The 125,146-nt window shown below is 47.7% G+C and overlaps 5 protein-coding genes across 13 annotated transcripts in view; 2 read left to right on the forward strand and 3 right to left on the reverse strand.

The window, feature by feature from the left end:
• BCKDHA (branched chain keto acid dehydrogenase E1 subunit alpha) overlaps positions 1-6,256 on the forward strand; it is a 13,063-nt gene extending 6,807 nt beyond the window's left edge. Inside the window, exons 6-9 of one of the 2 annotated variants that reach the window (XR_014514743.1) lie at positions 1,378-1,584; positions 2,506-2,647; positions 2,774-4,421; positions 4,961-6,256. Coding sequence is in view for 1 of the 2 variants with exons in the window: in XM_083455626.1 (XP_083311752.1) it covers positions 1,378-1,584; positions 2,506-2,647; positions 2,774-2,945; positions 5,103-5,273 (692 nt within the window). In the remaining variant the exon portion in view is untranslated. The remainder of the gene's footprint in view (positions 1-1,377; positions 1,585-2,505; positions 2,648-2,773; positions 4,422-4,960) is intronic. The other variant, XM_083455626.1, reaches the window with a different exon arrangement.
• A 5,256-nt stretch (positions 6,257-11,512) lies between these two features.
• On the reverse strand, positions 11,513-29,462 carry B3GNT8 (UDP-GlcNAc:betaGal beta-1,3-N-acetylglucosaminyltransferase 8). 4 transcript variants are annotated; one of them, XM_083455557.1, is made up of 2 exons: positions 29,322-29,458; positions 11,513-13,502 (listed from the first exon to the last, which is right to left on the reverse strand). In XM_083455557.1, exon 2 carries the CDS (start codon positions 13,493-13,495, stop codon positions 12,275-12,277), a length of 1,221 nt encoding a protein of 406 aa, XP_083311683.1. In that variant the 5' UTR covers positions 13,496-13,502; positions 29,322-29,458; the 3' UTR covers positions 11,513-12,274. The 4 variants fall into 4 exon arrangements, 3 of the variants coding, with proteins under 3 accessions (XP_083311683.1, XP_083311681.1, XP_083311682.1); XM_083455555.1 differs by lacking the exon at positions 29,322-29,458 and adding an exon at positions 28,946-29,169; XM_083455556.1 differs by lacking the exon at positions 29,322-29,458 and adding an exon at positions 19,012-19,034.
• A 19,125-nt stretch (positions 29,463-48,587) lies between these two features.
• DMAC2 (distal membrane arm assembly component 2) lies at positions 48,588-70,153 on the reverse strand. The gene is made up of 6 exons (XM_083456000.1): positions 70,024-70,153; positions 67,365-67,555; positions 63,872-63,952; positions 61,378-61,505; positions 57,977-58,139; positions 48,588-49,123 (listed from the first exon to the last, which is right to left on the reverse strand). Exons 1-6 carry the CDS (start codon positions 70,060-70,062, stop codon positions 48,904-48,906), a joined length of 822 nt encoding a protein of 273 aa, XP_083312126.1. The 5' UTR covers positions 70,063-70,153; the 3' UTR covers positions 48,588-48,903.
• Positions 70,154-72,418: 2,265 nt separating this feature from the next.
• On the forward strand, positions 72,419-76,623 carry LOC310683462 (uncharacterized protein). Of its 2 annotated transcripts, none has more exons than XM_083453381.1 (3): positions 72,419-73,211; positions 74,036-74,255; positions 76,282-76,623. In XM_083453381.1, exons 2-3 carry the CDS (start codon positions 74,070-74,072, stop codon positions 76,483-76,485), a joined length of 390 nt encoding a protein of 129 aa, XP_083309507.1. In that variant the 5' UTR covers positions 72,419-73,211; positions 74,036-74,069; the 3' UTR covers positions 76,486-76,623. The 2 variants fall into 2 exon arrangements, with proteins under 2 accessions (XP_083309507.1, XP_083309506.1); XM_083453380.1 differs by having other exon boundaries at positions 72,421-73,216.
• A 4,894-nt stretch (positions 76,624-81,517) lies between these two features.
• PRSS16 (serine protease 16) lies at positions 81,518-110,495 on the reverse strand. Of its 4 annotated transcripts, none has more exons than XM_083455501.1 (13): positions 110,307-110,495; positions 102,404-102,594; positions 100,540-100,639; positions 98,750-98,879; positions 98,267-98,390; positions 96,214-96,291; positions 94,425-94,472; positions 93,020-93,292; positions 89,802-89,943; positions 88,332-88,511; positions 85,486-85,631; positions 83,403-84,072; positions 81,518-81,973 (listed from the first exon to the last, which is right to left on the reverse strand). In XM_083455501.1, exons 1-12 carry the CDS (start codon positions 110,380-110,382, stop codon positions 84,010-84,012), a joined length of 1,551 nt encoding a protein of 516 aa, XP_083311627.1. In that variant the 5' UTR covers positions 110,383-110,495; the 3' UTR covers positions 81,518-81,973; positions 83,403-84,009. The 4 variants fall into 4 exon arrangements, with proteins under 4 accessions (XP_083311627.1, XP_083311626.1, XP_083311625.1 ...); XM_083455500.1 differs by having other exon boundaries at positions 81,518-82,035; positions 83,351-84,072; XM_083455499.1 differs by having other exon boundaries at positions 81,518-82,191; positions 83,252-84,072.
• Between the last annotated feature and the right edge of the window lie 14,651 nt (positions 110,496-125,146).

Here is a 125,146-nt window from a genome sequence, read left to right on the forward strand (position 1 = left end):
TTATTCCCGCCCTCCCAAGCCAAGGCCGGGCTCAGGGCAGCTAACAAGCAATAATAAAAACAAGTTGAATGAATGCAACTTAAAAACAAGATTAAAATACAACAATTAAAATGTTGAAACATTAAAATATTAAAATGCAGCCTCGTCACAGGAGGAGAAAGGAAAAATGAAAAAGAAAGAGGGGGAAGGAATCAAATTGGCTCCAAGCCAAAGGCCAGGCGGAACAACTCTGTCTTACAGGCCCTGCGAAAAGAAATCAGATCCTGCAGGGCCCTGGTCTCATGAGGCAGAGCGTTCCACCAGGCCGGAGCCAGAGTTGAAAAGGCCCTGGCTCTGGTTGAGGCTAATCTAACTTCCTTAGGGCCCGGGACCTCTAGGGTGTTGCTATTTATGGACCTTGAGGCTCTCCGTGGGGCATACCGGGAGAGGCGGTCCCATAGGTACGAGGGTCCTAGGCCGTGAAGGGCTTTAAAGGTCAAAACCAGCACCTTAAATCTGACCCTGTACTCCACCGGGAGCCAGTGCAGCTGGAAAAGCACTGGGTGAATATGCTCCCATGGCAGGGACCCCGTGAGGAGCCTCGCTGCAGCATTCTGCACCCGCTGGAGTTTCTGGGTCAGCTTCAAGGGCAGCCCCGCGTAGAGCGAATTACAGTAGTCAAGCCTGGAGGTGACCGTCGCATGGATCTCTGTGGCCAGATCACTGAGGAACAGTTGAGGGAACTGGGTATGTTCAGGCTGAATCGGTGGTTTAGCTTGATCTATGGTAGCTTCAAGTGCACATAGCATCTGATCCTCTTTCCCTCTGGCAGAGTCAGGAGGTGTGAGACACCCCAGGCTGGCAAATCCCCCTTTGGGGTCGTTGCCAAAGGGGTCTGGGAGCTGAGCGGGTCACGACACTGCTTAATATGGACAGATCCTTCACTTATTAATGAACAAGCCATGTTCAAATATATAAAAGGATGTCACATAGAGGAGGGAGAAAGGTTGTTTTCTCCTGCTCCAGAGAAGCGGACACGGAGCAATGGATCCAAACTATAAGAAAGAAGATTCCACCTAAACATTAGGAAGAACTTCCTGATAGTAAGAGCTGTTTGACAGTGGAATTTGCTGCCAGGGAGTGTGGTGGAGTCTCCTTCTTTGGAGGTCTTTAAGCAGAGGCTTGACAACCATATGTCAGGAGTGCTCTGATGGTGTTTCCTGCTTGGCAGGGGGTTGGACTCGATGGCCCTTGTTGTCTCTTCCAACTCTATGATTCTAAGGGTTCATTACAACAATGCAATCCTTTGTCTGAAGACACAGTCACAGTGAATGCCCTGTGTACCCATCTCTTTCCTTTCCCATCTCTCATTCCCTCTCTCCCCTCCCCATTTGGCAGCTGTTGGCTCCGCCTACGCCATCAAGAGGGAGAACACCAATCGGATTGTCATCTGCTACTTTGGGGAGGGCGCGGCCAGTGAGGGCGATGCCCACGCAGGCTTCAACTTTGCCGCCACCCTTGAGTGCCCCATCATTTTCTTCTGCCGCAACAACGGCTATGCCATCTCCACCCCGACGTCTGAGCAGTACCGGGGTGACGGAATAGGTGAGGGGGGTCAGGCCGGGGTGTGGGTGGGGTGGAGAATGCTCTGAGGCTACATGACCTTGCCCTCCTGCCCCAGATTCTGGGTAAAGTAGGAATAACATAGAAAGTCCACTTTGGAAGCCTCTGCTGTCACCAGCCACTGCCGCATAACTAGCACAGAAATATATGTGCCTTTTTTTCATCTTTATATTGGCATTGTTTCATCAACTGTCCTGGAAGCACCTGCAGCACCGTGAAGTGTGTCTTCCCAGAGTAGAGTGTATCAAGTTGGGAGTAAAAGTTAATTTTTGCAAATTTCCTCAGCTAGGGGTCTTAAAATCATGTTTTCGAGGTGCGAGGAATTCAAATCTGCTATTATTTTAGCTCTGTAAGTCTGCATTTGATGAAGAAACATGTAAACTGCTTTCGGGAAACCAATGAATTTTAATATTAACTTCTGAGAATGTCAGGTAATGCTAAAGAATAATAGTGTATAACTGTTCTTGGCTATCATTTTTAATTATTTCTATGCAGTTTTGCACACATTTTACCTATACTAAGTAAAACTAAATTATATTTATTCAACCAAAATACAGTGGTGCCTCGGGTTAAGTACTTAATTCGTTCCGGAGGTCCGTTCTTAACCTGAAACTGTTCTTAACCTGAAGCACCACTTTAGCTAATGGGGCCTCCTGCTGCCACCGCGCCACTAGAGCACAATTTCTGTTCTCATCCTGAAGCAGATTTCTTAACCCGAGGTAATATTTCTGGGTTAGCAGAGTCTGTAACCTGAAGTGTATGTAACCCGAGGTACCACTGTATCTTTCGAATTCCCAAATCAATGTCATGACTTCTTCGCACCTCTCATTTTTGGAATTTGAAAGTTGAACAGTCCAACACTCCCTATTCCCAGAGCGCTTATCCTTTGCTTTCTTCCCACAGCTGCACGTGGTCCTGGCTACGGCATCCAGTCTATCCGGGTGGATGGCAACGACGTCTTTGCCGTGTACAATGCCACCAGGGAGGCCCGTCGCCGGGCTGTTGCCGAGAACCAGCCCTTCCTGATTGAAGCCATGACCTACAGGTAGGTGTGGAGCGAGTGGGGGGAGTCAATGGAGCACAAGTCCCCTAGCCTGAGAAGGAAGTGACCTGATGTGGGGGGCGGGACCAAAGAACCCCCTGAATCATGAGCTGCCCGTTTCCCTCTCAGGATTGGACACCACAGCACAAGTGACGACAGCTCCGCCTACCGCTCGGTGGACGAAGTCAACTATTGGGACAAGCAAGACCACCCTATCTCTCGTCTCCGTCACTACATGGTGGGCAGAGGCTGGTGGGATGAGGACCAGGAGAAGACATGGCGGAAGAAATCCCGCAAAAGGGTGAGTGGCTTGGATGTATGGTGTCCACGTTACCCTCCTGAGAGCCAGTGTGGTGTAGTGGTTAAGAGCGGTGGACTCGTAATCTGGTGAACCGGGTTCGCTTCCCTGCTCCTTCACATGCAGCTGCTGGGTGACCTTGGGCCAGTCACACTTCTCTGAAGTCTCTCAGCCCCACTCACCTCACAGAGTGTTTGTTGTGGGGGAGGAAGGGAAAGGAGAATGTTAGCCGCTTTGAGACTCCATAGGGTAGTGATAAAGCGGGATATCAAATCCAAACTCTTCTCCGTCTTGGCTGTGTTTCTGTGGGTGCCTGCTTGCGATAAATAGGCAAATGTACAGAACAATGCAAAATATGAGCAAAGGCCAACAATATTGAAGTCTCCTAGGGAAGAACATAGGGAGCAGCTTTAATGGTGAGCCAGAACATTGCTCCCCCTAGCTTAGTGTCAGTGCTCTACCCTTGAGCTACCTCTTCGTTATTTACGGGGGTGCTCCTTCCATCTGCCCGTGCCCTAGGTACAGGAGTACATACCCCGCTTGAAAAGCAGGAACATGCATGGTGACTTCCACAGGGTGTCAGGGACTGGCTAGGTCAGGAGCCAGGAGATTGGTGGTGGGGTGCAGAAGACAAGTCAGAGGAAGAAGCAGGGGCAGATGGGTTGGAGGCTGAGCAAGCACTAGGTTTAAGTGAGAGTGAGGCAGCTGAGGAGGAGGCTGAGGCTGCGACAGATTGCCAACCCCCTGCCAGTTCCACTGTCTCCTCCTCCCATCCTCTTCTGTCCCCAAGAACAAGAAGGGTGTTACCTGTAGCAGAGCAAAAGGCACAGAGAGCCCCTCCTCGAAAGAGTTTGAGACTGTTGCGAAGGCAGCCAGCTGCAGAGGAGCCTTGGAAGGAAGTGGGAGGCTCAGATCCCCTGTTCCGGCCCAGGATACCTGAAGGAGCGTCTCCACCCCCATTGTTCAGCCCAGACACTGAGGTCCAGCTCCGAGGGCCTTCTGGCAGTTCCCACACTGGGAGAAATGAGGTTACAGGGAACCAGGCAGAGGGCCTTCTTGGTAGTGGCACCCGCCCTGTGGAACACCCTCCCATCAGATGTCAAGGAAATAAATAACTATCTGACTTTTAGAAAACATCTGAAGGCAGCTTGTTTAGGGAAGCTTTTAATGTTTGATGTTTTATCATGTTTTTAATATTCTGTTGGGAGCTGCCCAGAGTGGCTGGGGAAGCCCAGTCAGATGGGTATAAATAAATTACTATTACTACTACTACTACTACTTCATCATCAGGTTAGTCCTGCCTGTGAATTTCGCCATTGTGTTTTGTCTCTCTGAATAAAGAATCGACTTTACTGCTCCTCTCTGAGTTTCTGTGCTGAACTGCAGCCAAACCAGCCCTGACACCGGGAAATCCCAGTGCTCCTCCGATCAGCTTTCTAAAATAGAACCACTTCTTTGTGACGAATAGAAGCATCCTGGGTGAGGTTGGGCTGCATCAATAGGAGTATAGCATCTAGATCAAGGGAAGTAATAGTGCCACTGTATTCTGCTCTGGTCAGACCTCACCTGGAGTACTGTGTCCAGTTCTGGGCACCACAGTTCAAGAAGGACACTGACAAACTGGAACGTGACCAGAGGAGGGCAACCAAAATGGTCAAAGGCCTGGAAACGATGCCTTATGAGGAACGGCTAAGGGAGCTGGGCATGTTTAGCCTGGAGAAGAGGAGGTTAAGGGGTGATATGATAGCCATGTTCAAATATATAAAAGGATGTCACATAGAGGAGGGAGAAAGGGTGTTTTCTGCTGCTCCAGAGAAGCGGACATGGAGCAATGGATCCAAACTACAAGAAAGAAGATTCCACCTAAACATTAGGAAGAACTTCCTGACAGTAAGAGCAGTTCGACAGTGGAATTTGCTGCCAAGGAGTGTGGTGGAGTCTCCTTCTTTGGAGGTCTTTAAGCAGAGGCTTGACAACCATATGTCAGGAGTGCTCTGATGGTGTTTCCTGCTTGGCAGGGGGTTGGACTCGATGGCCCTTGGGGTCTCTTCCAACTCTATGATTCTATGATTCTATTCTATGATTCCACACAGGATTGTAAAGCAAATTGCAGGTCCGGAACGGGGACTCCCATCTCTGCTTTCCTTTTGTATTCCTCAGGTGATGGAGGCCTTTGAGGAAGCGGAGCGCAAGTTGAAGCCCAGCCCTCAGTTCCTCTTCTCCGACGTCTACTGCGAGATGCCCTGGCACATCCAGAAGCAGCAGGAATCCCTGGAACGCCACCTCAAGCAGTACGGCGAGCACTACCCGCTGGGCCAGTACGAGAAGTGACCTGCCTTCCCCTCGCCTCTCTGCCCTCCGGCAACTGGGATGTGCAGGAGATTGGCTCAAGCCAGCGTGCAGAGAGAGAGAGAGAGAGAGGTTTCGTGTTCTGGGCAACCCCTTCCTTGTCACAGTGGCGATCGTGTGAAAAGGAAGGATCAGTTGCTAAAAGACTCCACACCGGGGGATCCCTTTTGGATACTTTGGGGTTGAGGGGCTGGCACCTGTAAGCTGTGTCATTGGGTCCCACCCAGGGGCTTCAAACTAGCTTGTGGCAGCAGCCCAGACTGTTACTTTGCCCCCGTTTTTAGAATCTGCTAGTTGCACAAAGCCTGTTCAAAGCACACGAAACATCCACGGCTCTCCTGCTGTGGATGTGAATTGCCTTAGATCTGCTGCTTCCCCAAATCTTCTCCTGCTCCCGGTACCCTTTCCCTCCACGATTCTGTCATTCAAAAAGAAATTGGGCATAAGCTAGCAGGCAGCACCTTGGTTTCCCCTGTGGGGGGCAAGCATTTTTGCCAAACGGATCCCTAATGCCATCGTAAATGTCTCCGGAACTGAATACCACTTTGGTGGAATCTGCCGCTAGAATCTGCGCTGTCTAGAGTGGGAGGCCGCAGCTGGTGTCCTGTCTGAGAAGTAAATCCAGGCCTTCTTCGGATAGTGTCTTTTGGGTGATAAATGGCATTTTTAAGGGATGTGAACCTCAAGCTGCCATCTTGAGTTTTTTGAGGGTTTTTAGCAGCCGGGGAGAGCAATGCTGAAAGAAGTTACGGCTGTCTTGCCTGGCCTTTTTTTCCTGAACCCTTTCCCCGATCTAAACTGGCACCTGGAGGGGGGAGCTCTGTTGCTCTGTTACACTTGAATCGGAAGTTCTTACCACTGAAAAGCAATGGTTCTATTTGGGCTGCTGGGAGTAACAAGTGTCTAGGCAAATGTATGTATGAACAAAGGGTCACATTGTGGAATTAATAAAACTTTCGTGGGCATTTGCCTCTATGCAGTCTGCTTTTCAACCAGTGAAAACCCAGCCGGGGTGCCACATTCTTGACTGGGATAGTTATCAAAATGGGTGGAACCCGTTTGGCAGTCACTTGGGAAGGAAAGAATGGCACTTTGCACGTGCTCAGAGACACACTGCCTTCGCTTCACAGGAGTTAGGTCTTGCGCCCTAAATTGAAGCAGGCTGTGGATTCATGTTAGATGAATTCATGTTAGAATGATTAAAACTGTGGTAAAGCAAAGTTAGCTGCTTCATCTCATCTCACCCTGACTGCAATGAATATTCTGCAGTTGCACTACAGTGCCATAGGGTCGCATCCAATGCCAGCCTTCCTCTGAGTAGACCTACTGAAGTTAATGGCCGTGACTAATGCAGATTTATTCATTTCAGAGGCTCTTGTCTGAGTAGAACTTGGTTGGAAACAGGTACTAGGTACAGAATCCATCATCTTCAACACCTTACAGCACGTTCCTTAAAATTTTGTATCGGAGTATTTTCCTAGTTTACCTGTTATTTGATCACTGCTTTGTTTTAGCACCTGTCAGCCACCATGTGGAAGGACACTATAAAGATTTCTTGGCTATCTGCGTTCCTGTCTACAACCCCATTCTGTCCCTTTGATATCACCCGTCGCCCTTCCATTTTTTGCCTCGACTGCTTGCCCCAGCCAAAAGGCAGACTTTTTGGTTTATAAAACACAACACTGAAAACAGCTTGCCTCTCTGCTGCACCATCGTTTAGGAACCACTGCCTTGCCGCAAAATACAGTGGTGCCCCGCAAGACAAATGCCTCGCAAGACGGAAAACCCACTAGACGAAAGGGTTTTCCGTTTTGGAGGTGTTTCGCAGGACGAATTTGCTATGGGCTTGCTTCGCAAGACGAAAATGTCTTGCGATTCCTGGGGGTTTTTTCCCCGCTCCCTACCCCCTTTTTCTAAGGCACTAAGCTGCTAATAGCCTTTTAGCAGCTAATCCGCTAATCCCTTAAGCCTTTAATAGCCGCTAATAGCCGCTAACAGCGCTAATCCGCTAATGGGCTTGCTTCGCAAGACGAAAAAACCGCTAGACGAAGAGACTCACGGAATGGATTCTTTTCGTCTTGCGAGGCACCACTGTAATAGTTTGGCACTAGATTACTAGCATGGCATTTTAAAAGCACTTGTGGATACTTTCCAATGAGCAGCAATAAGTATAACTTCCAACCACGGCAGACACGAATCACATCATCAATACACAGCACCTGAGGCATATTTTATTACGATATCTGTACATCATTGCAGTGTGGGAGAAATAGTCTTCCCTGCTCTTTAAATAGAGCTCATGGAAACATCCAAACCTTCCTCAAATTTCTGTGTAAGATGCAGCCAAGAAGGCAGCAACTAATAGCCTGTGATTTCATAGAACACCTCTATTTAATTATTTTTTGCCATTGATGAAGGTGGACACTTTTCCTTAAGGTGTATTTAAACACTAGGAGGCCAGTAGCACAGACACGTTTCCTGGGCTCCTTTGTTCTTTGGGTGCCTTGGACCTGGGAGATCAAGCCACAGACCTTGGGGGGAAATGCTTGCGGTGGGTAAACACGTCAGATAATACAGAACTCTTCAGCAGGATCCGCCCAGCCTGTACCCAGATCCGGCACTAGGGTGATGAAGGTGAGGAGTGAGAGTCCAACCCAGACTCAGTACCACTCTTACCTGATCTTTATAAGCAGCCTGACAGGTGTGAACCAGGCAGAGGTTTCTGTACCACCTAAGTCATGGGTAGGCAAACTAAGACCCAGGGGCTGGATCCGGCCCAATCGCCTTCTCAATCCGGCCCGCAGATGGTCCGGGAATCAGCATGTTTTTACATGAGTAGAATGTGTCCTTTTTATTTAAAATGCATCTCTGGGTTATTTGTGGGGCATAGGAATTCGTTCATTTTTATTTTATTTTTAAATATAGTCCGGCCCCCCAAAAAGTCTGAGGGACAGTGGACCGGCCCCCTGCTGAAAAAGTTTGCTGACCCCTGACTTAAGTCTTTCTGCAGCACATGTCGTAAAAGCTGCAGCTGCTTTTCAATGTGTCCAAGTACGGTACTTTTCTGCTAAGGTAAAAGGTGAAGGTACCCCTGCCCGTACGGGCCAGTCGTGTCCGACTCTAGGGTTGCGCGCTCATCTCGCTCAAGAGGCCGGGAGCCGGCGTCGTCCGAAGACACTTCCGGGTCACGTGGCCAGCGTGACGTAGCTGCAGCTGGCGAGCCAGCACCAACGCAGCACAGAAACGCCGTTTACCTTCCCGCTGTAAAGCGGTACCTATTTATCTACTTGCACTTAGGGGTGCTTTCGAACTGCTAGGTGGGCAGGAGCTGGGACCGAAGGATGGGAGCTCACCCCGCCGCGGGGATTCGAACCACCGACCTTACGATCAGCAAGTCCTAGGCACTGAGGTTTTACCCACAGCGCCACCCCCGTCCCTCCAAAGTCCAGGACAAAAAGGTGGCAGCCTTAGGATCCCGAGTGGTTATGCATGTCTGCAGCCCTCCTTGCTTCAGCAGGAAGAAAATGGGATTCAAGTTGTATGTTGGATTTTTAATATTTTTAATTAGCTGAGCCAGCTCTGGTACAAGAGCTGTATAGAATCCCACTGTGTGATCAAAGAGTTGGATTGAAAGCAAATTTGACAAGCACCTGAACTGTACTGATAAGTACCCAAAGGCCATCTAGTTCAACCCACTTGCCATTGCAGGAAATCTATCAGTGCGACATCCCTGGTAAGGCTGCAGACCTTCACACCAGAAAAATGTTTTTAGCAGGGGTTGATCCTCCAAATGTTTTTTAACCTGAGTGATCTGAGAGAGTCAAGAGTTGTTTCCCCTTCCAAATCTGAAAATTACCATTCCCTAACATTGAGCTGTTGTGGTAGAATTGTCCCCTCCTTATTTTTACATCCCTCCTCTATGCATGTGTAGGTTTGTTCCTTTCTAAAGGCAAAGGCAGCTTGGATATTTGTTCCCCACGCACTAAAATGGCCTTAACAGATTGGAGGACTGGGTCAAAAATAACGAAAATAATTTCAATACGGACAAATGTAAAGTTCTGCACTTATAGAATCATAGAATCATAGAGTTGGAATAGACCACGAGGGCCATCGAGTCCAACCCCCTGCCAAGCAGGAAACACCATCAGAGCACTCCTGACATATGGTTGTCAAGCCTCTGCTGAAAGACCTCCAAAGGAGACTCCACCACACTCCTTGGCAGCAAATTCCACTGTCGAACAGCTCTTACTGTCAGGAAGTTCTTCCTAATGTTTAGGTGGAATCTTCTTTCTTGTAGTTTGGATCCATTGCTCCGTGTCCGCTTCTCTGGGAGCGGCAAAAAACAACCTTTCTCCCTCCTCTCTGTGACATCCTTTTATATACAGTGGTGCCCCGCAAGACGAATGCCTCGCAAGATGGAAAACCCGCAAGACGAAAGGGTTTTCCGTCTGCAGAGGCGCTTCGCAGGACGAATTTCCCTATGGGCTTGCTTCGCAAGACGAAAAAAAACGCAAGACGAAAAGACTCCCGGAACGGATTCTTTTCGTCTTGCGAGGCACCACTGTATTTGAACATGGCTATCATATCACCCCTTAACCTCCTCTTCTCCAGGCTAAACATGCCCAGCTCCCTTAGCCGTTCCTCATAAGGCATCGTTTCCAGGCCTTTGACCATTTTGGTTGCCCTCCTCTGGACACGTTCCAGTTTGTCAGTGTCCTTCTTGAACTGTGGTGCCCAGAACTGGACACAGTACTCCAGGTGAGGTCTGACTTCAGGCAGGAAGAACCAGATGAACAAATATAAGATGGTGGGGGACACCTGGTTTACTAACAGTACATGTGAAAAAGGATACTGGGGTGTTAGTGGACCACAAGTTTAACGTGAGTCAACAATGTGACGCAGCAGCAAATAAATAAATAAAAATACTAATGCTATTCTAGGCTGCATCAACGGAAGTCTAGTGTTTTGATCAAGGGAACTCATAGTACCACTGTATTCTGCCTTGGTCAGACCACCCCTGGGATACTGTGTCCAGTTCTGGGTGCCACAATTTAAGAAGGATGTGGACAAGCTGGACCGTGTGCAGAGGAGGGTGACCAAAATGATCAAGGGTCTGGAAACCAAGCCTTATGAGGAACGGTTGAGGGCGCTGAGTATGTTTAGCCTGGATAGGAGGAGACTGAGAGGAGATATGAAAACCACCTTCAAATATCTCGAGGGCTGCCACACAGAAGGTGGAGCAAGCTTCTTTTCTCCTGCTCTGGAGGATAGGACCTGAACCCATGGCTTCACACAGCTGTCCATGGAGGCGCAGGTCAATTCTGTGTCCACGGCAGCTGTCTGCCAGGTCCATCTGGTATGCAGGCTGAGACCCTACCTGCCCGCGGACTGTCTCGCCAGAGTGGTGCATGCTCTGGTTATCTCTCGCTTGGACTACTGCAATGCGCTCTACGTGGGGCTACCTTTGAAGGTGACCCGGAAACTACAACTAATCCAGAATGCGGCAGCTAGACTGGTGACTGGGAGTGGCCGCCGGGACCACATAACACCGGTCCTGAGAGACCTGCATTGGCTCCCAGTACGTTTCCGAGCACAATTCAAAGTGTTGGTGCTGAACTTTAAGGCCCTAAACAGCCTTGGCCCAGTATACCTGAAGGAGCGTCTCACCCCCATCGTTCTGCCCGGACACTGAAGTCCAGCTCCAAGGGCCTTCTGGCGGTTCCCTCACTGCAAGAAGTGAGGTTACAGGGAACCAGGCAGAGGGCCTTCTCGGTAGTGGCGCCCGCCCTGTGGAAAGCCCTCCCATCAGAAGTCAAGGAGATAAACAACTACCTGACATTTAGAAGACATCTGAAGGCAGCCCTGTTCAGGGAAGTTTTTAATGTGTGACATTTTAATGTATTTTTTATCTTTTTTGGAAGCCACCCAGAGTGGCTGGGGAAGCCCAGCCAGATGGGCGGGGTGCAAATAATAAATTATTATTATTATTAAAGTTACAAGAAAGGAGATTCCGACTAAACACCAGGAAGAACTCTCCTTTGGTCATACCCCGTCTCCAAGCCATACCCCACTTTGGCCCTTTTTCACACCCCAAACGGCTGTTCCAACATTGCAACCGTCTCCCTTGGAAGACGGTGAAGCCTCCTTCCTTGGAGACTTTTAAGCAGAAGTTGGATGGCCACCTTTCATGGATGCCTTCGCTGAGATTCCTGCATTGCAAGGGGGTTGGACTAGATGACCCTCAGGGTCCCTTCCAACTCTCCCATGATTCCACAAATGTCTCCTTGAACTCCTCTCACACCTTTTGCTTGTCCAGCAGGAGGATAGGTGGCGTCTGTTGGTGTAGAAACCTGCCTCCTATACAAAGGCCAAATTTACACCCATCGCTCCACTCAATTGTGCCTCTGGCCACGCCTACCACCAGCATGCGGCCCCTCAGAAGATGGCACGGAAGAAAATGTGGCCCTTTGGCAGTAAAGGGCCCCACTCCCACCCCCGGTCGAAGAGATTGAAGGTGGGCCTTGACGCGGCCAGATGTGTCCTCTGCCACTGAGATACCACCCTTTCCGAACGACTCCTCAGAAAACCGCCCCTCTGGCCTTCTGTTTTCTACAGGGCTGCCCGCTACGCCACCGGCCAACCTCTCCCCTCTCCATGCTGCCACCCCAGAGCAGACCTAAAACAGAAACCTAAGGAGAGGCCTAGGGAAGAGGGTCTGGTGCCCCTCTGACCCAGTATTTGGTTTCTGGCCCCTGCCTCTAGGAAGCGCCCAAGCAGAATACGAAGGCAGGGGCGTGGCGCCGCCACTCAGAACTGCCCTTTCTCCGCACACAGACTTTTCAAGGAGGTCGTTCCCCTCCCTTAACTGTCCAACGTGTCCTCGTGTCCAACAAAGACACAGAAGGCTGCGCCACACCTGCCTCCGTCCGCCTTCAGCGCTCGGCAGGAAGCGTCTCGAACCCATTGTTCCTGACTCCCATCGTTCAGCAGCTGAGGTTCGGGTCTGTGATCTGCTTCCACAGTTGGAAGGTCTGTTGGGGGCTGCGGCGGTGGACCAGCAGCAGCCTGCTGTGAACGCAAGGATCGCTGCGGTCCTTTTCCGCGATGTCAAAGGTCAGGAAGCCCGGGTGCGCCTCGGGGAGGATGCCCAGGGCTTGGAAGCAAAGGCCCGTGTAAACGTCGTCGATGGGGTAGAACGCGATGTGTCGGGAGATGAGGTGGAGCCAGCGGGCTAGCGGCCCCGAGAAGATATACCCCCCACCCCCCGCGTAGGACGGGTAAGGCCCCACGTAATACGACTCGGGGACGTAGTATTTGCTCCGGCGGACGCGGAACGGCGAAGCGTTGGCCATCACTTGGCCCGTGTAGAGCATCTTGTTGGCGTCTAGAGACCCCAGGTACTCCAAGACCTTGGGCGTGTTGATGAAGACGTCGTCGTCCCCCTTGAGGACGTAGCGCACGTCCCGGCAGTACTCCGCGGTCCAACTGAGGAAGAGGAAGTCCTTCAGGGTCAAGTTGAAGAAGGTGTCCTCAAAGTCCCACATCAAGATGTCGCCGTAGCTCCGGCTCTCGTACTCCACCAGGTTCTGGAGCCGAGGCCCCAAGCGGCCCTGGGCCGTGCCCAGCAAGAAGACCGTGCGGACGGGCAAGCCTCCGGGCTCCCCCTCGCGGCCCCACGTGTCCCGCACGGCCTGGCGGGCGGCAAAATTCCCCGGCAGAGATTTGATGGCCAAGAGCAGGAAAGTGCGGTTCTTGGTGCCGGAACACTTGCCCGCTTGGTTGATCAAGAGAGAGAAATTCCGGCATTCGTCGTAGAGGAGGAAGTTCCTGTAAAGTTCTGGGTAGGAGTTGAAGTCGCTGATTTTGGCCACCCGGCTTGCTGCCTCGGGGCCAGCGGAACAGTCGTTCCATGAAGTGTTCACCAGGCCGTCGTCCAAGTCCTTGAAGATCTGGTGCTGCTTCTCGTTCCAGTAGGCGTTCGTCCGGGGAATGCTCTGGCGTAGCTGATGCAAGGAGGCGTTGAAGCGCTGCAGGGTGAAGGCCGGCAAGTCCTCCTTGGAGGGCTGGGCTGTGGTTGGGACGCCGTGCCCGCCGTGAGGGGTCGGCACCCTCTCAGCCTCCTCCACAGTCCACTCAATGTAGGCTTTGAGGGCCACCAGACTCAGCAAAGCAGTAGCCACGGTGATGCAGCGCGAAGGTTTCATCTCCTTCCTGGAAAGCGAGAGCAGAGGGGAAAGTGAGACTCGGAAGGGCTGAGGTTCGGGGTGGAAAATAAAAATCATTATTAATAATAATTAATGATGGCAAACATTATCCAATTCATGCTACTCGCGCCATCTGTTTTTCTCTTTCCAAAATCCACTCCTTTGGATTTAACACTCATAATATAATAATATTAATAATATAAAATAATTAATAATATAAAATTATTTATTATTTATACCCCGCCCAACTGCCTGGGCTTCCCCAGCCACTCTGGGCAGCTTCCAACACCATATTAAAATACAGTAGTCTGTTAAACATTAAAAGCTTCCCTAAACAGGGCTGCCTTCAGATGTCTTCTAAATGTCAGGTAGTTGTTTATGTCTTTGACATCTGGTGGGAGGGCGTTCCACAGGGCGGGTGCCACTACCAAAAAGGCCCTCTGCCTCGTTCCCTGTAACTTTGCTTCTCACAGTGAGGGAACCGCCAGAAGGCCCTCGGCACTGAACCTCAGTGTCCGGGCTGAACGATGGGGGTGGAAACACTCCTTCAGGTATACTGGACCAAGGCCGTTTAGGGCTTTCAAGGTCAGCACCAACATTTTGAATTGTGCTCGGAAACGTACTGGGAGCCAGTATAGGTCTTTCAAGATTATGTGGCTATGTGGTCTCGGCGGCTGCTCCCAGTCACCAGTCTAGCTGCCACATTCTGGATTAGTTGTAGTTTCTGGGTCACCTTCAAAGGTAGCCCCACGTAGAGCGCATTGCAGTAGTCCAAGCGGGAGATAACCAGAGCATGCACCACTCTGGCGAGACAGTCCACAGGCAGGTAGGGTCTCAGCCTGCATACCAGATGGAGCTGATAAACAGCTGCCCTGGACACAGAATTGACCTGTGTCTCCATGGACAGCTGCGAGTCCAGAATGACTCCCAGGCTGCGCACCTGGTCCTTCAGGGGCACAGTTACCCCATTCAGGACCAGGGAGACCTCCACACCTGCCCGCCTCCTGTCCCCCCAAAACAGTACTTCTGTCTTGCCAGGATTCAACCTCAATCTATTAGCTGCAATCCATCCTTCAACCACCTCCAGACACTCACACAGTATATATATTCTGTTTTACAATTTAGAATACTCATTTAAACATCCTTAAAATATCAATGACTTCTCTTCTTCTCTTTCCATGGTTCATTTTGCATATCTTAAATCCCTGCATAGTTTACAAAAGCTAAACCATTCAGTATTCCTTAATTACATCCATCAAAACTCATCTATACTGTTGAATTTATCTTAATGCTGCCAGCATTTTTAAGTGTACACAATTCCCCACTATATATTCAATAAACGTTTTCCAATCTTCTCTAAATGTATGTTCTTCTTGTTCTCTTATTCTATATGTTAAGTCTGCAAGCTGCACGTATTCTGTCAGTTTAAGTTGCCATTCTTCTTTAGCTGGGACTTCGCTCATTTTCCATTTTGGGGCTAACAAAACACGGGCCGCAGTAGTGGCACGGGATTTAGCACGCTTAATAGCTCGGTCGTTTTCTGCCAGGACAGCACAGAACGGTCTCTGTAATCCTCTGGTGCCAGCTTGCGATAGCGAGAATAAAATCGTACCACTGGCATAAATGTTTAGAGGCCGGCCCAGAATCTTAGGCATATTAAAGTTCTGATTATGCAAAACTATATCGCTGATATAAAAGTTAAAATGGAGCTACAATACGGGTTTGTAGCCAACTAAGGTCTCCTCAGAGTAAACCCACTGGAATTAATAGGGTAAGTGACTTAAGGTCCATGAATAACCATAGCTTAGATGTCCCAGGCCCTAAGGAAGTCAGACTATCCTCCACCAGGACCAGGGCCTTTTCAGTGATGGCCCCTGACCTGGTAGAATGCTCTGTCCCATGAGACTAGAGCCCTACAGGATTTAACCTCCTTTTGCCGGGCATGTAAGACAGAGCTATTCCACCTGGCCTTTAATTTGAATTCAGCCTGATCTTTTATTTCCCTTCTCTTCCCTCCCCCCCCCTTTTTATGAAGATTACCCACTCTGGGACCCCACAGCTAATTCTCCCCTGGCCTCCTTGCTGGCCCAATTAGGACTAATTCAGCCAGCTAGCCCTAGTGACTGACTAATGTTTATTGGATGGATTTCCCCCAAATTGATTTTTGAACTTTGAATTTTATTGTCATTCATGCTTTTGTACTGTATTTTATGTTGCTTCTATGTTGTATTACAATTAAGTGTTTTAAATTTGTTTTTAGCCGCCCTGAGCCTGATTTTCTGAACAGGGAAGGGCAGGGTATAAATAAAAAAATATTATTATTATGCCCATTCATTCCAGCGGGTCTACTCTGAGTAGGATTCGCACTGGCTACAAACCACAGCCTTCTTGGGCTTCTTTAGATGTAGGAATCTTTTCTGCAGGGGTCAGCAAACTTTTCCAGCAGGGGGCCTGTCCACTGTCCCTCAGACCTTGTGGGGGGCCGGACTATATTTTTTGGGGGGAAATGAATGAATTCCCAAGCCCCACAAATAACCCAGAGAGGTGTTTTAAATAAAAGCACACATTCCACTCATGTAAAAACACCAGGCAGTACCCACAAATAACCCAGAGATGCATTTTAAATAAAAGCACACATTCCACTCATGTAAAAACATGCTGATTCCTGGACCGTCTGGGGGCCGGATTGAGAAGGCAATTGGGCCAGATCCGGCCCCCGGGCCTTAGTTTGCCTACCCATGTGCAAGAGCCTGTTCGAACCTTCGGACGCAATTGTGTGTTGAAGCAAACTACTTAAAAATTAAAGTCTCGAATCAATATTGGCGTTTAATAATTTATCCCAGGGATGACTTCTATTTATGGAAGCAAAAGCAGCAATTAAGTCAATAAAAGCTGTAAAAAGCTGCGCAGGTTCTGCTGTGGCTTCCCATTATCAAATGGTTGAGCGAGAAGCAATTACCAAAGGAAATTCCCTTCCTTGAAACCTGCCTGGTCTACTACTACCGGTATATGATAATGACCCTTTTAGCAGACATTTTGGCCAATATATCAGTCAAGCTGATGAGTCTGTGGTTCTTAGCAGGACTTTTGTGGGGAGCAAAAACTATGGGGAACTGAGTTCCCTTACCTTTTAAAAATTAAATAATTACTATTTTTGTCTGGGGGCGGGGGCTGGAACGGATATAAACCCAATCCTTGAGCCAAAAATCCACCTGTATCAATAAATCAATAAAGTTGTGGCCATTTGCAAACCAGATCATTGACTGCTTGAGTTTATTCAAGTTTATTGACTGCCCCGGGGTGGGGGTGGTACCGCGGCTGGCCTCACAATCAACAAACAAACAAACTTTGTGGTGATTTTCTCCACCATTATCCCCCCCCCCCCGCGAAAAAAAAGGACTGTTAGGATTCAGCCAATTGTCTTCCATATATATATATATATATATATATATATATATATGGAATATAATGCTAAATTTCCTCCCACTTAGTATTACAGCAGTCTTGAAAATTTCAGGTGGCAGAAAATCCTGTCTTGGAGCATTATTTATAATTAAAATTATTATTTATAATCGGGGGGGCCCAGACACATTTAATAGTCCATAGATTGTTTAATCAGCCCAAAGTGTGGTTGAAGAGGAAAGATTTTCCCTGGCGCCTAAAGATATGGAATGAAGGAGCCAGGCCAGCCACCTTGGCAACAGCATCCCACAAACGGGGGGCCACCGCAGAAAAGGCCCCGTTCTTGTGTTTGCCCCCCTCTGGACCTCCCGTGGAGGAGGCACACAAGGAAGGCCCTTGGGTGATGTGCGCAGGGTTCATACGGGGAGAGGCGGGGAGTGAAATTAAAACTTCTCCACTGATCTGAGCGCTGTGGCCTCATCCACGGCTGGCGTGCGGCCCCGGAGGGGTTGGCAAATGATGCAAACGGCCTTCGGGTCGCAAAAGTTTAGCCAGCCCTGCTCTGCGTTAATAACGTACGGTCAATTTAAAAAAAAAACAACGAACCACAGCACACAGCTGTCAAAAGGACTGAGAACCCTTTTCCCTGATCTGCTAGTTCTCAGCTTGCAAGGAGTTAAAAAAAATGGAGAAGCATTTGAAAGCAGTAGCATGAAGCGGTACAATCCCTTCCTACACCTCTTTCTTCTGGGCATAGGTAAACCTAGCCATAAACGCTGCATGATGTGAGAGATAGGTCCCTTCTAAAGGATTTTACCCATTTCTTTTCTGGCTCATTCTGTGCAATGGCCCAGGCACTGCTGTTTTCATCACAGTAGTGCAGTATCTTTGCAAGGTCTCTGCTTCTTAGAACCATAGAATTATAGATTTGCAGAGTCGGAAGGGATCCCCAGCGGTCATCTAGACCAACCCCCTGCAACGCATCATTTTCCAGGATGGCCTCTTTTCTTTTTCTTTTTGGCCTGTGACCCTTAATGTGATGGTGGGGATGCAAAATTGTAAGGAAATTTTGGAACGAGGTATATGAGGATCTGAAAAAAATTATTCAAGATTTCTTTTGCCAAAAAGCCAGAGGCTTTTTTTGTTAGGCATAATATCAAATGACATTCCCAGAGATAAGAAAAATGTATTCCTTTACGCAACAGCAGTGGCCAGAATACTGATCGCAAAGAACTGGAAGGGGGAGAAAATACCATCATTACTAGAATGCCAAAGTAAACTCTGTGAGTTTGTGGAAATGGCAAAGATGACGGCAACTACCGTATTTTTCGCTCTATAAGACGCACCAGACCACAAGACGCACCTAGTTTTTGGAGGAGGAAAACAAGAAAAAAAATATTCTGAATCTCAGAAGCCAGAACAGCAAGAGGGATCGCTGCGCAGTGAAAGCAGCAATCCCTCTTGCTCTTCTGGCTTCTGGGATAGCTGCGCAGCCTGCATTCGCTCCATAAGACGCACACACATTTCCCCTTGCTTTTTTGGAGGGAAAAAGTGAGTCTTACAGAGCAAAAAATACAGTATTAGAGGCCATTCAAATCAGAGAATAATTAAAGAGTGGGAGGGAGTGAAGGAATAAATGAAAAAATATGGTTTCGGAACTGGAATATTAATAGATAGCGTGTAAAACGTGCAGGGGTAAGCAAGGAAATAATAAAAGAATCAGCTGAACAATGATTAAATTATAACAACAGAACAAGACGGAAGAAGAAGAAGAAGGGGGGGGGGAGAGATGACACATGGGTGAAGGGGAAGGGGGGGTATAGTGGAATTTGAAATATTGTTTATAATATAAAAGCTTTAATATAAAATTTCTAACTGTGTTATATTTGTATACAGCAAAGAGAAGTTTAGAGTAGTTAGGTATATTTTAATTTAGTTAATTATGTAAGAGGTTTATGTTAGAAAATGAATGTGGATGTTGAATTTGATGTTTGTAATTTTAGAAATAATTATTATTTTTTTTAAAAAAAGAGTGAGGATGTGCTTGCATCCAGCACACCAGAACGTGACAATATATTACAGGTCAACAAACGGACAGTCCCTTATGTACTTACCTTTTCATTGCTGCAGGTTTTATAGACCTGGTGTTCGTTGGCACAGTTTTCCTGCACTTAGAGGTTTCCTGTTTGTGACTTTAGCAGGCTTGCTGTGCTCACAAGCCCTGGCGCCAAGAGGCAGTTGTCCCTAGTGTGCCAAGGCCTGTTCCCCTGCGGCCCTTTTTCACGTGGTGCACGCACGGAGCCCCTCTCCGGTGGAGTTCCAGCGCATAGATGTGCCTCATGTGACAAGCACACGCTCACACAATGCTGCTGGATTTCCCCCTCCCGACGAGGCTTTCTACCGTCCGATCCTGGCCACAGGCCAAGGGGATAAATTTAAATTCTGCCTGGGTGGCAAAACTAAACAGTCGCGCAGGCCGGGAGACAAAACAGTGCGCTTGGCATCTCTGAAAAGGGCATCTGCCACTCCCCCTTGGCAATGGCTGGAGGCGGAGGAGAGAGAAAAATCTCCTCCCTGTAGTTAAAAACTTTTCCACCCCAGTTGCTGGGATGGGTTCAAAGGGTAAGGGAAGCCACAGGCTAGAAGCTAATGCCATTCTTCCTTCTCTGCCCCGTGTGCAAGGAGCTGGAGGAAGAGAGAGGGAAGATAAGGACCTAAGAAGTGGCCGGCTGGATCAGGCCAGAGGCCCACCTGAGCCAGCATCCTATTCCCAAAATGGCAGATCCCATGCGTATGACAGGGACCCAAGTGGCGCTGTGGGTTAAACCACAGAGCTGAAATATACTCAGAGTCACAAAGTGATTTCATGCTCTTTATTCAGCTCATAGTGGTGAGGAGGAATGAATGAAAGTCCCCTCAAAGTATCTGCTTTATATACATTATTTACACAATGGGCTGCACATGATTGGCTAATTCCGGAATTCTACTGTAAGCCAATCAGGTTGTGGATTCACTTCTATCTGGAGCATGATTGGGTGGTTCCTGCCAACCAATCATACTGCTGCATTGTTCTAGGACCAATCAGACTGCTGCATTCTGAATCCTATTGTTCTAGGACCAATCAGACTGCTGCCTTTTGGATCCTATTGTTCTAGGACCAATCAGACTGCTGCAGTTTGGATCCTATTCAACTCAGTACATAACAAGAGCCTAGGGCTTGCTGATCAGAAGGTCGGCGGTTCGAATCCCCGCGACAGGGTGAGCTCCCGTTGCTCTGTCCCTGCTCCTGCCAACCTAGCAGTTTGAAAGCACGTCAAAGTGCAAGTAGATAAATAGGTACCGCTCCGGCGGGAAGGTAAACGGCGTTTCCGTGCGCTGCTCTGGTTCGCCAGAAGCGGCTTAGTCATGCTGGCCACATGACCCGGAAGCTGCACACCAGCTCCCTCGGCCAATAAAGCGAGATGAGCGCCGCAACCCCAGAGTCGGACACGACTGGACCTAACGGTCAGGGGTCCCTTTACCTTTACCAATGCATATGACAAAACCAGGACCTGGGGAAAACAGCAGTCCTCCTTCTAGAGGCAGGGGTCAGCAAACTTTTTCATCAGGGGGCCGGTCCACTGTCCCTCAGACCTTGTGGGGGGCCAGACTATATTTGGGGGGGGGGGGGGGAATGAACGAATTCCTATGCCCCAAAAATAACACAGAGATGCATTTTAAATAAAAGCACACATTCTACTCATGTAAAAACACGCTGATTCCCGGACCGTCCGTGGGCCGGATTTAGAAGGCGATTGGGCCGGATTCGGCCCCCTGGCCTTAGGTTGCCTACCCATGCTCTAGCCATTCTCAGCAACTGACCTTCAAAGACATTCCCTCCAACATTTCTCTGATGGAAATAGGGATGTCCTGATCCATAACAATGTTATTATTTAAACCTTGCCCATATGACTGTGCTGCCCCAGCCACTCTGAGTGGCTTCCAACACATATAAACATAATAAAACATTAAACATTTTTAAAAAAAACTTCCCTATATGGGGCTGCCTTCAGGTGTCTTCTAAAGGTTGCATAGTGACTTATCTCCTTGGTTCGGGGGTCACATAACACCATCATTTCTCCGCTGAAAATAGGAAAAGTGGGACATTACAGGATCAAATCAGAAACCGGGACGGCTTCTGTAAATCCAGGACTGTCCCTGGGAAATAGGGACCCTTGGAGCGTCTGCAAAGACATAGTAAAGGTACAGGGACCCCTGACCATTAGGTCCAGTTGTGGCCGACTCTGGGGTTGTGGCGCTCATCTCGCTTTATTGGCCCAGGGAGCCGGCGTACAGCTTCCGGGTCTTGTGGCCAGCATGACTAAGCCGCTTCTGGCGAACCAGAGCAGCGCACGGAAACGCCGTTTACCTTCCCACCGGAGTGGTACCTATTGATCTACTTGCACTGTTGTGCTTTCGAACTGCTAGGTGGGCAGGAGCAGGGACCGAGCAACGGGAGCCTAGGCTCTGTGGTTTAACCCACAGCGCCACCCGCATCCCTGGAAAATAGGGACCCTTGGAGCGTCTGCAAAGACATAGTACTTCTTGACAGAATGACATTCCTTCACGGCAGGGGGTTGGAATAGATGACCCTCAGATCCCTTCCAATTTTACAATTCTATGATTCCATCTAGTCAGGATAAAACCCCAACCCAGATCTTCAACATGGGCGATCTGTGGGTAAACATGGGCCACATCAGCAATCTACCCAACATTTGACATATTCCCCATTCTAGTTGGAACACAATATGTTTCATTAGTTTGTTTCAGGGTTTATTGCCAGCTTATCTTCAGGTTAATGAGGACTAGCTGCCTGGCTCCCTCCCCAGCCCCTGAATGTAGGAACCAATAAGCATTTTCCAAGCTTTTATTTCATTTGCCTTCACGACAGATCGGTCATATAGTCTCCGTTTTACAGCAAAGGGACAGAGGCCAATTTGTCACGTGCCACAAAATGAGTTGAAATAAAGCCAGGCCTATATTTAATATATTTGATTGAATTTCATTGTCTGGTTCAGACAATTTTCCAGGGAGTCTTCTCTTCTCATGAGGTGGCCAAAGTATTGGAGTCTCAGCTTCAGGATCTGTCCTTCCAGTGAGCACTCAGGGCTGATTTCCTTCAGAATGGAGAGGTTTGATCTTCTTGCAGTCCATGGGACTCTCAAGAGTCTCCTCCAGCGCCATCATTCAAAAGCATCAATTCTTCGGCGATCAGCCTTCTTTATGGTCCAGCTCTCACCTCCATACATCACTACTGGGAAAACCATGGCTTTAACCATACGGACCTTTGTTGGCAAGGTGATGTCTCTGCTTTTTAAGATACTGTCAAGGTTTGCCATCGCCTTTCTTCCAAGGAGCAGGCGTCTCTTAATTTCGTGACTGCTGTCACCATCTGCAGTGATCATGGAGCCCAAGAAAGTAAAATCTCTCACTGCCTCCATTTCTTCCCCTTCTATTTGCCAGGAGGTGATGGGCCCAGTGGCCATGATCTTCGTTTTTTTGATGTTGAGCTTCAGGCCATATTTTGCGCTCTCCTCTTTCACCCTCATTAAAAGGTTCTTTAGTTCCTCCTCACTTTCTGCCATCAAGGTTGTGTCATCTGCATATCTGAGGTTGTTGATATTTCTTCCGGCGATCTTAATTCCGGCTTGGGATTCATCCAGCCCAGCCTTTCGCATGAATTCTGCATATAAGTTAAATAAGCAGGGAGACAATATGCAGCCTTGTCGTACTCCTTTCCCAATTTTGAACCAATCAGTTGTTCCATATCCAGTTCTAACTGTAGCTTCTTGTCCCGCATAGAGACAAGGCAACTTATTTGCCTTCCCCCTATTCACATCAAGTAGAATTTGCTTTTGAGAAAACATGGGCAGGAAACATTCAGCCACAACACAGACATTTGCTCATTTTAAGAAAACCACAATAATGAATTAGGCTGCAAACCGATGTCCTATGTGGAAGTGAACTCCACCAGACTCAATTTGGCTTAATTCTGAGCAGACACAAAGACACAGACATCCTCTGAGGAAGTGGCTTGTGACTCCGTATGCTCTAAATAAAGAGGAACACAAAATGCCTAGGTAAGAAACTCTTCTCAGCATAAGAATCAAATGTGTGCATCCTATGTTAATTCAGAAAAAAAGGCGCAGGGTGTTTAGGAAATACTGAATCAAGCTCTGCGTCAGCCCATGTGATTTGGCCTCATCCTGCGTTGCTAAGTGCCCATTTAGTGCCCTAATGTGAAGAAGGAGCTGACATTTCCCTTTCTTCTTCTGGCAGGGCTTGCAGAAAATCCATCTCCAACCAAATCAACAGGAAGCTGAATCCCACAAGAGGATTTTTCTCAATTAACCCCTACCTATCCACCCCCGGCTGGTTACAGCCATACAGCAACCAGAAGGCCCTGCAGTCATAGAATTGGAAGGATCATCTCGTCCCTGCAATATAGGAACACACAGCAGTCCCGAACCTGCAACCTTGGCGTTATATCTGCACCACACTCTCAGCCACAGGTCGGCAACCTAAGGCCCATGGGCTGGAGGCGGCCCATGAGGGTCGCTTAACTGGCCCATTAGCTGCCCCCTAACTGAGCTGCCCGCTCGGTGAGTCCTTGCGCACTGCGCTAAATCGGTGCAGCACGGCGTGGGGACTCTCTTCCGCAGCTCTGGAAATCGCTTCTGCGCATGCCCAGACGCTAAAAAGGGACACAGGTGGTGCTGTGGGTTAAACCACAGAGCCCAGGACTTGCCGATCAGAGGGTCGGCAGTTTGAATCCCCGCGACGGGGTGAGCTCCCGTTGCTCGGTCCCTGCTCCTGCCAACCTAGCAGTTCGAAAGCACGTCAAAGTGCAAGTAGATAAATAGGTACCGTTCCAGCGGGAAGGTAAACGGCGTTTCTGTGCACTGCTCTGCTTCGCCAGAAGCGGCTTAGTCATGCTCGCCACAGGACCCGGAAGCTGTACGCCGGCTCCCTCGGCCAGTAAAGCAAGATGAGCGCCGCAACCCCAGAGTCGGTCACGACTGGACCTAATGGTCAGGGGTCCCTTTACCTTTATGCCCAGACACTGGAAATCGCTTCTGCGCAGGTGTGATTTTTCAGCGTCTGGGCATGCACAGAAGCAATTTCCGGCGCCACGAATATGCGCAGATGTGATTTCCGGCGTCGCGCTGCACCGGTCCAGCCCACGGAGGATCTCCGCGGGAGTGATCCGGTCCATGCCCGGTAAGCCTTGCTGACCCCTGTTCTAAGCAACTGAGCCATCCAGGCTGATCGATACCTAGAAGGATCTCCCAGAGGCGGCCAATGTCTTTCTACCAGCTCAGACTGAGCCATAAGTGGCAGTACAGCGGGCATCTGGTTTTGCACGCCTGGGGTGCTTAGCACCTGCCAAACTGTTAAAAATACGAAAGGCTGAGTTTGCAGCTCTCCATCTTGCAACAACTGTGATCCCCACCCACCCCCACCCCCGCCTCATGAATATTCACAAACTAGCTTTGCAATACCTGGGCAAAGCACAACTGGCAACAAGGAAGAAGGCAGTTCTTTTTGGGAGTCCCTTCTGGCCGGAAGAGCACCAAGACATCATCATCATCATCAATTATTTGTACCCTGCCCATCTGGCTGGGCTTCCCCAGCCACTCTAGGCAGCTTCCAACAAAGTTTAATAATATATTAAAATGTCACACATTAAAAATTCCCCTGAACAGGGCTGCCTTCAGATGTCTTCTAAATGTCAGGTAGTTGTTTATCTCCTTGACATCTGGTGGGAGGGCGTTCCACAGGGCGGGCGCCACTACCGAAAAGGCCCTCTGCCTGGTTCCCTGTAACTTGGCTTCTCACAATGAGGGAACCGCCAGAAGGCCCTCGGCGCTTGACCTCAGTGTCCGGGCTGAACGAGGGGGATGGAGATGCTCCTTCAGGTATACTGGGCCGAGGCCTTTTAGGGCTTTAAAGGTCAACACCAAAACTTTGAATTGTGCTCAGAAACGTACTGGGAGCCAATGTAGGTCTTTCAAGACCGGTGTTATATGGTCTCAGCAGCCGCTCTCAGTCACCAGTCTAGCTACCGCATCCTGGATTAGTTGTGCTTTCTGGGTCACTTTCAAAGGTAGCCCCACATAAAGTGCATTGCAGTAGTCCAAGCGGGAGATAACCAAAGCAAAATAATGGGCATGGGAGGGTTTCGTGCCGTCAGTCACAGAGAAACTCCTACTGGAAAAAGCTCCTGTCCTAACATTGCATCCTTGCAGTCATTAATATGTGAATCTCCTTTATTATTTACATTCACGAGACTGCAATGCTGCACACATGTTGTCCCCCTGAGCTGAGCAGAATTTACCTCTGAGTAGACATGCATAAGATGGAGTCCACCTTTCACCCTCCCAGACCTCTATGCAACTCATAAGCAACACAATTCAATGCTGTGATAATATGCCAAATCAGGTGAAACAACAGCAGCACAAACTTTAGATCAATAAGGGAGCTGTTTCCAAAGGAAGGACTGTGAGGGGATAGAGTCTTTGTGCTAGCCCATCAGGCAATGGCTTTTTCCACCTGCCTCCTACTGCCCTAGGAGCCTTCAGGAAGGAATTGCTGCCACAGGAATTATGTATATGAGTCTTTTAATGAGCTGAATTGAGTGGAAGATTATGAGTCATGAGGTGGGTAGGTGAATCCAACAGTGCTAAGTTTGTTTTTTGGTTGCTGGTGTTGTTTTAGAGATTTTGAAGACTGTAATACTTTGTGAATCCCGTAATATGCCTTTTGTAATTGGGCTGTTCTGCTTATTTTCTGAATTGTTCTGCTAACAGTGCATTATAGACTGTAATTGTTTTACTGGCGATTTGTTAATTATTCTATACGATTTGTGTCAGGCTCACAATGTTCCATTACGTTATTGGTATTTACTGTGAATGAAAACCAGCAAAGAAATAAAACCAATCAAATCAAATCAATAAATGGATTATATTTCACTCTTGCCTTTTGTCGTTATAATCTCCAAGGCACCTTGCAGCACATCATTTCAAACTGGGCTGCATACTGCCCTCCATCTGAAAATCACAAGGCGGCTCGCTACCTAAAAACACAAAATACATGATGAACCAAAACCAAAACAAACCAACAGTCCCCCTAACCCACAGACACATTTAAAAGGCCATAGAACACTAATCGGCCCAAGGCCTGGTTGAAGAGAAAGGTTTTTGCCTGGCACCTAAAGATGTGTACTGAAGGCGCCAGGCGAGCCTCCCTGGGGAGAGCATTCCACAAGTAGGGGGCCACCACAGAAAAGGCCCTGTTTTCGTGTTGCCACCCTCCAGACCTCTCATGGAGGGGGTTCACACAGAGAAAGGCCTCATATGATGGTATCAAGGTCTGGGTTGCTTCATAGGGAGAAAGGCAGTCTGCTCTCTACCTCAGCCAGCAAAACGGCCTTGGGCCGGCCCTGCCTCAAGGGGACACCAACCGCGAAAGAAAAGATCCAAACATTTTGTATGCCTGGCGTACCTACAAACCAGAAGCCACAATGGGCTGGCCGCTATTCTTCCCCATAGCTGGGCTGGCCCGGTAGCCTGGAATAGCAAAGGGCCCTGCACTGAACCCTGCTTGGGGGCAGGCATGACTGCACATTAGTATCATTATTTATTGTATTTATGAGGTGCTTTTTTCTGGAAAGGCGAACTCAAAGCAACTTACAGAAACGTTCAGAGCAAGTACAAAAACCAGAGTAAGAACGAGCCAATACTGTTGCGCCAGGATTCATGTTATAGGCTGTTGTTGTTGTTATAAGTCGAGACTGTTTTGCCCCAGTCAGCAATCCAGCTGCTGAATTCTGCACCAGCTGCTGATTCTGAACCATCTTCAAAGGCTGCCCCATGTATAATGCTCTACTGTAATCTAACCCAGAGGTTGTCGTCGGAGAATAGACAACAGAAGTTAGGCTAATGCAACTTGCAGGGGCAAATCAGAAGATGCCAGAGGCTCTGGACCTCTGGTCAACAACAGATTTAATAAGGAGGCATCGCTTCTGTCCTGGCAGGCTGGAATGAAATGGAAAGACACAGTTTCTGAAAGCGGTTCTTCTGCTTAGGGAGCGGGGTACTTCAGCGGCCAGGTTCAAGCATGATGCGCATAATGCTAAACACAATGTCTGGACCTGTCTGTCCCAGCAAGGGTAGGACAGGGTACGGAATGCATTGATTGCTACGCACCTTTTGCAAGTACCCTACATATCACTGTTCCAGGAAGAGTTTTCCATAAAATTCCCAGCAATGCTTTTCCGCACATGGCAGGTTTATCTGGCACAGGGCATGATAAGACACATGCCCAGCCGTGTGTGGGAATTCCAAACCTCCGCATGATGCCAGTGAGAGGCACGCAAAGCGTCTCTCTCTCTCTCTCTCTCTCTCTCTTTAGAATAATGTTTACTGAGACTTTCCAACCTAAAATACAATAAAACCAAACCAATCCAAAGAAGATCATTTGGAAAGAAGCGAGAATAAGCACAAGAAGAAACTGAAGAGGTAGAAAAAGAATAAGGAAAAGCAAAGTCCTCTAGTATCGTAATTATATCGTAATCCTTTTTTCCACACACAGAAGGGAGATAGGGAACTTCGAAAAGCAAAGCATAAATATGGATAGAGTTAACAGAAAGAAAGCAAGAATAAGTTCATAAGAAAAGCAAGAGAAGAGAAATAAGAGGCACGCAAGGCTTCTGAGAGGATTTACAGGCCTCAAAACAAACACGTGTTGCTTGCCTGCCGTTTATTTTGAAATGGGGCAGGTGATGGACCCCCCCCAACACCACCTTAGGCCATGGGGCTCATAGCCCTCCCCCCTTGGTAATGTTGGGGGGGATGATGTGAGGGGTTTGGGGTTCGTGCAGCTCACACCGGCAAATGCGTGACATGGAGCTTCAGGGGTACCTAACGTCCCCAGTGCAGCATCGCATCTTTGAGAGAAGATGCTGAACCAACAAAAGGTAACCCATAACTGTCCCGATCTTCTCCCACAAGCCACCTCTCCCAGGACGCAAACGTTGTGGGCAACGCACACAAGCTGCGGAGGAAAACTTCACAGCTTTACACCATTTCCCTCCTGCTAAGGAAAACTCCTCCATGTTTTAACTCATGCGCACCCACAAAATAAAATTTAAAAACACTCAGAGGTTCGCAGGACAAGTCAGGTCACCTAAATCTTCCACATTTGTGGGGAGTCTTTAGGCATGCAATTGCAGATTCACAGAAATAGCAGTGTTGGAAGGCACCCGCACGGTCATCTAGTCCAACCCCCGGCAAAGATGTATCTTTCTCTATTTTTGTCCCTTTTTTTGCTTTCCTCTTGTTTTCCCATCCATCACAACTGCAATTTAATTTCACACTTTAAAAAAAAAAAAAAGCCAACCCACTTTCCATCTCTAATCCTGCTTTTTCAACTCAAGAATTCAATATCGCAAATTGCATGAGGAAGACAAACGCCAGAGCCATGGGCTGAATTACTGCACTTGCAGACTTTTCAGCTAATGCATTTTATCCTAAAGGTCTCCTATCGCCCCATTTTTATTTCCACCTGTCGTAAAAAACACCAGGAAGTAGAAGCAACACACAGAGCAAACTCTCCCCCCTCCAGCCCCCCTCCCCCAAACAAAGCACATTGGTAGCAACAACAACCCCCCCCCAAAAAAATAACAACTCTCAAAAGCTCTGTCTTTCCTTCACCTGTGTCCTCTCATATAAAAGTTGTTTCGATACGATATGATACAATACGATCATCTTTATTGTCATTGTCCCATACAGAACAATGAAATTGAAAAAATCTACATCAGACATTCAAAAGCAACAAGCCTGCTATCCCAGCTATCCCAGCCTGGTTAGCCCCCTAAAAACTCTGACACCCCATTTTTAAATACAATATACTCCCATAGAGACTCCTTACACTGCATTTGAAACCAAAATCGCATTTGGATAGAAACTGTTTCTCAGGCGGCTAGTCCTAGTCTTTATAACCCTGTACCTTCTTCCAGAAGGCAGAAGCTGAAAGAGATCATTTCCGGGGTGCGCACTATCCTGCGCTATCTCTGCTGCTTTCTTATGGCAGCTGGAAGCATAGATTTGATCCGAGGTGGGAAGAGTGCACCCACTTTCAGCCATGCTACAGTCCTGCCACCCAGGCTCATGCCGTGTGATGGCGAGCATGTTTTGCTCAGAAGAAAAAATGAGCATTTCTCTGCTGGATGGCACTTGCTTCTAGCAAGTAGACACAGGACTGCTCTGCAAAAATGCTTGGCATGCTTGCTTGGGAGCCAGTCCCGCTGTGTTCAGCTTGCTCCCAGGTAAACGCACATGCAGGATTTCACAGAAGAGGCACCATTGCCCAGAACAGGTCTCACCTGAAGGCCTTGTGAGAATGAGGAGGCTCCTATTGTCCTTCTCTCCTCTTCTCTGCTTGAAGTTAGACTGTCTTCATCTCTCTCTTCCTTGCTCTCTCCCTCCTCTGCTGTTGCCCCAGGCGATATGGGTGTCTCTCTCATCGCACACTAGAGACACACATCCTGACACTGGAAGCAGAAGCGAAACCTCCCACTTTTTTTTTAATTTCTGCAAAACCAAAACCATTCACAGGCACAAGCCGCCTCTCTTGGGGAGACGAAAGAAAGGTGAAGCAGAGAGCAAAAAAACAAGGCAGGCAGGTGCTTCTTTCCAGAGCAGAAAACCACTGGAAGGAAGGCAAAAGGGTGGAGCATTTACATTTTCTGGTTGTTGTTTTTTTTAAGTGTCTTAATATTTCATCTCCGATCAAATATTCATGCTGCCGGCAGGGCTGTGGGAGGGAATCATTTGCTTAAGGACTCGCTTGGCAGCTCAGAAAAGCAAATTTGGAGGGAAATTTGGAGGCAGCTGGACCCAGCGCTTTTTCCCAGGGGGTACGAAGGGGTACGCATACCCCTAAATATTTTATGAATCTTAAAGTTGGTCTCATTGAAGGGCAGTATTTCAATACGAGTAGGGAAAATGAGAGCACAGTGGTACCTCGGGTTAAGTACTTAGCGGAGTCTAGAACCTGAAGCGTATGTTACCTGAAGCGCATGTAACCCGAGGTACCGCTAACCCAGAAATAGTGCTTCAGGTTAAGAACTTTGCTTCAGGATGAGAACAGAAATTGTGCTCCGGCGGCGCGGCAGCAGCAGGAGGCCCCATTAGCTAAAGTGGTGCTTCAGGTTAAGAACAGTTTCAGGTTAAGAACGGACCTCCGGAATGAATTAAGTTCTTAACCGAGGTACCACTGTACCCCAAAACATTTAGCCTGGCTTCAGCTGGGTAGGGCGGGATATAAATAAAAAATTATTATTATTATTATTATTATTATTATTATTATTATTAGGGAAAGCACTGGGTGGGCCCACCTGAGGAATGAAGTCAGGAGATAAGACCAGGCATCTAAGGGACTTACAGAAAACACACCTCGGGATGTGGCCTGGGGCATCCACAACCAGTTTCGGAAAACACACAGGACAGGTGTTCCCTCCTGTCTCGGCCACCTAGCACACCTTGAAACAGTTGCATAACTGGCTGAGAGTTCAACTGGTGTAGCACCACATCGCCTCTCTGCAGTAGCAATTCTCAGGATTTCAGGCTTGGAGGTGCAGAAGAAGCGTGGGGAGATTTGTGAGTGCCTGAGGGGCTTTTTCATAGGGGCTTTCCGGAGGTGTGGGCCCTCAGGGTCAAGGAGATCAAGTTCTGTAGGAATGCTTTTACATGTGGCCTCTGAAGACGGTTTGGAAACTCCAGCCGGCGCAGAATTTGGCGGCCAGGTTGCTCAACAAGTCAAGACGGTTTCGGGCATATGACACTGATCTCGGCCCAACTGCTCTGGCTGCCAGTTTCCCAATTCAAAGTGCTGGTTTTGACCTTGTTGTTGTTGTTTAGTCATTTAGTCGCGTCCGACTCTTCGTGACCCCCTGGACCAGAGCACGCCAGGCACTCCTGTCTTCCACTGCCTCCCGCAGTTTGGTCAAACTCACGTTCGTAGCTTCGAGAACACTGTCCCACCATCTCGTCCTCTGTCGTCCCCTTCTCCTTGTGCCCTCCATCTTTCCCAACATCAGGGTCTTTTCCAGGGAGTCTTCTCTTCTCATGAGGTGGCCAAAGTATTGGAGCCTCAGCTTCAGGATCTGTCCTTCCAGTGAGCACTCAGGGCTGATTTCCTTCAGAATGGATAGGTTTGATCTTCTTGCAGTCCATGGGACTCTCAAGAGTCTCCTCCAGCACCATAATTCAAAAGCATCCATTCTTCGGCGATCAGCCTTCTTTATGGTCCAGCTCTCACTCCCATACATCACAACTGGGAAAACCATAGCTTTAACTATACGGACCTTTGTTGGCAAGGTGATGTCTCTGCTTTTTGTCATTGCTTTTCTCCCAAGAAGCAGGTGTCATTTGATTTCGTGACTGCTGTCACCATCTGCGGTGATTATGGAGCCCAAGAAAGTAAAATCTCTCACTGCCTCCATTTAGGTTTTGACATATAGAGCCTTAAACAGCGCAGGACCGCAATGCCTCAAGGACTTCCTCTCGCCATATAAAATGTCCCGGACCCAGCAATCATCACCTGAGGCCTTTCTTCATGTGCCACCCCCATAAGAGGTCCTGAGGGTGTCAACACAACACTGGGCCTTTTCTGTGGTGGCTCCCCGTTTGTGGGATGCTCTCCCCAAGGGAGTCCCGCCTGGCGTCTTCATTACATGTCTTTAGGCTCCAGGCGAAAGCATTTCTCTTCAGTCAGGCCTTGGGTTGATTGACACCCAATGCCCTTTTAAATGTGTTGTGGAAGGGTTTGTTATTGGTTTGTTTCTGTTCTGGTTTTTATTATATATTTTGTGGTTTTTATATTGTTGTGAAGTGCCCTGAGATCTATGGGTATAGGGTGCTATACAAATGTAATAAATAATTATAATAAAATGTTATACCATGGAAGGAAGCTCCCCCCAGAGACACAAAGTAGGCATATAAACCATTTTGAGATTTTGGTGTGTTTTTTTTTTGGGGGGGGGGGGTTAAATAATAAAAAAACCCAATCAAGCAGGGTATAATTTTTTGGAAACAAATAACATATTTATTCGAAAGCAGTTGTAAAGCGCAACTTTTTTAAAAGGAAAAAAGCCACCTCTAAGCCGTGTGCAAAAACACGACGTTAAAAAGTGTTTTGTAAAACTGCTTTATAAAAAAACGAAATTTGATGATAGTTTTTGGAAATAAAGGGTGGGGCGAAGCCTGGGCAGCGAGATAAATATTTGCGAGGCCGTCTGAAGCAAGGAGTGGGCGGTGTGTCATGTATGGCAGAAGGGATGGGGTTGGAGATATGGAGAAAAAAACCATTCTGAGGCCACCACCAAGTGTTAAGGAGAAGGGGGATTACTCTGACAAGCTGCAGTTATCTGAGGCCCTCAGCCTCATTGGAAAAGCACTTTGGAAGTCATTGGCTTGGACCTCTGGCAAGTGTACACTCTCTCTCCCTGCTAATAGTCTCTGGTGGGATGGAAGAGTTCGAAGGGTAGGTGTCAGAGTAGAAAGAGGGATAAAAAAAATAGAAGAGAGAGAGAGATAACTTCTAAGAGCAAAGTTCCCAAGGGTCTTTTCTCGTAGAATCACGTAGAGTTGGAAGGGACCATGCAAGTCATCCAGTCCAACTCCTTGCAATGCAGGTGTGTGAGACTCGAACCCACAACCTTCAGATTAAGAGCCTCCTGCTCTACCAAATGAGCTATCCAAAAGAAACAGGTCTCCCAGCACCACTATAGAGCGCCCTCCCATGCCAGATTCTATGCACGCCATACATTTAAAGCACATTCTCCCGCCGCCGCCCAAGAATACTGGGAATCTGTAGTTTCCCCATCACAGATCTAAATTCCCAGCATCCTTAACAAACTACCGTTCCCAGAATGATTATTGGGGGGAGGGCTGTGTGTGCTTTAAATGTATGCTGTGCACACAGCTTATGTTTAGCCGACAATTCGAAAATATGGAATTTCTCGAACACCTGACCGAAAGCAAGATCGTGAAACACGGAGGGTGTTGATGGCGAAACAGAGATTTGCATAAACAGTTACTCAGCCCCATAATTATTGTCTCGTTTGGGGTGTTCAGCTGGTTGCAATCTGAGTTTTCTCCCTGCTGATCAAGATAAGCCGGTGATGGCAGAGTCCACAAAATTGCTAGAGAGTGGCATTGGGGAAAAAGCAAAGGCCACAACTACGCTCTCTTTGATCTTTAAATTGCACATTTCAGTTTGGCAATTTAATCCGCTTGGTCATGTTTATACATAGGTGTCCTTTGTACGCAGATTCCGGTGGCTGAGCTAGGTGCTTAGCTGTAAAGGTCTTTGGTTTATGACCCCCTTGTGACGGAGTCGGTCCAGAATGTGCAAAACCAGTTAAGATTCTTCCTCCACAAATCTCCCCGAGAAATTTATAATATTTTTGGAAGGACCTGCTAATCCAACAAGTCTGTTTACGTTGCCTTCAGCTCAGCTGCTGATTTTATGGAGGTTTGACCTTCGATTCATAACCAGGGACTCTTCTTTTATATCACCTCCGTTCCCAATTGTTTTGTTCACATGGCAATTGTAATTACCCGTGACACTTTAAAATAAAATTTTAAAAAAGCTTTCGAGAAAAGATGCAAGCCCGCTTCGTTTTGCACACACTCCTCCTGTCGTCCACAGATACCCCAAATTTCTGACATGTGAGAAAGGAGAACCAACTTTTGCAAAGCTTTAGAAGTAGCTGTTTAGAACTCTGCTCAGTGTCTAACAAACCAGAGCTTTTTTCTCCCAGTGGGAACTCACCGGGACTCAGTTCTGACACCTCTCAGGTAGGCGCCATTGCCATTATAAGAGAACAAGGGAGGATTTTGTGGTAAGTTCCAGCACCTCTTTTTCTATAAAAATAGCACTGAGCACAACACTAGGCATTTTACAAATACAGTGGTACCTCGGGTTAAGTACTTAATTCGTTCTGGAGGTCCGTTCTTAACCTGAAACTGTTCTTAACTTGAAGCACCACTTTAGCTAATGGGGCCTCCCGCTGCTGCAACACGATTTCTGTTCTCATCCTGAAGCAAAGTTCTTAACCCGAGGTACTATTTCTGGGTTAGTGGAGTCTGTAAACTAAAGCGTATGTAACCTGAAGTGTATGTAACCTGAAGCGTATGTAACCTGAGGTGCCACTGTACAGCCTGCAATAAAATGTTGCAGTACATCCCCACCCTGATATTTCTCCAGGTCAAGGTTCCACTAAGCCTAGAACAGACGCCTGTTATTCCATTAGTTACAATGGCCACCTAATCAAACTTTAAGATCATTGAACTTGTCTCGTCCAGCATTGCTTGGTTCATGAGGCAGGAAGACTGCGATGGAAAACCAGACGTGCATCTTTAAACAAAACGGCAGGTTCCTTCTTATTGGGGGCTACCTGATAAAACGTCTCTTAAAATTCCTACAATGTTCTAGAGAGTTTTCCCTGCATATGCAGCAACCACTAGGGATGCTGCAGAATTCTGACGGAAGTGTTAGCAGAAATTCCCAATGTTCGCTTATTCATTTCATCACCAGATCGTAAATCGAGCCGGCAAATGCAATTGTTTCTTCCACAAACAATATGCAATTGATGATGTCCCCTCACGTCATTTGCATTGTATTTCCTTTGTGTTTAAATAAATGGTGTGGAGCAATAGGACGTTTACATGCAAACAATTCCAACACAGCATATGGGAAAATGAAGAACACAGTTTCGTTTCATGAACCGAACTGCAGCGGAATAGACCAGCACTCAGCCACCTGAGCTTGCTATTAGAGGGAGTGACAAATAATTGACAGCAATACCTTATTGAAACAAACCAAACAGCCATGCTCTAGTAACAAATCCGTTCAAGGGTTTGGGTGGATCCTGAGGCTCAGCCGCTGTGTAAATTTATCACCCTTTAGAACAGGGGACGCGGGTGGCGCTGTGGGTTAAAGCCTCAGTGCCTAGGGCTTGCCGATCGAAAGGTCGGCGGTTCGAATCCCCGCGGCGGGGTGCGCTCCCACTGTTCGGTCCCAGGGCCTGCCAACCTAGCAGTTCGAAAGCACCCCTGGGTGCAAGTAGATAAATAGGGACCGCTTACTTGCGGGAAGGTAAATGGCGTTTCCGTGTGCGGCTCTGGCTCGCCAGAGCAGCGATGTCACGCTGGCCACGTGACCCGGAAGTGTCTCCGGACAGCGCTGGCCCCCGGCCTCTTTGAGTGAGATGGGCGCACAAGCCTAGAGTCTGTCAAGACTGGCCCGTACGGGCAGGGGTACCTTTACCTTTACCTTAGGCAACCTAAGGCCCGGGGGCCGGATGCGGCCCAATTGCCTTCTCAATCCAGCTGACGGATGGTCCGGGAATCAGCGTGTTTTTACATGAGTAGAATGTGTCCTACAGTGGTACCTCAGGTTAAGTATTTAATTTGTTTTGGAGGTCCGTTCTTAACCTGAAACTGTTCTTAACCTGAAGCACCACTTTAGCTAATGGGGCCTCCTGCTGCCGCAGCACCGCCACAGCACGATTTCTGTTCTCATCCTGAAGCATAGTTCTTAACCTGAAGCACTATTTCTGGGTTAGCGGAGTCTGTAACCTGAAGCGTATGTAACCTGAAGCGTATGTAACCCGAGGTACCACTGTATTTGAAATGCATCTCTGGGTTATTTGTGGGGCATAGGAATTCATTCATTATTATTTTTTCATAATATAGTCCAGCCCACCACATGGTCTGAGGGACGGTGGACCAGCCCATGGCCGAAAAAGTTTGCTGACCCCTGCTTTAGAAGGACACTGCGTGGAAATTTCCAGAGAGGGGGATGGTGGAAGAAGAGTGTGCTAATGGTTAGAGCTGGAGGTTACCGTGAAGGATGTGGCAAAGACCCCAGGCAAAGAGGACTGTTTGTGCAAAACAAGTTAAGCCTGTTGACATGTGAATTGCAAGAGTTTGAAGGTTATTTCTGGCTGTTGTCCCTTTTCCTCCCAAACAGCTGAAGAACAAGATTTGTAAAATCAAGTGGGTGCCCAAAGTTATCTAAACAAGTGTGGCAGGAACCCTTATTACCTAGGTCCAGTACCAGTGTTTTTAAAGAGCCTTTTCAAAAACCCTATAAGGCAAAGACAGATGAGGAAAATTCTGAGTTTTCCTTTGCCAGGCCCCTCTCACCCGCCCCGCCTTTTTAAAAATACCTTCAAAATTGGCACCTTTATTTTAGGAATTCAGCAGTTTCCTGTGTGTGCAAAAAACACGGCAACTTTTTCTTCTCAGTTGCAAACAGGAGGCAAGCTTAGCTGGCATTATTATTATTATTGGTCACGCTGCATTTCTGGAGCAGTTTCAGCCAAATAGAAAACAAGAGGTGTTGTGCGTGCGTGTGTGACCTTTATCTGTTTGGAGTTGGCAACAGGTTAATTATGTGTTAGCTGAAACACCGCTTCCGTTTGCTCACCTGGGTTGCTTAATTGAGCTGACCTCTGTGCTTTACAGAAGAGCCTGGGGTGGGTATCTAGAGGGTTTAGGGAGAGAGAGATTTGTCATAGAATCAGAGAATTGCAGAGTTGGAAGCGAAGCCAAGGGTCATCTAGTCCGACCCCCTGCCATGATTCTATGATTAAACCACCGTTTATCTTATCTGTGGTTTACTGTGCAGAAGGTAAAAATGCCAGCTGCTTTTACACTACACTACATTTTTGGGACACGGGTGGCGCTGTGGGTTAAACCACAGAGCCTAGGACTTGCCGATCAGAAGGTCGGCGGTTCGAATCCCCGCGATGGGGTGAGCTCCCGTCGCTCGGTCCCTCCTCCTGCCAACCTACCAGTTCGAAAGCACGTCAAAGTGCAAGTAGATAAATAGGTACCACTCTGGCGGGAAGGTAAACGGTGTTTCCGTGCGCTGCTCTGGTTCGCCAGAAGCTGCTTAGTCATGCTGGCCACAGGACCCGGAAGCTGTACGCCGGCTCCCTCGGCCAATAAAGCGAGATGAGCGCCGCAACCCCAGAGTCATCCACGACTGGACCTGACGGTCAGGGGTCCCTTTACCTTTACACTACATTTTGGAATATCTGTCTTAATGCTTAATAAAATCTTGGATAGTAGAGTCAGGTTGCCCAGCATGTCCATCATGATTCCTGAAATTAATAGCCAATGTGAACCATGGGAAGTGATGGAGGTAGGAAATATTTGTTATTTGTATCATAGCTTTGTGGTAGCCTTCATGCCATGTATACCCTGCTAAAAGGACCCCAAATATCAGAGCTAGAGGAAAAACATCTGCCTGAGACTCCAAAGACCCCTGCCAGTCACAGCAGATAAGCCCTTGACTTGATGGACCAGCGTTATGACACAGCGTAAGAGAGCATCATATATTCATTAATCTCCTGTGCTATTAAAACTGCTTAAAATATCCAAAGAAGCTGCTGCCAATGACAGCCTTTTCTTGTACTCTAAAACATCTCCAGGTTGCGGAATGCTGGCATAGACTTGTGGAGGCTGTGGGTGGGAGAACTCTGGCACCGACCTGCCTGATCGGCTCTGAGGCTGGGTTTCTTCCACTTGGGCAAGCGTCAGAGGAGGTGAGCCAAGGCTTCCGCTGGGATGCGGTGAGAGATGGCAGCAGCCTCACCTCCAGGTTTCTCAAGCAGTATCAGCAGTCATTGCCCGATATTGCAAAATACAATACAATTCCACTCGTTCGCGGAATCCTTACGCAAGCACGGAAGGGCCTCCTGGCAACAGGCAACTGCCATCCTCTTTTCCCATGTCTTCAGTCACAGGGCTGGTCCCCCATGGCTCACCCAAGGGACAGATTCCTATCAGGAAGACGTCTCAGGTCTTGTCTATGCAGGTAGCCAGACCAAAGGGCGGAGGACTGCAACACGGCGGTGACTCCATTCCCAAAAACCCCCGCAGAAATGCCCAGCCAAAATAAGAGAGGACACTGATCTGCATATGTTTCGCATACGCCAATTTATCTGATAGATGCATATTTCGAAATGATGGCTACAGCTTAAAATACAAGTGCGATGCCATAGTGGCTTTGAGCTTCAATCTACAACCCGAGGGCCTCAGCGTAGATGGAGAACGTGAAGGCATACACACATCCAGCTCTTTCTTCCTTAACTTGAAATGTCTTTCAGCTGAACCAGATAGCCCTTCAAACAGAGGACACCTTCAAATAGAGGACTGTACTCTACAAGGTGGGACGCGGGTGGCGCTGTGGGTTAAACCACAGAGCCTAGGACTTGCCGATCAGGAGGTCGGCGGTTCGAATCCCCGCGATGGCCGTTGCTCGGTCCCTGCTCCTGCCAACCTAGCAGTTCGAAAGCCCCTCAAAGTGCAAGTAGATAAATAGGTACCGCTCCAGTGGGAAGGTAAACAGCATTTCCATGCCTTGGTTTGCCAGAAGTAGCTTAGTCATGCTGGCCACATGACCCGGAAGCTGTACGCCGGCTCCCTCGGCCAGTAAAGCGAGATGAGCGCTGCAACCCCAGAGTTGGCCACGACTGGACCTAATGGTCGGGGGTCCCTTTACCTTTACTCTACAAAGTAGGACCCATGGTGATCCTATTAAGAGTGCTGCAGATGGGAGATCAACTTTTAAAAATACACTCGTACCTCCGCTTACATATCCCTCTGGATACGTAAACTTCAGGATGCGAATGCAGCAAACCCGGAAGTATTTTTCCGGGTTTCACAGTGCGCGCATGCGCAGAAGCGGTCCTCCAGTTGCAAATTCCTTGGGATGCGACTGGACCTCCGGAAGGGATCCCATTTGCAACCGGAGGTACCACTGTAATGAGAGGAAATGAAGGGGAAACACTCCCTGAAAGCAAAAAATATCTAGCATGTCAGTTCTAGACCAAACCATCCATTCTACCCACAAGGGTAGACATCAGCTCATCAAATTTTACAGGTCGTTGGGCACTTGTTGACTCTGCTATCTCCTTCCCACCTAATTCTGCTGTTTTATAACTTTAAAACAACAAGCCAGCCACTCTCTCTCCTGCTGATGTTCAGGGGATGAGTGCCATTGCTTACATAGCAGGCAGATGAGGAAAAAGCACTTGGTGAACCCAAAAATTATGGGAGGAATTCAATGCTGTGCTGGTTTGAAATCACTTGGCAGTGTGCCAGTTGTGCTAGTTGTGCAAGAGAAGCCATGGGAAGTCGCATTGGCTCTTGGCACTCTTCTGCGGTAGGTCTGATCCTGCCAGCTCTGTGCAACCTCTTGCCCCAGCAAGCTTCCACTGGTCCAGCTGTTGCAACACATTTCATATCACGCCTCTGTTACCCTCAACCTTATGCCAGCGCAGCAGCCCTCGCACCGGTGCTCAAAGAATGCCCTTTTACCAAATCACATCTCTTAAACTCTGCAGAGCACCCCTAAAGCTGCAATATGGAGTACAGGGTCAGATTTAAGGTGCTGGTTTTCACCTTTAAAGCCCTTCACAGCCTAGGACCCTCTTACAGTGGTACCTCTGGTCAAGAACTTAATTCGTTCCGGAGGTCTGTTCTTAACCTGAAACTGTTCTTAACCCGAGGTACCACTTTAGCTAATGGGGCCTCCTGCTGCTGCCGTCGTGCGATTTCTGTTCTCATCCTGAAGCGAAGTTCTTAACCTGAGGTACTATTTCTGGGTTAGCGGAGTCTGTAACCTGAAGCGTCTGTAACCTGAAGCATCTGTAACCCGAGGTAACACAGTACTTACGGGACTGCCTCTCCCGGTATGCCCCATGGAGGACCTTAAGGTCCATAAATAGCAACACCCTAGAGGTGCCCTAAGGAAGTCAGATTAGCCTCAACCAGAGGCAGGGCCTTTTCAGCACTGGCCCCGACCTGGTGGAACGCTCTGCCTCATGAGACCAGGGCCCTGCAGGATCTGATTTCTTTCCGCAGGGCCTGCAAGACAGAGTTGTTCCACCTGGCCTTTGGCTTGGAATCAACTTGATCCCCTTCCCCTCTATCCTTTTTCCTTTCTCATTCTGCGATGGAACTCCTCTTTGGGGACTTCCCTGGCTTTTTTCTGGCCCACGTAGGACCAGTCTGCATAGTCGTCCTTGGTAAAGACTTGACGTTTTCATCCCCAAAATGTTTTTGATTTGAGACCCTACTTAAATGAGGCTGCATTTTAATGTTGTACTAAATCTTGTTTTTATGTTGTATTTTAATCAATTGTTTTTACCTGCTGTTAGCTGCCCTGAGCCTGGTCTTGGCTGGGGAGGGCAGTGTATAAATAAAATTTATTATTATTATTAAGATCATGACACATTTTGGTCCTGTGGGCATGACAGCAAGTTGGAGGCTGTCCCATGGAAGATGGAGCAAGCTGGTTTTCTCCTGTTCTAGGACTCAAGCAAATGGATCCAAGATGCAAGAAAGGAAATTCCAGCTAAACATCAGGAAGAACTTTCTGACAGTATGAGCTGTTCAACGGTGGAACAGACTCCCTTGGGAAAGTTGGGGACTCTCCTTCCTTGGAGGTTTTTAAGCAGAGGTTGGATGGCCATCTGTCATGGGTGCTTTAGTTGAGATTCCTGCATTGCTGGGGGTTGGACTAGATGACCCTCCGAGACCCTGCCAGCTCTATGATTCTATGATCAAATGCAAAAGAAAGAAGAAGAAAAGTTGTTGTTGTTGCTGTTGTTTGGTCGTTCAGTCATGTCCGACTCTTCGTGACCCCGTGGACCAGAGCACGCCAGGCACTCCTGTCTTCCACTGCCTCCCACAGTTTGGTCAAACTCATGTTCGTAGCTTCGAGAACACTGTCCAACCATCTCATCCTCTGTCGTCCCCTTCTCCTTGTGCCCTCCATCTTTCCCAACATCAGGGTCTTTTCCAGGGAGTCTTCTCTTCTCATGAGGTGGCCAAAGTCTTGGAGCCTCAGCTTCAGGATCTGTCCTTCCAGTGGGCACTAAGGGCTGATTTCCTTCAGAATGGAGAGGTTTGATCTTCTTGCAGTCCATGGGACTCTCAAGTGTCTCCTCCACTGAGAGCCAGTGTGGTGTAGTGGTTAAGAGCGGTAGTCACGTAATCTGGGTAACCGGGTTCGCGTCTCCGCTCCTCCACATGCAGCTGCTGGGTGACCTTGGGCCAGTCACAGTCTCTCAGCCCCACTCACCTCACAGAGTGTTTGTTGTGGGGGAGGAAGGGAAAGGAGAATGTTAGCCGCTTTGAGACTCCTTAAAGGGAGTGAAAGGCGGGATATCAAATCCAAACTCTTCTTCTTCTTCTTCTCCAGCACCAGAATTCAAAAGCATTAATTCTTTGGTGATCAGCCTTCTTTATGGTCCAGCTCTCACTTCCATACATCACTACTGGGAAAACCATGGCTTTAACTATATGGACCTGCCAAGCACTGGGCGTAAGGTTGCCATCTTTGGTCAGACAAAATACGGTACAGATCAGGCAAAAGAAGGGACAGGCCGGGGGGTGGGGATTGGGGGCCACACACACACTCACATGACACCAAATCCTCCCCTCACTTTGCAGAGGAGGGGTTCCCCACATATGACCTCCAGGGGGCGAGGGAGGGAGAGGACGCCACTCCTTCCCCCTTCTCTGTATTGTTGTTTGGGGCTGGCCAATCTCAAAAACAGGAAATATGGTGTCCTGTTTGAAGTCCAAATGGGACAGGGGACACTTTTGTCCAAAAAACAGGGCGATCCCATTTTTCTAGGGACGGGTGGCAACCCAAATGGGTGGGGCCCTTCTGCTGAGTGAGGACTCTGAAATCCTGCCTTGATAGTAAAAAGGTAAAGGACCCCTGGATGGTTAAGTCCAGTCAAATGTGACTATGGAGTTGCGGCACTCATCTCGCTTTCAGGCCAAGGCAGCCGGCGTTTGTCCACAGACAGCTTTCTAGGTCATGTGGCCAGCAGGACTAAACCGCTTCTGGTGCAACAGGACACTGTGACGGAAATCAGAGCGCACGGAAACGCCGTTTACCTTCCCTTCGCAGTGGTACCTATTTATCTACTTGCACTGGTGTGCTTTCGAACTGCTAGGTTGGCAGGAGCTGGGACAGAGCAACGGGAGCTCACCCCGTCGCCGGGATTCGAACCGCCGACCTTCTGATCGGCGAGCCCAAGAGGCTCAGTGGTTTAGACCACAGCTCAACACCCATCCCATGAGGCCAAAGGCAGCGGCAGGAATGTCTGATCATGGAGGGGGCAGGGGGAAAACACCCCGCAGAAACACATATATGCAAAAAAGCAGCTTTAGGAAGAATGCTATCTTGGGCTCGAAGGGAGCCTTGTCTAACCAAACAGCTCTATCTCTTCCATGGGAAGACAAACGGGGCTGAGGGAGAAGGAGTTGAGGCTGTCAAGGGAGACGCTTTGCTCTGGGCCTGAGTCACATTTTCGTGCGACAGCAACCACAAAGAACGCGAGGAGGCGATAAGGCGAGTTTGCAACTGAACGGGGGGGGGGGGGGGAGAGCACCAGCGGTTAAAAATAAAACATGTGACAATCCTGCGCCCGCTCGTTCCATAAGAGGTAACGGGAAAGGGAGCAGACCTCAAGTTGGGCAGAGCGAGACGGAGGTTTTCTCCTCGTTTATGGCGGCCATGTTGACACGCGGAGGGTTCTTGCCTCCAGCTAAGGTCTCGTCCATGCTGTCGTTTCATGAAGACAGAGAACTTCCTGTGACTTGCCTTTGCTTTATTGTCAGGATTTTCTCATACCAAGGTTACTCTGAAAAGGGAGAGGCCTAGGTAGGAGGAAACCCAGACTGAAGGAGGGGAGAGTGCGGACAGCAGAATGAACAGAGGTACTGAAAACTTACTCTCCACAAGGCTAGACACCCACCCACACACCCCACGTCTACGCAGGCTCAGGCTTTAGGCTTCAGGCTCGCCAAAGCCCAAGTTCAGGGTCTAGCTCAGTCGGCAGAGCATGAGACTCTTTATCTTAGGGTTGTGGGTTCGAGTCCCGTGTTGGGCAAAAGATTTCTGCATTGCAGGGGGTTGCACTAGATGACCCTCAGGGTCCCTTGCAAGCATGGGAGCCAACTCCCAGGGGCCGTAGGTGTTATGTACTGAAGTTCTCACCCTGGGCCAGCAGGGGGATACTGTAGCTAGTTATGCAAATAAGGGATCGAAAGTGACGTTCAGTGATTGGATAGTTTTAGAAAGTTGATACAGTTACGTTGTACTGGAGCTCTATATAAGCAGGCTGACTGCACCCTTCAGTTCAGTTCTGTCCTGGCCTGTGAATAAACAACAGCTGTTTGAAGAATTGCTGTGTCATCTGATATGCTCACCCACAACTTAACAGTAGGGGCTTTAGCCCCCACAATTTGAGATTTGAGGGGGCTGTGCCCCCACAAAGTTGATGGGCATTCCCATTCAAATGGTGTATGTGCACTGCCTCATGCGATCAATTATGTGGGACGAGGGCAACGATATTTTGTTATTCAAATTGGCACCCCTGCTTCCAAGTCTACAATTCTATGATTCTGTAACCGGGCACAGGGCAAGCTGGGTTTTCGTCAGGGTCCTCAGGAGGTCTCCGAGGCCAAACCCAAGACCCGGAGATGAGGCAAGCAAGAAACCACATTACACACTCTGTTCTGCTACTACTGACGTCACTCACAGTCACATTTCTCAGCTCTCTCTGGGCCTTTTACAATGGATCCATTGGGTCATTAATGGCCCATGGCAAACAGGAAACACAGACTATAGAGAGCAAGAGAGGCCCGGGCTGAAATTTAATTTAAATGCTCTAATGGCTTTTCATGGGAGGGAGGGAGAGAGAGGTTGGCCACTATGGATTAATCATCACAAGTTAGAAACAAAAGCTCATCAAGAAGGAAGCCGATGGGAATACGCTTTTTTCTGACAAATACTGGAAAGCCAAGGGCGCTGGACACACACGATGCACAGTACTGTATTTCTGGTACAGCACAGGGATGAAGAGAAGGCAACAGAAGATACACACACACACTGACATGCTTCACAGAGGAAATTAACTCCAGTGGCTGAGAGCCTGCGCAGGAAACGATGGCGGCAGATCTCGCTTCTGGAAATCGCTGGTGGGCTTAGATCAGAAAAAAGACTTAACTTGTGTGTCGGGAACTGTAGGAGAAACAGGCAATACAAGGCGAGCTTTGCTGTGTTAGGATAAGGAGGAGGCAAACCTTTGTTGAAATAACTCAAGAACTGGGACCCTTTTCACCCCAGGCGCCATATTCCCTTCCAGGGGCGGGGCCATGTCAGGGGTGGGCGGGGCCACAGACAAAAGCAGGCGGGACAAAAACAGGGGTGCACTGGGGTAACGTTTTGTAATATGGCACCCTGTGTGAGGCCAAAAATTGGTGCCCTGAAATGGATCTTCTAAATTTTGTGCCCCCTGCTCAGTGCCGGGCGGGGGGGGGGGGAGACACTTCCTGCACCACCCTAAACGGTTGACTTTTGACCTTTGTGCAGGAAGGGTGTCTCCCCCTCCTGCCACAGCAAGCTCTCCTCCTGCTGGTCTCCCAGGACCAGAAGCGGGCTGAAATGAGAGGATCAAAATCAGGCACACTGGCATAGTCTCAGATTGCTTGGGAAGGACCTGGGAAGGACAAAACAGTTGACTTTTGACCTTTGTGCAGGAAGACAGGCTGGTGAAGAAGACAGTGTTCTCCTCCTGCTGGTTTCCCAGGACCAGAAGCGGGCTGAAATGAGAGGATCAAAATCAGGCACACCGGCATAGTCTCAGATTGCTTGGGAATGACCTGGGGAGGAGACTTAGGCAGCTGAGGGAAGGCCTTCAGTCTCCACAAGTGCCACAGGACCTGCCGAGAAGAGTTGCTGTGCTCAGTAGGCCTAGCACTTCTGAGCAGACTTTGTTTCTCCTAATAGAGAGTTCACTTATCCCGTGAGATTTATTACTGACCCACTCCTGACACAAAAACACTCTGCTGCTTGTGGGGCGTATTTCGCTCCCAAAGCCCAAGGTTCCCTGTTCTTGCTTTAGAATTGCCAATACATGGGTGGCGCTGTGGTCTAAACCGCAGAGCCTAGGGCTTGCTGATCAGAAGGTCGGTGGTTCGAATCCCCGCAACGGGGTGAGCTCCCGTTGTTCGGTCCCTGCTCCTGCCAACCTACCAGTTTGAAAGCACGTCAAAGTGCAAGTAGATAAATAGGTACCGCTCTGGCAGGAAGGTAAACGGCGTTTCCGTGTGCTGCTCTGGTTCGCCAGAAGTGGCTTAGTCATGCTGGCCACATGACCCGGAAGCTGTCTGCGGACAAACGCCGGCTCCCTTGGCCTATAAAGTGAGATGAGCGCCACAACCCCAGAGTCATCCACAACTGGACCTAACGGTCAGGGGCACCTTTACCTTTTTCCTGGCAGCTGCACTGGACGTTGGCAGGAAAGTCCAATGCCATCCGCTAGATCTCTGGCCTTCAATTGGCAGGTCGTGGCCTGATCCCAGGTGGATCACAGCAGGAAGAAGAAGAAGAAGAGTTTGGATTTGATATCCCGCCTTTCACTCCCTTTAAGGAGTCTCAAAGCAGCTAACATTCTCCTTTCCTTTCCTCCCCCACAACAAACACTCTGTGAGGTGAGTGGGGCTGAGAGACTTCAAAGAAGTGTGACTGGCCCAAGGTCACCCAGCAGCTGCATGTGGAGGAGCGGGGAAGCGAACCCAGTTCACCAGATTACGAGTCCACCGCTCTTAACCACTACACCACACTGGCTGGTCCTGCTCATCTGGCTACTGTGCAGGTAGAAGGCAAAAGGTTCAGAAAAGGGGTTCCCTAATGCATATTCAGGTTAAAAGCCTCCCCGCCACTTCAAGTGCACTTTGGCATCCAGCAGGCAAGTCAATACTTCTTGTATCCAAGAACCCTTTCAACACTGGAGTGCGTACGGCCTGCTTTAAATGATTTATAGAAACCTCCACTCCGCACTAAATCGTCAGGCATTTAGCCAACAGGCAGAAAGCATCTTCCTTGTCTTCAGCTGCTGCAACAAGGCCTCTTCTGTGAGTGTGCTAATCCCGCAGGGCTGCCGCCACCGCAAGGCTTGTTCTTACTTGCAAAAATATCGCTGTGTTTTCGTCAACAGCCTGCCAACCGCACAGCTCAGGTGCTCAGCATCTGGGGCTCTAAGGCCAAGCGCCATCAACAAAGAGGCAAACTGGCAGACGTGCCGTAAGGGGGCAAATGGTGCCTCTGGCAACGGGTGCAAGCGACGGATTTGAGCGCAGTCAGAAAACAAACAAACCTGTGAGGATGAGCAGGACCAGCAAGCGAGGACGTGTACATATTGCTGCACAGGAGGACAAAACAGGAAACAAAGTCCCTTTCTTCTTCTTCTTCACCACGCAAACTGTATTCCTGACACAGATTCAACAAGGCCGCCTTCCAAAGTCAGTGTGGACACCAGAGGGATGCTTATGATGCCACTTTCATTGTTACCGGACATCTCCGGTTCATTTTGGACACAGCCATGTTGCAGGACCCCCTTGCAATGTCAGAAAGGCTTAGTGGAGCCTCCCTCTTCAAAGGCAGTCTACCTCTAAATGCCAGGTGCTGAAAGATGATGGGGAAAGCCGTTTGCCTTTATGCCCTATATTTTGGGGTGGGTTAGCCTGTTAGAAACAGCATGGGATACTAAGTCAGCCTCTCGCATCCCGGGGCCCATCAGACATTTCGGGTCACAATAACACCATCTGTCCAAACAAGCAAAACAGCTGTTGTTCAAGACATCTAGAACAGCACCAGTTGGAGAAGGATAAAAAGGTAAAGGGACCCGTGACAATTAAGTCCAGTCGCGGACGACTCTGGGGTTGCGGTGCTCATCTTGCTTTACTGGCCGAGGGAGCTGGCGTACAGCTTCCGGGTCATGTGGCCAGCAGGACTAAGCCGCTTCTGGCGAACCAGAGCAGCGCACGGAAACGCCGTTTACCTTCCCACCGGGGCGGTACCTATATATCTACTTGCACTTTGACATGCTTTCGAACTGCTAGGTTGGCAGGAGCAGGGACCGAGCAACGGGAGCTCACCCGCTCGTGGTGATTTGAACCGCCGACCTTCTGATCGGCAAGCCCTAGGCTCTGTGGTTTAACCCACAGCGCCACCCGCGTCCTGGAGAAGGATGCAATAGATCAATTAAATGAACTATTTTTTGCTAGGGGCCTGAAAGTTCAGGTAAATGGTAAAGGGACCCCTGACCATTAGGTCCAGTCGTGGCCGACTCTGGGATTGTGGCACTCATCTCACTTTACTGGCCTAGGGAGCCAGCATACAGCTTCCGGGTCATGTGGCCAGCATGACTGAGCCGCTTCTGGCAAACAGAGAAGCGGACAGAAACGCCATTTACCTTCCCGCTGGAGTGGTACCTATTTATCTACTTGCACTGCATGCTTTCGAACTGCTAGGTTGGCAGGAACAGGGACTGAGCAATGGGAGCTCACCTCGTTGCAGGGATTCGAACCACCGACCTTCTGATCGGCAAGCCCTAGGCTCTGTGGTTTAACCCACAGCACCACCTGCGTCCGGAGGTTCAGGACACCCATGCTATTTTATACCAAAAGCTGCTTTCGTTCTAAGTGCAGATGGGGCTCGTCAGCCTGGGAATGTGGCCCATCAAGGAGAAGGGAAACTCTGATCCTAACCCTCTGCTGCCTTGCAGAATATCTTTGGGAGAAGAAAAGGCTCCGGAGTAAACCCTACACAAATCTGAAGTTGTCCCTAAGGCGGTTGGATAGTGCCTTGTATGCCTCCTTCCATCAACTCCTGCAGCCAAGCTGGTGCCCAACATCTTGCTCAGCTTTCCGTTGGACCGCATCAGAGAGCCGATAGGGGGGTCTTGTCAACTGAGCAGCCCCGGACCTCCATCCACATTGCCCAGGCTTGCGCCCCAGGGAGCTCACTTCAGTGCTCCTAACACAGCCATTTGACTTCACCCCTGGAGGTGCACTCCATTGTCTCTTGAGACAGACATATGCCTGCAACAACAACTCTAGTTCTGGTGTGCTCACCAAATTACAGTGGTGCCTCGCAAGACGAAAAGAATCCGTTCCAGGAGTCTTTTCGTCTTGCGGTTTTTTTGTCTTGCGAAGCAAGCCCATTGACGGAGTAGCGCTATTAGCGCTATTGGCTAAAAAAGGGCTAAAAACGGCTTTTTTAGGGGGGGGGGATTAGCGGTTTTGCTGCTAAAATGCTTTTAGCAGCCTAGCGATTCAGAATAAGGGGTTTTGGAGGTTTTTTTCCCGTCATTTTTCGTCTTGCGAAGCAAGCCCATAGGGAAATTCGTCCTGCGAAGCGCCTCTGCAGACGGAAAACCCTTTCGTCTTGCGGGTTTTCCGTCTTGCGAGGCATTCGTCTTGTGGGGCACCACTGTACACTGGTACCTCGGGTTAAGTACTTAATTCATTCCAGAGGTCCGTTCTTAACCTGAAACTGTTCTTAACCTGAAGCACCACTTTAGCTAATGGAGCCTCCTGCTGCTGCTGCACCGCCAGACCACGATTTCTGTTCTCATCCTGAAGCAAAGTTCTTAACCCAAGGTACTATTTCAGGGTTAGCGGAGTCTGTAACCTGAAGCGTATGTAACCCGAGGTACCACTGTATTTAAATAAAGGAATGATAAAAGCTCAGAGGTACACACTGCCAGAATATGGAGGGTCTGTTTATTATGTGAAGGAACATAAGGAAGGTGAAATAACCGCAGTGTAGGCATTCTTCAGAACAGGGGTGGGGAAACTGTGTTGTTGGACTCCAAGTCCCATCATGCCTCAACACCATCCAAGCTGGCCGGGGCTGATGGGAGTTGGAGTCCAGCAACACCTGGAGGGCTACAGATTCCCCATCCCCGCTTCTGAGCAACCACGTCTTTTGCTGTCTTTGTGTCGCCTTTGGGGGAACGCTCCGATTTGCATGGTTGGTGGGGGGGGGGAGAGTATCTGAGCTGCGGCCCTCCCCATTCAAATGGAGACTTCTCTATTTTTCTGGCTTCCAGCACCTCCCTGGTGCTCCTCCTCTATTTCGCCTCCGTGTTTGTCAGAGTCCAAGGGCAGGTTCAACCCCTCGGGACGGTTCATCCCCACAATGTGACACTGAGGCAGCATCTCCTCCAGCAGGATCCGAACCAATTCTTTGTGGCGGACGGAGGGCAGGTCAGAGACATCCAAGAACCTGAGATTCCTGAAAGGACAAGAGAGGGAGGGTTCATAAAGCCATTTGCACAGCCTCCTGCCCATGTGCAATGCTCGTGGCAATGATCACTTTGCACATTTTTACCAATAGAGAGCAAAAAAAAGCAAGGATGGCTTTCAAGCCCTATACAGCCCAGGACCCTCGTACCTATGGGACCGCCTCTCCTGGTATGTCCCACAGAGGAACTTACGGTCTTCAAACAAAAACATCCTGAAGGTCCCAGGCCACAGAGAAGTTAGGCTGGCCTCAACTAGAGCCAGGGCTTTTTCGGCTGTGGCTCCAATCTAGTGGGACTTGACATCTTTCCACAGGGACTGCAAGACAGAGCTGTTCCACCAGGCCTTTGGTCAGGGCACAGCCTGACTCCCTCCTTTGACAATCTTCACAGAACTTTAGCCTAATGGTTGCCATCAATTTGAGTTGAATTAATTTTATAATTAATTCAGTGTGGTGTAGTGGCTAAGAGCGGTAGTCTCGTAATCTGGGGAACCGGGTTCGTGTCTCCACTCCTCCACCTGCAGCTGCTGGGTGACCTTGGGCCAGTCACACTTCTCTGAAGTCTCTCAGCCCCACTCACCTCACAGAGTGTTTGTTGTGGGGGAGGAAGGGAAAGGAGAATGTTAGCCGCTTTGAGACTCCTTAAAGGGAGTGAAAGGCGGGATATCAAATCCAAACTCTTCTTCTTCTCCGCCAGTGTTTCCTTTTTTAAAAAAGGAATATTTATTTGATTTCAGAAAAAATAAACTAATAATAATAATATTAATAATAATAAATGTTTATTTGTATCCCGCCCTCCCTGGCAGAGACTGGGCTCAGGGCGGCTAACATGAAATTAAATGATTTTAGAATGTTGTACTATTTTATTGTTGTTAGCTGCCCTGAGCCCGGCTTCAGCTGGGGAGGGCGGGATATAAATAAAATTTATTATTATTATTATTATTATTATTATTATTATTATTATTATTATTTCAGCAGAGTTGTAGTGATGTATGGAAGTGAGAGCTGGAGCATAAAGAAGGCTGGTCCCCAAAGAATTGATGCTTTTGAATTATGGTGCTGGAGAAGACTCTTGAGCAGGCATCCCCAACCTTCAGCCCTCCAGATGTTTTGGACTACAATTCCCATCATCCCTGACCACTGGTCCTGTTAGCTAGGGATCATGGGAGTTGTAGGCCAAAACATCTGGAGGGCCAAAGGTTGGGGATGCCTGCTCTTGAGAGTCCCATGGACTGCAAGAAGATCAAACCTATCCATTCTGAAGGAAATCAGCCCTGAGTGCTCAATGGAAGGACAGATCCTGAAGCTGAGGCTCCAAGACTTTGGCCACCTCATGAGAAGAGAAGACTCCCTGGAAAAGACCCTGATGTTGGGAAAGATGGAGAGCACAAGGAGAAGGGGACGACAGAGGACGAGATGGTTGGACAGTGTTCTTGAAGCTACCAGCATGAGTTTGACCAAACTGCGGGAGGCAGTGGAAGACAGGAGTGCCTGGCGTGCTCTGGTCCATGGGGTCACGAAGAGTCAGACATGACTAAATGACTCAGCAACAACAACAAGACTTGACGGTAGATTAAACACCCAAAGCCGTAATGGATTAATCAGGGGGGATTTTAATGAGGGTTCTGGTGTGTGGCCAATTAATCAGTTGCAGAAATCAGTTAACCACAATTTGGTTGAGTAAAACAGTGCCCCAATTAGCTAAGCCAAATACTAATTTAGCCTTTATGAAAACTAATCTTAGCCCTTATGCAAGACGGCAAACGTAATCTTAGAACAAGGCCTCCTCTAAGCCGTGACACACACACACATCATGTCTCAATGCAAGGACGTTGTTTCTTTTAAAATACAGGTGCAGAAGCGTGTTCATGGTTATAACCCATGATTGAATGCTATGTTTCCTGGTTCACCGTAGGCTAGGTAGAGGGATAATATCGGGGATAAACCCTTTTATGATATTACATCCTTGAATATCCTTCAGTGTGATTTCAACAAAGTTATGTGATTTATTTATTTTTGCTATTGTGTTTTTACTTGGGTGGGTTGGAAGCCATTTCAGGACTTTCTGCAGTGAGGAGAGAAATTTAAATTTCGTAAACAGAAGCCTAAACTAGGGACTCGCACCCAGGGACTGAATACAGAATCCCTTGAGATGCTTCCTGGGTCATGACAGGTCTTCTACCAGTGCTGCTCCATCGCTCTTCCTCAGGTGATGTTCATTAGCTGAAATAAGTCCTATGAGTGCCTCTCACGTGGCTGGATGGACGGGGCGTTGCAGAAATGTCTATTTTGTACATGGCTGGAATGTAGCCCTGTAGTGCAAAGGTGAAAGCCCCATCTGTTGCCCTGCCGACTTTTTGCCTCTGCCCCCACCCATAAGGGGGGGACATAGGTGGCGCTGTGGGTTAAACCACAGAGCTTAGGACTTGCCAATCAGGTCGGCGGTTCGATTCCCCACGATGGGGTGGGCTCCCATTGCTCGGTCCCTGCTCCTGCCAACCTAGCAGTTCGAAAGCACATCAAAGTGCAAGTAGATAAATAGGTACCGCTCTGGCGGGAAGGTAAACGGCGTTTCCGTGCGCTGCGCTAGTTTGCCAGAAGCGGCTTAGTCCTGCTGGCCACATGACCCGGAAGCTGTACCTCGGCCAGTAAAGCGAGATGAGCGCCGCAACCCCAGAGTCGTCCGCGACTGGACCTAATGGTCAGGGGTTTCTTTACCTTTACCACCCATAAGGACATGTGTCCACTGGGCTGAAGAAGAACTGCCCACTCCCATTTTAAAAAAATACTACAGGCAAATTTAACCAATTAACCCAAGGTTCCTTTAGCTAGTCCTGCTTTTAATCTGCGGGGCCAGTGGCGTAGCGTGGGTTGTCAGCACCCGGGGCAAGGCAAGTAATTTGCACCCCCCCCCCCCCCGCTGCACTGTCCCTCCCCCAGATAGTCCCTCGCTCTCTCTCCGCACCGCACCACACCGCACGCCTGGCACCCCCCCCCCACAGTGGGCGGTGACCCGGCGGCTCGGATCGGATTCGCACAGCCAGCACTACAGTGAGAGAGAGTGAGTGAGCCAGGTAGGGGCAGAGAGCTGCGAGTGCGAGCACCCCCCCCCCATATGTTGCGCCCGGTGCGGCTGGCCCCCCCTGCACCCCCCACGCTACGCCACTGTGCGGGGCTTCAGGTTAACTTACATGATCCACCACCCCAAGCATTTTTTTTTAAGCCTGCTTTGTGTTTACTCTGATAATATTTTTTAAAAATACGCTTTTTGTATTTTCTACTGTATTACTTGTTTGGTCCTGGTAAATCGCTTTGGGACTTATGAGCAACGCACAAATTCAACAAACCAGATCGGCTAGCTTTCTGGAGTATTACTAAAACAGAGAATTATGAAGGTTGTGAAGATACAGTGCCTCTGAATGTGGAGGTTCCATTTAGCAGTGATGGCTAACAGCCCTCAGCAGCTTGGCTGCTCTATAAATGTTGCTTAATCCTTTTAAAAATAAGTAAACAAACAAACACCCAAGCTGGTGGAATTTTGTTGTTGTTGTTTAGTCGTTTAGTCGTGTCCGACTCTTGGTGACCCCCTGGACCAGAGCAGGCCAGGCCCTCCTGTCTTCCATTGCTTCCTGCAGTTTGGTCAAACTCATGCTGGTAGCTTCGAGAACACTGTCCAACCATCTCGCCCTCTGTCGTCCCCTTCTCCTTGTGCCCTCCATCTTTCCCAACATCAGGGTCTTTTCCAGGGAGTCTTCTCTTCTCATGAGGTGGCCAAAGTCTTGGAGCCTCAGCTTCAGGATCTGTCCTTCCAGTGAGCACTCAGGGCTGATTTCCTTCAGAATAGATAGGTTTGATCTTCTTGCAGTCCATGGGACTCTCAAGAGTCTCCTCCAGCACCAGAATTCAAAAGCATCAATTCTTTGGCGATCAGCCTTTTTTATGGTCCAGCTCTCACTTCCATACATCACTCACTTCCATACATCACTACTGGTGGAATTTTAGTGGCAGGGAATTCCATAAGCTAATGACAGGCTGTGGGGAGCAACATTTCCTTTTCTCAGTCCTGAAGTTCCTGCCATTCAGCATCATGGGGCAGTCCTGAATAGTCGGCCCGAAACAACCAAAAGGGGAAATCACCTTTGGGAAACTGGCGACACTGTGGGTGGCAGAGAGGCTAAAGGAACAGCTCATCTGCAACGGCCACACCCTGTCCTGACTCAGGGTTGCAATTCAAGGAAGATGCTCCATGACCTGAATCTCTTCCAGATTGTCCTGATTTCCTAGTTGTCTCTGCCTGACTCACGGCAGCTTTAATAATAATAATAATAATAATAATAATAATAATAATAATTTTTTATTTATATCCCGCCCTCCCCAGCCGAAGCCAGGCTCAGAATGGCTAATAACAATAAATGTAATATAGCATTCTAAAATCAATTCATTCTAAAATCAATTCAAAATCAAATTAATGGCAACCATTGACTAGTGTTCTGTGAGGATTACCAAAGGATGGGGTCAGACTGTGCCTTGGCCAAAGGCCTGGTGGAACAGCTCTGTCTTGCAGGCCCTGCGGAAAGATGTCAAGTCCCGCAGGGCCCTAGTCTCTTGTGACAGAGCGTTCCACCAGATCGGGGCCACGGCCGAAAAAGCCCTGGCTCTGGTAGAGGCCAGCCTAACCTCCCTGTGGCCCTTGATCTCTGATATATTTTTGTTTGAAGACCGTAAGGTCCTCCATGGGACATACCAGGAGAGGTGGTCCCGTAGGTACGAGGGTCCTAGGCCATATAGGGCTTTAAATGTTAAAACCTTGAAAGTGCTTCCCTCGCCTTTTGGTCCACATGGTCTAGATCAGGGACAGGCAAACCTTCCAAACGCTTCCAGACTACAACTCCCATCATCCTTTGCAACTGTTGGGAACCGTAGTCCAACAAGTCCTGGCAGGCCACAGGTTCTCCATCCATAAGAAGAGCCTGCGGGATCAGGCCAGGGGGCACATCTAATCCAGCCTCCTTTTCTCACAGGGACCATCCAGGGCCTCCGGTGGGAAACCACCAAGCGGTACTCGAACACAGGACCCCTCGTTCCCTCCTGTGGTTTCCGGTAATTGGTATTCAGCAAACATTGCTGCCTCCATCCTTCAGATCAAGGGCAAAAGGTGAGTTGAGCAGCTAAAGGCAGGAGCATATTTAGACAACTAGGATCCGAATCCTTCCTTGCAAGCTTTCAGTGCCAAACGTGCTTCCACAAACTCAGAGTAATGAATTAAGACTGGTACACATGAAAAACAAGTGTGTGTGTGTGTGCGTGCGCGTGTGTGCGTGTGTGTCTTTCATGTGTACCAGTTTTAATCCATTACTCTGTGGAAGCAGGATTTAAGAACATTGAACAAATATATTACAACAATGGAAGGATGTATATTTAATTGAAATTTTGAATGGTATTATTCCATAGTATTAAGTACACATAGAATGTAAACATTATTATTATTATTATTATTATTATTATTATTATTATTATTTTATTTATATCCCGCCCTTCCCGGTTCAGGAAACCAGGCTCAGGGCGGCTAACAACAAATTTAAAACACTTAATTGATGCTACAAAAAAAACCAACAGCATAAAATACGGTATAAAGCATAAATAACAATAAAATCAAAAATCAATTTGGGGGGAAATCCATCCAATAAACATTAGATGATAACCAGGGCTAGCTAGCTAAATTAGTCCTATTTGGGCCAGCAAGGAGGCCAGGGGAGAATTAGCTTTGGGATCCCAGAGCGGGTAATCTTCACAAAAAGGGGAGGGGGAAGGAAGGAAGGGTAACAAAAGATCAGGCCAGGTTCAAACTGAAAGCCAGGCGGAATAGTTCTGTCTTACAGGCCCTGTGGAAGGAAGTTAAATCCTGCAGGGTCTTGGTCTCATGGGACAGAGCATTCCACCAGGTCGGAGCCATCACTGAGAAGGCCCTGGCCCTGGTGGAGGATAATCTAACTTCCTTAGGGCTCGGGACCTCTAAACTATGATTATTCATGGACCTTAAGGTCCTCCAACAAATGTGTAAATATAAAGAAAATATAGAGAAACCAGAAGGAGGAGGGAGGGAAGTACAAACTTGTTTAGAGTTAAAGTATTAAGGTTAAAAATAATAAGGTATGTATTATGTATTACGATGGTGAAATTTGTAAAATCTGTAAAACCAATAAAGATCATTTAAAAAAAAAAAAAGAGGTCAGGATGCTGAACTCGATGGGTCCCTGGCCTGATCCTGCAGACTCTTCTTACGGATGGAGAACACAAAGGGAGAAGCAAACTACAATTTCAGCTGCTTGCGCCACATCAGACCAGAGGAGGGAACTTCTGACCAACAGGCCAAGTTCGTCCCACCAGCCTGTTTTCCTCAAATCGTGCCCACTTCTCCCTCAGCTGTCATCATATGTAGGCCCTCCACTTCTCCCCTTACCGTCCTACTGGATTTTCATAACTTGTGGCATGTTTCTCTCGAAACCCAGATTTGTTAGTGGCGTAGCATTTCTGCTTTGTGAGGGAAACAAACCATAAGTCTGGACTGGGCATTATGACAAAGCAGACAATGGCTTGTTTCCCAGCAGTAACAGGAGTGTGTGCATGTGTGTGTGTGTGAGAGAGAGAGAGAGAGAGAGAGAGAGGGTGTGTTTGTGTGAAGTGCTTGCAAGCCAATTTTGCGAGCACTGCACTAGCACATCAAGCCATCGTTTATTTTAACTAAGGATTCTTGAGATTATTGTGAGCCAGGCCATTGCCTGCCGGAGCACTTAGTCAACAACCTGCTCTTTCTCGCTCCGGGCAAGGCAAATGAGGGGATGGCAAGGCTTTCAAGTTTCACAGCTGTCTCTCTGGCAGGTTAGCACAGAGCTGCCATTGCCAACCAGGTGCCCCCCACTCTGAACTACAGCTCCCATCAGCCCCAGCCGTAGACTGGCACAGAGGAAGTCTGCAAATCCACTGGGGCTGATTTTGCCAGTACAAATTTTGCCAGTACAAGCCCTGATTTTGCCAGTACAAATTTTGCCAGTACAAGCCCCTCTGTCACGGGCCAGGGGTCAGCTTCTCCTGTTGAACTGCAGCCTGAATGTAGGGGTGCAAATATCCAGAGTGCGGGGGTCAGGTGGGATTGCTATGAGGAATTATGAAAAATGAAGGAAGCCATTGTGTCCGCGATGAAAACATTGCGTTGACTGGGTTTGATTCATTGACAATGGTTTCTGATCGAATCCCACAAGAATCTCCACCTCGGCCATTTGCTTTCTCTACACCTGACAGACACGTATAAGTATTCTAAAACACAGGCCAGTTGTTCATCAGGCATCCTGGGTCATAAATATATAAAAGGATGTCATATAGAGGAGGGAGAAAGGTTGTTTTCTGCTGCTCCAGAGAAGCGGACACGGAGCAATGGATCCAAACTACAAGAAAGAAGATTCCACCTAAACATTAGGAAGAACTTCCTGACAGTAAGAGCTGTTTGACAGTGGAGTTTGCTGCCAAGGAGTGTGGTGGAGTCTCCTTCTTTGGAGATCTTTAAGCAGAGGCTTGACAACCATATGTCAGGAGTGCTCTGGTGGTGTTTCCTGCTTGGCAGGGGGTTGGACTCGATGGCCCTTGTGGTCTCTTCCAACTCCAGGATTCTATGATTCTATAAAGATAGAAGGTAGCTTTGATACAGTTTAATCTTTAGATAGATCTTAAGGGCCAGGAAGAGAGTTCACAAGAAGATAGTAAATACTGCCTCTCCTGTTTATGACCTCCGGGGTTTTGCTGAATGCATTCCTCCTTTTATTCTTATTTTATTTACTCTGAACTACATATGCATGCTTGAGTAAGAAATAGTTTCTTTGTAGTTAAAAGAATTTCTTCTGATCTTGTCCTATGTGGGGGTTTTGAAATGCTCAGAGGAAATCAGATTGGTTCTTACGAACACTGTGTAAGAAGTTCTTTTGTGAATAAAACGACCTGGGCTGAGGGGTGGAGAGGAATTATTATACACACTCCTCCCAGAGTCTTGCTGGTCAGGCCTCGTGTGTATTTTATTAATAAGAGTCCAATCCTTCCTTGCTCTGGGAATGCTACACCTGAAGGAGGAGAATGCATTGTGACTGCAGCTGATCAGCCTTCGAGGACACGGAAGAGAAGGCGCTGATGAGAACCAGCTGGTTTCAGCCTTCTTAAACACAGCTCTCTCTCTTAAACACAAGAAGAACTACCAACACTGGAAGAATGGAGAATGAAAATGATGGACTTTGCAGAACTGGATAGAATGACAGGAAGAATTAGGAATCGACGAGATCAGAGATTTATTGAAGAATGGGAAAAATTTTCAGAATATATGCATAATTTAAGTGAAAAACAAATAACGCTTGTAACGTTTAGCGAAGCTTTGTAAAAAAGAAAGTTAAAATTATGGATTGAAAGCAGATTTAATTTAAGAAGTAGATAAGAACTAAGAAATGTGTGGGAAATTGAGAAGGGAAGGAGTACCAGCCAAGTTGAGGGAAGTCAAAAAAGAGAGAATGGTTTTATAAATTGTTTGAATTGTATTAATTTGTCTTATTTGTAAACTGAATAAAAATTATATTAAAAAAAATAAAATAAACACAGCTCTCAGCAGCAGTCAGGTGCTGGAAGCAACGCCTGTGGTTCCTGGCCCTACCTTTCATTTGACCCTTGGGCTCTGTGATCGTCTGCATTCCCTGACCTCTGGACTGGACCTCTGACTTTGTATCTGGATTCTGCTCTCAGGCAAGAGACTCCTAGCCCCTGCTTGCTAGGCACCGCGACTCGGACCCCCTTGGACTGACTGGTACTCACTCGAGCTGGTGGAGGCAGGCCAGGCCCCTCTCCGTGACCTGCGGGCACCCAGCCAGCGAAAGCTCCTGCAGGGTGTCTGCAAAGTTGTGAAGGCGACTCAGACTCCAGTCGTCGATGTAGGGGCACCTGCTGAGGTCCAGCTGCTTCAGGTTTCTTTGGTTGACTGCGGGAGGGCGGGCGGGAAGGAAAAGCAGGTTTGTAAACTGGCTGCGGCCAATCTGCATCTAGCCCAACCCCCATACTGGCAATGCCTGCCAGTATGTAATGTGGTCCAGACAGGTGCATGCTCAGTGCTAAAAAGAGATACAAATCAGAACTCTGCAACCCTATTATGATGATGTATTTATACCCTGCCTTTTTCTCTGACAGGGACTTAAAAGTAAAAACATAGCAGCTCTGTAGCATCTAACAAATTTATTGTGAAGGGGCGGTGAGGGGGAGGGAAGAAGTATTGTCCAGAGCCCAAATCTATCAGATGCATGATAGATATTTGATAATACATAGCCATTTCCTTTCCTACACCACCCCTCCACCCATATAATAATTTATAATAATTTATTACTTATACCCCGCCCATCTGGTTGGGCTTCCCCAGCCACTCTGGGTGGCTTCCAACACAATATTAAAATACAGTAATAGATCAAACATTAAAAGCTTCCCTAAACAGGGCTGCCTTCAGATGCCTTCTAAAAGTCTGATAGTTGTTGTTCTCTTTGACATCTGATGGGAGGGCGTTCCACAGGGCGGGTGCCACTACCAAGAAGGCCATCTGCCTGGTTCCCTGTAACTTGGCTTCTCGCAGTGAGGGAACCGCCAGAAGGCCCTCAGCACTGGACCTCAGTGTCCATATGATTGTTGTATCACCAGAAAAAAATCACTGGCTACTGCAGGTCAGTTCTATGTCCAGGGCAGCTGTCTACCAGCTCCATCTAGTATGCCGACTTGAGACCCTGCCTGCCTGCGCACTGTCTTGCCAGAGCGGTACATGCTCTGGTTATCTCCCACTTGGACTACTGCGATGTGCTCTACGTGGGGCTGCCTTTGAAGGTGACTTGGAAACCACAACTAATCCAAGATGTGGCTGCCAGACTGGTGACTGGGAGTGGCCACCAGGACCATATAACACCAGTCCTACTGGATCTTCACTGGCTCCCAGGATGTTTCCAAGCACAATTGAAAGTGTTGGTGCTGACTTTTAAAGCCCTAAACGACCTCAGCCCTGTATACCTGAAGGAGCGTCTCCACCCCCATCATTCAGCCCTCACAGTGAGATCCAGCTCTAAGTGGTGGTTCCCTCACTACAAGATGTGAAGCTGCATCTGTAGTGGCACCCGCCTTGTAGAACGCCCTCCCATCAGATGTCAAGGAGATAAAGAACTACAAAACTTTAGGAAGACATCTGAAGGCAGCCTTGTTCAGGGAATGTTTTCTAAAATTTGATGTTTTATTATGTTTCTATGAAACCATTGACCCCCTGCAGGTGAGGCTTGCTGATCTCCCGGTAAAGCAAAAACTCGACCTTCTCCTGTTAGGCAAAGACCACAAGACAACCCAGATTGTCGCCAGATTCTGCGCACAGATCTGTAGTCACAGATCATCCCCTGAATCTGGTTTGTTAAGAAAATTCCCAAACCCGGATCCACGGGCGACTTTGGGTCATTTCTCTAAGGCAGTCTATTTTAAAGTTTTTTTGTGTTTATATGCCTATCGCACTTTTAAACTTAAAATCCATTGTTGTATATTGTTTTAAATGTTTCGTTTTGCTATTGGGATTGTAGTTTGTGTTTTCTCAAGCTAGTCTCTGACCGTAATAAATTTCATGTTTCGTGTATGTTTTTATGTGTTGGAAGCCGCCCAGAGTAGCTGGGGAAACTCAGCCAGTAGGGTGGGGTATCAATAATAAAATTATTACTGGTATTATTGAATTTTCCTGTTAGAAAGCAACTATCATACAAAGCTATGTTGTGACTGCACTTAGAATACCGTGTGTGTACTGTACAACCTCGCCTGAAAAACTCGCCCTGCTTGTGCCCTGCTAGGGGGTTGGGCTGGTGCAAACGGGACGAAGAATGCCAACGTACAACTCTAATTGTATCACTTCAAAAAGGAGATTGCAGAGTTGGAAAAGGTTCAGAAAAGCACAACCAGAAGCGATCAAGCAGGATGGAACAATTTCTCTAAGAGGAAAGTTTGCAGCGCCAGGGACTTCTCAGTTTGGAGAAACGGCGAGGCGACATAACAGAAGTTTATAAAACTACACGTGGCCTGGAGAAAGTGTGAGGGGAAATGTTTTGCTCTGTCTCTCTGCTGCACTAGAACTAGAACTTGTGGCTGCATTTTTGAAGATCCAGGACAGCTAAAAAGGAAGGGCTTCTTCCTGCATCGCTTTTCCAGAGCTCACTGAGAAGAGGGACCGATTGTTAAACCACTCTGTAAAGTGTAGGGATCTCCTTACAACTCTCAGCACCCTGAACAAACTACAGTTCCCAGAATTCTTTGGGGGGAACCATGGCTGCTTAAAGTGGTGTAAGAGTACAGTGGTACCTCGGGTTACATACGTTGCAGGTTACAGACTCCGCTAACCCAGAAATAGTGCTTCAGGTTAAGAACTTTGCTTCAGGATGAGAACAGAAACCGTGCTCCGGCGGCACGGCAGCAGCAGGAGGCCCCATTAGCTAAAGTGGTGCTTCAGGTTAAGAACAGTTTCAGGTTATATATGGACCTCCGGAACGAATTAAGTACCACATTTTTTGCTCTATAAGACGTGCCAGACCACAAGACGCACCTAATTTTTGGAGGAGGAAAACAAGAAAAAAATATATTCTGAATCTCAGAAGCCAGAACAGCAAGAGGGATGGCTGTGCGGTGAAAGCAGCAATCCCTCTTGCTGTTCTGGCTTCTGTGATAGCTGCGCAGCCTGCATTTGCTCCATAAGACGCACACACATTTCCCCTTACTTTTTAGGAGGGAAAAAGTGAGTCTTATAGAGCAAAAAATATGGTACTTAATACATTTAATGTATTGTGCAAATGGGGCCCAGGAGAAAGTGGTAAGATCAGTAAGGGGAAGGGGTGTCCTAGGAGAGAGGGACAGAGGAGGCCCAGATTCCTTATCTTCTGTGATGACCCCTTTAGCTACTTTTTTAAAAAGAAGGCTACGAAGGTGTGGGGGATTTAACTAAAATTGGGGGATTCAGGTGGGGGGAGGAGGCTTGCAGATTTAATCTACAGCCCCCTGTCTTCTCCCCCTATAATTTAACAGCTGCTTGAAACTGCTGTGGGGGTAGGAGGACGGATACATTTGAACCCAGAGCCTCCAGCTGCCTATTCCTGCAGCGAGGACAACACAGGTCCGTCCACCTGGAAGCCCTCTGGACACTCAAAAGCACAACGTCTTATTACCCAGGTTATCCAGGCCTTCGTAGTTGATGATGGAGCCGCTGAGGTTGGCTCCTTCCAAGCAGGCGTCTTTATCTTGTAGGAAAACCAAGCCGCCCTTCTGGTCCTCCCATTCCGTTTTGCCCCGGAGCCTGAAACAAAAATCATGTTGCTTTGTTACAACCCGTTCTTGTAGGTGGTTCTTTCACGGGGCAGCTTCAGCAAAAGGCAGGAAGCAGAGGGCGCGTGTGTGTGCGTGAGGGGTGTAAAACTGGCAGGATTTTTCAGATAATCCTATGGGACCGCCTCTCCTGGTATGTCCCACGGAGGATCTTACGGTCTTCAAACAAAAACATCTTGGGAGATCCCGGGCCACAGGGAGGTTAGGCTGGCCTCAACCAGAGCCAGGGCTTTTTCGGCTGTGGCCCCGATCTGGTGGAACGCTCTGTCTGCCTTGCGGGACTTGACATCTTTCCGCAGGGCCTGCAAGACAGAGCTGTTCCACCAGGCCTTTGGCTAAGGCACAGTCTGACCCCCTCCTTCGGTAATCCTCATAGAACTCTAGCCCAATGGTTGCCATTAATTTGACTCTGAATTGATTTTAGAATTGAATTGATTTTATAATGTATTTCAATTAATTGATTGTGATTTTATGTAAATTGTGTTATTTTTACTGTTGTTAGCCACTCTGAGGCCCGGCTTTAGCTGGGGAGGGCAGGATATAAATAACTTCTTCTTCTTCTTCTCATCATCATCATCATCATTTCAGAATCTGGCTTTTTCTCTCTACAGAATTTGGGTGCTGGCGTTTTTTGTAAGACCATTCTTAGGTTCGGACACTTAACAGGTTCTAACTTTGAGAGAAGCTCAGAGAAGGCTGGCAAGGGAAAAGGGCCTTTTCTGGTCCCCATTATGGCATGTTCTACCTAGTGATTTCCACTTGGCTCCTTGGCAGGTAAAGGTAAAGGGACCCCTGACCGTTAGGTCCAGTTGCAGACAACTCTGGGGTTGCGGTGCTCATCTTGCTTTACGGACCAAGGGAGCCGGCGTACAGCTTCCGGGTCATGTGGCCAGCATGACTAAGCCGCTTCTGGCGAACCAGCGCAGCGCACAGAAACGCCGTTTACCTTCCCGCCGGAGTGGTACCTATTTATCTACTTGTACTTTGATGTGCTTTCGAACTGCTAGGCTGGCAGGAGCAGGGACCGAGCAACGGGAGCTCACTCCGTCGCGGGGATTCGAACCGCTGACCTTCTGATCAGCAAGCCCTAGGCTCTGTGGTTTAGACCACAGCGCCACCTGCTCTATCCAGGCATGCTCTACCTAGTTATTTCCACCTGGCTTCTTGGCAGGTAGCACCAGGTAAAAACTTAACCTTTTCTCAGAGGTCTTTGACTGCCTTAGGTAATACGGTTTGCTGTTAGCTGTGCTGCCAAGTTTTTCTGCTACTGATATGGTGGCTTCCTTTGTGCATTTTTTTTTAATCGCATGTGTTTTTATGCTAATACGCTTCTACTGCAACATATTTTTACCAGTTAATATCCAACTGAAGCCAGAACTCTTTCTTTTAGGGCTAACTGAAATACAGTTAGAAAAGGATTATGGACAATTACTCCAATATATGATTACTGCGACGAGACTACAGCACGCAAAAAGATGGAAAGACCCACTATAGAATAATGACTGATAAAATTATTGGACTTGGCTGAGATGGCTAAGCTAACATGTTTAATTAGAGAAAAATCACTACTAACATTTGTTAAGGATTGAAAATTTCTTAGGGACTTTCTGCCTGAAAGAGAAAATGAACTTGTAATATATGGATTTTAAGACTGAAAAAAATATACTGGTTTATAGAAGAGAGAATGGTTGGATCTTAAAAAATAAAAGTCATATGTAACTGCAGAGAGTCAGAACTCCTTTTTTCTACTCTATCTTTCATTAGTTTTTTTCCTTTTCCTTTTCTCTTGCATTCTCTTCTTTATATTTCTCCTTTTCTTGTACTTCCTTCTTTCTGACTTTGCTCTTTATCTCTGTTTTATCTCAGCATATTATATAAAAAGATACTTTACAATGGGTATGTATTTCTGTATATCTCTGAATAACTACCAATGAATAAAATTGATTGATAAATTTATTGAACAACAAAAAAAGGGCAACGTATTTTTACCTATGCTTTGAAATACATTGCATGTATTTTTGTATAACAAGAAGCTCAGCAAACAATGGCTATGTTTGTTTAAAAGCCTTTTCTCTCTCCTTTCCTGAGGGGTTTTTCTAGAGGTGGTTTTAAATGCACGAGTGCCTGGGATCAACAAAATGGCTCCCACAGAAAACTGGCAGAACAAGCCGCCCTCCCAGTTTTATTCTAGCTGCCTTGGGCTATAAAACTGGAAGGAACATCAAAGAAAACACCAAGAGGGAATCTATAGAGGCCCTCAGGGGATCAAGAGTCTCTGAGAAGATCCTCAGGTAACTCCCACAATGCAGTGCTTTGGCCAGGGCACGTTTGACATACCTAATGCTTCCCTTCAAAGCCAGGACAAAGACGGCAGCTGCGATATTTTCCCCGAAATGGTTCTTCGCCTGGATGTTGTACCTGAGGGTCAAGTTGGGACATGTTAGTCATTCAAATCCCTTGTAACCGGCTCTTTGTCGTTCACCCGATCCCACATTAAAGGAGGGCATTAAAACAAAACAAACAAACAAACGTGGTCTAAAGCTACTCTGAGACGGTAGGAAGCTCACTTTATGACGCTCATTTTACAATCGCTCTTTCCTTTCCAACTTTACCTCCATCTTCCTCCGCACTGAGCTCTCCAAGGGCAGCACGGAGACGTAAGCAAGGTTGGAAATTCTGATATACAGTGGTACCTCAGGTTACATACGCTTCAGGTTACACACTCCGCTAACCCAGAAATAGTGCTTCAGGTTAAGAACTTTGCTTCAGGATGAGAACAGAAATCGTGCTCCGGCGGCGCAGCAGCAGCAGGAGGCCCCATTAGCTAAAGTGGTGCTTCAGGTTAAGAACAGTTTCAGGTTAAGTACGGACCTCCGGAACGAATTAAGTACTTAACCTGAGGTACCACTGTACAGTCATACCTCTTGTTACGTTTGCTTCAGGTTGCGTGTTTTCAGGTTGCGTCCTGCGGCAACCTGGAAGTACCAGAAAGGGTTACTTCCGGGTTTCGCCGCTCGCGCATGCGCAGACGTGCAAAATGATGTCACACGCATGCACAGAAGCGGTGAATCGCGACCTGTGCATGCGCAGACGCGGGTTGCGTTCTGCTCATGTTGCGAACGGGGCTCCGGAACGGATTCCATTCGCTACCAGAGGTACCACTGTATAAGCTAGGGGCCAAATGGCTCCTTAAACCGCAGTTACAGTTACCAAAACGGAACGCCTGGTTCCCATCCTGGGGCCAGAGGGCTCAAGAGTCGTATTTTTTCAATACAGTATGACCTTTTGGTTCCTGAAATCCATTCTGATTGTGCAGCTGAAGTATCACAGATAGAATTCTACAGGATGCGTTGCTAGTGTGTGAAAACAGTACAGATCCAAGGATCCCCAGGCAGGCTGTCGGACTACAACTCCCATCATCCCTCCCCTTTGGCCATGTCGGCTGGGGCTGGTGGGAGCTGGGAGCCCAGCAGAGGGTCACCTCTGGTCTAGAAACTGTTGGAGGAAATGGACATGGAGGAAGGGGTTAATTTCCTTCATGGGCAAAACCACCCCATGTGGGAGGTAAGGCAACATGTGCAAGGTGAGCGAAGCCTGTTACTATATAGCGGGTGCAGAATGCCGCAGCGAGACTCCTTACGGGGTCTTCGCTGCGAGATCACATTCATCCGGTGCTATACCAGCTGCACTGGCTCCCGGTGGAGTACAGGATCAGGTTTAAGGTGCTGGTTTTAACCTTCAAAGCCCTATATGGCCTAGGACCCTCGTACCTACGGGACCGCCTCTCCTGGTATGTCCCATGGAGGACCTTACGGTCTTCAAACAAAAACATCCTGAAGGTCCCAGGCCACAGAGAGGTTAGGCTGGCCTCAACTAGAGCCAGGGCTTTTTCGGCTGCGGCTCCAATCTGGTGGAACGCTCTGTCACAAGAGACAAGGGCCCTGCAGGACTTGACATCTTTCCGCAGGGCCTGCAAGACAGAGCTGTTCCACCAGGCCTTTGGTCAAGGTGCAGCCTGACTCCCTCCTTTGGCAATCTTTACAAAACTTTAGTTTATGGTTGCCATCAATTTTGATTTTAATTAACTTTTATAATGTTTTTATAATGTTGCACTATTTTAGTGTTGTTAGCCGCCCTGAGCCTGGCTTCGGCTGGGGAGGGCGGGATATAAATAAAATTTATTATTATTATTATTATTATTATTATTATTATTATTGGCGGCACTGAGCCATTGCCATAAGTGATTAAGGCATATCAGCTCATTAGTCAGTCAGCGAGTCTGTCTGTGAGATGGAGTCTGTTACGCCTTAATTGCTGGAGCAACAGAAATACTTTGTGCTTGTATATATCTGTAATTTGCGCAGAGGTTGTGTTCCAAGGCAACGTGTGTGTTGGTGTGATGTGCTTCACCCTGCCCCCTTCCGGGGCCGAAAATGGTGCACACATCTGTGGTCACACACGTGCCTTAATAATAATAATAATAATAATAATAATAATAATAATAATAATAATAATAATATTTTATTTATACCCTGCCCTTCCCAGCCAAGGCTGGGCTCAGGGCGGCTAGGTAAAGGTAAAGGTACCCCTGCCCGTACGGGCCAGTCTTGACAGACTCTAGGGTTGCGCGCTCATCTCACTCTAAAGGCCGGGAGCCAGCGCTGTCCGCAGACACTTCCGGGTCACGTGGCCAGCGTGACAAAGCTGCTCTGGCGAGCCAGAGCCGCATACGGAAACGCTGTTTACCTTCCCGCTATAAAGCGGTACCTATTTATCTACTTGCACTTAAGGGTGCTTTAAAACTGCTAGGTGGGCAGGAGCTGGGACCGAACAACGGGAGCGCACCCCGCCGCGGGGATTCGAACCGCCGACCATGCGATCAGCAAGTCCTAGGCACTGAGGCTTTACCCACAGCGCCACCCGCGTCCCGATAATAATAATAAACAAATTTTATTTATACCCCGCCCTTCCCAGCCAAGGCTAACAACCAATAATAAAAATAAGTTGATTGAAATACAACTTAAAAACAAGGTTAAATACAACATTAAAACATTGAAATACAGCCTCATCACAGGAGGAGAAAGGGGGGGGGAGAGGGGGAGGGAATCAAATTGACTCCAAGCAAAAGGCCAGGTGGAACAGCTCTTTTTTTTTTTTTTTAATAATATTTTATTAAGATTTTCACATAGAAAAAAGAAAAAGAAAAATACAAAAGTAAAAAGAAAACAAGTAAAAACAATTCCATTTTCATAATATTACTTACATTCGCTTGTTTCCCAGACTTCCCCACACCGCCCCTCTCTGTATTCCAATTCGAATATTTAATCAGCAAATCCCTTCCCTCTGTCTTATCCTTGTCAAAAGGCCAGGTGGAACAGCTCTATCTTGCAGGCCCTGCGGAAAGAAATCAGATCCTGCAGGGCCCTGGTCTCATGAGACAGAGCATTCCACCAGGCTGGAGCCAGTGTTGAAAAGGCCCTGGCTCTGGTTGAGGCTAATCTAACTTCCTTAAGGCCCGGGACCTCTAGGGTGTTGCTATTTATGGACCTTAAGGCCCTCCGTGGGGCATACTGGGAGAGGCCTTACGCCTTGACTGTGCGTAAGTGAGGAGTTGCCTGTATCTGTATCTGCAAAGCCTACAAACTGTACATATACATCAGCATCCGGAACTGTATTACTGAAGCCTTATTTTCTGCAGCAGTAAACTGTCTTGGACCTTAAGCTGCCTCTGTGTGGTGACTGGAACTGGGGACAACTTCTGCCACGTGGGTCTCTCACCTTAGATTCCCAACAGAAACATTCCTGAAAAACACGAGGCAGGGGCATATACCTGTTTTTCCTTTGTGCGTTCCATAGCCTTAGCCTCTTGCCAAAGTCTACAATGGTTTCAATGTCATAGAAGCGGTCGCAGAGGTACTGGAGAAACTTGCTTTTCACGGGACCTGGAGTGGGCAAAGTTGACTTGCTCCTGTACCGGAGGCTAGTGTAGCATAATGAGACAAAGCCTCGGCTGTGCTGGAACTGGAGAAAGAACAAAACAGGGGTAGGGGTGGGAGAGAGAGAGAGAGAGTTATTTGGAAAGGAAGACACATTTTGTCTAAATATTGCAGTTTCCTTGTGTCATTCCTTCTTGCATCTCCAACGGAAGGTTGGAAATGTAACGTGACCATTTCCCACATTAACACAATAAATCCTTTTTAGGCCACCGTTCTTCCACTTTTCCAGGTCCAGCCGCCTGTTAACTCATTCTGCAATATAACTCTCCCACATAATTTTTGGCACTTATATATTCTGCTCTATATATGCTGGTGGGCTCCAACTCCCATCTAGGACTGAGCGATATGTGGTTTTCAACATCGCAATATATCAGCAGCTAAACATTGCGATATACTGATATACCACAAAGTCTGAAATAAGGTTTTCCCCGCATTGTGATTTTTGCATAGCATCATGATTCACGATATATCAGCAGGTCAAAAATTGTGAAACTGATATCACAATATGGACTTCAAACCTGTTTGGTATGATCTATCACCCAGCCCTACTGCCATCATCCCTATCCATTGCTCATGTTGATTGGGGCTGATGGGAGTTGGAGTCTAACAACATCCTCTTCCCTACTTTTTTAACCATGTACAGTGGAACCTTGGTTCTCAAACTTAATCCATTCCAGAAGTTCGTTTGACTCCTGAAACCAAAAACCAAGGTGCAGCTTCTGAGTGGCTGTATGAGCTTCCTGCACTCAAACGGAAGCTGTGTCGGATGTTCGGCTTCCGAAAAAATGTTCAAAAACCGGATCACTTACTTCCGGATTTTCGGCATTCAGGAGCCAATTTGTTCGTCAACCAAGCCATTCGAGAACCAAGGTTCCACTGTATCTGGGAAAAGCAGCCACTGGGAAAGCTATAATAGAGCTCACCCCATCATGGGGATTTGAACCGCCGACCTTCTGATCGGCAAGTCCTAGGCTCTGTGGTTTAACCCACAGCGCCACCCGCGTCCCATCTACTGGGCTTACTCTCAGCTAAATAGGATTAGGCTGCAATCCTAATCGCGCTTTCCTGGAAGCAAGCCCCACTAAATTCAGCAGGGTTTACACTGGAGTAGACATGGCCTGGACAGAGCTGTAAGCCCTTTTAATTAGTGCACAATCCTGGGCAAGGTCTGAAATCCAGCAGGTAACTGACTTCCTGGCAAGAAGACAACAGTGAAGGCAAAAACTCCTTCTACACATTTTCTGTCTCCATGCAGTTGCTAACAGCACAAGAGCCCTGTCAGGCAGAAACAGCAACCCAACATTATAAAATTACATATTACGAATGCTGTACAGAATATAATAGTCAAAACACAGAAGCAGCATCTTTTGTTGATGTATAGCACCACCAGCTGGTCGTACAGCAAACGCTGTTTTTGGAATCCACATTACAGTGGTACCTCGGGTTAAGCACTTAATTCATTCCAGAGGTCTGTTCTTAACCTGAAACTGTTCTTAACCTGAGGTACCACTTTAGCTAATGGGGTCTCCTGCTGCCACTGCATAATTTCTGTTCTCATCCTGAAGCAAAGTTCTTAACCCGAGGTACTATTTCTGGGTTAGCGGAGTCTGTAACCTGAAGCATCTGTAACCCAAGGTACCACTGTAATGAAAACAAGTGCAAACCCAAGGAGCTGTAGGTCTTTCAGTTTAGCCAAAACAAAATAAAGACTAGACACTTATGAACTCGGCTACTCAGAAACCAATACACATTTCTCTATTATATGAGCAACTGACTCCATGAATGACTGTACAAAAGGAGAGAGGCAGGGAAAGACCAGCATTAGCTAAGGAACCCTTTTTGCTGGGATGGGAGAATGCGCTGCTGACACCTTCCTAGCAAGGCTCCTGTGCTTTTAGCAGTAGCAGGTGTCAGGCAAAAATGCAACAGGTGAATCTATCCTCAGCAGAAAGATGAAGTAATGGGGAAAGTTTCCAGCTACTAAATTATCTCTTTTGTCACAGCTGTTAAAGCACAGCAGCTCTGGTATAATAGGAAGTTGGCAACCATGGTAACCAAAGTAGCTATCAGCCCTCATCATCTTCCCCCAGGAGATGCAAGGAGTGTTGCCGGTTCCCACTTTTTAAAGTCTTGCTGCTGATAAAGTCCTCCAACTGGAAGCTTTGCTTGCGGAGAAATTCAACAGCAGGAATAAACGCCCCGTGCTTAATTTCTGTCTGCCAAGTTGCTGCTAACGGCGCGGGCGAAGAGCCCGTAAAAAAGGTGACAACCGGGCAGAGCAGAGATTAGTCTGGGGGGGGGGACATCCATTTCCCCAGCAGCCACATGGAAAGCAGCGACAACAGCATATTCTCTTCTCCATGCCGGCCGTGTGAAAGTAAACACTTCCTCGCTTCCGACTCCCCACCCCCGGTCCTTCCAGCTCCGCTGCTAACATGGCCAAGACAAGATTGCCAAGAAAAAAAAACCATGCACCTCCACCAGGTCACTTACCAACATGGGCGCAGCCATCTTGGACAAGTCATGTGACATTCGGTACGGGCACTTGAAGGAGGGCGGAAATGCCGTCTAGGATCCCTTTCAATGCTACTGAGCATGCGCCCTATATTCTGGGCATGCTCAAAGGCGGCAAATGAAGTCTCCTGTCGATTTCTTGCCCTTACCTGGAATTGGAGATGTATTTACTCTATGTGTTCTCAAGGCGGAGGAGATGAGCTCCTTTTAAGGAAAGAGGGCAAGACCTGTCCAGATCGATCAGATAAAAATAAAATTCATTTGGCCAGGTGTTGAACATGTAAAGGCTTCTTCCCTGGTTGACAGCAAGACAAGGTTATACTGGCTTAGCCAGGATTTCATTCTTTTGACCAGGTGCCACGACAGGAAGATTGAAACCAGGCTGGACATTCATATGTCGTTTTCGACACTGATTTATCTAATTTCTGCAAGATCGTGGTGATTTAAATAAAGAATGAGGTTTTGGAAATGGCTGCAAATGTCCAAAGGGATTGTTGTTAACAAAGATTGTTTTAAAAGTGCCTCTTTGAAGCACTCTGCATGTGATCAGAGGCACTGTATGGGTGGGTGCAAGTTGGTGTAATAAAAGGAAGGCATTCAGCACAAGCTCACATGCAAAACCTGCATATCAATGACTTCCCTTCTCTTTCCATAGTTCATTTTGCACATCATAAATTCCTGCATATTTTACAAAAGATAATTCAGTATTCCGTTATTCCATCCATTAAAACTTATTTACACTGTTGAATTTATCTTAATGCTGCCAACGTTTTCAAGCGTACACAATTTTCCACCGTATATTCAATAAACATTTTCCAATCTTCTCTAAACATATGTTCTTCTTCTTCTCTACTTATTCTATATGTACCATCCCCACCATTTCCTTGCCCAGCTACTGTCTTAAGAATAACTTTTCCTTAACACTTCCTTGGGCTCCAAAGGAGAGCATCCATCATTCTGCTTTCAAAAGCAGTAGGCTGATATCTCTGGGAAGCTTGCAAGTAGGTTGTACAAAGAGGAGACCACCTGCCCTTACGTGTCATTTTCCAGCATCTGTTCTGAGAGACAGCAGCACATTCAGAGCACTGTGATGGCTTCTCTGAAAGAATCATGGGAACTGTTATGGGTGCTGAGTTGTCAGGAGACTCTACTTACCCCCTCACAGAACTACAATTATCAGTCGTTTATGAATTAATCCGTCTCTACAGGGAGCTCTGGAAATTGTAGCTCTCCTAACAAATCTCAGCACCCATAACAAGCGACAGTTCCCAGGTTTTCCTGGAGGGGAGCCATGGTTGTTTAAAGTACAGTGGTACCTCGGGTTACATACACTTCAGGTTACACACAGGTGAGAGCCAGTGTGGTGTAGTGGTTAAGAGCGGTAGTCTTGTAATCTGGGGAACCGGGTTCGCGTCTCCGCTCCTCCACATGCAGCTGCTGGGTGACCTTGGGCCAGTCACACTTCTCTGAAATCTCTCAGCCCCACTCACCTCACAGAGTGTTTGTTGTGGGGGAGGAAGGGAAAGGAGAATGTTAGCCGCTTTGAGACTCCTTAGGGTAGTGACAAAGCGGGATATCAAATCCAAACTCTTCTTCTTCTTCTTCTACATACGCTTCAGGTTACAGACTCCGCTAACCCAGAAATAGTGCTTCAGGTTAAGAACTTTGCTTCAGGATGAGAACAGAAATCGTGCTCCAGCAGCGCGGCAGCAGCAGGGGGCCCCATTAGCTAAAGTGGTGCTTCAGGTTAAGAACAGTTTCAGGTTAAGAACGGACCTCCGGAATGAATTAAGTACTTAACCTGAGGTACCACTGTAATATGTTAACTGCTCTAAATGTATGGCGTATTTACCTGTATACTGTACTAATCTTAACAAATCTTTCAGGTGCTCATACTTAAATACCCGCAACAGAGAGGTGCAAGTGGTTTCTGCAGACTTAAGAGAACCCGCGGAGGTTCGCATAATTTATATATATATATAAAAATCAAGGGGAGGAGAAGAGATCATTATTTCAGCCACTCTTACTGTGGGCACAGTCATGCCATTAAAAAGCACTATGACGTAATTTCAAAGAGTCATGGCTTCCCTCAAAAAATCCTGGGAGTTTGTTGTAGTTTGTTAAGGGTGCTGAGAGTTGTTAGGAGAGCTACAATTATTCCCCTGTTCCTAGAGTGGTTTAACAACCAACCCCTCTTCACAGGGAACTCAGAGAGGAGAATAGGGTGGGGGCTCTCTCCTAACAACTCTCAGCAAAGGATCCTTTGGGGAAGCCATGGCAGTTTAAAGCGGTATCATCGTGCTTTAATTGTGTGCTGTGAATGTGGGTGTTTTGGTGGGGTCAAAAAAGATCAGGTAAGCAGAGAACGGGAGCACTCCATCATGCAATGACTAACAGTCGACTCACGCCCTCTGAGTCTACCTTGACCTTAAAAGCAAACACCTCTATCTAGCCCTCTGGCATCATCACATCCTTTGGCAGGGAATTCGTTTCAGTTAATCATGTGTGGTGATGTGTTACTTCCTTCTCCTGTCTGTGTGTGTGTACAGTATCTGTGTGTTCTGGATTGTGAGGGCGTGTCCTGCGCTGTCACCGCCTAGTGCCCTGACAGGACTTTCTGTTCCTTGTGGGGCAGAAAGAGAAAACAAGGGCGTATGAATAAGCTCTGTCACCCGCTGCACCCCGGACTTTGCACTGACAGCCCGGCTGGCCACTTGCAGAGCTGGGTGTGTTTCTTCCAAGCCTCTCTTTCTCTCTTTCGGGTGGCATTTCTGGTGTCAGCGACTGTTGTGGAATGCAAGGAGATAAAGAGCTTCAAAGATCCCCGGAACCACTTAAGAAAGGAGTTAATGGGTTGGGGGCTTCCAAGTCCCTATGCTTACCTGCTCAGGTGTCACACTCACCTGATCCCGCTTTGCATATTCTCTCAGAGCTGAGGGGTCTTGAGGAATAATCAGAAGCAGAACTAGCTAGTCACATTCCTTTTGCTTCAACGCATCAGCCGGCATTCACCCAGCACCCTCAAGCTTCCACCGCCACTCCTAGGCAGCTTCCTGTCTACCTTGAAGGCATCTCCTGCCATTCTACCATCAAGATTATTATTTTTTACATCTCCCTCTGAAGACCTCCCTCCAAGGTGCACCAGGATGAAGGCCGACTTGAGGCTGGTAAGGTGAGTGAACGATGGGACAGGTTAGAACGGCCAACCCCAGTCGGCAAACAAGCAGACCTGTAGAACAGGCAGCTGACTTACCTGACATAGTTTTAACTGTTTAATTTCCCATAGATTGAAGAACCCTTAGGCTGTAGTAGGTTGATGTCCATTTGGACTGATAGGGTGAAAGGCGGGGAGGTCAACAGCAGGTGGCGCCAGAGACAATAGGCAGAACCAACTAATTCTACTTTGGCTTGCAGCTGAATTCTACAAGGGGCAACACTGAGGCTAAAGACTGAGACTAAAGATTGTAATAAAGAAGGTAGGAAGGTTGGGGTCTGGCTGAGGGCCAACTGAGGTTGGTGAGGCAGTACCCCCATTCACCTGATTGGATGAGCCTCCAGTGCCTTAGAATTATAGCTTGAAAATGGTCCTGGGAATCCAGGGTGCCAGAGGAAAGGCACAACTTTAGTGTGGAATTGTTATGCTTTGCTCTCCCAGTTTGTATGGGGCATCCACATGCCAAGTCTATGAGCACCGATGGCCTCTGTTGCTGACCAACAAAAGTTTGGAAGACATACAGCTGTTGTTTGTTTGCATTTTGCAGCTCAGAAATCCAGGCAGACGTTTGGAGCAGTTTCTTGTGCCACGCTATTGGATCTACTTTTTTAAGTCCTGGAGGGAACTGGAACTCTGCATTTAGTTTTTCTGCCTCCTGTTTGGGTTGGAGCTTTTTAACTTCTCCTCCGCCCTTTTCACGTCTCTCCTGGTTCTGGGAGACCAGCAGGGGGAGGAGCTTGTCAGGGCAAACTAACCAGGGTCTTTTCCACTTTCCAGGGAGAGTCATGAACCGGGAGCAGAGAACCTCCCGATGGATACCTGGAGCAATGAAGAGGAGTCTCCCTTCAAAGGCTTGCCCCCCTTGCCTAAAGTCTTTCGAGAGCCCAGCTTGCCTTCATTTTCTCTGCCTGGGGAAGGAGAGCAGGAAGCAGCCCAAGAGCTTGAGGGCGGCTGCCCCGGCCTCCAAGACAAGATTGCCTGGGTGCATGGTGAAATGGTGAGGCCCTCTTTAAGCCAGGAGATGTTCTTCATGTGCTTCTTGGACCACAACTCTTTTTTAAAAAAATTAATTTTTATTAAATTTCCATTCACCAAATCATATCATATCATATCATACAAATTATTCCAGATTATAACAATACAAATAATAAAATCCAAATATTTTGCCTAATTATAAATTTTTGTGGGGGGTACCCATGCTTCAAGATCGGTAGGAGTCCAATCATCTTATATTCCTGCTGCTTTGATGTTTACAATATAGTCACAATCCCGTCTTCTCATCTCCTTGTCGTTACCCTTTTTCTTCTCAATCACCTCCGAGTTGTCTCCACAAGTGGGTTGAAAGAAACAGTCTTGTTTATATTTCTGTGTGAACTTTGTAATACTCTCTCGTAATTCACTCACATAGATCCAATAGTCCACGAGTCCCGTTTGAGCGGGCATCACCATCTTGTTCCGTTCCGATTAAATACAGTCTAAATGTCCGCTCATTCATTTCCCAGACCCGCTGCATCGTAAATAAGTCTGTCCAGGAGGGTTATCGCCCTTTCGAATTTACGTTGGACCACAACTCTTGGGCCCTTGTCCATGATGGTCCTGCGTAAGAGATTCGCACTGGCACCTGAGATGCCACTGTTGAGAACAAGGCGGTGGACTAGCTAGGGCACTGATTCAACAGGCTGTTCTTATGGAGTCCAACAAGACCTGGAGGACACTGTGTTGTTGTTGTTTATTAAATATATATAGCGCCCTTCATGGGGACACGGGTGGCGCTGGGGGTTAAACCACAGAGCCTAGGACTAGCCGATCAGAAGGTCGGCGGTTCGAATCCCCTCGGCGGGGTGAGCTCCCGTTGCTCAGTCCCTGCTCCTGCCAACCTAGCAGTTCCGCTCTGGCGGGAAGGTAAACGGCGTTTCCATGCGCTGCTCTGGTTTGCCAGAAACGGCTTAGTCATGCTGGGAACATGACCCGGAAGCTGTATGCCAGCTCCCTCGGCCAGTAAAGCGAGATGAGTGCCGCAACCCCAGAGTCGGTCACGACTGGACCTAATGGTCAGGGGTCCCTTTACCTTTACTACCCTTCATCCGAAGATCACAGGGTGGTTCACAACATAAAAATATAAATAAATGGAGACCACAAAACACAAACCAATAATCCGCGCCCCCCCCCCCACTTGAAAGGCCACAAATAGTTACAAGGCCCAAGGCCTGGTTACAGACGATTGTTTTCACCTGGCAACTATGGATATGTAATGAAGGTGCCAGGTGAGCCTCCCTGGGGAGAGGATTCCACAAATGGGGAGCCACCACAGGAAAGGCCCCGTTCTCATGTTGCCACCCTCCAGACCTCTCGTGCAGGAGGCACATGAAGAAGGGCCTCAGAGGATAATCTTAAGGTCCAGGTAGGTATGTATGGAGACAGGCAGCCCTTGAGGTATCACAGTCCTGAGCCATTTAAGGCTTTATAGGTCAAAACCAGCACTTTGAATTCGGCCTGGAAACTAATGGGCAGCCAGTGCAGTCGGGCCAGGATTGGTGTAAACTGTCTTGCCTTGGTGAGGAACCTTGGCCAGTGGTGGACCTATATTTTGGGGGCCCTGAAGCTTGAATTGTTATGGGGGGTCCTTCGCAACCAGCAACAAGGTCTGGATCACCACTGACTCTCAAACTTTGGGACTGTTGAAATATAGACAACAAAAACTTAACCCATTTTGAGTCACGCGACTCAAATTGGGTCTGCCAGACCCAAAAATTTTAAGCAATGTGGGCTAAAGTTGCTTCTGGGTACATGACAAAACTTCTCCGGGCTATGTGCACAACACAAATTTGCAAACACATTTAAAGAATGTCCTTCCCAAGAATCCTGGGATCTGTAGTTTGTTCAGGGTGCTGGGGACTACATTTCCCATGATTCTTTGTGGGGGCAGATTGCTTTAAATGCATGGTGTGTATACAGCCCTTATCGTGCATATATCGCCAGGATATAGATAGAGAATGAAAATGATTGCTTTCTTTGCCATGCAGCTGAGATTGCGGAGGGCTGACCACGTGCTTTTCCGCCATCTTTACACCCTTGCGTTGGAGATCCAGGACCTGAAGGAGTTGCAGCTGGAGATGGAAATATTCTCGAGGGAGGAGCTGCTTGTGGACGAGCAAGGCCACGTACGAGACACCGCCAGCGCAGCCACGAATGTCCACTCAGGAGCCGCTTTTGAAATGACCATCTGAAAATTGGGGGAGCCGCGGCCAACTCCGATCCATCCTTACATGCAAATCGTGATCTGGTGCTCCAGTCACCAAGCAATGAACCTGTATCTGTGAATGCACCTTCAGTCCCAAGATTTAAAAGTGGTGACCTTATAACCCTGCCTCTAGAGACAATGGGGCAGCCATTGGGCAGTATTCATCAAGTTGCACCTTTGGTTTTGGTTTTCTCACTTCTGGTCTATGTAAGTTGCACCTTAGGCCTAAGGCAAGGTGCACCTTTGGTTTTGGTTTTCTCACTTCTGGTCTATGTAAGTTGCACCATAGGCCTAAGGCAAGGTGCACCTTTGGTTTTGGTTTTCTCACTTCTGGTCTATATAAGTTGCACCTTAGGCCTAAGACAAGGTGCACCTTTGGTTTTGTTTTTCTTACTTCTGGTTTATGTAAGTTGCACCTTAGGCCTAAGGCAAGGTGCACCTTTGGTTTTGGTTTTCTCACTTCTGGTCTATGTAAGTTGCACCTTAGGCCTAAGGCAAGGTGCACCTTTGGTTTTGGTTTTCTCACTTCTGGTCTATGTAAGTTGCACCATAGGCCTAAGGCAAGGTGCACCTTTGGTTTTGGTTTTCTCACTTCTGGTCTATGTAAGTTGCACCATAGGCCTAAGGCAAGGTGCACCTTTGGTTTTGGTTTTCTCACTTCTGGTCTATATAAGTTGCACCTTAGGCCTAAGACAAGGTGCACCTTTGGTTTTGTTTTTCTTACTTCTGGTTTATGTAAGTTGCGCCTTAGGCCTCATGGCAAGTTGCACCTTTTTGTTTTGTTTTGTTTTGTTTTGATGGCTGTGGATCCTTTTCTCTCCTTGGCATGGGAAAATGGCTTTTGGTCTTTTTGCCTCTTTTGCATGGGAGCATGCCTTCTGATCCCTTTGCGGCTGTTGATTCCTGTTCGCCCAGCCCCTTGAGGGAGGAGACTGTACTGGCTGCGGGCAAGGGGTTTTTCCAGTTTGGGCCTTAGATTTTATATGGGCCTGGCCCATAGCTGTCAAGCGTCCCTTATTTGGCGGGAAACTCCCTTATCCCAGCGCCGTGTCCCGCTGCTGTCCCTTATTGATAGATGTCCCTTAAATTTCCCGGGTTTCAAAGGAAGCAGCTCCTCTCCCTCCCTCCCTGCCGGCCAGGGAGGAGGGAGGCTCCAATTGTGTTGCTTGGCTGCCCGTCCCGGCCTCCTCTCACCAGCCTCAGCCCCCGGGAGCCCCTCCCCGCCGGGACTGGCGGGAGCCTCAGGCCCTTCCGCTGCCATCCTCCTCGTGGCCGCCTGAGCGTCTCTGCCTGGGGCCTCCCCTCTGCCCTGCGCTGCCACCGCTCCCGCTAGGCCGTACTGCGGCTGCGCCGCCAAAGGACCCAGATGAGATGGGCAGCCTGGCATTGTCTATGAATTGATGAGGAGCCTTGAGAGGAGAGCGAGGGCAACCATAGAGAAAGCAGTTCAGAGAGAGGAGGAAGAGGAGGAGGCGGAGGCGCGGGCAGGTGTTCCAAGGGCTACAAGGGAAGGACCGCAAGCGCTTCTCCCATAGATTTGTAGTGGTAGACTAGCATAGATGGTCTGATCTGCGGGTTTACTTTGGGCGCTATCCCCCCCCCCCACGCCTGATGGAACTGAGAGCTGCAGATGGAGCACGAGAGAAAAGATACAGAACTGCAGCAGCATCTTCGTAGCTTGGACTTGGTTTTGCGCGAAAAGTGGTTGCTGCTTGTAGTTATTTAATTGCAGTGTTTCATCGGCTGGTGTCTTGAGCAGCAACCTCTGGAAACGAAGGGCTAAAAACCGGCGCTGCTCTCCCAAATTATCTGGTCCCTTTTAACTTTGTATTTCAGCCGGTTGACTAAAATCCCTTATTTTGGCTGCTGATCCCTTATTTTCGAGGCTGCTGGTCCCTTATTTTCAAATCTGTAAGTTGACAGCTGTGGTCCGGCCTGGCCGAGGGGGTGCAGTGGATAGCCCCAGGTGTTTGCATTGAAGGTGGGATTGTGACCCTGTGTGAGGGTGTAAGATACATTTTGTTGGGGAAAGAACTGTGTGCTCCCTTGCTAGCAGTTATAATTTTATTTTATTTTAATTTTCCTGCTTGTTCCTTGCATTTTTTTTTTTTTTTTTAATTCCCAGGCCTTATCTCCCAGAAAAAAGTGGGTAGGCCTGGGCTGTTGCTCAGGTCCTCTGCCTTAGAAGGGGGGGAGAGCTGGGGGCTGAGAGGTCTTCTCTAACAAACTGTTTATATATATATTGAGTGCTTTATTGGCAGGTTTTTCACTGAATTATGCTGCCTAGATACGAGCTTTCTGTAATGGCTATAGGCCTTATGAAAAGGCCTGACGTACAAGTTTCTCACTGCTTTGTGTATTTTGTCTTGGGCACCTGCCACACAGCAAAATGCCAGAAGGCCGAAGAGCCCCTCCCTCATAGCTGTCAATTTTCAGATTTGAAAATAAGGGAACAGCAGCCTCAAAAATAAGGGATCAGCAGCCTCACCTGTCCCAGGGACAGTCTACGGGATATCTAACAATCCGGGATAGCAGCGGGAAACGGCGCTGGAATAAGGGGATTTCCCACAAAAAAAAGGGAAGGTTGCCAGCTATGCCCTCCCTGCGCATCATAGAACGACTTAAACAAGAGGCAGGAAAAGGCATAGCACATTTGTTGGATGTGGCAATGGAGGTGTACGTGACGTGGAATGAGGGAGGCAAGTGAAGAATAGGATGTAGGAAAAGGCGGGGCTGTTAGCAGCAGCAATTGCAGTAGGAGCCCCAGATCGTGAGGATGTGGGGGAACATGGAACCCCAGGAGAAAAGGGGTGAGACGGACTCAACCAGTGCGCCCTATGCAAGAAGGAAGGTCATTGGAAGAACAAGTGCCCTGAGATTCTCAACTTTTTGGATGGGCCCTGAAGGAGGTGGGATTATTGCATTGCAGAGCACATCAGTAGGGTAATTGGATTTACCATTTTCGCATTAAAAAGTCTGTAGGCACCTAGACGTGTGCTTAGGACCCAGGCTCTTGACTTAATACTGACTTTGCACCGGCAGAACTCCTGCCCCGGTGTGGGTTAGGACACTGGCAACGAGACAATGGCCCTCTGCTACAACCACACACCGGAGGCTGGTTGTTCCACGCCAGAGGTCATCAAACTAAGGCCGGATACGGCCCACTGGGCTCGTTAATCCTGCCCGCGAACCTTGCAGACCCTGCCGCCCGCTCGGTCAGTCCCCGCGCGATTCGTGCCATTACCACAGATATTTGGAAAGCAGCCCATGTGCCAGTACAAGTCTGGAATAATAACCCGTTAAGCAATTGCTGGTCTAATCTGTTTGGGACCGGATGGATGGCAGGCCTAGCAAAAGGAGCATCCATGTTTTTCCTAGTGGTCCTTGCCTTGATTGTTGTTATGTACTGAGTTGAATAGGATCCAAACTGCAGCAGTCTGATTGGTCCTAGAACAATAGGATCCAAATTGCAGCAGTCTGATTGGTCCTAGAACAATAGGATTCAGAATGCAGCAGTCTGATTGGTCCTAGAACAATGCAGCAGTATGATTGGTTGGCAGGAACCACCCAATCATGCTCCAGATATAAGTGAATCCACAACCTGATTGGCTTACAGTAGAATTCCGGAATTAGACAATCATGTGCGGCCCATTGTGTAAATAATGTATATAAAGCAGATACTTTGAGGGGACTTTCATTCATTCCTCCCCACCACTATGAGCTGAATAAAGAGCATGAAATCACTTTGCGACTCTGAGTATATTTCAATTGTATTTGTGCCATGTCTACTTGCCTTAGTCTGTCACTTGGTTTCTAACATGCTTTCCAATATAGCCCAAAAGCAGTTATTTTTGCAATACCACCAACTGCTTCAGGAGGGTCAAGATGGGTTACCTGAGGGTCAAGCTGAATGGTGCAAGTAATCTCGTACCATTAAGCTTGAAAGGAAGGAATGTGGTGGCGGCCCAAAGGGCCACAATCAATGTGATAATGTGTACCCCTGTAAATCCTTGAGTTTGCTTCTAATAGAGAAATTATGGTAACCTGTTGCTTTATGAAACTGATGATTTTGCAAGTTGCCTCCCCCCCCCCCCCTTGGAGCAGAAATACAGCTAATATGTGAATCACAAAGATACAGCACAAAGCTAAAACACAAGTTGGTACATGGTGCAAATGGCTACCTGTAACACAGGTTCCCAACATGCACACTAACACAATGTAACAGAACACGGTGGGAATCAGAACTTAATCTGCAGAAATACTACTGCCTGGACCACTGGGCAGGGTTGCAGTTTTGTGGAACGATCTGACTGTAACCTATTGCTTTGCAATAAACAACGTTGGACTCCTAACTCCTTACATTTCTGAGTTTTATTGGCGTAAACTCAGGAGATAAGCTGTTTTCTGGCTTACAACACAAGGACTCTTCCTCACTTCTCCCCCTGCACTCAAACTCAGGACAAAAGGGAGAAATGTGCTAAGAGGACAGCATGCTTGGCAAACCCTTTGCGTGATCAACTTCCGCCTGTAAACCTATGTCTCCACTGTGGGAGGACGTGCGGATCCAGAATCGGCCTCCACAATCACTTATGAACTCACCATGTTTGTGGAAGACCATCTTACTCGGCTACGAGGGATCGCCAAAGAAGAAGATAGGAGGAGAAACATTCTCTTGCGGAAGCAGAAACCCTCGCACTGATACGTTCACACAGTGCCTCATTGCAATACAACCCAGTGATTTTCAAAATAATCTCCCCTTTTGCTGCGTAGGTTTCTCCCCATTTATACAAGCTCCATTTGCATGCGACACACACAGTGCTAGGAACCCGGAAGCAGCCTGAAAGAACCCGGAAATGGAGCACCCTGGAGAGGCCTCCTGGCTCATGAGGAGACCCTCATCAGAGCCAAAGAGGACATCCTCTTTGGCTCTGGGGTGGTTTCCTCGCCAGTCGGTGTCAGGCTTCAGAGGAAACAATCCCCTACAGTAGGTTGCCAGGAATGGACAAGAGAAAGGAAAGTTCTTACCAATGATGTTTATTCAATATTCACAGAGAGAGGCTTAGAAATGCAGCCTCTTGGATTAATGGTGTTGCTCCTGGTAAATCTCCACCCCCCCCTTTTCTCCTACTTCCTCATTCGTCAACAGCACCCCCCCCATGGTTGCCACTTAGGGCCATCTGTCTCCAAGCCCTTTGCTCTCCTACTTCCAATGATCGCCGGGTTCAGGGGGGCTGGAATGCTTTCTAGTGATAACTGCTGGGATATTCTGTTCCACCTTAAGAACAGACGTGTGGAATTGTTGTATGTCACCTGTCCGTTTACACTCCAGCACAGCTTGCTGGGAACTTCCGTTTGTGTATAGCTTTTGCTTTAGCTGCTTGCTTTGGACACGAAGGAGATCGGACATGTTTCCTTTTGTCCTGATGTATGCTGAATAAGGGACGCGGGTGGTGCTGTGGATTAAACCACAGAGCCTAGGACTGGCCGATCAGATGGTCGGTGGTTTGAATCCCCGCAACAGGGTGAGCTCCCGTTGCTCGGTTCCTGCTCCTGCCAACCTAGCAATTCGAAAGCACTTCAAAGTTCAAGTAGATAAATAGGTACCGCTCCGGCGGGAAGGTAAACGGCGTTTCCATGCGCTGCTCCGGTTCGCCAGAAGCGGCTTAGACCTGCTGGCCACATGACCCGGAAGCTGTACGCCGGCTCCCTCGGCCAATAAAGCGAGATGAGCGCCGCAACCCCTAATGGTCAGGGGTCCCTTTACCCTTTACCTTTACTTATGCTGAATAAACTGCTTGTAAATATGCTCACACAGCCTCTCCCGCCACTTCTGTTGCGTAGTGTTTACTCTGCTGAGTAGTGTGCCCCAGCTTCTGAAGCTCAGGTCGCAGATGCTGCACCAAGGACTGGAGATCGCCCGGCACACCGGCTGGTAGGCTGGAGCCAGCTGGGGGCCTGCCAATGGCCCCCGTTTCCTTGGTTGCATCCCAACATGTCAGCCAGCTGCTCCAGCTCTGCCACCTCCTCTCCCATTATTTCCCAACTTCCCCCTCATCTGCCTCTGAGCGGTGACCTCCTGCAAACCACTATTGTAAATACCGTATTTTTCGCTCTATAAGACGCACCAGACCACAAGACGCACCTAGTTTTTGGAGGAGGAAAAGAAGAAAAAATATATTCTGAATCTCAGAAGCCAGAACAGCAAGAGGGATTGGTGCGCAGCGAAAGCAGCAATCCCTCTTGCTGTTCTGGCTTCTGGGATAGCTGTGCAGCCTGCATTCGCTCCATAAGACGCACACACATTTCCCCTTACTTTTTAGAAGGGAAAAAGTGAGTTATAGAGCAAAATATACGGTATATACTGTCTTCCTCTTCTCTGGAAGCGTCAGCCGGGGGAGACAGTCTCCACCATTCCTCCTCTGTCCAGCCCCCCACACATCATCTCTGCAAGCCCCACTGCCCCTCCAGGGTGCTCCCAATATATGCAATTTTGGTTTCACGTGGGGAGGCCCAGACCACAACCCCCCACCTAAATTGCAAGTTGCCTGTACCAAGTCATGATTAAAGGTAAAGGGACCCCTGACCATTAGGTCCAGTCGTGACCGACTCTGGGGTTGCGGCGCTCATCTCGCTTTATTGGCCGAGGGAGCCGGCATTCAGCTTCCGGGTCATGTGGCCAGCATGACTAAACCGCTTCTGGCGAACCAGAGCAGCGCACGGAAACGCCATTTACCTTCCCGCCAGAGCGGTACCTATTTATCTACTTGCACTTTTGATGTGCTTTTGAACTGCTAGGTGGGCAGAAGCAGGGACTGAGCAAGGGGAGCTCACCCTGTCGCGGGGATTTGAACCGTCGACCTTCTGATCGGCAAGTCCTAGGTTCTGCGGTTTAGACCACAGCACCACCCGCGTCCCCGTACCAATGATTAGGTTCTATTAAACTCTGCTTAGAAAAGACGTTTTCTACTGCTTCGGGAAACGGATTCCAGCAGACCTCCACCAAGGAGGGTTTTACAGCTCCCGGTTTTCTACCTTTTGTCGCAAACATTCTGTCCTGCCCCTGGGACAAACAGCCCTTAACCCACAGTATGCCGCACAGAAACGAAGCAGACATTTTTCTCTTTCCACGGAGATACAGCGATGGGAAAAGCTTCGCCATCCCACAAGCCAGACCGCAAAGGAGCAAAAACCAGTAAAAGAAAAGAAAAGATATATTGGCATCCTTATCGACACTCCATCTTCCACCCACTACGAAATCCAGCTCCATCGACAGATCATCATATCAACAACAGTGAAGAATCAAGGGTATTAAAAATAAATAAATCTGTATTTGGAAATTGAAGCTTTTTTTTATAAAAAAAAAAACGACAGTCATTTGTGCCACATAGTTATTTCCCAGGTGATGCAAAGATGTTTTGTGAGTCTCTAAGACAAGGCAGGAGCAAGCAGTCTTTCTGCAAGGAGAGGCATCAGCAGTTTGGGCTGGTGAAGCATCTTCACATTTGGCTCCTCAGCTGCCTGGATTTATCTTTCTCGCTAACTTCAGCCACTCATCAACCTGCAAGGAGATTTGCTGTATGGAGAGAGTGGGGAGGGAGAGAAAATAAAACCAAGGTTGGTCAGGTTCCTAACTAGAATGCTGATTTATAGGCTGTGCTCCTAATTCAGGGACAATTGTTTTCATTTTTATTACTGCCGTTGATTTATTAACCACCTCCTAAACCACCATCTCAAGGTACTTTGCACATTAATTAAAAACAAAAGCATTTAAAACGAGACTAAAACCCTAACAAGCAGACATTCGTGGGGAGCAAAATATACATCAGGAGACTTAGTTGGGTCAGAATTGAGGATAGATTTCCAGAGTTAACACTAAATATATTATTTCTGGTACATCAGCTGCCACAGCTGCTAGAGCGCCATGAAAATTTGTGTCTGGGACTTTTTGGACTTGTCTACCCATGTATTATCTGAAACTTAAGGAATGCATTGGTTGCCTGATGTAAAATATATTGGCATTATATTCAACTCTCCTACCCCATGGACCAAGAGGTGTGTGTCCTCTTGGTCCCTCTGTGTCCAGGGCAGCTGTCTCCCAGCTCCATCTGGTGCGCAGGCTGAGACCCTCCCTGCCCGCAGACTGTCTTGCCAGAGTGGTCCATGCTCTAGTTATCTCCTGCTTGGACTACTGCAATGCGCTCTACGTGGGGCTACCTTTGAAGGTGACTCGGAAACTGCAATTAATCCAGAATGCAGCAGCTAGACTGGGAGTGACTGGGAGTGGCCGCCGAGGCCATATAACACCGGTCCTGAAACATCTTCATTGGCTCCCAGTTTCGTTTCCGAGCACAATTCAAAGTCTTGGTGCTGACCTTTAAAGCCCTAAACAGCCTTGGCCCAGTATACCTGAAGGAGCATCTCCACCCCCATCGTTCTACCCGGACACTGAGATCCAGTGCCGAGAGCCTTCTGGTGGTTCCCTCACTGCGAGAAGTGAGTTTACAGGGAACCAGGCAGAGGGCCTTCTCGGCAGTGGTGCCCACCCTGTGGAATGCCCTCCCACCAGATGTTAAGGCAATAAACAACTATTTTACTTTTAAAAGACAACTGAAGGCGGCCTTGTTTAGGGAAGTTTTTAACGTCTGATACTGTATTGTTTTTAATATTTGGTTGGAAGCCGCCCAGAGTGGCGGGGGAAACCCAGCCAGATGGGCTGGGTATAAATAATAAATTATTATTATTATTATTATTATTATTATTATTATTATTATTATTATTATTTATATCATCTTCATAGGAGGAAACAGAACTTTCCTAAAAGGGTTCTGCACTCTAATTCTTCCCTACATTGTCTCCAGCCTGAGACCAGACAGGTTAGAGGAAGTGGAACTTCCTGAAAAAGGTTGTGGGTTCCAAGCTATTATTTTCCCCCATGCCACCCCCTATCCCCAGAACATTCAAGTGAGAATCCCTGGGCCATTCTCACCTCTTTGGCATGGACAAGGGGCAGTGGGTCCCGGGGGTTGGGTGTCCTCATGTCTGCGCAGTGGGAAGTGCCGTTGATTAAAATGGCCCGTTCGGAGCGGGACTGGTTCTTGAGGACACTCAGGGCATGCCAAGGATCAATGTCGCCTGGGGAGAGAAGGCAGTGATCAATCACCGAGGAGGAAGGAAAGTAAACTGATTCGCCAGTGTGATCCAATGGGATAGGCAGATCATAGAATCATAGAGTTGGAAGAGACCACAAGGGCCATCGAGTCCAACCCCCTGCCAAGCAGGAACCACCATCAGAGCACTCCTGACATATGGTTGTCCAGCCTCTGCTTAAAGACCTCCAAAGAAGGAGACTCCACCACACTCCTTGGCAGAAAATTCCACGGTCAAACAGCTCTTACTGCCAGGAAGTTCTTCCTAATGTTTAGGTGGAATCTTCTTTCTTGTAGTTTGGATCCATTGCTCCGTGTCCGCTTCTCTGGAGCAGCAGAAAACAACCTTTCTCCCTCCCTCTATGTGACATCCTTTTATATATTTGAACATGGCTATCATATCACCCCTTAACCTCCTCTTCTCCAGGCTAATCATGCCCAGCTCCCTTAGCCGTTCCTCTCAAAAGCTAACTTCTGATCCCAGGATGGGGGACCTACGCTGCTCCTATGAACTCGCTGGAAAATGTGTTGTGGCTCTACTCAGAGTAGACCTATTGAAATTTATGAACATTGACTAAATTAGGTCCTTTTATTTCAGTGGGGCTACTGTGAGTAAAACTTATTTGGGTACAACCTAATGGGTTTATTCGTATATCCGCCTCAGATGACAGACCTCCTTGGCTTAGATTTTGAAATGAAATTGCCTTGGTATTATCTCTTGTTCTGTCCGTGCAAAAATGGAACTCACAGAAGGGGATGAGGAGAAACGGAACCAGAGGATTGTAGAGGGTCCAACCTCCTGTGATGCAGGAATCTCAACATTGTTGTTGTTGTTTAGTCGTTTAGTCGTGTCCGACGCTTCGTGACCCCCTGGACCAGAGCACGCCAGGCACTCCTGTCTTCCACTGCCTCCCGCAGTTTGGTCAGACTCATGTTTGTAGCTTCGAAGACGCTATCCAACCATCTTGTCCTCTGTCGTCCCCTTCTCCTTGTGCCCTCCATCTTTCCCAACATCAGGGTCTTTTCCAGGGAGTCTTCTCTTCTCATGAGGTGGCCAAAGTATTGGAGCCTCAGCTTCAGGATCTGTCCTTCCAGTGAGCCCTCAGGGCTGATTTCCTTCAGAATGGAGAGGTTTGATCTTCTTGCCAGTGGCGTAGCGTGGGGGGTGCAGGGGGGCCCGGCCGCACCGGGCGCAACATCGGGGGGGGGGCGCGCTCGCACTCGCAGCTCTCTGCCCCTACCTGGCTCACTCACTCTCTCTCACTGCAGTGCTGGCTGTGCGAATCCGATCCAAGCCGCCGGGTCACCGCCCACTGTGGAGGGGAGGGTGCCAGGCATGTGGTGCAGTGCGGAGAGAGAGTGAGGGACTATCTGGGGGAGGGACAGTGCAGCGGGGGGGGGGGTGCAAATTACTTGCCTTGCCCCGGGTGCTGACAACCCATGCTACACCACTGCTTCTTGCAGTCTGTGGGACTCTCAAGAGTCTCCTCCAGCACCATAATTCAAAAGCATCAATTCTTCGGCGATCAGCCTTCTTTATGGTCCAGCTCTCACTTCCATACATCACTACTAATCTCAACATACATGATCATAAATCATGGCAAATGACTACCCAACCTCTGCTTAAAAACCTCCAAGAAAGAAGAGTTCATCACCTCCTGAGGGAGTCTGTTGTAGTTGTTGTTTGCAACATAAGATCACAATATAAAAAAATAGAAAATACATAATAAAAACAAAAACATCCCAATAACACCCCCCCTTCCACTACACATTTTAAAAAGGTATTGGATGCCAATCAGCCTGGTTAAAGAGTCTGTTCCACAGACAAACGGTGAGAAACCCTACACAACCCTCACAGTGAAGGGGGAAATCTGCCTCTGAGGATGTGTAGAGCGCTTTCCTCCTCGCTAACAAGGAATCACAACCAGCCACATAAATACAGTGGAAACACGAAACCCAGACGTTACCAATTCCATTACTTCCGGGTCGCCACGGAGCGCAACCCGAAAGCGCTCAACCTGAAGCAACTTCAACCCGAGGTATGACTGTACACTGGTGCCTCGCAAGACGAAATTAATTCGTTCCGCGAGCTTTTTCATTCTACGAGTTTTTTCGTCTTGCGAAGCACCACTGCATTTAAACACTGACAACAGCGGGGAGGGGCGGGGAGAAGCAGGACAGCTGCCGCAGCCGGTACCTCAGACTCACCCGCGCGTTGTGGCCACCGTGCGACGCGGCTGCTGGAGGGCGGCGGGGCTCAGGAGCGCGACTCCAGGGAGAGAGAGGCGCTGGCGGCAATGGCTCTCTGAGGGGAGTGCGCGAGGAGGGTGGGCAGCGGCGCGAGGCACCAACCATCAGCGGGAAGGTGGGAGGGAGCCGGAGGAGCGGGGAAGCGAGCATGCGTGCGTGCAGTGACCGTCGCCATGACATGAGAGGCAGAGCCGTTTCGTCTAGCGAAGCAAGCCCTTAGGGAAATCCGTCTTGCGAAGCACCTCAGAAAATGAAAAACTCTTTTGTCTTGCGAGTTTTTCGTCTTCCGAGGCATTCGTCTTCGGGGTACCACTGTATTTGGTTTGACAAAATGGAGCTCTCCATAGGCTTCAAGTTGGGGGGTCTCTCCCTCTCTCGCAACTACGTGCTGCACACGGGCGTCTGAGAGGGCCCCACATCTCCCCACCCTCCCTACCGTTCACGAAGAGGACGCGGCTGGCTTTGGGGCGATCGGCCCCATAGTACTCGTTGGTGAAGGACACAGCCTCCTGGACAGCCTGAGGCAGGATGCCAAAGACCTCTTGGCAGGTATCAAGCTCAGTCGTCAGGTTCATAAAGCGGGAGAAACGGCAGGCTGGATCATCGCAGGTTTGGTCTAGAGCGAGAGAAATAAAGCGCAAAAGGCAGGGCTGAGGCCACTAAGTTCACGGGGGAAAATGTTGAAATATACATTTGTTAAGAAACCAGAAGCATTTTTACTTGGCATTGTAGGAGATGATATCAACAGACAGGATCGTAAGTTGTTTTCATACGCAATGACAGCAGCAAGAATATTATTGGCACAAAAATGGAAGCAAGAAGAGTTACTGAAGAATGGAGGATGAAGTTGATGGACTACGCAGAATTAGATAAATTAACAGGAAGGAGTCGAAACCGGCGGGATCAGAGATTCTTAGAAGACTGGAGTAAATATATGAACTATTTGAAAAGTAACTGTGATGGTTACGCTAGTAGGATTGCAAGAAGTTTTGTAAGGTGAATTATTTGAAATATTGCAAGAAAGACTATGAAGAGAATTATTAGTTAAGGATAATTATATGTAATACAGAAAGTGAGAAATGCAGAATAAGTGATAAAAAATGGGAAATCATCAGAGGAGTTGATGGAAGTCCAAAATATTATATAAGATGAGAAGTTGTTGTATGACTGTTGGAACTGATATGTTAAAAAAATTAATAAAAATGTATATTATAAATAGATAGGTAGGTAGATGATAGATAGATGATAGATTAGATAGATAGATAGATAGATAGATAGATAGATAGATAGATAGTTGATAGATAGATAGATGATAGATATAGATAGATAGAAAATAAGTTCACGGGAAACAATGCAAATGGGAAAGCCCACACATGGTTGGACTCAGAAGCTCAGCGGTTGAGGTCCAGGACAGGGCCTTCTCTGAGGCAGCCCCCAAGTCAGTGGTTCTCAAACCTTCTTCCTCTGGGCCACACTTTCAGATTTGCTTGCGCCACAACAAATCTTCTCTCAATACGTTGGAAAACGAAAAGAAACAGCTCCCAGCCGTGCTTGATTTGTAACGTAGAGCACGACTACTTCATAATATGATCGTGGGGCAGCCAGAATAAAGCGAAGCAGATGTACAAGAACGTGAGGGATTCCCAAAATATAATTATAAACGAGCCTCTTACCTATGTACCTTAAGTACGTATGCAAGTTCAACGAGAGGCGTGAGCTCGCTTTTTTGCCAGGCAATCTCATTTAGATTAGGTCTGATTTGAGATGAACAAACTCTCATCTCCTCACCAACACAAATAACCCATCCCAGGGCCTTAGGGTGAATAATAATAATAATAATAATAATAATAATAATAATATGTGGAGGAGGAGGAGAGCAGAGGGCAAAATGTTAACTCTCACTTACAGTATCCGAACTCTGTACATGTCTGGAAGTACCATTGCCTGATGCCCACGCCTGTCGTGGAGATGGATGTGCTGCGCAGCTCCTTCAGGGCCTCTGTGTGATTGTTCTGTGTGCATGTCATGTTCATGCCGTCCAAATACACCTTTTGAAAAGAAGAGAGGTTTTACGTATAAGCCAAACAAGCTAAAGCTTAGGGCCCCACTCTCTTGGGGACCCCCAAAAATTTAAAGGGAAAAAACATGGATATACATTTCCAAAATATAAGATAAGAAACAAATAAAATAAAACCTACATACAGCAACAGTGTTTTGTGTTGTGTAGGTTCCTATCTGTTATGTGCAAATGGGTTTAGATACCTATTAGGTCCATAAATTACCATATACAGTCATACCTCGGGTTACAGACGCTTCAGTTTGTGTTTTTTCGGGTTACAGGCCCGCCAAAACCCGGAAGTACCGGAACGGGTTACTTCTGGGTTTCGGCGGCTGTGCATGCGCAGAAGCGCTAAATCGCGCTTTGCGCATGCGCAGACGCACCGCCGTGGGTTGCGAATGTGCTTCTCGCACAGATCACATTTGCAACTGAATTGTCCATTGTAGCATATATTTAACACAAAAAACAGCGACCATTTGTTGTTGACAAAGGACAGCTGGACATATAAAGGGCCCCATTGCCTTCAGTAGCTGAGGGCCTCATCAAACCTAAATCCAGCCAGTGGCGTAGCGTGGGTTGTCAGCACCCGGGGCAAGGCAAGTAATTTGCGCCCCATTAACCCGTGGATTTTAGCACTGATTTTAGCACTGCGAGTGCGAGCGCGCGCCCCCCAGATGCGGCCGGCCCCCCCTGCAACCCCCATGCTACGCCACTGAATCCGGCCCTGGGTGGGCGAGACAACGGAATACCTTTTGAAGAGAGACTCTGTCTGCGTGGGCAACCACATGTACAGAATGTTTGCCATCACTTGCTACAACGTCCACTATATATGGACCCAAGAAACCGATTCACAAAACCCCTTTTCACGAAGGTAACAAATCTAACCAGAGGGTGAACTGGCTGCTGAGTGATGACTCCGTGACTTATAAGGTGGCAGCTAGGAAGATTAGGAAGAAAGATCTGGGTGGGCTCGCGGTCAATTGCAAAGGGGACTCTTGAGATCTAAATCTGCACATTTTATTTGAGGATTACATTTTATTCTGTGTAATAAGGAATTCAGGTAGATTGGATCATGGTTTGACTGCCTATGGAGCAACTGCTGTTTTCGTTTTTCTTCTTTAGATGATGCCATGGCCTTTGGCTAGTGCAAAAAAACCCCACACCTATACATTAAATATATAAGAAAATAAGAGGAGCTTCAGTCCCAGAATGGCTGTTGCACAGACCAAGAGGTGGCCAAGAAGTGCCTTTCAGACGCCACTGCGAGTCCAGGACTCCCAGCTCAGCTAATGGTCAGCGATGGCACAACAAGAAACAACTGAAGACATTTTTGGCCTGAAAAGCTTTTCCAGCTATGCTAGGGGTCTCCATCTGGGTTATTTTTAATGTATCTATTCCTTTTTAAATTGTTTTTTATAATATTTTTGCACAGTACCTTGTGATATAGTGAGTCAGTTATTGTTATTATTATTATTATTATTATCATTATTATTATTATTAATTCCAGAGTGTTTTCATGGTCAATCCCTCTTCACAGGAAAGAGCTAGGCAGTGGCGTAGCGTGGGTTGTCAGCACCCGGGGCAAGGCAAGTAATTTGCGCCCCTCCCCCCCACTGCACTGTCCCTCCCCCAGATAGTCCCTCGCTCTCTCTCCGCACTGCACCGCACGCCTGGCACCCTCCCCTCCACAGTGGGCGGCGACCCGGCAGCTCGGATCGGATTCGCACAGCCAGCACTGCAGTGTGAGAGAGTGAGTGAGCCAGGTAGGGGCAGAGAGCTGCGAGTGCGAGCGCGCCCCCCCCCCCAGATGTTGCGCCCGGTGCGGCCGGCCCCCCCTGCACCCCCCACGCTACTGGAGCTTTGGAATTGTAGCTTGGTGAGGGGAATAGGGGGTCTCCTTGCAACTCTCAGCAACTTTAACACACTTTGGAACTCCCTACATCGTGAAATCAGTCAGGTACCTTTCATTGTACTCTTTCTGGCACCTACTAAAAACATTTTGTTGGTTTGTTTGCTTAGGCAAGCCTATCCAGACACATGTGTTTTGCTCTGAGCCTATCATTTACTGTATTTTTCGCTCTCTAAGGCGCACCAGACCACAAGACGCACATAGTTTTTGGAGGAGGAAAACAAGAAAAAAATTATTCTGAATCTCAGAAGCCAGAACAACAAGAGGGATCGCTGCGCAGTGAAAGCAGCAATCCCTCTTGCTGTTCTGGCTTCTGGGATAGCTGCGCAGCCTGCACTCGCTCCATAAGATGCACACACATTTCCCCTTACTTTTCAGGAGGGAGAAAGTGAGTCTTATAGAGCAATAAATACGGTACTTTCTGGCACGTTGTGGGGAGACATTTCTATTACAGTTGGCGCTCTGCACAGGTTACGATTCGGCACTTCTGCGCATGCGCAACCACCAAAACCCAGAAGTAACTCATTCTGGTACTTCCAGGTTTCAGCGGTCCACAACCCAAAAAATCGCAGCCTGAAGTGGCTGTAACCCAAGGTATGACTGTATTCTATTCTTTTTTGTAAACCGCTTTTAGATCCCCCCCCCCCACTATAATCAAGTGTATATAAAGTTTATGTAATAAAATAAAGTCCTTTTGTTGTTGTTGTTGAAAAAACGCTCATATTGCGATAAACATGCCGTGGGCGCCCGCACAAAACAGCTGCCGAGGTGCGAGTCCAGATAGTAATACTAATAATAAATAATACTGAGAGAAGAAGAGTTTGGATTTGATATCCCGCCTTTCACTCCCCTTCGGAGTCTCAAAGCGGCTAACAATCTCCTTTCCCTTCCTCCCCCACAACAAACACTCTGTGAGGCGAGTGGGGCTGAGAGACTTCAGAGAAGTGTGACTGGCCCAAGGTCACCCAGCAGCTGCATGTGGAGGAGGGGGGGAATCGAACCCGGTTCACCAGATTACGAGTCTACCACTCTTAACCACTACACCACACTGGAGTTGCAGCCCAGTCATTCTCTCGTTCTAAACAAAGGAAAAGGATTGACAGCTCCTCAGTCTGGGCCCTAGAAAGGTCACCTGCCCACCGAGATGCAGGCTTACGTTGTTGGCAGCCATAAGTCTCTGGTAGGCAGAGCCAGTCTTGTTGTCGGTCATGACACGACAAAAGTTGGCGATGGTGCTCCACTCCATGTATTCGTTGTTGTACTGCACAGCCAGCATGAAGATGTCAGCCAGGTTGGACACCAGCTCCACGCAGTCACCAGGGCCCTCCAACTCCTGGCAGGAGCGGAAGTCCTTCGCCAGCTTGGCCCGGGCTCCATCTTGCACCAGGGCGTCCACAGCAGAGAAGCCGTCAGCCACGGCCTCCATGCACTGCGAGGCAAGCAAAAAGGAAGGTGAGGACAGGAACTTTGAAAAAAAGAATGGGGAAATTTTGTAATTTATTTAGGAGACCATTGTAAGCAGATGAAAACACTGGCACGATTTTAATCGCACTTGTAAAGTAACAAAAACTATGGACAATTTAGATGGATAAAAAATGTGGATAATGGACTGATATGCAGTTGTAAATACTGACAACTGGAGGGGATGGGGGAAAGCCTTAAGATTCAGAGCAATCTCATTACAGTGGTACCCCGCAAGACGAATGCCTCGGAAGACGAAAAACTCGCTAGACGAAAGGGTTTTTCGTTTTCTGAGGTGCTTCGCAAGACGGATTTTTCTAAGGGCTTGCTTCGCTAGACGAAACAGCCCTGCCTCTCCTGTCATGGCGACGGTCACTGCACGCACGCACGCTCGCTTCCCCGCTCCTCCGGCTCCCTCCCACCTTCCGGCCGACCTTCCGACCTTCCGGCTGCCTGGCGCCGCTGCCCACCGCCCTCGCGCGCTCCCCTCAGGAGCCGTTGCCGCCAGCGCCTCTCTCTCCCTGGAGTCGCGCTCCTGAGCCCCGCCGCCCTCCAGCAGCCGCGTCGCGCGGTGGCCACAAGGCGCGGGTGAGTCCAAGGACCGGCTGCGGCAGCTGCCCTGCTTCTCCCCACCCCTCCCCGCCGTGGTGCTTCGCAAGACAAAAAAACTCGCTCAACAAAAAAACTCGCGGAACGAATTAATTTCGTCTTGCGAGGCACCACTGTATATGGATTTTTAATTGACTTTGTTATTATTTGATCCTGACTTGTTTTTAGGAGGTAATTTAATTATTATTTGATTTTATACCAATGTTATATATCTGATGTTAGCCGCCCTGCGCCCAGTCTCTGCCAGGGAGGGCGGGATACAAATAAACATTTATTATTATTAATATTATTATTATTAGTTTATTTTTTCTGAAATCAAATAAATATTTCTTTTTTAAAAAAGGAAACACAGGGGGAGCACACGACAGGCGGCAAAAAGCCGGGGTCCGTCCGCACTATGCATTTAAAGCGTTACAGAACCACTTTTAACGGTTGCACTTTGCCACACGGCCAAAAAACGAGTCATTTGGGAAAATATTAAAAACCCCCACCTCTTTGGAACCACCGACCACTGGATTGGACAGACTTGCGGCAACAACCTGGAGAGGAAGAAGTCAAAGAGAGATAGGTGAGGGGGCGGGATAAGGACAAAGTTGTTAAGTCACATGGGGCTTCAGGCATGATGGGAACATTACGTTCGAATGTGATGATTCACACTGTGGTATTAATTCCAGCTTTTTCTTCTTCACTATTTGGGGGAGGGAGAATAATTTCCTTTCGTTTCCGAGCACAATTCAAAGTGTTGGTGCTGACCTTTAAAGCCCTAAATGGCCTCAGTCCAGTATACCTGAAGGAGCGTCTCCACCCCCATCGTTCTGCCCGGACACTGAGGTCCAGCTCCGAGGGCCTTCTGGCGGTTCCCTCACTGCAAGAAGCCAAGTTACAGGGAACCAGGCAGAGGGCCTTCTAGGTAGTGGTGCCCGCCCTGTGGAACGCACTCCCATCAGATGTCAAAGCGATAAACAACTACCTGACATTCAGAAGACATCTGAAGGCAGCCCTGTTCAGGGAACTTTTTAATATGTGACATTTTTGTGTATTTTTCATCTTTGTTGGAAGCTGCCCAGAGTGGCTGGGAAAACCCAGCCAGATGGGCGGGGTACAAATAAATTATTATTATTATTATTATTATTATTATTATTATTATTATTATTATTATCTTGAGTCAAACTGGCGATATTTGGACTACAACTCCCATCAGCCCCCACCAGCACTGATGGGAGTTGTAGTCCAAATATCTGGAGGCCTTTCCGGTTGACCAAGGCTGAGTTCAACCACGGGCAAACTTTTGGCCATTGTGTGGTCATCATCATTATTTTTTTAATGTATTTGTATTAAAGATTTTCTTTATTTACAAAACTGTGTGCAATGACTTTCTCTCATATTCCCCCCCCCCATGTAATATTTTAACAAATCAGTTTCATTTGTTGACACAGTAGGAAGAAAAGGGGGAAAGAGGTGGCGGGGGGGGGAGATGAGTGGGGGTGGGGTCAGGTGGCAATGTTTCTATTTTATTTAATAAATGTGGTGGTTTGGTGTCAGCGTTGCTTGTGCAGGTTCTCTGCTGTTCACTTGTGTTCCTTTGGTGGTGAGAGAGGTTGGCCTAGGGTGTGGCTGTCATTTGTGGTTGGCTGTGGTGGTCTTTGTTTTCATGTGTGAGTGGGGTGGGTGGGTGTTTTGGATCAGGTTAGCTATATTGATTTGTATGCTGTTGGTGGATTTTTGTCACTTGTCTTGTTGGGCTGTGTGTGTGATAAATGGGAGCCATACTGGGGTGAAGGCGTCTTCTTCTATTTGTCCCCGTGTCAGTTTCAGTTTATTGGTTAATTTCTCTAGTAGGGCTGTTTCCCATACTATTTGGTATCATTGGTCCATGCTTACTCCTGACAGGTCTCTCCAGTGTCTGGCTATGATGTTTCTGGCTGCTGAAAGTAGGTGGGTTATGAGTTCTTTGTGGTGTAAGTGAGCATTATTGTCTTGGAAGATGTTTAGTAAGGCCAATTCTGGGGTGATTTCTAATACTTGCTTGGTTGTTTTACATATTTCTCGTATGGTTGTTGTCCAGAATAGTTGGATTTTGGGGCACTCCCACCACATGCGGAGGTATGTGCCTGTGGAGGTGCACCCTCTCCAGCATTTTGGTGAGGTTCCTGGGCGTATTAACACTAGTTTTCTTGGTATTCGGTACCAGTGTGGTCATCATTTGAGAGGGCCTCAAGGAGCTCTGAGGGCCATCCCCAAACTCAAAAAGACCACCTAGTTTCTTTGCCAAGAACTCACCATAAGGTAGCCTGTGAAATCCAGCTGGGCTCTGACGGGGGCAGAAGAAGCAACAGCAGCAAAGACCAGGTGGGGAAACTGGAACAGAGAGAGAGAGAGAGAGAGAGAGAGAGAGAGAATGGACGTGTGGATCCAGAATTGGCCTCTGTAGTCATTCACAGACTCACTTTTGAGACTGTGTTCATGGAAGATGGAGAGCAAGCTGTGAAGCTTTGTATAATCAGCAAATGTCCAATTCTGATGTCCAACTCTGAACTCTACTGAACAGTGTTTCCTGATAACTACCGTATTTTTTGCTCTATAAGACTCACTTTTTCCCTCCTAAAAAGTAAGGGGAAATGTGTGTGCGTCTTATGGAGCGAATGCAGGCTGCGCAGCTATCCCAGAAGCCAGAACAGCAAGAGGGATCACTGCTTTCGCTGCTCAGCGATCCCTCTTGATGTTCTGGCTGCTGGGATTCAGAATATTTTTTTTCCCTTGTTTTCCTCCTCCAAAAATTAGGTGCGTCTTATGGTCTGGTGCGTCTTATAGAGCGAAAAATACGGTACTACTGTTTTGTTGAATTCTTCATCAGCCAATTAGTTCAACACTCGTAAGTAGAAAGATCTGTAATTTCTTCATTAACCAATCTTTCGTCGAATAGATCGCATGAGCACTGTTCCAGAGTATTTAATTCACAGCTTATAAGGTCCTTATAAGGTCCGTATAGTTAAAGCTATGGTTTTCCCAGTAGTGATGTCCATACAAGTGAGAGCTTGGCCATAAAGAAGGCTGATCGCCGAAGAATGGATGCTTTTGAATTATGGTGCTGGAGGAGACACTTGAGAGTCCCATGGACTGCAAGAAGATCAAACCTCTCCATTCTGAAGGAAATCAGCCCTGAGTGCTCACTGGAAGGACAGATCCTGAAGCCGAGGCTCCAGTACTTTGGCCACCTCGTGAGAAGAGAAGACTCCCTGGAAAAGACCCTGATGTTGGGAAAGATGGAGGGCACAAGGAGAAGCGGACGACAGAGGACAAGATGGCTGGACAGTGTTCTCAAAGCTACCAGCGTGAGTTTGACCAAACTGTGGGAGGCAGTGGAAGACTGGAGTGCCTGGCGTGCTCTGGTCCAGGGGGTCACGAAGAGTCGGACATGACTAAACGACTAAACAACAACAACAAAATTCACAGCTTGCTCTCCGTCGGGTAAAGTCTGGCACCGTAATTCATTTAAGGACTTTCAGAGACTTCCGTTTGTTAGTTTTGATGTTTTCAATTATTCCATAAAGTTTTTCACATTGTTATTGTTTCTGGCCATTGTGTTGCTTTTGATATTGCTGACTCATATTTTGCAACCCAGGGGTTTGTTTGTTTACTCATGCAACCAGCCCATGCAGAATGTCGACACCCTATATATAGAAATGAGCAAACCCGTGATATTTTAGGGAGCAGGCTAGCTGACGGGGCCCATGACTTACATCCTAGGAGCCTATACAACACAAAACACTGTTGCTGTATGTAGGTTTTATTTTATTTGTTTTTTATCTTATATTCTGGAAATGTACATCCAGGGTGTTTTTTTCCTTTAATTTTTTTTGGGGGGGGGCCAAGAGAGGGAGCCGTAAGCTACAGCTTGTTTACAAGTAAAGGTACCCCCTACCCGTTCGGGCCAGTCTTGCCAGACTCTAGGGTTGTGCGCTCATCTCACTCTATAGGCTGGGAGCCAGCGCTGTCCGCAGACACTTCCGGGTCACGTGGCCAGCGTGACAAACTGCATCTGGAGAGCCAGCGCAGCACACGGAACGCCGTTTACCTTCCCGCTGGTAAGCGGTCCCTATTTATCTACTTGCACCCTGGGGTGCTTTCGAACTGCTAGGTTGGCAGGCGCTAGGACCGAGCAATGGGAGCGCACCCCACTGCAGGGATTCGAACCGCCGACCATGCGATTGGCAAGTCCTAGGCGCTGAGGTTTTACCCACAGCGCCACCCGCGTCCCAGCTGGTTTAGCTTATACATAAATCCTGCACTGCCCTGTTCCTATTGGCCCCTACTGGCGATCTTGTGGTCCCACCTTGAGTCTGAACCAGGCAGACAGCGAGCCAGGATAGGAGCCTCCGAAGCAAATCCAGGTGTTGTTGGACGTCAGGTTGAATTTCTGGGTGACGAAGTGGTGGAAGGAGGCCAGGTCAGACAAGCTGCAAAAGGAGACGGCAGAACTTTGCAACCGGAGGAGGCACATGTCCCAAACCTCCCTTGATTCTTTGCTTGAAATTTAGAGGGTGATTGACTTAAGACAATTTATTTATGCATGCCACGACAGCGGCAAGAACAATATACGCTCAAAAATGGGAAGGAGGCAAGATCCCAACGAAAAGATGCCAACGGCTTATAAAAACGACAGAGCGTGCGGAAACGGCAAGCCAAAATTAGAGATTAAAAATGAAGGAAACGTTTTTGGAGGAATGGAAGCGTTTTGTAAAATATTTCAAGAAATGTTACGGTATTACGGAAATGCATGCAGGGTTTGCGATACGAGTCACAGGTGCCAACTCACGCTTGCTGGCTGGACAAGAAATGAAGGTTGTGATCCTGCAGCCCATCGGGATTGATGCTGGCCCCATAGAAACGGTGTTCGAGGGCCACCACCAGAGCTCCGTACTTCTGGGCCAGCTCTACGTGGTGTCCTAAAACCAGAAAGAGAAACAGGGGATAGGTCTCACTCTGGCCACCTTCACACCATACGTTTAAAGCGCGGCGATACCACTTTAAGCAGTTGTGGCTTCCTGCAAAGAATTCTAGGAGCTGTAGTTCGTTAAGAGGGCTAGGAGATCCTGCCTGCTGCCCTCACAGAGCCATAATTCACAGAGTTCCCTAGGAAGAGGGACTGACTGGGAAACCACTCTGGGAATTGTAACCGTGGAAGGGGACTAGCGGGCCTCCTAAGAACTCTAAGCACCCGTAACAAACTACAGTTCCCAGGATTCTCTGGGAGAAGGCCCGAATGTTTAAAGCAGGGTTTCCCCAGCTGTTTTTGGACTACAGCTCCCATCATCCCTGACCGCTGGTGCTGCTGACTATGGGCTGATGGGAGTTGTAGTCCAGAAACAGTTGGAGACCCGAGTTTGGGAAACTCTGGTTTAAAGTGATATGATACTGCTTTAAATGTATTGTGTAGATGGGGACCTTCAGGTTCGAAGACTACAGAGGATATGAGACTCCTAAGCCTTCCCGGAGCTACAGTTCTCAGAGTGGTTTAACATTTCAACTTTCTTCATAGGGAAGATCTGGGAATTGTAGTTCTCCTGGCAACTCTCAGCACCTTTAACAGACGACAGCCCCCAGAGGTGTTTTTTTTTGGGGGGGGGGGAACCATGATTGTTAAAAGTGGTTTCATAGTGTTTTAAATATATGATCGCCCAGAGTGGCTGGGAAAACCCAGTCATATGAGCGGAGCACAAATAATAAAATCATTGTTTATTCTTATTACGGTGTGGATGCACCCTGCAAGCTGGACAGGAGAACAGCAGCACTCTGCATACCGGTGATTGCCAGCAACTGGGAATGAAAGCTTAAATGTTGACAAAAGACGCATGGACACCATTCACAGGAATTTGGGACGACAAAACCATACTAGCATTGGTGCAGGAACTTTGTACGTCCTCATGGCCGCTCCGTATGCCTTCAGTCAATCCAGGGCAGAGCCTTGGGCCCTGCAAATGCGGTTGAAGGCGAAGCTCTGGCAAATCCCATCTCAAAAAAACAGTGTGTTTCATTTCACTGCCTCTCAGCCTACCTCACAGGGTTGCTGAGGGGATTAAATGAGGAGGAAGAGAACCACTGCTATGTACTGAAGCTCTCACCCTGCTCCGTGATTTCGCTCAGTGTTTCAGCTCAGTCATTCAGCTCAGCTCAGAGAGTGGCCGCATCTGGCTGTGCTCTGATGTCCATCGATCCCATGCTCATCGCCAGTGTTAAGTTGTGGGTGAACATATCAGACAACACAGCGATTCTTCAAACAGCTCTTGTTTATTCACAGGCCAGAACAGAACTGAACTGAAGGGTTCAGCCAGCCTGCTTATATAGAGCTCCATTACAACGTAACTGTAACAACTTTCTGCAACTATCGAATCACTGAACGTCACTTTCAATTCCTTATTTGCATATGTGGACCTGAACTATCTACAGTATCCCCCTGCTGGCCCAGGGTGAGAACTTCAGTACATAACAATCACAGATGCCACCTTGGGAGAAAAACGCGGGGTTGAAATGCCATGAATGAATGAATGACTATGTAAGAGACCTCGTTCCCCAATCTCCGCAACTGATTTGTTGCATGACACCCACCTGCCAGCACATCAAACACCGACAAGGCAGACTCGCCCCCGATGAAGAGGAAGACCGGTCCGTCGGGGCGTCGCCAAAAGTCCTGGTTAATCCAGAATCGCTGTGAATTTTAGGGAGGTAAAGAAGAGACATCAAAACATCAACATCAACATCAAAAAAACGAAGATCATGGCCACTGGTCCTATCACCTCCTGGCAAATAGAAGGGGAAGAAATGGAGGCAATGAGAGATTTTACTTTCTTGGGCTCCATGATCACTGCAGATGGTGACAGCAGTCACGAAATTAAAAGACGCCTGCTCCTTGGAAGAAAGGCGATGGCAAACCTAGACAGTATGTTAAAAAGCAGAGACATCACCTTGCCGACAAAGGTCCGTATGGTTAAAGCCATGGTTTTCCCAGTAGTGATGTATGGAGGTGAGAGCTGGACCATAAAGAAGGCTGATCGCCGAAGAATTGGTGCTTTTGAATTATGGTGCTGGAGGAGACTCTTGAGAGTCCCATGGACTGCAAGAAGATCAAACCGATCCATTCTGAAGGAAATCAGCCCTGAGTGCTCACTGGAAGGACAGATCGTGAAGCTGAGGCTCCAATACTTTGGCCACCTCATGAGAAGAGAAGACTCCCTGGAAAAGACCCTGATGTTGGGAGAGATGGAGGGCATAAGGAGAAGGGGACGACAGAGGACGAGATGGTTGGACAGTGTTCTTGAAGCTCCCAGCATGAGTTTGACCAGACTGCGGGAGGCAGTGGAAGACAGAAGTGCCTGGCGTGCTCTGGTCCAGGGGGTCACGAAGAGTCGGACACGACTAAACGACTAAACAACAACAACAACAAAGACGAGAAGGAATATCACTACGAATGAAAGGGACTCCCCCTCCCCAAAGCATGACTCTACAGAGGGGGTGGGCTTGCCTAAGGTAAGGTTACCAGATTTTTTTCAGTGAATCCAGGGACACTTTTCAACTTCAATGGATTTTGTTTGGGGACTGATTTGTAAATCTGGGGACTGTCCCCGGGAAACGGGGACATCTGGTAACCTTAAGGCAACATTCAGACAGCACATGTAAAGCATAATAATAATGATGATGATGATAATTTTATAATGTATATAAAACAGAGGGAACAATAATCACAGCAAGGGAAAATAAAATGATATGGTGGATGTGTAAGGTAGTAAAAGCATTCTAGGAAATGATATATAATGAACTGGAAAAAATGTTTAAAATAACTTTAAAAAAAAAACCCCGAAGCTTTTCTTTTAGGAATTCTAGGTGCCGAAATTCAAAGGGAGCAGAAAAGACTATTTATGTATATTTGCGGATGCTATTAGCCGAGAGATGGAAAGAGGATAAAATCCCTACCAGAGAAGAATTGCAGATCAAGTTGGTGAACTATGCCAAAATGGCAAAAATGACCGGAAAAATCAGAAATCAGGAGGACCAAAACTTTAATAAGGAATGGGGAAATTTTATAATTTATCTTAAAAGCCATTGTAAACAGTTAAAATCGTTAGTGGGATTAAAACAACACTTGTAGTGTAATGATGAACTTTGATATAATGGAGATATAAAAATCTGGATTCTTATAAAAGATGCAGAAGGAAAGGACGAATAATAAGACCCACAAAAGGGAGAAGGGAAGTCCAGGAGATTCTCTGGAATCTTGTTTTTATATTTTATGTTGTTATGTGAATGTAAAATTTTAATCTGGAAAATCAAATTATTATTTTTTTAAAAAAGGAGAACTAAAAGATGAAAAGCAAAACTATAAAATAGGCATGTAGAATGAGTGGTTCTGCATGAGTTGAAATAATAAACCCAAGTAAGCGCCATCGATATTGCCAGATCATCGAGCACCTCGTACCTGGTTGTAGGTGCGCTGCTCCTGTCGGTTGAAGTGGTCCAGGGGCTGGCGGATGAAGCTCTCGAGGGGAGCGTCCCACATCCCTGGGACCAGGAACCGAGGCAGCTGTCTCAGGCGAAGATACGCCTCTTGCATCGCGCGCTGCTCTCGCTGCTTCAGGACCTGCTGGCGGAACAGCCAGAAATTCCTGCCTGGAGGGGAAGACACCGAAAAGACGCCTGAAGTTGTGCACTTCTGCATAATGCCAGGCTCTCTCAGATCACATGCATCTTGGCATTTAGACGGCCCAATGCAGGCCATCGCGGCTATTCAACGAATGCTCAGGAGTCCAGCAGCATACAGGGTTGTTATTATTTTACAAGCATTTGTGGACCAGCCAGCTGATGGGAGCCATAGCTGAAATACAGTGGTACCTCGGGTTACAGACACTTCAGGTTACAGACTCCGCTAACCCAGAAATAGTACCTCGGGTTAAGAACTTTGCTTCAGGATGAGAACACAGGTTCCACTGTACCAGACTTTTAGAAGTCATCTGAAGGCAGCCCTGTTTAGGGAAGCTTTTAATGTTTAATAGACTATTGTATTTTAATATTTTGTTGGAAACCGAACAGAGTGGCTGGGGAAACCCAGCCAAATGGGCGGGGTATAAATAATAAATTATTATTATTATTGTACCTCAGGTTAAGAACTTAATTCGTTCTGGAGATGTGTTCTTAACCTGAAACTGTTCTTAACCTGAAGCACCACTTTAGCTAATGGGGCCTCCTGCTGCTGCTGTGCCGCTGGAGCACGAGTTCTGTTCTCATCCTGAAGCAAAGTTCTTAACCTGAGGTACTATTGCATTGGCTTTTTTAGCTGCGGCGTCACACTGAGCCAGCAGTGTGACGCGGCAGCTAAAAAACCCAATGCAATTCTGGGCTGCATCAATAGGAGTATAGCATCTAGATCAAGGGAAGTTATAGTGCCACTGTATTCTGCTCTGGTCAGACCTCACCTGGAGTACTGTGTCCAGTTCTGGGCACCACAGTTCAAGAAAGACACTGACAAACTGGAACATGTCCAGAGGAGGGCAACCAAAATGGTCAAAGGCCTGGAAACGATGCCTTATGAGGAACGGCTAAGGGAGCTGGGCATGTTTAGCCTGGAGAAGAGGAGGTTAAGGGGTGATATGATAGCCATGTTCAAATATATAAAAGGATGTCACATAGAGGAGGGAGAAAGGTTGTTTTCTGCTGCTCCAGAGAAGCGGACACGGAGCAATGGATCCAAACTACAAGAAAGAAGATTCCACCTAAACATTAGGAAGAACTTCCTGACAGTAAGAGCTGTTCGACAGTGGAATTTGCTTCCAAGGAGTGTGGTGGAGTCTCCTTCTTTGGAGGTCTTTAAGCAGAGGCTTGACAACCATATGTCAGGAGTGCTCTGATGGTGTTTCCTGCTTGGCAGGGGGTTGGACTCGATGGCCCTTGTGGTCTCTTCCAACTCTATGATTCTACGAGTCTATGATTCTATTTCTGTGTTAGAGGAGTCTGTAACCTGAAGCGTATGTAACCTGAAGCGTATGCAACCCGAGGTACCACTGTAGTTGTTGTTCTTTTTGACATCTGGTGGGAGGGCATTCCACAGGGCGGATGCCACTACCAAGAAGGACCTCTGCCTGGTTCCCTGTAACCTCATTTCTCGCAGGGAGGGAACCGCCAGAAGGCCATTGAAGCTGGACCTCAGTGTCCGGGCAGAACGATGGGGGTGGGGACCCTCCTTCAGAAGGGCACCGTAACAAAAGATGCACCAGACTCTTTGCTTGTTTTTGGACAGCAGACCAACACAGCTGTCCTGCCAGAGAGAGTGGTTCTCAAACATTTTTTTTCTCTGGGCCACACTTTCAGAACAAAAATTTGCTTGTGCCACTCCAATTTTTTTTTAATTTATAAGAAATACACCAGGGAAAAAGGAAATGACTACCAGGAGTGCTTGATTCATAGCACAGAGCCCTACTTTTTTATAATATGATCATGGGGCACCCCAAAAGTATAAAACAATGCTGTGACTTAAGAACATGAATCCAACTAAACATCAGGAAAAATTCAGTGTCCCTTCCAACTCTACGATTCTCTGAACCATTCCCAAAATATAAACAAGCCCTTATATATGTACCTTAAGTATGTATGCAAACTCAACAAAAGGCGTGAGCTTGTTTTCGCTGGGTAATCTCATTTATATTAGGTCACGTTCGAGACAAACTAACACAAAGAACTCTTGGTCTCGTTTTGAAAAGATATCTATCCGTATTCTACAAATAAAAATAAAATTACTTTGATACTATGCTATGCTACGCTGAAATGTTGAAATGTTTCGTGGATTGTCTTTGAATCTTCTCCCAAAGAATTCTGGGAAATGGGCGTTTCCCAGATCTCACCAATCTACAATTCCCAGCACTCTTCACAAACTACAGTTCCTAGGATTCTTTGGGGGGAGCCATGCACTTTAAAAGCATAGCGTTTCCACAGCCTTAGTTGGAGATGGCTTGAAAGAGGAATTGCTGTTTGTGATGCGTATGCCCGTTTTATTCCTGCGGTAGTTAAAATTGTTTGCCGGCGTGTGGCGTTTGGTTTTTTTGTTCTTGTACTCTACCCAAACCTCTCTGACCTCCCCTGCAACAATATTATTTGGGGAACTTGACAAGAAGCAAACGCTCGGTCAAACCACATTTGGGGAACCGAAAGCGGCAGATGAACATCCAAAAGGGGGATTGTGCTTCACTGCTTCTCTGTAAAGCAGCAAGCTAACAAACGTTCCGGCATCTCGCTTCTGTGAAACAGAAGACGCAAAAGCTGCTGAGTGCACAGCGTCAGTTTCCTGTTTGCAAAATGCACACGCAGGACCGAATCTGCCTCGCAAGCAGAAACGCAGAGTATCAAGGTCTCTGATGCGGGGTCCAAGCCAAGAGGCTGCTCCTTCCGGAGTCCATCTGAAGCGTCCCAAGGTGAAAAGTATCCCATCAAGACTGAGCCCTGACCCTTGAAAATTCCTACACTTCAAAAGATTGTGGGTCCCTTTTGCCCAAATGGTCAATGGAAGAAAAACTCTTTTTTTTTTTTTTTTTTTTGAGTTCTGGTTACAGTGGTACCTCGGGTTACATATGCTTCAGGTTACAGACTCCGCTAACCCAGAAATATTACCTCAGGTTAAGAACTTTGCTTCAGGATGAGAACAGAAATTGTGCTCCAGCGGCATGGCAGCAGCAGGAGGCCCCATTAGCTAAAGTGGTGCTTCAGGTTAAGAACAGTTTCAGGTTAAGAACGGACCTCTGGAATGAATTAAGTACTTAACCCAAGGTACCCCTGTATTTATTTCTTACATTTATAGACAAGCTTTGTCTTCCAAAGATCTCAAGATGCTCTGCGTGGTTCTCTTCCACCTTCAGTACAACCCTGTGAGGTAGGCTAAGCTGGCTGGCTGGCCCAAGGTCACCTGGTGATCTTCATGGCCCAAGGTCACCTGGTGAGCTCAGTGGAGAATTCACTCAATCCTGAAACATCTAGGAAGATAGGAAAGCTTCCTTAAACCAGATCAGATCATCGCTTGGTATTGTTTACACTGACTGGATTTCAGAGAGGAGTCTCTTCACTCCCAATCCTACCTGGGGATGCCTGCTACCAATCTGAGAACCTTCTGCATGATGTTCTGCTGCTGAGCTGTGGCCCTTCTCAAAGGGCAACAGGTTGAAGAAGGCTGATAGAATATGACAACTAAAAGCAGCTCACTGGTAGTTCCCAGAATCATAGAGTTGGAAGATTGTACAGACAGATCTGCACATTCGGCCTCAATGAGGAACTGAAATTTATATGCCCCTGCATCCAAAAATATGTTGTTGACCAGTACTATTTCTCTAGAAAAAGAGCTGCCGGAACTCACCATGAATGCCTCCCTTGTTTTCTAATAATAATAATATTATTAATAATAATAATTTATTGTTTATACCCCACCCATCTGGCTGGGTCCCCCCAGCCACTCTGGGCGGCTTCCAACAAAACACTAAAATACAATAACCTATTAAACATTAGGCTGCCTTTAGATGTCTTCAAAAAGTTTGGTAGTTATTTTTCTCTTTGACATCCGGTGGGAGGGCGTTCCACAGGGTGGGTGCCACTACCGAGAAAGCCCTCTGCCTGGTTCCCTGTAACTTTGCTTCTTGTAGCGAGGGAACCGCCAGAAGGCCCTCGGAGCTGGACCTCAGTGTCCAGGCTGAACGATGGGGGTGGAGATGCTCCTTCAGGTCTACTGGACCGAGGCCGTTTTGGGCTTTAAAGGTCAGCACCAACACTTTCAATTGTGCTCAGAAACGTAGAGTTGTACCTTGGATCCTGAACGCCTTGGTACTCGTCCATTTTGGCTCCTGAAAGCCACAACCCAGAAGCGAGTGTTCCGGTTTGCGAACGTTCTTTGGAACCCAAACATCTGACACAACTTCTGCAGCTTCCGATTGATTGCAGGAGCCTCCTGCAGCCAATCGGAAGCCGCGCCTCGGTTTCCAAACGTTTTGGAAGTCGAACGGACTTCTGGAACAGATTCCGTTCGACTTCTGAGGTACCACTGTAATGGCAATCGCCCACCTGAGAGGTGCCAGAACCCAGCTTTGCCAAGTTCCAGCTGGGGGGGGGGCCTGCTTTTGAACACTCCCCATCTTCTGCATCAGTGGCCAAGAGACCATTCCCTTTGAGATGATGGCTGCACACACCCCATTTTCTCATTCACGGCTGTGTATATTGGCAATTACTGGCCAGGGGAGCATATCTGACCGTGGCTCATGCCAAAATTAACCCCCCAAGTAAGAGAAAAGAAATAAAGAGTTTGGATTTGATATCCCGCTTTATCACTACCCGAAGGAGTCTCAAAGCGGCTCACATTCTCCTTTCCCTTCCTCCACCACAACAAACACTCTGTGAGGTAAGTGGGGCTGAGAGACTTCAGAGAAGTGTGACTGGCCCAAGGTCATCCAGCAGCTGCATGTGGAGGAGCAGGGAATCGAACCCGGTTCACCAGATTACGAGTCTACCGGTCTTAACCACTACACCACACTGGCTCTACACCACACTGGCCCCAGTAGCGTCGGATGTGATGCCATGGTGTTTTTTGAAAGCTCAAGTGTGCAGGCGATGTGGATGCTTCCTTGAGGGTGACTCAAAACTTATTATAGGGTGAAAAATCCAAAGCGCCTTATTGAGAAGTGTAGTCTGGAGTTTTTATGAGTTACAGCACATTGTGCAAAAAAAGAGAGCTTTTGATGAGGGCAAAATTGTTGTGCATTTTGAAGGGGACACTCTCCTTCAAAATGCAGCTCTTTCTGTTTGGTGTTGAATAAGCAACAGGGACCTAGAAATCAACCTCAAAGTTGCTTTGAGAGTATATATACAGAGAGAGAGGTAAAGGTAAAGGTACCCCTGACCGTTAGGGCCAGTCGCAGACGACTCTGGGGTTGCGGCACTCATCTTGCTCTATAGGCCGAGGGAGCCAGCATTTGTCTGCGGACAGCTTCCGGGTCATGTGGCCAGCATGACTAAGCCGCTTCTGGCAAACCAGAGCAGCACACGGAAACGCCGTTTGCCTTCCTGCCGGAGTGGTATCTATTTATCTACTTGCACTGGTGCACTTTCAAACTGCTAGGTTGGCAGGAGCTGGGATCGAGCAACGGGAGCTCACCCTGTCACGGGGATTCAAACCGCCGACCTTCTGATTGGCAAGCCTAAGAGGCTCAGTGGTTTAGACCACAGTGCCACCCACGTCCACAATATACATAAGCAACTAACAAATGTAGCAATGACAACAATAATAATGTTTGACGTTTTCTTATGTTTTTATATGTGTTGGAAGCTGCCCAGAGTGACTGGGGGAACCCAGCCAGATGGGTGGGGTATTAATAATAATAATAATAATAATAATAATAAACTTCCATATGATCAAGAGCCTGGGGCATGCATGGTAAGGCAAAAGTATCTGGGGTTAGTTAGTGCAAAGGGAAAATGATAACAAAGGAGGGGTATGACAAAGGTTTGGAAAATTATATGTGGCATGGAGAGAGAGGGCAACGCATAGGACCAGAGGAAGCTGCCTTGTACTAAATCAGAGCACAGGTCTATCTTCTAGGTCAGTACTGTCTCCTACACTGACTGGCAGCATCTCGCCAGAGTTTCAGGCCCTTCTGGGATTAAGTAACCAAACAAAACCCCGTGTGTTGCAAAGCAATGTCTAGGCAACACGATGACCATGTACATACGCAACAGAGCAGTGACTACATTATTACATCAGCACTGGATATTTTCCTTTACATACATTCACTCGAAATAAGATGGATTTATGAAGCAATTCTATATCCTCCCACCAGGCCGACGAAGAATTCTACGAAACAGTAGTCAATATCCGGAATCATTGTTCAGTGTTGGACATCATATTTGCTGAACACACAAAGCTTCACAGCTTGTCTTTCATCGTACAAAGTCTGGTACCTCGCTGCATTTAAAGATTTTCAGAGACTTTGAGACTAAAGATTTTATTTTGGACTTTGTTATGGTTTGAAGGAATTCTATGAAGACTGTCTATTGCGTATGTACGTGGCCATCGTGTTGCCTAGACGTTGCTGACCTTCTGGGATTAAACCTGAGATCTTCTTCATGCAAAACCAGGTGACCTGCGGCTGACTGCTTCCACGCCACTCTCTCCCAAAGCTTGTTCTCTAGGTAACTCAGTGAAATGGATTGGCGCGGATTTAGGAGAGAGGAAAAGGAAGGGTTTCTTCACATGGTGAATAATTAACTGATAGAATCAAGTGTCACAAGACCTGTCCTCCTCCGGAGGACTTTCGCAATCAAAATAGCCTCCTTGAAGGTGATTTGATCTGGGGAGGGCGTGACGATAAGAACATGCCCCCTGACTAGGATCCAGGGTTGTGTCATTCCAAGATTTAGGACCCCCTCCAGACTGATGATATATGATATCTTTATTGTCATTGTCCCATACAGAACAATGAAACTGAAAATCTACATAGAACATTCAAAAACCCCTAAAAACTCTGAAACCCCATTTTAAAATACAATATACTATGCCAAAGCTTTGTGCAAAAAGAACAGCTCTGTCTTGCAGGCCCTGCGGAAAGAATCTCATGAGACAGAGCGTTCCACCAAGCTGGAGCCAGTGTTGAAAAGGCCCTGGCCCTGGCTGAGGCTAATCTGACTTCCTTAGGGCCTGGGAAGTCTAAAAGGTAAAGGGACCCCTGACCATTAGGTCCAGTTGTGGCTGACTCTGGGGTTGCGGCGCTCATCTCGCTTTATTGGCCGAGGGAGCGGGCGTACAGCTTCCGGGTCATGTGGCCAGCATGACTAACCAGAGCAGCACACGGAAACACCATTTAACTTCCCGCCGGAGCGGTACCTATTTATCTACTTGCACTCTGACGTGCTTTTGAACTGCTAGGTTGGCAGGAGCAGGGACCGAGCAACAGGAGCTCACCCCCTTGCGGGGATTCGAACTGCCAACCTTCTGATCGGTAAGTCCTAGGCTCTGTGGTTTAATCCACAGCGCCACCCGCGTCCCACCCGGGAAGTCTAGAATGTTGCTATTTATGGACCTTAAGGTCCTCCGCGGGGCATACCAGGAAAGGCGGTCCCATAGGTACGAGGGTCCTAGGCCATATAGGGCTTTAAAGGTCAAAACCAGCACCTTAAACCGGACCCTGTACTCCACAGGGAGCCAATGCAGCTGGAAAAGCACTGGGTGTATATGCTCCCATGGCAGGGACCCCATAAGGAGCCTCGCTGCAGCATTCTGCACCCGCTGGAGTTTCTGTGCCAGCTTCAAGAGCAGCCCCGCGTAGAGCAAGTTACAATAAGATGGAAGGACTGTCACTCACCTGCCTGAGCCAGAGAGAGCAGCGCAAGGAGCAAGACCCCCCAAAGGACCCTGGAAGGAGAGGAGGGTGAGGCCATTTCTCCCCCAGCTTCTCCTGATTCACTTAAACCGGGTCTAGCAAAGCTGCCGGGTGCGGGAAGTGTCTCTCAGCCAAATTGAAAGAAAAAGCAAAGCAAAATTCCCCTTTATTGGACTCGCCTCACATGACCAGCTGCCCTCCCACCCCGTGATTTCCTTCCTTCGCAAAGTTCATCAAGGTCGTCCAAGGAGGAGCTTCGCAATGGTGTGTTGTTTTTTTAAAGTCCCCTTTGCGCCCCCGCCCCCTGCTCCTTTTCCTGCCTCCCATCCTCGTACTGGAAGACTGCGAGCTTTTATTTTTTAAAGAGAATGCGCTCTGGGGACGTTTCTCCCCGTCACTTTTTCTTTCTTCCTTCCCTGGGCCCCTGTGCTCAGTTTCCACGTGGCGGACAGCAACTTCAGAAGCCCCGGGATCAAAGGAGAAGGGTGTGGACTTGGGGAGGTGCGGGTTGGAGAGAGAGATCTGGATCCAGCGAGCAAGGCGATCCTGAATGCTTTATGAGCCGCCGTGCAGCGCTGCCGGGGGGAAAGCAAAAGACCAAGAGAAAAAGGGGGGGGGGGGACACAAACAAATCACGACAGATCACAGGGATCATCTTGGAGCCGGGAGTGCAAAAAACGAAGCGTAAAAAAAGGAGTGTGTTTCGTCAACCCAGATCTCTCGCCCCTAGGTGGCACCACAGACGCGCCCAAATCTTGCGCCTCCGAGCGCTGACCTTCATCCTAAAACTGCATTTGTTCGCGTTCACTCCCCTCTTATGTTAAGCTGCCAGCATTTAAATTGTAAGCTTCGCGGGGCAGAGACTGGGTTCTGCAAACTCAAAAGGTCACCAACGCAGACGGCGCGTTAAAGCGTAATGGCGCAGTGGCTACATGTTTTCCCCTCTGCTTGCCCAAGGCAACAATGCTTCTGAAATGCCAGTTACTGTACTGGGAATCACGACTGGGAAGAGTTGCTGCTCTGGTCCTGCTCATTGGGTCCTCCATGGGGGGCACCTGGCGCCCACACCAGGCGCAGAGCCCTAGAGGGAGCCACCGCCATAGTAATAATAAATTTTATTTATACCCTGCCCTCCCCAGCCAGAGCCGGGCTCAGGGCGGCTAACACCAGTACAATTACAGTTAAAACATAATGGGGGGGGGGGACCAATTTAAAATACAGGTTAAAATGCAATTTAAAATGCAGCCTCATTTTAAAAGTAGGCCATAGATCAAAACCATAAGGGGAGGTAAACATAAGGGTCAGACTGAGTCCAAACCAAAGGCCAGGCGGAACAGCTCTGTCTTGCAGGCCCGGTGGAAAGATGTCAAGTCCCGCAGGGCCCTGGTCTCTTGTGACAGAGCGTTCCGCCAAGTCGGGGCCAGTACTGAAAAGGCCCTGGCCCTAGTTGAGACCAATCTAACCACCTTGCGACTTGGGACCTCCAAGGTGTTGTCATTTGTGGACCTTAAGGTCCTCCGCGGGGCATACCAGAAGAGGCGGTCCCGTGGGTACGTGGGTCCTAGGCCGCATAGGGCTTCAAAGGTCAAAACCAGCACCTTAAACCTGACCCTGTACTCCACCGGGAGCCAGTGCAGCTGGTATAGCACTGGATGAATGTGATCCCACGGCAAGGACCCTGTAAGGAGCCTCGCCATGGCTTTCTGCACCCGCTGGAGTTTCTGGGTCAGCTTCAAGGGCAGCCCCGTGTAGAGCGAGTTACAATAATCAAGCTTGGAGGTGACCGTCGCATGGATCACTGTGGCCAGGTTAGGGCGGGAAAGGTAAGGGACCAACTTCTTAATACAGCGGAGATGGAAAAAATGCCACCTTTGCTGTGGCTGCAACCTGTGCCTCCATGGAAAGGGAGGTGTCAAAGGTTACAATGATGTAGAATGGGAGGCGAGAGGCAGGGAGGGGCGCTGAAGGCTGGCGTCATGTGGCCCAGGGTGCCACTGAAATTTGAAAGCCCAATGTCCGCCCCTGCTGTGAAAACAGGACCCTGAATTAGAGGGGTACCCTTTGTTCTGATAACAACAGGCCTCTTCTTACGAGGGCACCCAGACTCTACAATTGTCCCTATTTTCCATGGACAGTCCCTGATTTACAGAAGCTGTTCCGGTTTCTGATTTGATCCCAGAATGCCCTGCTTTTCCTGAGGACGTCCCTATTTTCATCCGATAAAACTTGGAGGGTATGGAGTTATCCTACCCCGGAGCCAAGGAGATAAGTCACTATACTGCAAAGAAATAGATACGCTAAGGATTTAAATATGTGAAGTTGTAGAACAACATGTTTAAAGTTAAGATGAAAAGAAACAAAGATATCAAGAGGACTGAGTAAATTTAATGAGGTTTTATTTTGGAAACCCGTTACAATGATATATAATGAAATTCATGTTACTAAGATTGGACCAAGTTCAGTTATGATGTTTGTTTGTTTGTTTGCTTGTTTGTTTGTTTAAAATTTTGGAAAATCAAATTATTATTATTTTTTAAAAAGATAAGTCACTATACAGTACAACCTTTAGAAGGCAGCCCTGCATAGGGAAGTTTTTTTCCATGTTTTATTATGTTTTTTATATATGTTGGAAGCCGCCTAGAGTGGCTGGGGCAACCAATTCAGATGGGCAGAATATTATTGTTGTTGTTGTTGTTACTATTATTATTACTATTATTATTATAAGGTAAAGGTAAAGGTACCCCTGCCCGTACGGGCCAGTCTTGACAGACTCTAGGGTTGTGCGCACATCTCACTCAAGAGGCCGAGGGCCAGCGCTGTCTGAAGACACTTCCGGGTCACGTGGCCAGCGTGACAAAGCCGCATCTGGCGAGCCAGAGCCGCACACGGAAACGCCGTTTACCTTCCCGCTGGTAAGCGGTCCCTATTTATCTACTTGCACCCAGGGGTGCTTTCGAACTGCTAGGTTGGCAGGCGCTGGGACCGAACGACGGGAGCGCACCCCGCTGCGGGGATTCGAACCGCCAACCATGCGATCGGCAAGTCCTAGGCGCTGAGGTTTTACCCACAGTGCCACCCGCGTCCCACTATTATTATTATAGGATGTCCCTGTTTTCACCAGAGAAATGTTGAAAGGTATGGGCACCAGGTTGGGAAATGCTGGATCACAGCATGGCTGAAAACCACGTTTGGGCACCTCTGCCAGCCAGCGGGCTCAAGAGAGCCACTGTGTCTCTGTGCATACATGAGAACAATCTCCAGGTCTTTCCTCCCCCCTCCGGCCCCTTTGACTCCCCCCCCCCCACTGCACAAAACAACAACAAACCCCCACATTTTGAGTCAGTTATAATGCTCCAGTTGTTTTGTGGCTTTCTCAGCAACTTAGAAACTTAACTCAGCTGTGCATGAAGACAGGTGTACCTGTCAATGGGAAGACAACCACACCTCTGTGTATTGTCGTTGTTTTAGTTCCACTTGGACTACTGCAATGCGCTCTATGTGGGGCTACCTTTGAAAGTGACCCAGAAACTACAACTAATCCAGAATGCAGCCATTGGACTGGTGACTGGGAGTGGCCACCAGAACCATATAACACCAGTCTTGAAAGACCTACATTGGTTCCCAGTACGTTTCCGAGCACAATTCAAAGTGTTGGTGCTGACCTTTAAAGCCCTAAACGGCCATAAAGGCCCAGTAGACCTGAAGGAGCGTCTCCACCTCCATTGTTCAGCCCGGACACAGAGGTCCAGCTCAAAAGGCCATCTGGCAGTTCCCTCACTGCAAGAAGTGAGGTTACAGGGAACCAGGCAGAGGGCCTTCTCGGTAGTGGCGCCCGCTCTGTGAAACACCCTCCCATCAGATGTCAAGGAAATAAACAACTATCTGACTTTTAGAAGACATCTGAAGGCAGCCCCGTTTAGGGAAGTTCTTAATGTTTGACATTTTATCGTGCTTTTAATATTTTGTTGGGAGCCACCCAGAGTGGCTGGGGAAACCCAGCCAGATGGGCGGGATATAAATTTATTACTACTGTCATACCTCATGTTACGTTTGCTTCATGTTATATTTTTTCAGGTTGCGTCCCATGGTGACCCGGAAGTACCGGAAAGGGTTACTTCCGGGGTTCGCCGCTTGCGCATGCGCAGTAGCGCTAAAGTGTGCCACGCACCTGCAAAGATATTGCGCTTCAGGTTACGGGCTTTTCACGCTGCGAACGGGCCTCAGGAACGGATCCCATTCGCAACCAGAGGTATCACTGTATTATTATTATTATTATTATTATTATTATTACTATTATTATTATTATTTTCAGCCATGGTGCCGCCAGACAACGTTGGAGGCCTCCTTCTTATTTTGCTCCCTTAGGACGCATGCCCTAAAGTCCTGCCCTGATGGTGCCAAGGCAGCCCAGTACAGACAACGGAGAGCTTCTACTTCCAAGTGCATCTTACTGGGAATTTCAAAAAGAGCTCCGTGCCACGGCTTAAACAAGGGCTTAGCTCAGCAGCTAAGAGCACCTGCTTTCCACACTGAAGGTCCCAGGTTCAAGTCCCCGGCATCTGCAGGTAGGGCTGAGACGGTCTGTCTGAAACCCTGGACAGAGCCATTGCCAGTCAGTGTGGGCAGTACAGACCTGGATGGACCCAGAGGTCTGATAAGGCAGTGTGGTGTAGTGGTTAGTGTCGCAGCAGGACCTGGAAGACGGGGGTTCCCAGTCGGCCACAAATCTCACTGGGTGACCTTGGGCCAGTCTTCCTCTCAGCCTAACCTACTTCACAGGGTTGTAGTGGCGAGGAGACGGAGAACCATCTATGCCAGCTTGAGTTCACTGGAGAAAAGGATGAGATGTGAAAGTAATAAATAAATGAAGTAAATAGCATTCTGTTCCACTGATGGCCCGGGGAAGCCCACGGGCCTTGAAAGACATCAAGCAATTGCGGAGAGCTGTTACCAAGCTTGTTATCAACCCCAGAACTCTCTTAACTGCAAGATGCACAATATTACTATAATTCTGTGTTTAATCTTTTTGGGGAAATTGCCTTACTTACGGAACAGACTTACTATGCCCCAGCTCAGCAAAATCCACAGGATTTATTGAAAAATGATCTTTATTAATTATTGGAATGAAAATTTGCAGGACAACATCCACCCTGTATCTGTTTTTCACAGCTAACCTATCTCAATACAGTCTACACTGAATGATGGGCCTTGGGCCTCATCCAGGTAAAAGACTCTTCTTATGTTATTTTTTTACCTTAAGGCGCCAAGTGCAAACTGGCAGTATTTTTTCACTGTGTGTGAAACCCTAGGTAATTATGAAACTGCAACTGGAAGTTTCTGATTCTACAGAGTACTTATCCTAGCTATTACAGTGGTACCTCAGGTTACATATGCTTCAGGTTACAGACGCTTCAGGTTACAGACTCCGCTAACCCAGAAATAGTACCTCGGGTTAAGGAACTTTGCATCAGGATGAGAACAGAACTTGTGCTCTGGCAGCAGGAGGCCCCATTAACTAAAGTGGTACCTCAGGTTAAGAACAGTTTCAGGTTAAGAACACACCTCCGGAATGAATTAAGTACGTAACCAGAGGTACCAACTGTAATTAGTATTTCGATGTTACATTGATTCAGGGATTAATCGATCAAAAACTGTTTGCTCAACTAAAAAGTTAACACAATCTTTGCCAAACATCGTACTTTTTATTATTATTAATTTACTTACACAGACTCAAGATGGCAAACCCCACCTTACATATTTGCTGAATACAGTATCAGTGGGAAACCAATATAAAAATTGCAAGGAAGGCCAGTCCCGCCCCCCCAACCCTTGAAAATAAATGATGCATCAATGCTGAAAAGTCTTTATAAACATTCAGGCAAAAAGTTGTAATCATGTATACAATGAAGTTAATAGTCATGACTAATTTGGTTCATTACAAGAATTCCACCCTGAGTAGAATTTAGATGGCTACAAACTAATTACCTCCAGAATTGACCCACTGAAAGCCACCGACAAGACTATTTTAGGCTCGTTAATTTCAATGGGTCTACACCAGAGGTTAGCAAACTTTTTCAGCAGGGGGCCGGTCCACTGTCCCTCAGACCTTGTGGGAGGCCGGACTATATTTTGGGGGGGGGGGGGATGAACAAATTCCTATGCCCCACAAAAAACCCAGAGATGCATTTTAAATAAAAAGACACATTCTACTCATGTAAAAACATGCTGATTCCCGGACCATCTGCGGGCCAGATTTAGAAAGCGATTGGGCTGGATCTGGCCCCCGGGCCTTAGTTTGCCTACCCATGGTCTACACTAAGAGGGCTTACCCAAAGAAAAGTTATAGACCCATTGAAATTAGTAGACCTAAGTTAGCAGTGTCCATTACTTAAAATGGGCCTGATCCGAGTAGGGCGACCAATGGATACAACCTTACGAGCTCCCCGCAGTTCCAATTATTTACTTCCAGCTGTGAATCGCTTCCTGCGAAAACACCTCAACAGCAAAACATCAACGATAAAAGATAAATACACGTGCAAAACAATTTCATAAATGAAACTGTTTAGTACATCGAAAGTCTTGGATTGTTTTGGGGGAAATTGAAGGTCTTTAATGGGTTCCGCAAACAGAACGGAGGCCATGGCGCCTGTCTGATAAGGGAAGGGATTTCCTAATAACCTCAGCACAGGCCCTCGAATCCTACATTGCGAGAAGATGATTTCCTCCGTATGTTTTTGATTCGCGTGCATATTAAATCCGTTCATTAACCGATCGGAGTTGAGACTCCCACAATTCATGGGATTGAGGTTTGTTACGTCCAGGGAGGGTGGCAGGCCTGCTATAAACACAGCCCCACTTGTGTGGGTCTCGGCCGGCTGCAGCCTGCACTTCCCTTACCCGACTTATCCAGTTCATTAGGGGGAGAGAAAAAAAGTAAACCAAGCTTAACCTTGTTTCCCCACATCCGCTCCCCTGGCTGCCCCCCCACCCGGCATCTCCCTCTTTTCTCCTTCGCCTTCCTCTCCCCGGCTCTGCCAGACGGTTTTCTGCTAGCCTCCTGGCTTCACCTTTGCAAGGTCTTCCTCCTATGCGGGCGTCTCCTCCGCCCATCTGTCTCTGGGGGATCAAGGCAGATTAACATCCAATCTGCCTGTCTACTTTTCTGCTTTAAAACCTGCTGACAGGTTTGCAGATTAAATTTTCTGACCCACTCCCCCACCCCTTACCAACCCCCTCTCCCCCATCTTCCTTCGAAACCTTTCTGCCAGCGACAAGCGGTGGAACCCACCTTTTACGATACGATAATCTTTATTGTCATTGTCCCATACACAACAACGAAATTGAAAAAAAAAATCTACATCAGACATTCAAAAACCAACAAGCCTGCTATCCCAGCCTGGCTGACTCCCTAAAAACTCTTGATACCCCATAATTGAATACAATATACTCCCATAGAGAGTACCTTACACTGCGTTTAAAACCAAAATCGCATTTGGATAGACACTGTTTCTCAGGCGGCTAGTCCTAGTCTTTATAACCCTGTGCCTTCTTCCAGAAGGCAGAAGCTGAAAGAGATCATTTCCGGGGTGCACACTATCCTCCGCTATCTCTGCCGCTTTCTTATGGTACCTGGAAGCATAGATTTGATCCAAGGTGGGAAGAGTGCACCCAATTGTTCTTTCCGCAGTTTTTACAACCCTTGACAGCATTGTTTTTTCCCTGGCCGTGCAGCTCCCAAACCACACACACAGACCATAAGTTAATACACTCTCCACAGTAAAATGCCATCAACAGGTCCTTTGAGAGATTGTTTTTCCGGAGGATTCTTGCTTGGAAACTGGAGGCAAAGCCCATCTCTTCTTGGCCCCAGGACGCCTTAGTCTGGGCAAGCGGAGATTCCCCGCCTCCCAGAAATAAATCAGAATCCTGTGGACAAAGAGCCTTCCTCAAGTGTGTGCAAGTTGCGGTCTGTTGTGAGGGAATCTGACTTGTGGTTGCATATGAGCTCTCTTTAAAAAATCAATCTAATAGCACCACTTTTTTTTTTTTGCCTGGCCCCTTCTGGGGGCAGATGGAGGGCTTGTGTCTCCAGGTGTGTGAGGGTGCCAGTAATTATTGTGATGTTTGTAATAATAATAATAATAATAATACACACGCAGTTTGTACTCCGCTAGCAGTAGGAGTACAATATGGGCATGTCTTTAAGTTAACACCTTACATTAAAAACCTGACAGTACCAAATTGTCGAAGGCTTTTCACCAAAGCCAGACTAAACATCTTTCCTTCTGCAGTGTTGGATGGCAGGCTGAGAGGAGTTCCCTACCAGGACAGACTTTGCTCGTGTGCTCAAGACATTGATTCTATAAAACATATTTTGTGGCACTGTGCAAAATATGAGCAAGCCAGGGCTGAACTGATATTACCCTTGCTGGTACCTTTCTCAGGAAATTCAGAGGCTCACTATGTCAGGTTTCTATTAGAAGACCGGACAAAAGCTAGAACATAAGCAGTGGCGAAGTTTTTATCGGTGGTTGCAAGAACCAATGATCCCTATCTTTAAGTCTGAACAAAATGCTTGTTTAACCTGGAGGTAGGCTGTCTGAAATGTGCATTGCTTTGTAACGATTTGTTGGGTCTCTGGACCGTAATAAAGATTGATTGATAATACTGTAATTAATAATTTGAAAAGACTGTGCATGTAGCTTGAAAGTTTCAGCTGGGCACAAGCTGGCTGCAAATTATAGCATAGACACGGGGTCATAGAAGCCATCTCCTAGGTCCCTCTCCATAAAATATTTGAGGGGGCACCCCCCCCCCCCCGTTTATGGGACTTGCCATTCAAATGATGTGTGTGAGCCGCGTTTTGTGATTAGTTATGCAGGCCGGGGCTTACCTGGGCCCACCCAATATTTTATTCAAGTTGGCATCCCTGCTCAGGGCGAAGTGGAGATTCTGCCCTCCTCTGCTGCTCTCTCCCAATTAACCTCCGTCTCCAGGGGCTGCCTCCATTGCGTCCCCTAGGTCTCAGGTCTGGGCCCTGAAATCTCTGGATCTGGGATACTCCTGAGCTGTCAACCCTAACGAAAGACGGTGAGGGCTCTGGAAATCAAGTCCTCTCCAGAATGGTTGAAGAGGCTTCAAGCGCATCGCATCAGTAGAACCTTCCGGACCAGGTCAATGGCCCATCTCTTCCAGCTTCTTGTTCTCATAGTGGCCAATCAGATGTCTGTGGGAAACCTGTACAGTGGTACCTCGGGCTAAGTACTTAATTTGTTCCGGAAGTCCGTTCTTAACCTGAAACTGTTCTTAACCTGAAGCACCACTTTAGCTAATGGGGCCTCCCGCTGCTGCTGTGCCGCCGCCACACGATTTCTGTTCTAATCCTGAAGCAAAGTTCTTAACCCGAGGTAATATTTCTGGGTTAGCAGAGTCTGTAACCTGAAGCGTATGTAACCTGAAGCGTATGTGTCAGAGCTGGCTCCTGGTCCCAGCTCACAAAGGACCAACGCTAGCCGGTAGTAAAGTATCAAAGTCTTTATTGAAGAATAGTTTCCATTTCCAAGCCTCAGCGTCCCAGCTCTACGTCTGGAGTCTAGACCGGCGAAGCTCCGTCTGAGTCTCCGCCCCCTGTACACCAGTTTAAGACTCTAATCTTACTCCACCTCTTCCTTCTCTCTCTCTTCCTCTGGGTCCTACTACCCCCCGGGGTCTCCTCCCTCCTGGACTCTTCCGACGCAGACGTTGACCCCTCTGACTCCTCCCCCTCTCTTCGGCGGGCTTTAGGACCTGGCTCCCTACCCGGGCTGCCCACCGTGCCGCCCTCCTGTACATTTGAACTTGGCGCGCGTGCGCGTTTAACTTTCCTGATGACCGTTTCCTCGCTCCCTGACGAGGGTGTGGTCACTCCTGCCTCACGTTCTCCCGCTGCCCGCGCGCCACCTGATCCCGATGCCTGGGACTCCTCCCCCCTACTGCACTCTGGGGGGGACGCTGGTCCGGATTTCCAGCTGCTACTCTCTGAGTCCCCTCTGGCCCCTTCTTCCCGAGGTGTCCCCCTGGGCACTCCCCTTGCCCTGACTATGGGGGCCCCTTTCTGTGAATCCTCCGAGTCACTGGAGAGACTCAGAGACCTCGGATTGCTGTCATCGCTGACATTTCCTTCGGACTCCTCCCCCTCGCTCTCCATTTCCTCCCTCTCCTGTGACTCTGCTCCTGAACCCCTGACAGTATGTAACCCAAGGTGCCACTGTATTCTGAAGAATTTACTGCCTCTGACTTTCTGGCCCTCCCCTCTACAACGTGGAAAGCAGCAACCACCCATTACTTCAGAAATCTTGAAAATACATCTCTTATTTCTTCCTGACCCATAAGACTAGGCCCTGTTTTATTTGTATTCCCTGAAACCTTTGCTTTCACGCTGCTGTTTTCTTGATTTTAAGCTGTGCTTTTGTTTTCACGGATCTCGTGTCCCATGCCGGTCTTGCTCGGAGTAGACCCACGGAAATTAACGACCATGCACAAAGTATTACTACAAAGCGGAGTTAATACATTGCAGCTGAGATTTTACCCTATCAGGAAAATGCTGCAGAAAACGCTCATAATAAAAGTACCACTAGGAAAGGGGCTTTATTGCATTAAAAGCTTCATTTGAACGCTCACCTCTTCCTAAGACTCTCACTGGATGCAAACTCCTGTTCCTGCCACCAGCCGGGACTTCTCCCCTCATGGAGCTACAATTCCCAGGAACAAACTACAATTCCCAGGATTATTTGGGGGAAGTCACGTGCTTTGATTGTGTGTTGGGTGGGCTTCAATTGCATGGTGGGACCCTGCAGTGAAGTTTGCTGCTGGGCCTACTGTAGCCTTTTTAGCCTCGGGTGAGAAGAGCTTTGCGCCCGGGACCGGGAAAATGGGAGTCAATAGACACTCAAGGAATAGTTTCAGAGAAAACGCTTTATTTCTACCATTCATGAACTGGCAGAAGGAGCAAGTGTGATAACTCACAAAAAGCATGCACGGGTTCACAGCCATTTGCACAGAGTATATATTCCCCTTCCGGTTCCCTCCCCTTTCTCCTCCTCTTAAAGAGTCCTGCCCCATGTTGTTTCCTGAGCATGAACAGAAAGCTCCCGTCTTGAGACTCTTTTGGACTCTTTCCAGGAAAGGGGGTGAGAAGCCAAGGGGGTTGAGGAGCCCTGCGGTTTAGCATGTCCAAGATGTTGCAACTGAATGAGATAAAAGCCAGTTCTCAGGAAAACTTTAGCTGTGGATTTTTAGAAGACAGAAAAGGAATTTTGGACAGTTTTGAGGCCTGGGGTGATTATTGAGGGGGGTGTGACTTCGGGCCTAGGTGGGGTCACCTGTCCTCACCTCCTTCACTACCTCACAGGGTTGTTCTGGGATTAAATGAGGAGCGAGGAGAATATGCAGGCCCCCTTGAGTTCCTTGGATGAAAAGCTGGGCTATAAAAACAATAAATAACAAAGAAATAAAACGGGTTTTGGAATATTTGACAGGGAACGGCATTCTTTTGATCCAGGGAGCCCCCAAGCCTCTCCATTTGGAAATCAACCTACTTCTTACAAAATAGTTCAGGGTGTGTGTGTGTTGTTGTTGTTGTTGTTTTTTCAATATAATTTTTATTCAGTTTACAAATAAAACAAATTAATACAATTCATACAGTTTACATCCATTCTCTTTTTTTACTTCCCTCAACTTGGCTGGTACTCCTTCCCTTCTTAATTTCCTACACATTTCTGAGATCTCACCTAATTGTTTATAAATTAAATCTTATTTCACTCAAATCCTAACCTTTCTTTTTTACAAAGCTTCATTAAAGGTTACAAGCGTTATTTGTTTTTCACTTAAATTATGCATATATTCTGAAAACTTTTCCCACTCTTCAGTAAATCTCTGATCTCGTCGATTTCGAATTCTTCCTGTCAGTCTATCAAGTTCTGCAAAGTCCATCATCTTCATTCTCCATTCTTCCAATGTTGGTAACTCTTCTTGCTTCCATTTCTGAGCTATCAATATTCTCGCTGCTGTCACTGCGTATAAGAATAATTTCCTGTCTTTCTTATTTATCTCATTCCCTACAATAACCAAGTAAGAGTGCTTCTGGTTTCTTAACAAAGGTATATTTAAACATTTTTTTCAATTCATTATAGTGTGTGTGTGTGTTGTTGTTTTGTTTTGCTCCCGTTTGGCAAAAGGCACATTTATTTCAGCTAGTTTAATGTATATTAATTGGTAGGGGGGGGCAGGGGAATCTATTTCCTTTAACCGTTAAATCTGCCCTAGAACATTTCAAATCCATTAGGGCCGTAATCCCGGCCGTGATGTAAGTGCCCATGTGACCTGCCCCCTTTTGTTTCCTGGAAACAGAAGTGTGTTGGCAGCGCGCTCAGTATTTTGCAGTAGGACTTAGTGGGCTGGCGATCTGGCAAGAGATGCGATTGCATAGACCTTTTGACTACAACAATAAGTCTTCTCTTCTGTTCAGCTCAGCTCACAAGGGTTTTCCAGGTGTGAGAGACAAAAGGGGCTTTTGTACCTGTCCTAGCCAGGTAGAAGGACTTTGTCTTTTCTCCCACCTGTGCTGCCGCTTCTGTGGGAATTCATCCGGCTATTTCGTTTTTATGTTTTTAGGTTGCCAACATTTTTCCCTGCCCCTGCTCCTCTGCATTTAACAGCAGCCTGGCGGCGCAGACATTTCGCCAGCGAATCTTTTCCTCTGGGTGAGGAAATCGTGACCCGACAAGGCACCTGAGTTTTCACAGTAGATTGGAAGAGGGAATTTTGATAGGTTCAGCTTTGTATGAAGGAATGTGAATAAACTCCTCAATAGCACTTTCAATCCGTTAATGGTAAAGAGCAATGTTTTTAAAGGCCGTGCCTTTTGAATTTCAAGCGGAGATTGATGCTGCAAATGTACAGCTTGAAATGTCAATATCAGAGAGAGAAAGAGAGAGAGCCATACACAGAGAGATTATATTTTATATCTTTCCTGCCACACACACCCCTGCTTAAAAAATAAGTGCAGAAGGAGGTCAGGGTTGTGTTTTGAATTGCATTGCAATTTTGCATGCCAATTTATCATCTCAATCTTTGAGGGGGAGGTTTTTCACAAACCGAAAACGCCAAACAGTTGTGTTCCGCAAAACAATTTGCTTTGCTCAGCCATAATGACTCAAGCTATGGACGCTTCCCCGTACCGCTTTGGATTTGGCCATCTGAGGTCAGGGGACAAGCAGAAACAAGAATGGAAAAATGATTTAAGAAGAGCCAAATTTCTCTCTGTCTGGCTGCTCTTAAAGGGCCAGGTTATTGGGTGCAATTGGAGAGTAAACAATTTGAGATTGAAAAGTGTGTGTGCTACTAGATTTCAAACTTTTTAAAATGGGGAATCTGGCATTGTGTAATCCCACTGCGATCCCTAGGTATAACCTGAAACCTGGACAGAACCTGTGTGACCTTAATTGATTAAGAGTCCAGACATCTTCTGGAAACTGCAGTGTGCAGTCAGGCCTTCACAATATCTTCTTTTTAACCAACCACCACTGGCTGACGTTTTAAATTATCTTATATATATACATTTGTAGACTGAGCTCCTTGTGTTTTACATGCTGCAAGCCACCTTGATGAATTTTAAAATGATAATGATGTAATAGCTGCTTGAATTCCACAGAGCTTGCTCCCATCTAAGTGGGTTTAGGTTTGTGGTCTCTCTTCCCACGCCTCATTTTAAGATTGAGACAATTGCTGCATTTTTCTCTCCCACCCCAATTTCTTGCTTTGCTTAACACCCACCCTTAGAAAATAAATATGGAAACCTATTTTGTGACATTTTGTTCGGCCTAAAAAAAGAAGCTGCCCTCGTCTGGAGTCTTATTGTTCCTTGATTCCAAGCATCGTCCTGGTTTGCATGTGCGAATAAGGGACAGAGAAACTCTCTTATTCCGTGACATGCAAACTCAACATGGCAAACTGCAGGCTCATTAAGACCGTTAGGAAAAATAATCTAGGTGCACACTTTAAAACGGCAACATGCAGTGACTGAGATCACAGCATAATTGCTACATATCTTTTCGACTATTTTCTGTTTTTAAAGAAAGCAATTCTCTTCGCATGGCAAGTGAGGGAATTGTGAAAGGTCACATGGTAATTATTAGCGTTATTATTGTTACCGTTATTATTAGGATCTTCCCAGAGTCTGCAGATATCATACTACCACTCAAGATTTTATATGCATGTAGAGTTTAAAATTCTATTACTGTTTGTTTTTACTGACTGTATGTTTCCCGTGGTTCTTATTTTTATCTGTAAGCCGCCTTGAGTCCTGCTATGCGGGCATAAAATTATTATTATTATTATTATGAATAGATGTTTATGGGAGCAAGAAGCCACCAGTACAATACCAACATCTGCACCAGCTTTTTCACTGTATTTTCCTCGGGGCAGAGACCTGTAATTTTGGCCGATGCTCCTCAGTAAAGCACCTCGTATGCTGATGCTATAGAAGCCCATCATAAAAATAACTCCAAAGATATCAACTCAAAACATGATTTTCACCGGAAATGGTTTGCACCAGGGTTATGAGAAACCGTAGCGACGTCTGCGCAGTTGCTTCCGCCCTACTTTGCAATAGGAGCATTTAGGCCAAGGGGCCGCTTCAGTCGTCCCCGTGGTCCTCCAACTACCTTTCCTGTTTTAAGCCCCGCCTTCCCCTCAGCGCACGGTCCCAAGTCCTGTTTAATTAAAGGAGGTTACCCAGGGCGACTTGGCTGGCAGCGCCACCCTGGGCAGCTGTCACCCAGCAT

This window comes from Podarcis tiliguerta, assembly GCF_965153285.1.
Source record: "Podarcis tiliguerta genome assembly, chromosome: 8".
In the NCBI taxonomy this organism is placed as follows: Eukaryota; Metazoa; Chordata; class Lepidosauria; order Squamata; family Lacertidae; genus Podarcis; species Podarcis tiliguerta.

Bases quoted from the DNA above. Each gene is read 5' to 3' on its own strand.
- DMAC2 (XM_083456000.1), bottom strand. From the start codon at position 70,062: ATGTCACATGACTTGTCCAAGATGGCTGCGCCCATGTTG. The intron at 67,556-70,023 runs GTAAGTGACCTG...TTCTTTCTCCAG, and splicing joins AGATGGCTGCGCCCATGTTG to TTCCAGCACAGCCGAGGCTT. The intron at 63,953-67,364 runs GTATATGCCCCT...CTTGACCCTCAG, and splicing joins AACGCACAAAGGAAAAACAG to GTACAACATCCAGGCGAAGA.
- B3GNT8 (XM_083455555.1), bottom strand. From the start codon at position 29,154: ATGCTCATTTTTTCTTCTGAGCAAAACATGCTCGCCATCACACGGCAT. The intron at 13,503-28,945 runs GTACAGGGTTAT...CTCGCTTTCCAG, and splicing joins CTTCTGCCTTCTGGAAGAAG to GAAGGAGATGAAACCTTCGC.
- LOC310683462 (XM_083453380.1), top strand. From the start codon at position 73,191: ATGAAGGCCGACTTGAGGCTGGTAAG. The intron at 73,217-74,035 runs GTGAGTGAACGA...TCCACTTTCCAG, and splicing joins GCCGACTTGAGGCTGGTAAG to GGAGAGTCATGAACCGGGAG. The intron at 74,256-76,281 runs GTGAGGCCCTCT...TTTGCCATGCAG, and splicing joins CCTGGGTGCATGGTGAAATG to CTGAGATTGCGGAGGGCTGA.
- PRSS16 (XM_083455501.1), bottom strand. From the start codon at position 110,382: ATGGCCTCACCCTCCTCTCCTTCCAGGGTCCTTTGGGGGGTCTTGCTC. The intron at 100,640-102,403 runs GTACGAGGTGCT...TAAAATTCACAG, and splicing joins AGCAGCGCACCTACAACCAG to CGATTCTGGATTAACCAGGA. The intron at 85,632-88,331 runs GTAGGGAGGGTG...TTCTCTCCCCAG, and splicing joins CCGCGTCCTCTTCGTGAACG to GCGACATTGATCCTTGGCAT.